Below are 122,254 nucleotides of genomic sequence, written 5' to 3' on the forward strand. Positions count from 1 at the left end.
GTAAAACACAAGGTCAGTGAACTGCTTACAGTGTGCCCAGCATTTATACCTGCGTTTCCACTCTTGCTTTGTCGATTAGAGTCTTGGCATCAGCTATCAAGCCACTCATGGCACAACCTTTGAGGTAGAAAGAAAGAAAATTCAGGTCCTTCACATGCTATGGTCTTAAGCAACAATCAGCACAGTCAACTGGGAGAAATCTAATGTTATTCCATGTTATCTGAGGGAACACTAGTGTGTAAGACATAAGGGTGTAACCCTTGCCCCTGATCAAACATTAAAGTCACCCCAAGGAAAAAGCAGCCTATCAACTGAACAACACAACAAAGATGTGTTTTATTGGAAAATAAAAATCAAAGCTCCCAAAGTTTTTTGGGAGCTTTGGGAACTCTATATTATTACCTTTGAGGATTGCTAATACTTTTGCTATTTTTGAATTAACGTTTTGTTGCTTTTATCTATCAAATATCCCTATCTTTTATTTTTGGACCATTTCAAATTTGACCCCGTCTTCCCGAATATTTCAATTGGTGTAATATACATTGCATTTCTAACGTACAAAACAGGCAATACAAACAGTTTAACCAAACCGATTATTTACCCAAACTGACTGGTTAAGTACTATTTGATTACAGAGGTCAGCAATTCACATTATTATGTTACCATAAAGAATATCTCTCAAGCACTGCAGTTGGCATTCAAGTTTGAAGCTCAGTAAATCTGTCTAATTGTCTTGCCACTCACCAATGTGACTGTCAATCTCCACAATCTTTTCAATGCTGTTGGGCTCCATCAGTGGAGAGGTGATCCTTTTCTCCACAGCCAGACATACTCCCTCTGATGTCTGGATACCGATGGCTGTGGAGCCCAACTGGAAAAAGTAAAACCAACCAAAGAAAACTCATGAGCTTTAGGGGTTTGACATTAGTATACTACACGATATCACACATAAGAAGTATATTAGTCAACGGAAGTAAGTCAGCATATAATACTCACTTTAATGGCCTCTATGGCATATTCAACCTGGAACAATCTTCCTTCGGGAGAGAATGTGTTCACACCTCTGTAAGACAGATGTGAATAATGACAATTATTATTAATAATGGTTATCAGTTCAACCTTAGTGGGAATCAACGTGTGCTACCAGCAAATAATTTTAATAAGCATGTTGGGTTTATGCTTATCTTGAGTAGAACACTATTGAACCCAGTGTTTTAATCTAAATTAGGTTTCCTGGTTTAACACGGTTGTTCAGTAGCGATCTCGAAAGTGAAAGCAAACGTACTTGTTGCGAAGTAACTTACTAGATGCTAGGCTAACTACCTGCTACAAACAGCTTCAAAGTTAGCTAGCTACATGGGTTGGAAACAAAAGCAATTCCAAATTTTTTGAGCAGTCAAAATCCAAATATGCCCGTTCAAACTATTTCTCTACTTTATTGTGCTCCTTGCCACCGAGAAGCGCTAACGTTAATAAAATGACAAAGCAGTTTGTGTTGCACCTAGCTAACGTTAACCTTACCTGTCATATTCTGATCTTGTCAAAAACATCTTTAACGTTTAACACAGCACCTGCAAAAAGAGAACATTGGGTTATGTAAGACGCATGCACTATAACAATGACTTAATTCAGTAATAAAGAGTAAAGACAATTCTTTGCTTTGAGTATCCACCGGGTGGCATGTTAGCTGGCATGCTAGCTGACGCAGCCAATCACTGAAACTGCACGGAAACTGCTCATAGAAGTCTAACACCAATATCCCGATATCATAATTACGTTTAAAATAACATAGATCAACAATTTTGTGACATTCTTCTAAATAATAACAATTGTTAAAGTAATTTACCTCGAGCCACAAACCCTTGAATGAGTTCGCTTGTTTCAGGGGAAGCGTCTGAGGTGTAACATCCAAATGGGCCGGTTGTCATCCAATCGAAAACGAAGGTTCCGTATGTGCAGAGCTGTCATTCAGTATCATCCATAGACTGTATATTTATTAATAATAATTACTATTAACGGTCTATGGTATCATCACAGTTTAAATATATGTGTTAATATAAGTGTTAGCAAAGAGTACAAGTCATACAGTCTGCTATAAAATAAAGTGATACGTATTTGAAAGAAAGCATGTGATGAAAAGACTTTTTTTTTTTTAAATAGGGCATGTTGTTGTGATAAAGTCTATAATCAAAGAACACAAAGTAGCTCGGAATAAAAAACCTACCCAGAAACATTTGCTGGCATTAAATATAAATTCTCCTGTTTTGTCTCTTGAAATATTATTTAAAGTTAATCAGTCTAGATCAAGAATGTATCACAATCATGCAAGTCAAATTGAAATCAGAATGTTAGAGAATATACACTTACTTGGATAATACAATTCAGATCTTGTAATATTAATATTGTTGTTATTGAAATATCAATACTGTTAGTAAGTAATTGGAATGGTAAAATGTATATGTGCAATATAGTCCTTATTCTATTAACATAGCAAGAGTGTGGCGGATACAGGATGGTCTATGCAAACTGCTGAACAATGTGTGTCGGTCCCATATGGTCTAGCGGTTAGGATTCCTGGTTTTCACCCAGGCGGCCCGGGTTCGACTCCCGGTATGGGAACTAGCTTTTAAGGGTGAAATAGGATTCTGTTGGAGAGATTACTGTAAGGCCAGGCTGCTCTTGCTCACTCAAAGCTTCGTGATCACACAATGGATGTAAAGACTAACTAAATGACAGAGAAATTGTGCATGTCATAGCATTAAATCCCCCACTACGGGTCGTCTTTGAGCTAAACCATGAGGGTGTTTCTGTGTTCCATCTGTCTTTGGTACCTGTTGATGTATTTGTCTGAGTGTATTGCCATGTGCATGCCAGACTGTGAAAACAAATCTCCCTCATCGGACAATAAATAGATATCTGAATAAGTAGAGGTATCAGCAGGAGCAGTGGAAACGTGGACACTGAGCTACTTTGCTGGATAAATATACAGTAGGCTAAATGTGATATGATGCACTTTAAAACGGCTTATAGCCTATGTGGTTACATGTTTGGAGGACTTAAAATTGATGACATCACACGTCACAGTAGCTCATTTTCATAAATATTGATTGAACTTTCCCAGGCCATGGAACTAATAATATAGGTGTTCCCCTTTAATTTACTGACGATTAAGGACAAATTATAGTGTGTCCCCTTGCCAAAAGTTAGATATGATCCATTTGCCCTGCTCTATCGATATTATTACATGTGATTTAGTATTGGTGGAAAACGTATTTAGATACTTTAATACCACAATTTACAAAAATATTTTAAAAGTCCTGCATTCATAACGAGTTAAAAATACAGAAGTACTATCAATAAAGTCTCCAAAGTCTTTTTATTATATATTATTTCATTTCTTTTAGTATGTTTTAGTTTGTTTTAATTTCCATTTAAATGTGTGTTTTGCAATGTAAACGGATCATGTATTAACTGTGCAATCTAAACGTTTCTCTTGCTTATATCGTTGGATTATTATTGTTATTATTATTATTATTATTATTATTATTATTATTATGCTCTGTACAAGCTGAATTTTAGTGTTATGACTGTTCAAGGTGGAGTGAATGTTATTATTTTATACACTAAGTAGGGTTATTTATAAGAATGCATATACAATAATATAGACTACTTTAGATGAAGCTTTTGATCTGAAAAGTAATTAGTAAACTGTCTTACAATTGAAACGGAAAATGCAGAGTTTGCCTATTGAAATACAATAAAGTAGAAGTAGAGGAGAACATATAGGCCTATTGGTAGTTTTGCGTTCGCAAATCTCTCTCCTGAGATGTTGAACTGTTACAAGTTCCGTTTTTGAGAGGGGATGTAGGCCTACACAGGCCGCTGGTGTCATGTTTCATTTCCCGGGTGGGATTAGTTCACTTCGGTCCTGTTTTGGTTCTGTGCTGAAGCCCTAACGTGGCGCTGCCGGTTACTTGTTCATACTCTGAAATTTCACCGAAGCAAGTCCTGCTGTTGCTGTTGCAGAGGATATAAAATTCTGGTTTTCTTACCTTCAGGACCATCTGCCAGGTGCACAGCCTTGACAAGTCCCCGTCCGTACCTTTACCTTACCAACATGAAGTCAGAGAGGGAGGACATCATTTTTCAGGCTCTCCTCTTAATCCACAGTGAGTAGGCTGCGTGCAGAGTATGCATACGTAATCTATCATTGTTTTAAAACAGTAGCCTCTTAAAGTCAAACATCTGCAACAATATTGGTAAGTTTTACATTAGATTAAATTTTTTTTTAAAATGTCATGTTTGTTCTCATTTCATTTTGTTCTTTGATACGATTAGGCTTCATATTTTAAGACTTCGAAATTACTGATCTTATTTAAAGTGTTAGAAATCGTGTCAGTTAATTTGCTGATATTTAGAGATAGAACCTATTTATCTGAACATTTCAGACTAATAATAAAGCTAGACCTGATGCTTTCCTCCTGTCTACCTCAAGCTTCACACTCTCTCACACACACACACACACACACACACACACACACACACACACACACACACACACACACACACACACGGGCACACACACACACACACACACACACACACACACAGACACACACACACACACATTCCTGACATGAGTTTTACTGACTCAGTGTCCAAAGCATCATGAGTGCAGGCCAGTCATTAGTTTAACTGCACTTTATGAATAGTAGCATCAAGAGTGAAGATTTTCCACTATTGTTTTCAATTAGGCATATTAAGTTTGTCTGATCTCATTTGCTGACCTTGAATCCTTTTCGGCCGTAGTTCAATCTGAATTTAGGGAGCCTTCCAACATGTAGGAGTGGAACAGTCTGACATGGTCTGTTTAAGTGATTATCCTGTTTCACTTTCCCTACTGTTTTTTATTTCAGTCCCCGTGGCCTGCCTCTTCACTGCAGGTGTGTTTCTCTTAGTGTGTGTACATGGGCAGTAACGATTATGCATTTCTATTCAGGGATTAAGTAAATGATGAATGTCTCAGGGAGTAAACTCTACACCCTCTCTGTCCTCTAGTGTCAGGTCAGTCTGACAGCAGCAGCAGTGTGGTGGTGGCAGGCTATAATGTGAGCGCCCCCGCTGGGTCAAGGGTGGTGCTGCAGTGTGTGAGCGGACGCATGGTGTGGACCAGGGACAGGGTGAGGGACAGGCAGAGGGTGGTCCACTGGGACATGTACCGGGCCCGTCCAGACTACACCATGGAGAGGGTGCTGGACATGTTCTCTGCAGGGGACCAGAGGATCTACAACTCCTACAACCTGGGCAGAGTCGGCCTCAGCCCAACAGCCTTCAGGGATGGAAACTTCTCACTGGTCATCAAAGGTCACACTTTCATCATGTCTGTAGCTGTTGGTGACTTGGTCTAGTTCTGACTGATACTACTTTGTATGTCAGATTCATAAAAGCTCTGCTTTTCGGTAATTTTCAGAACTGATATCTTTGATATCTACAGGACCAAATTGCTTATTGCTTTAAAATACTTGTACTCAGTAGGCCATCTGGTTTGTTGTTTAATAAAACTAAATAAATAATAAACTACTAATAAACTACAACTAGCAAACAGCCCCATGAACAACTTGGTTCTGTATTTTTTGGGCTATATAGTTTGGAGAATATTAGACATCCCTTACAAAACTGACAGCAGGGCTGGACTCAGAGAAAAAGTCACAATTGCAAATTCATCTCCTACTTCAGTAGCATGGACAGCACCATGGATTTATAAATACACAGCCCAGTTAGGCTACTGATATTTCAGAGCCATGGTTGGGGCCATAGTTTCTAAGTTGGAAAAACGTCAGTCCGCTAAAGTGAGACACAAAAATGAGTCGGGCAGACTAGACTAACATATTCAACTAAAACAACCCCTCCGTTCCTGCTCTCTCTCTCTGCTAGTAGGGGATCGGGGGGGGGGGGGGGGGGGGATGTGAGAAAACCTTCTGTTCTGTAAAGTGCTTTTGGGAAACTCGAAACATCCGCACAACAACACAATTGAGAGTTGACTCCAAAGCAGCAGGGGTTTTGAATTTAGGGGTTTATTAACTTAACATCTGTGCTTACTTGTTGTACGTCTGCCAACAATTGAATGAAAAAAATGGAAGTAATGTGAAGATGATTTATAACTTATGAACTACAAAGTGTTGTAGTTTTTGTATTCTTTTAAGCGAACAGATAAGAAGGACTTTACCCCCCATTACACACATGTTTGCATATTCTGTGTTTCTGCATGTGATCACAGACGTGACGATGAATGACAGAGGGTTGTACTCTTGTAACCTCCACCATCTCTACTGCCACCTGTACGAGACGGTCAGAGTGCAGCTCAATGTCACCAAATCGCGTACGTAGCCCCTCACACAATACCAACTATCAGCATCTTCAATGCACAGCAACTTAAAAGTTGACTTGCTATGTCTTTTTTGCACAAAAAGGTCGCAAAGAGCAGCGCTTCTGGGATGGACAAAAGGCAGTGTATGTGGTGTTGCTTGGTAGTACCGTGGTGTTGCCGTGCATCAATCGACGTAGCGTGTGGACGGACTGGAGCAACGAGGAGGAGGACCAGCAGGTGTGTGGAGTGCATGAGCTTGTTTGCAGGTTTTCTTAAAACAATGAGTCTCAGTCTAGATCTACTTTTAATTTAGATATTTACTGAAAAATGTAACTCCTCCCCTACCTTGGTGGCCTCCAGGTGGTCCACTGGGACCGTCAGTCCCCAGGAGTCCACCACGACCGCGCTGACCGTCTGGTGGACCTATACGCCTCTGGGGAGCAGCGTAGCTACGGACCGCTGTTCCTACAGAGGAAGATGAACATCAGCAATCAAGCCTTCTCCGAGGGAGACTTTTCACTTTCCATATCTGATCTGCAGGTGTGCCTGAAATGCACTCACTCCCTTGGCATCACTCAATACAGTGTTTGTTTGTGTGTGTGTTTGTGTGTGTGTGTGTGTGTGTGTGTGTGTGTGTGTGTGTGTGTGTGTGTGTGTGTGTGGTGTGGTGTGTGTGTGTGTGTGTAAGGAGAGCAACAGAAAACCCTGATAGTTTCAGTACACATAGTAAAAAACAAGGGATACACTTCCCATTGGAGTCACCCTCACTGTGTGTGTACATGTAAACAATGTTTCTAGGACACATGCAACTTTCATTAGTAATGCAGCTCTGGAAATGAAAACTTTATCTCTACGTTGGGAAAATTAGGTTGGCAGTCACAGAAAGTTGAGTTTTTTTTTCTTCTAATAGTTACAACAGTAACATAAACAAATACATTATGTATCCAAAAGGACTTCCTGTCCCCTGTGTGCCTTTTATAGTAATAACAAGTTTACAGTTACATTTTAAGAATCTATGTGCCCGTTTTCTTTTTTTGACAAAACAACTGAAACCCTAAAAATATGGCGTTCCGTTACCTTCAAAGCTGTTTGGAAGTACTCCTAAAAACTTAGCCACTTAATAACCATCAAACAGTTGAAAATGTTCCGTTTATTTTACAAAGTAATTTAGGCAGACTAACTCTAAGGGTTTGATGTAAACAAATCTTTAACAGCATCGGAAACCGTTAATAACCTTTTTTAAGATTTAGTTAGTCTTGTGTTAGTATAAATCCATTCGTGTTTTCAAACTTCATCTTATAATTTGTTGTCTGGTGTCTACATTTTTATCACAGATTCTCTCTCACGAAGGCACGGGCAGTTTAATGAATGTGTGTGTGTTTGTCTGTCTACATTCAACACACAGCCCACAGACAAGGGAATGTATTCCTGCCACCTCCACCACCATTACTGTGGTCTGCATGAGAGAAGAGAGTTTCAGGTCACAGTGGAAGCACCAGTGATTCAGACCACCCTGCCAGCCAAAGCACTGCCTAGTGAAGACAGAGGTAACACACACACACACACACACACACACACACACACACCACACACACACACACACACACACACACACACACACACACACACACATTGTGCATTCACAGTAGTGAGTCAGTGTGAGTGCCAAAGCAAAGAGGATATTTTATGATCTAGTGTATTTGTACAATTAGGATAAAAACCACACACATTTGTGCCTTATTGTTTTGTCTTCATTACTGCCGTGTATGTTTTGTTTCTGCCTCAGACTCTCTAAAGAGCGAAGTAACTTTAGGGGAAGAGAAGCTGTTATTTTGAAACTTTTCTGTTAATTTCATTGAAGATTTCTTTCTTGCACTGTCAGCTTGTCAGACGCTAAACCAAACCCCTGTAACTACACACACTCCCTCACAACCTAGTTCTCCAGACTTCACTCTCATCGCACCTTCTTGTCACCCAGCGCTATCCACTATTTCATCATTGTGCTGCTACCTTTTCTGTTCTTGTTTTCTTGGGGTTGTCTTTAGTGTATTATCCACATGTTTTTTTTAGCTTGTTCCTCTCCATTTCTCCTCACTCAATTGCTTAGCTTTTACTTCACATTTTCTCACTGCTTTGACCTGCCTGAAAAATCATTTTTCTAAGTTCATATTAGAAAGAGGGAAAGAAAAGAGAGAAGAAGAGAGTGATTGGCACTTTGGCATTGTTAGTTGCCTATCTCAAATTCTTGTAGAATGAGAGAGTTTTTTCATGCGTGTGTCTGTTTCCATTAGACCACTAAAGCAAAAGCTGATAATGGCAGATGTATCAATGTGGGAAAATCATTGAGAGGTTAAACATGTCTGTGGTCAAGTCAGTCTGTGTGTGTGTGTGTATTTCTGTGCGTTTGTGCGTGTGTGTGTTGTGTGAAAGAGTGTGCCAAGTCTGATTTCATTCCAATGGAATCTCTCGCATACAGTCTTTGGACTAAAGTCCAGCTCTACCCACACAATGAATCCTTCACTCCCTGAGTTTTGCACCATGGAAATGTTACTGGTTAAAAACAAGATGCATAAATGTTTTTTTCAGTGCAGGAATGAGTTTGCAGAGTTTTTTCTTTCGTGCTCTCTTAGAAGCCCACTGTAGTATTTTATCATCTTATCTGCTCCTGTTTTGCCCTCTCTGACTGTCTGCTGTCCTGTTGACTTTGGCTCTGTCCTGACATTCTGGAGAAGTTTCACTCTTCCTTCTGTCCAGACTCTTTCTGTTTCCCCACTTTGATGATCCCACATGCTTAGGTTTGTCAATTTTCATCACACTGCTTTCACTCAATCTTCTCTATCGCTTTTTTCACTTTCTTTTTGTATTTCCTAATAAAGAAAGAGAACTGTTTTGAGGGGTTTATGGTCAAGATCCGGACATTTGCTTAATCTGCAAGGCAGCTGGCAACACGGAGGGAAAGACAGACTGAGACAGAGACAAATTAGTGTTTTTTTTAAAGAAACGGAGATATACAAAGAGTTGAAGAAATGTAGGTCACCCCTCCCTTCATCTAAACACAAACACATACTGCATGTTCCCATCTGTAAACTAAATAATAGGACCCTGGACTTTTAATGTTAATGAACATGTTGTTTTCATGTAATCTGCAGATGAGCAGCTGTGTATGCATGTTGAATTTGTGTTTTGGACCAAGGTCTTTTCTGGCTTCATTTTGTGAGGAAAAACCTCCCAAAACATACCACCGTCCCCTTCCTCTCCCTTGGCTCTTCTCCTCTGTTCCACCCTGCTCTGTCCTTCCTTCACTCTTCCTCGCCTCGCTTTTCTTTGTTTTACTGCCAGGAAAAGTAAATCACAGCATGACTTTCTCTCTGGATCTCATTTTGCCGCAAATATGTTGAGTCTGAGGTCCACAGCTGCTTCTTGCGTTGCACTTTTTTAACGAGGCAAAATGAAACCAGTCTTTCCCTCCCCCTTTGCTTCTCAGCAGTCAGCAGAACCGCACATATCAAATAATGCTTAATTATTCCTTGCTGTATAATAATAATAATTAAATAATAAGTTGCAAGGTGTTGGAGCTTAGGTGGCATCATACACACACTTATGCAGCCACACATGCACAGACTGACAATAGTTTTAGTCGGGCTTGGAGTCTCTTCACATTAAATGTACTAGCCTAATCTGCCACTGCAAACACACATTAAACACAAAGCAATGAATACCCCGGGAACAAAGACAGAACAAATTTGAGCAAAAATGAAGTTCAAAAGTTTATTCTTTTAATGTGTTCAGAGTGTGTGCGGCTGTATTTAGCACTCAAGCTAAACTTTAGCATGCTAACATGCTTACAATGACTATTGTGCCATGCAGATGGTTAGACGGTACTGCTTACACTGTGTTTTTTTTTTACATTTTCAAATTAGCACTAAATATAAAGTTCCGCTGAGCTTGATGAAAATATTGATGTTAATACATTCAAATATTTGACAATTTAAAAGTTTGATTTGATGAGGAGGCTAGATTAAGGGATGACACTTTATTACAATTCAGAAGGAAGATATGAATTTGTCTTGAATTGTATGACAATGCATCGTATAATTGTTGAGACATTTCACTCAAACTTAGAAATGGCAACCTTCCCAGGAAAGCCTACATGGGGGCAACGCTCTACTTGATGAACTAGAGGCCGCCCCGACATAATGCACGTTTAAGGCACTTCCACATTGGCTTCACTTTTCAGGCACGGAAGTTGCTGCTTGGGAGCCATGATCTGGACCAAAGCTTTTGCTATCCAACGAGAATATGTTATGATGTTTCAGAATAATTGAGAACATAGGCTTGCTGATTGCACTAGAGGGAAAGTCAGTGTACCAACAAAGTTAGCAGGGTTGATTCTCCAGGTACCATGAATATCTCTGCAAATTTCATGGCAAATTATTCAATAGTTGTCGAGGTATATTAGTCTGGACCAACTGCACCAACACTGCCAGGGAGGCTAAATATCTTTTTGTGACTAGAAGGGGAATTTGGAACCTGTAGGAACGCCACCGATAAAGTTAAATGGGGGTTCTGTGTTACTCATGAGGTGTGTAACGTCTGTTCAATGCGAGGTCTGGTCTTGTTTATTACATTTGTAAACCACAAGCTGACACAATGGTCTGTTTGTGAGAGAAAATATGAAGAACAGAGGAACACTAAATGCTGACTGTTGTGATCTCTTATTCCCGCAGACACCACTAAGGATGAATCACCGCGAGTCATCAATGTCATTCTGCCCGACCAGAGACACCACTTTCTCCTGCCGCTGGGCTACGTCCTCACCTCCTTCCTGCTCCTGGCATTCGTTATCCTCATCATCATCCTCATCACTCGTAGACGTAGACCCAAAGGTCTGACCTGCAGTACCTCCGTCTGACTGTACATTTACATTAAATTTACATTTCTGAATCTCTTCAAATTGTTTTGTGTTTTCAGAGTTTTATGCGCAGACATCCATGAGGTGAAAACACACACACACACACACACACACACACACACACACACACACACACACACACACACTTCCTGTCTTATTCTTAAACACACACTCAGACTTTTCTTCATTGCTGTGATAGGTCCAACAGAAGTCACAGCAACTCACAAGAGTTTGAGATGGACGTTACTGAAGTGAATGTGTGCAGTCGGGAGGAGAGATTTGGTAAGTCAAAAGAAAGAGAAAGAAAGTGGCTTTTGTCTAGACAGCTGTGTGTCTGTTTTAACTTTATCCTGTGTGATTTTAGACTACAAGAACAATCTGCTAAAAGAGAAGGTCCACATGAACACTCAGCCTAAAGTCATTGATCTTGACAAAGGTAACGTACACTCGTGTACACAAACACAAATTCAGCTATTATTAATTGTCCAGTTTTCATCCTCCTCAACCTGTATTTTATCTTTACAGAAATGCAGAAATTTTCTAAGTGAGGAAAAGACAAATAAAACTGAGACTGGAGTCACTGGCTGGTCCAGAGGCTGCACTCCAAAATAAACACCTCCACACTGCCTTCTGTCCAGGCAGGAGAGACAGCAAGGGACAAAATGTTATGAAATGCAGAAAAACCATTAAAAAAAAAAGAAAAAACAGCTCATATTGAGGCTGTGTGTTTATAAATTGTCAGTATTAGAGACAAAGAAGAACCGTTTTCTTCATTTGTACTTAATCAAAATAAAAAGACTGGACTTGGACCACAGTGTACGGCACAATAGCGTCACCAAGAGGGGAGTCTAATCCCAGCCTTGACTGTTAAATGAAGGCGCAATGAGGTCATAAATTGAATAAAGTTGTGATTGAGTGAATTTTGAATTATCAGTTATTACAGCTTCGATCAGTATTCCTCAAGTTTAAAAAAATACATTTTCACTTTGTTCTTCTCTGTTTTACGCACCACTGAAACGCTACTATCAGTGTGCTTCCTTTAGGCTATATGATTAACTGTATGCTAACTAACCAATGAAGCAGTGTATGCAAAAAATATGTTGATGTTCAGACTGTATTTCTTTTGTGGAATGTTTTTACAGTTATTAAAATTCATTGTTTTAGGCAGATTTTTGAATGACGTCTGTTGTTTGTGATTGGCTCGAAGAGATAACGTCTTTTTTTTTTGAATGTAGACAAAATAAATGTTTGGTTAAAGGCTAGGAAAAGCACCTTACTAAAACCATCAACAATGGCTCCGCTCTATTCAAGTGTCCCAATAAGCCATGACAGTGTAACAGCTGGCTCACTGTTATGCACAATACCTGGGGTCTCATTTATAAATGTGGAGTACACACAAAACAGGGCTAAACCACTTCCCACGCAAAAGTTATTTATAAAAAAAAAAAAAAAACTTGAAGGGAGAATGGCCCTCATTTCTAAAACGTGCGTACAACCTATAACAGTAACAATATGTAGGACTGACGCACGCTGAGTACACCTATACACGCCAGAAAAAGTCTGCAACATTGTTTTAGCCTGTGGGGTTCTGCACAACGTTACGCAGGAAAACAGGGTGCCATAAATGTCTTAATGGAGCCAGATGACCCGATGCCAGAAACCAGTGTCCAGCACAACCCCAACTGGGGGCTATACGAAGGAGACAGGATATTACTCCTCGCTTTTAAAAGGTATACAGTTTGGCAATGATATTCAGTACAGGAAACATGACAACGCACATTTTTATTTCTGTCTTTTAAAGTGTTGTTAATGGTCACAAGTGAACAATTTATTTCTGCTATTGACCGACATATTTAGGGCCTGAGCGCAGACAGCGGCGAAGGGCCTTTTGAAACTGAAGGAATTATTATTTCTTTTTTTTTTTCCAAATTGCCTTTTTGAGGGGCTTAACATACTCAAAAACTCACCAAATTTGCCGGTAGCATCAAGCCTGGTGAAAATATACGTACTGTAAGGGTTTCGGGAATAGAAAAAAAATGGCTCGCTGGCGACCCCTACAAAGTCAAAAGAATTAAGCCCCTGAAGTACATTTAACGTAGACTCACAAAATGTGGTACACACATGACACATGTCAAGACGTACAAAAAACACAATTGCAGCCATACCCTGAACCCAACAGGAAGTCTGCCATTTTGAATTGAAAGTTCCACAATGAGTGAGATTTTGGCCATTTCCACGTCTTACTTTAACAAAGTCCTCCTAGAGAATTCATCTGATCCACTTCAAATTTGGTCTGTGCCATCTTACAACCTTAGATATTAAAATGTATTAAAATAAAAAAAACTGTATTAAAAGAAAAACTCATGGCGTGGCTCTTTTGTGCGTTTCACCATCAAAACAGGAAGTGGGTGTAACTTGAATGTACATTTAAGGTAGTCTTGTGTGAGGTATCATTGAACTCAGAAGAGAGTTCCTTATTCATGGTGATGGTTTGGCCCATCCCCTATGCGGAAGCCACGCCCCCTCTTACAACGGGTGACCGATTTAAGGTGGTCTTATGTGAGGTATCAATAAACTCAGGAGAGACTTCCTTTTTCATTGGTAAAGGTTTGCCCCGACCCCTATGCTCTGGCCTTGGCACCTTTCACAGCTAACGAATTGATGACGAAGAGTCTTGCGTGGGGTTCCATTCAACTCAGCAGAGAGTTCCCTATTCATTGGGGACGATTTGCAGTGTCTGAGGGCCGCGCAAATGCACGGTTGAAAGGAGCGGCATCCGCAATTAACCCTGACGTGCGAAGGCCCGTCCAACGCTGCTTGCAGCTTCAATTCAGCTTGTTTTTCCAGCCCCTCTGCTGTCAGGAGACTGGGTCGGGGTGGTGGTCAAGTCTCATAGCTCACGGTTGCCTGACTCTGACTCGTGAAGAAAAAAAAAACACAAGTAAAAAAACACAAGTAAACCGTTTGTGTTTGTTTTATTTGTTTCATTATGACACTTGAGTTCATGGTTTTAATGATTTTTTTATTTGTATTTTTGGGGTTACATGACAGACAGTTGAATTCCTGAATAAAAATAAGAAATCAATGAAATTTATGTTACCTCCCTACGATTGTTTCCAGCCACTGCATTTATCAATGTATGACCATTCTTACGCTCAGTTTGGTGTAATACGGGGGTTTCATGAATCACACGTGAAGCCTGTCATAAGAGGATTTCTGCTCTCATATCTACGCTGGTTTCTACATTCGGTTGATAAATCAGGGCCAATGTGCAGTCCTCCACTTAAACTCTGACCCATGCGTACGCACATTTTGGAGACAATGGGAATTGGCGACACAGATGGTGAGGTGGTGAACTGAAGCAGAAAGTAAATGTGGTAAAAAAGATTATTTTTAATTATTGATGCCTGATCACATTTTTTCATCCACGTTACCAAGAAGATTAAATCCAGCAGTGTTATTAGCGCCTGTACTGAGTAAATAGGTCTGGTACTGTATATCAAAGCTGTCCCAGAGTGCCGTTTTGGACAGTATTATTAATATAGGTAGTCATACTGATGTTCAGCATTCATGAGGTGCTTTGCATTGATCATTTATGGTTAAAATGGGCGTGTTCAGGGCGGGATAAGAGGCTGATTCGAGTATGCACACTGGGTAAACTCTGATTATAAAGGGAACATTGCTTACAGATGTGTGTACGCATGGTTTTATGAATCAGATTTTTTTGGGCGTACGCCATTTTTGGCTTTTAGGCATACATACACTTTCATTAAGGATGCTACGGAGTTCTATAAATGGCCTGGACCCTGAAACTGACGCTAAATACAATTCAGCCATCAATAACTTTACTATTTAATATTTAACCTACGCTTTTCCTACTGTGACAAGTAAAATGTACGCCTATATTAACTTAGTGATTCCTAAACTATTTTTCATTGCATCCTTTGGAAGTTGAAAGCAAGACAAACTTAATGTTTGAGTTCACTGATGACATGGACGGATGTCTCTTTGTTTCTTATCATTCCCAAATGAGCCAGATTAATAGACCTTTTGCACAATATTTACTTTTACTTCACAGGAAAAGCACAGGTAGAACAAATATGATTAAGCCTCTGTTCCAGCAATTAAGCCATGTAATGCAGGAATCTAGAATGTTAGCCTATTAGGTGTACACATTGGCCGCGGAAGCGCCACAAAGCGGAGCTATTTTAATTTCGGCGCCCATGGCTGTCTGTTCACCCTAGCTGCAATCTGTGCCAAAAAAAGACTGCCTGCGTGAAAATGTTTCAAGCCAGGTGGTACTCAAACACAGGAACGCCACAGTGTGGCCGGATACTTAAAAAAGGCGAGAAAGCGATTAGGCAGAAAAAGAGAGAGAGACTGCAGCCATTACTGTAACAGGCCACACAGTTGTATCATGAAAACATTTCATGAGGTTATAAATTTACTGACAAAATTCATTCTGTAGAGTGGAGAGAAGCAAGATCTCTTTGAGACCAGAGAAATGCGCATCTGGTGTAAAAAGCCAGGCGCCCGAATGGTGCTTTGCAACGCATTGCAGCGCATTGCGACGCTTCGCGGCCAATGTGTTGCAAGCGTTATGTCTGTCAACTTTAAAAAATAATCTTATCTTTTGTTACACACGGTGTAAGAGAAAATTCATCCGTAAACCCAAGATCAGAGGACATTCGGGGCCACGCTGTGTCTGTACAATTAAAAAGGTAAGCTACAGGTACTGTAGTGTGATAACCAGGATACTGAGTGGAGAAAGGACTTGCTACATGACGTTTTGGACATTGAGGTGGACAAGAGGAAACCAACCAATGGAATAAGAGAATATACTCTAATAACAATCATCTTAGGCCAGAGTAGACAAGATTATAAACATTATAAACAGATCGCAGTTAATGCGTCATCTTCATGTCAATCCAAAAAATGTACCATATATCAACCACTGTTAAGTTACTATGCAGCTCAAGGTCTTGATGTAGTCGACTTACTGTACAACCTGCAGAGAAGAGTCTGGTGTGTGTGTTCTGATACTCAAACTGGGCTAGCACCATCTTTGTCTTTGTCATCCAGTCACACTAACACGACAGACTGGGAGTGTGCAGTGCACACAGTGCTCATGTTCAGAGGCATGTTCAGGGGCCATCTTCTTATAGTGAGAGTCAAGTGGTTCATGGTCCCTATTACTGGTCAGCCTTAAATACAAACTAAACCCCTACAGGGGTCTATGAACACGACAAGAAGAGAGGTATAATATGTATGGTCAGATAAAGGCAGTCACAATAGGCCGGCTGAAAGAAAATGAGAAAATGCCTGTCTCTTTTGCCTCCTCTGTTCCTCAGAGCCTTGTCCTGCCTCCGATACCTTAACAAACATGTTAAACGTCAAACTAAAGCATAGGGAGCTACTCCTCCGGATTGGTCAGAAGAGATGCATGGTGGGAGTTGTTAAGGTTTCTGCAGGGCTGGTTCAATGTGAGTTGGGTGGTTGGTTGTTTTGGGGTCCAGGTCTCTCAAGTGTCCACCACAGGTTCGATGGAGTCCTGCTGGGGGATCTCCAGAGAGGACGAGCTATCGGGGGCAGTAGGGTGAGGGGAGTGGGCGACCTCTGGTCCCGAGTTACAACTCACACAACCCTGTAAGACACAAAGTAGTTGAAAAAGATGGAAAAATATTTTGATCATCCAATAAGACAGGCATGTATTTACGGCATTTACTTTTGAACTGTAACATTTTGGGACCAATTGGCGGGATTGCTATGGACAAAGTACACCTGGCAACACAATGGACAAGAGCAGATTAGGTTTAAGCATGTATCCAGCAATAGCTCACACTACAGTGCTGTGTGAACAGTTAACTTAATTTAAAATTGTATGCAGTGTTTTCCTTTGTGAGGTACAAATGTTCCACCAAAACAAGTTCCTTTCAGAGATATTGTTATACCGCCACCTTTGCTGCGTCAGGAGCTTAGCGCTGCTAAGTTGTTTAAGCGTTTTTTTCTACTATCCTAGAATGTATGTGTAGTGTAGCAAGACCTTACTCCACATTGCTATGGCGATAGGGCTGGCAATGCAAGATTATGAAGGCTCACCAGTGTCTCTTTACACAACGAGTTATCAAACATGTGTTCAGGTGAGCAGACAGATTAATATGTTAGTTGTGAGTGTGATTGGAGAACCTCACCTGTGTGTCAATCCCCTTTGGAATAGTCTGCTGTTGGATCCAGGGATGGACCTCAAACAGCTCCGCTCTCTGTTCCTGGCTGAACCAGGGTTGGAGGGACTGCAGCACCCGGAGCTTCTCCCTGTCCTCTGCCAACACCTCATTATGGTCCCTGGAGGAGAGAAAAGACAAGATACAAGGCAAAGATGAAGGGTTAAATGTCATCTTACATGTAAAAAACAATACAGGTTTCTGGAAATGATACTTTTAAAAAGTGGTATTGTCCCACATTCAAGGATTAGACACTGTCATTACACAATCAAATCTGCAGAGGGCACCTGTAAAGCTAAATTTCACCTCTGCATAAGCAGATACCCTCACTAGATGAAGAGTGACTGTCTAGAACAACACCTGTGTCATCAAACAACTTTCAAGCCGCCATATATTTTTTGTTTATATTTCTTTATTTAAAAAGGAACAATGGACATTAATCAACATAAGCACAGAATCCAAAATGTAACTGGGCCAGATTTAGCCATGTAGGCTAATTTTCATCTGATGTCCCTAGCAGGTTGATGACTTATAAGAATTAGATCAGATTCAAAAAAACAACGAATAAGCATAAAACAAGGACACACAATATCACAGAATGTCATTCAAATGATCGCAAGCATTAAATGACATACAGATTAGAAGAAGTTTTAAAAGTAGTAAACCAAAACCAGCTGCTTAAAAGAGTTTGACAGGACACAGAAAAAAAATAAGTACGAAATTCATTTTACGGTAACAGCTTTCACGAGTTTCCTGGAACTCCCAAACTAGTGTTCCAGTCATGAAAACACCTGGAAATGTATTACATACAATATATACAATTATTGTATAAGTATAATTACATTTAGCTGTTCCTACTCATCAAGCTAGTGCTATAAGAATAATAAATAAAATGAAAATTATAAATATATACTGTATGTGTGTGCTGCCCTCTCCTGGCACGCAACATGATGACTGTATCTTTAAACCCATTAGACATTTTGGGTTTGAGCTTTGACCCTTACAGCTATAGGCTACAAGGGGTGCATGTAACAACCTACTGTATTACAATACTATTTAAGTTAAACAATGCTTTGACAGTAACACTCACTTTACAGTAGTTACATTCTCAATTTATGTCTAAGTTTGAAGTTCATATGAGGGACCCGAAGTATCAGCCAGTGCTTGAAGTGAGCATTGTAACTGCCACATTTCACACTCCCTCTTTCACTCTTCAGCCACACCACCAGAAATAGATAAATTGTGTAGGAAACACGTATTGCAAAAAGAGCAATGCCATCAAATAATCAGTATAATCTAAATATAATATAATTTGATTATTGCTTTTAAAATATATTAATCCCCAAAATGATGGTGATTCAAATGCAAATCACATTGATGCTCTGCTGTTGCTTTCATGGCCACATTTCAATGTGTGATGCCTCAGCAAAAGCATTTTGGTTTTGCTCATCATGAGTGAAATAGAAACGGTAAGAGTGGTTGTGGGTCTGTACCTAGTGTGGATCTGGTACGTCATCATGACACACTCAGGCGTGTGCTTGATCCTGCTCCACAGTGGGTTCTCCACCTGAATGTCGAAGCTGTGCTGGTGCTCTGCCGGTGCCTCCTGGCTCTTACGGGCTTTGCGTGACGTGTCCGATGAATCATTACTTGCAAAGTATTTGCTGCTGTTGCTGCTGCCTGTAAGCCAGGGAATGCTCTGCATCAGTCACTTCACCCTACTAGTAAGTGAAACTCTTGTTCTCCTGTCTGGCATTGTCCTCAACAGTTAAATTTGATTGTTTTACTCATTTGCATTGTTCCATAAAATGTATTATTTATTAATTTGGGGTTTGTTGATGTTTGTATTGTATGCATGTGTGTTTTCCCTTTTACCTGTGAGTGAGGTGGAGGTTCCGTTGGAGCCAGATCCAGATCCCAAAGAGCCTCCAGACTCCCCCGATCCAGACCCTGACGCATTGGAGCCAGTCCCTGACCTGGCATCCTCCTGCAGAAGCAGGTCAATCAGTTCACTGGATGTAGACTGGGCATCATGGTTCCCAGACTCTCTGGGGTTATCACCCTGATCAAGGCAAAGGTTTACAGTCAGAATTTAGTCAACCACATATGCTGTGAATACAATTGGGAGAGCTATGTACTCTATATCAACAGACACTGGGTATGAATGGCAAACTGACCTGGTTGGCATGTTGTTCATGGAGGCTTTTAGCGTGGTTGTGCCCGATGCTGCTCTGTCCTTCACTTGGCTCTTCCTGCAGCAAGTTCAGCTGCAGCGGAGAACTTGAGCGAGAGCTGGAAAAAAGAGCCTGAGGCCCAGCTGCCTCCTCCTCTTCCCCAACAGAGGAGCTGGCTCTGGGTGTGCAAAGCAGAGGGCCCAGGCTGGTCTGAGTGGTGGGGACAGGCTGGACTTGGAACTGAGGCTGGGGGAAGGGGACACTGCCAGAAGCAAAGCCTGCCATGTCGATGGGTGCTTGGGGCAGCATGGAAGGAGTGGACGGAGGGTAAATGGATGGTGGGTAAATGGACGGGTAATCTAGAGTTGGGTAGCTGGGCAGGATGACAGCCATGACTGGAGTCATGTAAGGATGGATGCTCTGAGTTGGAGCCATCGGCTGAAGGTTGTGAAAGTTCTGGATATTTTGTAGATTCTGAAAGGGCTCCATCTGAATTGGTTGCACGCCTGGCAGACTCTGAGGAGACTGCATGATGTTGAAGTTGTAGCTGAGCTGCGTTTGGTCAGAAGGCTGCAGCACCATGGGGGTTGCTTCAGGCAGCTGTTGTAGTCTAGGTGGTTGCTCCGGGCCAGGCTGGGTTGCCATCACGGGAATGAATGGCGCCTGTAGTGGGGATGTTTGGCTGTAGGGCGCCCTGTAACCACCTGGCTGAAGGCTTGCAACCATCTGGGGCTGGGAAGACTCTGAGGAGGGCCAGGAGGAGTCTGGGACACGGCAAGGAGGGCCAACTGGGGAAGCGTAGCTGTCTGAGGAACCCTGGGGTTTAGGGCGCTTGTGTCTGGGCTTTCCTTTCCTAGAGCGGTTTAACCCACCAGCGCTTACTGGATGTAGGTGGTTGCCTGTAGTGAAATGGACACAGGCTGCAGAATAAGTTTGATTAAAGGTGCAAAAGTGCCCCTTATAAAATGATATAGTCACTAAATCCATGCATGCTGTTATCCACATTTGTAAGTAAATACATACCTGGGTGATGGGAGTGAGCCATAGAGCTGTTGTCCAGCTGCAGATAGGAGCTGTAGGGGCTCTGGAGGATGCGATGGCGGAATCGATCCACAAACTCTTGCTCCTCCTTCTGGGTGTGAGCTGACAGCACCTCCTTGGTGAGACCTATGAACCTTCGTTCCTCTGTGGCGGGGCTCGGGGCGGGACAGAGAGGGGTCGAAGCAGCATCAGTAGGCTCACTGCCCATCGGGGCATCCTCCAAAGCTGCGGCCTCTATGGGAGAACATTTAGGAAAAAATATGTTCAATACTTTACAGGCCTTACCTTGTTAAAAAAAAAAAAACACAAGAGAGTCATACAAGGTATTTCTAAATACAGATTGAACTCCCATATGCAGTGTGTTTAAACGTAAGAGTAAGAGGGTATGTTTATGTACCTGATTCAGGCTGTGGCACGTGGACAATGGTGCTGCTGTACGAACACTGGCTGGTGACAGAGACTACACTCATGGCCTTAGTGGACATTGTGATGTCTGTCAGAGGCGCTCCAACAACTGCTGCTGCCGTTGGGGCCACGGACGCCGCACTGTCCAACACCACTGCAATGTGAGGAGAAACAAGTAGAACAGTTCATGTTGATTGGGCAAGGACCATTACAAAATAAAACTCAAATGATAATAATTATGTGTTGTATGTAGTGTTTTTATACCATCTGAGCTGGCCTGAGCTGTGTCAGTGGCTCCAGCAGGCTTGTTGTCTTCAGAGGTAGAAGATGAGGAAGAGGAGTTCGCCAGGGAATAAGAGTCACTCTTCCGCTTAAGAGCTGGGCCTGTGCAGCTCTCCAAATATCTAGAACACAAAAAGGCACACAATTAATAGTGTGACAGGAATAAGGTGCTTTTGCATGCAATACACTTAACGACCACACACCTGATGATGTTGTCCACACAGTTGATCTGCTGATAGGAGGGAATGTGCGTTTGCTTCCTGCCTTCTTCATGATCTCTGACCTCAGGGTTGGAGACTGCAGGGGGTAGACGTACTGGAGGAATAAAGGGTATATATATATATTTTTTTTATTTATTTATTTATTTTCTTGTATTTGTACTTAGGAATCCATTACCTGTGGCTGGTTTGTAAAGATCATTTTTGTGGTTGGAACCCAGATAAGCCTGCTGGCCCCAGTTTTTGACTCTATTGACATCAGCACAGATCTGCTGCAAAGTCATCTGCAATAACACACATATGATGTATCAGCATAATTAACCTTTGCAGCAGCTTTACCAATGGCTTGTGATGTCACTGTGATGTCTCACCGGTTCCCGGTGTGAGTCCTCCCACAGGTTACCATTGCTGTCACTTGAAGAAGCCACGCTGATGTAGTGCTCATGGGAGCCATTACTCCCCAAACTGCCGTAACCGCTGGAACCATTGTTATGGACCGGCTGTGGAGAAGAGACACAAAGAAGTGAAGGAGAAACTCTGATAGAGAAAGTAGGTAATTAAGGAAGTAAGAGGTGTGTGTGTGTGTGTTAGTAAGGGTGTACATCTATGGACATGTGTGTGGTCTAGGGGTGCAATTAAACTATCAATCTATCAATTAATACATCAATTATACAGTTAGGCCAAAAATATGGCCGTCAAATTAATTATTATTTTTTATGAAATTATTAATTATGATAACTATCTGAAAGAACTGCACTTAAATAATGACCTGCAGGAAAAGCTTATAAATCTTTGCTTGCAGTTCTTTTATTTCCTCATGGGTGACTGGGACATCCTTTGTAGTTGGAGCAGCAAACACATCCTCATTCAGTGGACTCCTGATGACACATGACGACAGCACAGTGATGTAATTTCATTTAATAAGTCTCTTTGCAACAACAGTGCTGCTACAGCATCTTCTCATAAAACAGGTGGGTAACAAGACAGAAAAAAATACCAAATCCTCCACCTGAGCACATAGAAAGCATTGAGACTTATTTAATTTTGTGCTGTTGCCACTCACGTCCTGACTTTATGCCGTCCAATGATGAAGGCCACCTTGCGGCTCCAAGGGTTGATGAAGCTGGACCAGCTGGTGTCCAATGTAATGTGGTCTCCATTCTTACAGCGCAGACGCACTGGAGAGTGCTCGAACGGAGACTGGCCCGCATACTTCAACACTACACATGGCATGAAGAGTTTGAGTAAAAAAAACAACAACAAGAGAGGGGTGAAGTTGTAGAAGACTATCACTGATCCACTGTGTGGAACCTTGGGTGGATCTCTAGAAGGGCGAGGACCTCTCCAGTCTCCGCTACAATTTAATATATTATTAAGTTGTAATAATTTTATTATTTTATTTTTTATATATATTTTATGGACAATGGACAATGATAACATATGACTATGAGTCACTCATGAGTCACTCATCAGGAAATGAAAATCACTTCCAACTTTGTGAACTCTCCTCTGCTAACTGCCTCTGGGGTCTGTGTTTTTTAAAATGTAAACATCAGACAAAAAAAAAAAAAAAAAAAGAAGGAGGCGGTGCAAGAGGGTGAGCTTTAGCTACAATTTCCCAACCACCACGATAAACGCCACTTCTCCCTGTTGAGGGAAGGAGGTACTGGATACACAAGAAGCACAGGAGCTTCTACCTTCAGGCCACTAAGATCCTAAACGAGGACCCTGCTTAAGACTGCCCCCGCCCCCTCCATCATATGTGTGTGTGTGTGTGTGTGTGTGTGTGTGTGTGTGTGTGTGTGTGTGTGTGTATATATATATACACATACACATATATATATACACATATACATATATATATATATATATATATATATAATATTATTACTGTTTTAATGCTTTAATGTACTGCATACATTGTAGGAACTGACAGGGTTACATTTTACTGGAATTATATTTTATGTTAATTAACGTAAAAATATTGATTGATTGATTGATTGAACTAAGTATTTGTGTTATTAGTTAATTTACAAATTATTGTTTCCATAAATTAAAACTATTAATTGTTAACATGTTCAAAGTAAAAAAAAAATCTCATCTCCATAGTAACTTGTATTTGCAAACTTTGTCCTTAAACACTTACCTTTCCGGTGCACAGACAGCATGAGGGGGCGGTCGTCTGGGTGAATGCAAGTCAGCAACGATGTGCCAATCAGATCCTGGGGAAGGTATCCTAGCAACGGCACAGCCCTGTGGATTATGACCATCAAATTAGCTTTATCAACACACTCCGTGCATGAAAAGGTCCGGGGTGTGTTTTGTGTGTGTTGTGTGTGTTGTGTGTGTGTGTGTGTGTGTGTGTGTGTGTGTGTGTGTGTGTGTGTGTGTGTGTGTGTGTGTGTGCAGTTAGGTCTAACACGTAAATTGTAATTTCCTCACTGGGGAACAATAAACAGTATAAATGATAAATAAATTAAACTGATTGTACACATGTTTGTGTGTGTACTGACCTGTCATCCACTTCCAGGAACACACAGCCGGCGGAGTGTGTAGTGGTGAAGATGCGCTTCTCCATGGGGATTCGAGGAGCTACATGAGCGGAGGAAGTTGGACAAATATTCTCCATAAGAAAAAAAGCAGCACATTAATAAAAAAATAAAATAAATTGATGTTTATTATTTATTGGGAAAATCTGTTTAAATTGTGCACAACATTTCTTCAGGTCCCTTCAAAACAGACAGTTCCTTAATAAGCATGAGGTAGCAAGGTTGAGGTATTTCACACACTCTCTGCAATAGAACAATATCTCATCAAGGTTTAATTAGGTGAATTTGGGAGGACACACACACAGACACACACACAGACACACACACACACACACACACGTTTTAAAATGTAATTAATTAATTTATATTTTTTTGGTCCGGTCAGATACTTATGTGTGTGTGTGTGTGTGTGTATGTATGTCGGTGCTAACTATCAACGATAACTAAAAAAATTACAACAAAAAAATTATAATAATACTAATAATACTAATAATAATAATTGTACCCTCATATCCAGAGATGATGCGTTCAGCCAGCACTAGGCAACACGGCTCGTCATCTACCCCACTGCTTCCTGTTCCCTGCACCGTCAGCAGGTAGGGTGTTACCCGAAATGGGTTGTAACGCATCTCACCTTCATGGTCCTTCCCACCCCTAAAACATAAATTGAAATTTGAATTATGATTTATTGATTGATATCTTTATTTTGAACAAATAAATAAAAATAAACCATCAGAAAAATAGTAATAAGAAAACAATATAAAAACAAAACGTATATACTCCTACCACTTTCTACCCTGTTAATTAAATTAATTACTACAAAATAATAAGTCTACAAGGATAATAAATCTATAAACAATGAAACGATATATTCAAAAGTTCTATTCCCATTTATATATTTACCCATACACAATAATATTTATAAACATATTACAAATTATTTATTATATTCAATATGAGCCCAGGTTAATGATTGCAATGTGTTTCTCTGTATCTCTGGAATATAATTTCTTTAAACATCTGTTTGAATTGGAATACGTTTGGACATTGCTTTAAATCATTATTTAGTTTATTCCATAATTTAGTGCCACTGACAGATAAACAAAAACTCTTCCTTGTCGTTCGAAAACTGGGAGTCTTAAAACTTGACTTTTCCCTTAAGTCCAAGCCCCCTTCTCTTTCTGAAATTTTTTTTATGTATGTTGCCAGGCAATAAATTATTTCTCACCTTGAACATAATTACAGTTGTTTGAAGTTCAACTACATCAAATAATTTAAGTGCTTTAGACTGTAAAAATAATGAATTGGTGCGTTCTAAATATCTACTGTTATGAATTATTCTTTCTTGATGTATAATTCCAGATTTCAATGAATTTTGATAAATGTGTCCCCAAACCTCTACACAGTACTTTAAATATGGTAACACCATTGAACAATAAAAAATGTGGAGTGATTTGGAATCTAGAATGTGCTTTGCTTTAGCCAACACAGAAATACTTCTAGACAGTTTTGTTTGGATATATTTGATATATATGAGATTTCCAGCAAATATTGTCATCTATAATCACTCCAAGGAATTTCATTTCATTTACTCTTTCTATATTGACACCTTCTATTTGTACTGACTAAGTGCATCGAACAAAATTAACGACTGGATGTGCCAGAACTTTCTGAAATTAAATGAAGGAAAAACTGAGGTGGTTGTTTTTGGAAAAAAAGAGGAACGATTAAAAGTCGGCGCTCAGCTTCAAACAACAATGTTAAAAACAACAGACAAAGCCAGAAATCTGGGTGTAGTCATGGACTCAGACCTGAACTTTAACAGCCACATTAAGACAATTACAAAGTCAGCCTACTATCACCTTAAGAACATATCAAGAGTTAAAGGACTTATGTGTCAACAAGACTTGGAAAAACTGGTCCATGCTTTCATCTTCAGTAGACTTGACTACTGTAACGGGGTCTTTACAGGTCTCCCTAAAAAATCAATCAGACAGCTACAGCTGATTCAGAACGCTGCTGCTCGAGTCCTCACTAAGACCAAGAGACCGGATCACATCACTCCAGTTCTGAAGTCTTTACACTGGCTTCCTGTGTCTCAAAGAATTGATTTCAAAGTACTCTTGCTAGTTTATAAATCCCTTAACGGTTTAGGTCCAAAATACATTTCTGATCTGCTACTACACTATGACCCCCCCAGACCTCTCAGGTCATCTGGGACAGGTCTACTTTCTGTCCCCAGAGTCAGAACTAAACAGGGTGAAGCAGCTTTCAGTTTCTATGCTCCTCATATCTGGAACAAACTCCCAGAAACCTGCAGATCCGCTGCTACTCTCAGTTCTTTTAAATCAAGGCTGAAGACCTTTCTTTTTGATGCTGCCTTTCTTTAAATGAATGCTCATTTCTTTAAATTTCTTATGCTGCACTGTAACTTTTATTTTTGTGTTTTATGTGTCCTAATGTTTCTATTTTGTTTTTAACTGTCTATTCATGTGTTTTATTAATTTTTAATGTTTATGATTTTTAACTGTTTGTACTTGTGTTTTATCTGTTTAACTGATTTCGTGTAAAGCACTTCGAATTGCCCTGTTGCTGAAATGTGCTATACAAATAAAGCTGCCTTGCCTTGCCTTGCCTTGTAGTTGAACTTAATTAATTAATTAACAATTAATAAATATCATGAATTTGGTTTTACTCACATTAAATTATAACTTATTTGTGTCAAACCACTGTTTTATTTTTCTGAATTCTAAAGTGACTAAGTCCAGGAGTTGCATCCCAGGTGTATGGAAGGCCTGGTGAGGAAAGATCCTCAACAGAATGAAGATACTGACCTGATTCTGCAGAAGAAAGACTTGACCTGGGTACAGTCAAACAGAACCCCCGCTGCAGAAGAGAACAGAGGAAACTTGGTTATCTGCCGATTCTTTTCAATCCTTGTTATATGCAATGATTCACAATTATGTACAAACAATTTCAAATTAAGACAGAAAATATATTTTACAAAACACAGCAGTAAAGTCAAATATGTAGTTGATTTAAATATAATAAAAGGTCAAACATAACCAACTTATGTTGTATGTTGTTTACTTTTAAAGTACAAGACAAAATACAATTAAAATATGTGCAAGGCACTTTATATACTTCTTTGTTTTGTTGTATTCATTTAATTATTCCTGTCAAAGTTACTTGTCAATGATAGCTTTTAAGATGTCTAACTAGAAGTGTTTAAGGGTGCTGAATCCATTCAAGCCATTTGTTTTGAATAAAAATGACTCCTTAATTATATTTAAACTATGGATTTTGGATGAAGAATGGATTCTAAACATTCAATTCGAGATAGGCCACTCTGAAAAACTTTTTTACAAGACACTACAGTAATGAGACCTGCTATACACAAGCCACTGTGTTCAAGGAGAGGATGGAGAAGAGGTTTAAAACTTTGGCAAAGGGAGGAAGGACACCTGCACTCTGGGTCTGGGACTATGGCAGAATCATCCTCATCTAGGTATTTATCAGGAGTGAGCGTGTCCCAGACCACACAAGTCACTTCAGCGGCATAACTGGAATGCTGAACACCTTTGCAGCAGCAGGCCACCATCAGCATGCAAAGAGAGCAAGGCTCTGTGTACAGGCAGGATCATTCCAGGACACTCTATCCAAGTTCACTGTGTATGGAAACCATGTAGTCCGGTTCTCAGACCATGAGTGGTCAGGCACATGGACTGACATCACAAAAGAAACCACACTCATGTGTGAGGCCAAATCCTCAGGTGGTTTAAGCAGAGGGCAGTGCTGGAACAAATCTGCTCACAAGTCTTGGGTTCAGACACTGAACCACTTCTTGTTCCTTCACCAGGAGCTTGAAGGAGTAATGAACAAACGTGGAGTACCTAACCACACAGACGTCACAAGAGCCCAGATGGAGAAAGCCAATGATGCCGTTTGATGGTTGATGGAAGTCAACCCCTTTGACTCCATACGGGACAGGAAGACCCTGGTATCTTTCTCGACGGGGTTCAGCACCACTCCTAGGGACTCAGTCAATATTGATCAAGCAGAGGATCAGACCAAGTTGCATGGCAAAACAAGTCTGGATACCATGGAAACCAAGCAAGAAAGCCTCAGATCTGCTCCGAAATTAATGGAGAGAAGCTAATCACTGACTCACTCAAGCTCTTCAACCGCCTCATCATCATTAGTGAGCGCAAAGTCAAGACCAAAGAACCTCTGCATTTTGAGTTGACGCCAACACCAATGTCTCTATTAGACAAAAATCAGAAGTTGCGAAAGCCAGACAAGGCTGCCCTAGCTAGGTTTCTGAAGGCATTTTAAAAAAAAAAATTGTTCCAAGGGAAAAGTTCCTTGATAACAAGCACAACAAAGCCCAGCTCCTTCTGCTCCTTGCTGAGACCTTCCAAAGAAGTAGGATCAGTGTACAACAATGCACTGATGATGCTGACACTTCTATTGTGTGTGCAGCATTAAATGAGGCACTAGAGTCCTCTGTTGAGGTGAGGGCCAAGGACACATACGTTATGGTTATGCTGGTCAATCATAGGGCAAACCAACTGGTCTTCCTCACAACAGCTAAAGACACATCTTACAATGTCGGAAAGATCCGGGAGGCCCTCCCAGAGAGGTCCCATAAATACCGGAATTTCCTAGACAGAAGGGACATCATCAAAGCTGGCTGCAAACTGTTCAAGATCATATTCTGTGGAAATCCATCTGAAGATTTGGAAGACTTAAGATTTGATATCTTCTGTCTAGTTGCTGTGGATAAATTGTGAGGTGTTACTAGACACGTATAGGAACACATGGTAAAAAAAAAAAAAAACTATTAGTAAGATTTTTTTTGCAGATAGGCAAGAAAATGCTTAACTTTCCCTAAGTAGATAAACAATGCACTTAAACTATAACTGTAGTTGTAGAATTACTGTAAAAAAAGAAACTGAAATGAAAGCAAAACTGAAAGCCATATAAAACTAAAAACCACGTTTAAATTATAGTAAATGTGGTCCAAAACACACCTGTATGCGAGTTGCTCCAGGGTGGCAGATGTGGCTGAGCCGTGTGCGAGTAGAAGACATTAACATCTTGGTGGAAGAGCAACTGCACAAACTTGGCTGACTCCAGGAACTTCCTCTTGCAGCACAGGATGCTGGGAGCCTGCTCTGACGCATATAGCACGCAGCCACTCGACAAGGAGAAAACCACCACGAAGGAGTCCTACAGACACGTAAACCCGCACACGCAGAAACACATGCACACAGACGAACCAAGTCACAGCACGCAAAGGCAGTAAACACACATACACACGCCCAGGTGTGAGGCAAATGAATGTGCAAGTATTTATGTAAGTGAAAGTGTGTGAGTGTGTTTATACCGTGTTTTTAAGGGTGTGTTCAGAGGTGACCCTCTCCAACTCTTCCAGAGTGCAAACAGTGGCATCTCTTCTATCATCCTGGCCATTTCGCATCAGCAGTTTGTAGTATTCGCTATTGGCTAAAGAGGAACACAAACACACATGCTGCTTTGAAACAAGACTAACTGATGATTTCAGGCTTGTTGGAGAGAGAGAAAAAAAAAAACTACTCTGATTTCAAAGAAAAACAAAACCCAAGCGTAACAAAGGTTTCCAGGTTACCTTGCACTTGTTTGACACAGTTGAGTGCGTAATGTAAGGCCTCCACAGTGCTGGCTTTGCTGCGACTGCGTTTGTCTGATGGAATCCTCTTCTTCATCTCAGCCACAGTGACCATCACCTCTCTGTGGGCATGCCCTCTGCTACCATCTGTATTTTCACTGCTACACACACATTCATTTAACTTCATGAAATGCAGTGGCACAGAAATATTTTAAGCCCTGAAGAGAGCCCTAAATATGAGCAGAAAGCTGGAGCAGATCAAGTTTTCTGGGAGTCCATTCCAGATACGGTGCCTTGCTAAAGTACTACACCCCTTGACGTTTTTTCCTATTTTGTTGCCTTGCAACCTGTAATGTATCTGTCCATAGGACCACTTCTAACTCTACAATCCAGGGACGAAAAAAAAACATGTTTAGATTCTCCCACGTACATTTGCCATACATGTTTGAAACTCCAAACATGTTTTCTCATTTTTTTCTTTAAGCGTTAGCTTTCTTGGTCACTTTTCCATGAAAAAAAACAGCTCTGAGTAGAGTACGGCTTAAAATGATCCTATGAACCTTTCTCTTTATTTTTTATTTTTAAATAAAGCTTCTTTTTTTTTAGTACAGTAGGCTACATATCATGCCACAGAAAAAAAAAACAAAAAAAAAAACTTGTTTTATTCTCTTTCCATGTCACTCAGGAATATCTTTGGTCTCTTTGTTGCCTCTCTGGTTAATGCCATCCTTGCTTGTTCCGGGAGATATTGTGGCTGTCCCTCTTGGCAGGTTTACTGTGGTGCTGTTTTCCTTCCATTTTGTAATAATTGATTTAATGGTGCTTTGTGGGATGTTCAATGTTTTGGATATTTTTTTTAGAACCCAACACTGATCTGTACCTCCAGAACTTTTTCCCTGACCTGTTCAGAGAGCTCCTTGGTCTTCATGGGGCCCCTTACTTCGTGTTGTTGCGGACTCTGGGGCCTTTTAGAACATGTGATTTCTGAAGGTAGTTGGTAGAATTGGTGAATTACAGGTTGTAGTGCAACAAATTAGGAAAAGTACCAAGGGGGGTGAATACTTTTGCAAGGCACTGGATGTGGTGCATAAAAACTGAATGCTGCTTCTCTGTTTAAATGTTGACTCTGTAAGCAGGAAGCAGACCTGTCCTAGACCATCTGAGAGGTCTGGAGTCTAGACATTCATAACGGCGCAGGAGATCATTAATGTATTTTGGCCTGAAACAATTTAGTGCGTTCATTTTAAACCAACAGTAGTATTTTAAATACATTTCTCTGAAAACGTGTCGGTTGTGAATATTCATCACAGTTAACAGAAAAAAAAAATTTGGTTCAACTTTGACCTTCCCTACTTGCCGTAACTATGTGCACTCATGATTTCCCTGTGCAATTACTTAACAACATTATGGCTGTGCTGACTTTTGTTTTTACCTCACCTATTAGTTTAGTGAGTACAAACAGTTATAACAAACAGAACCAAAGGCCAGAGCTACAAAAATAAAACCCAAGTTGGACTAAACTTTTAATATACTTATTTATGTACTGTTGAAAAAAGAAGTCAACATTTTCACAAGAATGCAAGTTGATATTCACAGAAGCAAAGCCACTGCTATAGTATGTTGTGGTGCATTTTAAAACTTCTTCTGAGATGAATGAAGAGACATCAACTTGGTCAGTGTGTATGATGTGGATACAGGCCAAGAAGTCAGGGCACACGCAATTAAGCAAATACCTTTTGGTTGAAGCTGAGGTGGATCCTGTGACGCTACCAGGGCTGTGATTGGCCGAGGAAGAGAGGTCATTTGATCCACTAGTCATCTCTTCGTCTTCCTGTTCTACTTCTCCACCTGAAGCTCCACTTTCCCCCTCCTTGTGGTGCTCTGGCTGCCCCCCTCTGTCCTGCTGCCCTGACAACATCCTCGCCTCCTCTCCACCACCTCCTGTTGCTGACGGTAACGCGGGCTCTTCCCCATCTGGACCGGTATCACCTGCAGGCATCTCTGCGCTTTGGTCACACATCAATTTGTCCAATTACCGTGGTCAGTAGGGGTCTTCATATGTTCAACAAAGGGAATGGGTTCCATGTGGTGACAATAAATTATTATTATTATTTCAATGAGTGCTGAGTGTAAAGATGGATCCGCCTTTAACACTGTAAGATAAAAGGAAATTTAAGAGAGATGATAAGAAACAGTATCAGCACAATGTTTGCAAGATTGAATTCACAACATGGAAGAATGAATTACTAATTTCTTAAAAAATGTCTTAGCAGTGGAACTCCTGTGACTAAAAAAACACCTATCAGAAAGTATGCCATATGAAAATGGGACGGAGCTAGGATGCAAAAGTATCATTTTACAGCAGGAAAAGCACGGTGTAATTAATAACATTGATGATTGCTATTTAGGTGGGCCAGTTCTTGGCATGTTTTTCAAATGGGGCATTGAAGGAAACAGAATCATCATTCATGTAATTAGTTACACTTGTCCTTTTCTGCTATGCAGTATCAAAATGTGAGGAGGGGAAAAACCCAAATCAAAATGTCAAAAACTTGTGCCAAGTCTGAATGGGGCGAACACACTAAATGTAAAAGCAAGCATAACAAACATATAATGTGCTGTGCAACATGACTATGTTTTTCATTTCTCTAATGTGAACAAACACAATCTGCCTTGTTATCTAATACTATTGGACCATATGACTATCAAACTGGCTCACTGCTTTCTGACTCACCCCCGTCATCTACGATTCACACACGGGCACATTTTATACATCAACACTTTTTCAGGAAATTAAACTCGAACATTACAAAGAAAACAGAGGTAAGGTAACGCATTTGCTTTCTTCAGTCATCTACTCTTTGCCAGTTTTCTTCAGCCATCATTATATCAGTTATAAATAAAATTAGAAAAAAAACACCACATACACATAGCAACAGCACACAGTGATAAAAAAAGGAGCCTGTGAAAACAGCCTGCGTCTTTCAACAGGTCGTCACTGCAGGATTACATAATCGCCTTGCTCAATTTGGAGCGTATGAGCATTATTTGAGACCTTATATCTGTACTGTGTGCGTACAACATACACACAGAAACCTGTGATTACTGTGGTGTATAGATAATGCTCTGGCCTTACACAATAGACAAACAAAACTGAGAAGGCTATGTACTTTTCTACCCAACTTCTTGTTCAAACAACATTGTGATCCAAATGTAAACAAAAGTGTAGTTGCACCACTAAAATAGGTGATTAGAACATACTATCACTCCCAAATTGATGAACCATCAGTAATGTGTGTAGACATAGGATTACTATTCATGATTATGGCCAAATGTGAATTTGCAACACCTACTGCTCCACTGAACCATGAACCATGGAGTGTCTGCGCTCAGGTCAACTGAATTGTGTCTCTTCAATGTCTTGTCTGTCTCTAAATTTATCTTAAATATTTGCATGCTTGATAACTTAATATGTCCTCTTAGATACTGTCAACTTTATGTGTAAATGAATGCAACAACACAGACAAGCAATTAAGGAGCCTTTCTTGTTATCTCAAAGAGCTTCTCAGAAACAATGAAAGGTCATGACGTGAACTATTTCTGGTGAATGAAATGCAGTTGAGCCATACTTGCATGCACACACACACACACACACACACACACACACACACACACACACACACACACACACACACACCACACACACACACACACACACAAAAGTCCTGCAAATATGGAAGTAAAAGCCGAGCAGGATATGTATCCCCAGCGTAACATGTGGTTAATATGAAATAACATTATAAAATGGTATTCACAGAAGGGCAAATTGTAAATGTAGGTATTTCTTCACCTCAATGTTAACATTTGTTTAATAAGGGAAAATACCGTACTAGGAAGAATTAGGTGAAAATGGGCTGACTGATCTATGACAACTAAGTTAAATGTTTTTGAGTTACGGTACATGCAGCAACAATTAGTATAGTGAGCCTGTAAGTGAACCTATTACTCCAATAACCAAGAATATCATTAAGTAAACATACACAAATAAAAATCCTTGATATAAAATCAGAGCGATACCCGTTTTACATGGTTCCATTGACTAAAAAACGAACAGCTTCAACAATTCACAACCTGATCACACTCAAAACAAACCTCACACTCATATGACGTTTCACTACACATGCACCCAGTAACCTCAACAAACCCAGTGACTACCACTAAGATCTGCATCTTAAGGCTAGGGAGACACAGGCAGCCACTACTCCACCGAAAACTAAACACAACCACCATTCGTCAAATTGCATTATTGTGTATGTTGCCACACATTTGCATCTACAAATTACATTTTGTGGCAACTTATTACAGTGTAACGTTAACGTCATCTGCTAACGTTGGTGCATTAGCTATTATTAACTGCACTTATTATTGACGCAATCTAAGCTTGTCGGAGCAACAGAGCAGTTAAGTTAACGTTACTCACTGAAACCTACCGCAGCTCCCATAATATGGCAGACATGTTATTCAGTTACCATATTAGCAATACACATTGACCACTGCTTACAGCCAAGTCATACCGTATTGTTTGGAAATGTGCAGTATCACCACGAGATAACGACTACATTTAAATTGTTCAGCTATCCTCTGTTCTCTGGTTGGTGCCTTATTGGGCGAGGAGGCTAGCTTAGCTAGTCTGTTGGGTCAACTCGCTAAGCCATCTCAAATCTTCTGATAGAATATTTACCTTTTGCACTCCACGTCTGTCTCCGCTTCAATATCCAAAAAACAGTATTCTATCAAACTGATCAACGGGCCGCATTAAAAGTATTATTTTAATTCCCAGTCACTTACCTTAGCTAGTTAAATCGTCACCTATTCCGAGGTACTTGACACATTTGTGCAACGTGAGGCCGGAGCAGTGTAACTCCGCCCACTCTAAGATGATTGGACAGGAGAATATCACATCTATCATGTGATTGGACATAGCACCTATGAATGGGCGTGTCTTATTCAGCGGTCTGGCGTTTCACATGGATCCCCACGTTTCACAACAGAGTGACAAAAACGAGAAGCCCGTAAGCTGCCCAAACACCAATTTAGTACAAGCCAATGCTTTATCCACCCCTCTATTACGGCATGCATAAATGGATGAACCTATGGTCCAACTGATAAACTTCACATATCTTGATGTCTTTGACGAGAAATTATGTTTGCATTGTCAGCTTTCTGACATATTAGCAATGCTTCTGTTGAACCACATAGCAAGAATCACAAGGAAATGGGCGTAATGAATAATGAGGATCGTCATTTTGAATTTTGTTAGCATTGCCTGCGCGATAGTCGATCCTTTGGATTTTGAGGTATTGGCCAAACAAAAAACACGACCCGATCCTACTCAAAACAAACCTGAAACGACGACGTTTTAACATGCACCCAGTAACCTTAATGAACTTTGTCACATGGAGTGAGCAGAACCATCTCCAGCTCAATGTGACAAAGACCAAGGAGCTGGTGGTGGATCTAAGGAGAGCCAAGGCAGCAGTGAGCCCTGTTTCCATCCAGGGGGTCAGTGTGGACATCGTGGAGGACTACAAATACCTGGGAGTGCACTTGGACAATAAACTGGACTGGGCCAAGAACACTCAAGCCCTCTACAGGAAGGGCCAAAGCCGTCTCCATTTTCTGAGGAGGCTGAGGTCCTTCAACATCTGCAGGACAATGCTGAAGATGTTTTATGAGTCTGTGGTGGCCAGTGCTATCCTCTTTGCTGTTGCATGCTGGGGCAGCAGGCTGAGGGTAGCGGACGCCAACAGACTCAACAAACTGATTCGCAAGGCCAGTGACGTCGTGGGGGTGGATCTGGACTCTCTGTCGGGGGGTCAGAGAGGAGGATGCTGTCCAAACTACATGCCATCTTGGACAATGTCTCGCACCCACTCCATGGCTTGTTGCTCAATCACAGGAGCACTTTCAGTGACAGACTCATTCTCCAAATGCACTACAGAGCGCCACAGTGGCCATCAAACTTTTTAACTCCTCCCTCTAAGTGTCTCTCACACCACACACACACACACACACACACACACACACACACACACACACACACACACACACACACACACACACACACACACACACACACTTAGAGAGGTTGAAACTGGACAATATTATCTGTATTATCTGTTTTGTGCAATAACACTGGCCTGACATGTGTGCAATCTCAAATACCACAATTATTATTATTATTATTATTATTTAACTTTTCACCATTCCAAATCCTTAATTAGTGAATTATGTAATAATGTATAATAACATTCCTTTATGTAAATACCGTACGTATCCAATTCCTTATATTTCTTATTTCTACTCTATTTAATATTGTGCAACTACAACACAGAGTTTCCCTTCGGGGATCAATAAAGTATTTCTGATTCTGATTCTGATTCTGAACCCAGGGAGCACCACTAACGTGCCATCTGCATCTTAAGGCTAAGGGAGAGGCTGCACCAAGCTGCGAGACAGTTCCCGCCTGCTTTTGGGAAGAGTAAATAAAATAAAAAAAACTCAGAGTAGGCTTTGTAAGTTAATTCTGTTGTATTCAAGCCAAAGGACATAGGACCAAATAATAGAATTGCATATTTCCAAATGCATTCCCAGTCGGTAGACATGAAGCAAGAGTTGGAAGTTACTGGGTGACACATTTCTGCTGTAGACCCTGGATGGTGTGACAGACAACGGAGAGGATGATGACAACACCACAAACCTGTGATAAAAGACTGGTCTTCCAACGTATTATTTAGTGGCCTTGAAATATATATAAATATATACACACACACACACACTTTCATTCTAGGTATAACGATGGTGAATTTGGCTAACCTTTTGCTGTTCATGAAAATTCCGAAAACGACAGACCTGTCATGTATGTCAACGGTTTCCATACCAACTGTTTCCATACTTGTAGTGTGTGTGTATATATATATATATATATATATATATATATATATATATATATATATATATATATATATATATATATTCCATTGCATGCATTGTAAAGGTCAAACAGCTAATACCTTAAAAACTATTGAAACATGCAACATCAACAGTTGTAATTTCAGATATGAAATTCCAGAAAAAGCCAAATGAATGAACAAAGTAATCCCAAATTGTTTATCTCATTAAAATACATTTATTTTTAATAGAGTTGGAGGCAACAGAATGCAATCATCCAGTGTTGGTATATAACACTGTCATTGCCCAACAAAGTTTTTCTCTAGACTCAAGAATGCATGATGTCGAGCAGCAGTGATCTCCACAACAAAAAATACTATACAGTCTTCTTAAGGTTAGATCTACATATAATAGATTACAAAAAGCTATTGTTAGAGGCATAATAACACTAAAACATCACATGTGAGAAGCACTTTGCATTAATCAAGTGGGGGAAAAGGACAGTGTGACTAAACAGACGACTTTATTAAAGGCTACTGAGTTCAGCTGAATAAGCAAGCGGCAAAGTATTTGTTTGGACAGTTGGAGCATTCAGAAGGCACTACTTTACTGGCTGGTATAGATGAGCAATACGGCGGGCCGCATTTTGGCTGTTCTCCATTGGAGAAACCTATGAAGGCATCTGTCCAATATTAAATTTTCTCATTTTTTTGTGCTTTAATATATCACAAAGGCAAACTTTCTAGCATGTCCTTGAGAACACCTGCTTGAAACAATACGCCACTTTTAACCCAGTGTAGCACTAAGTGAAGTGTAAAAAACGTCATAGCAGTTTCTCTAACCTTACATAGCTGTAAGGCTGTAGGTCATAACATAAAGACACTTCTCTAAACACAAGTTTATAATAGTTTTTACTGTCCTACCTGACAAGAAGATGGACAATGACAGGTATGATCAGGTGGTTCAACAGTGTGTTAACGGTTAGCTTATTTGTTGCCTGGTGACCAATGAATTTCCTCCTAATTCAATCTGAATTCAAATGTCTTGCACAGAGAAATAAGCAAATAACCTTGTATATAAATAGAGTAAGGCATTGGATCCCAGTCTTCCACGGTCAACTGTAATTAATCTTAAAATGATAAGAAAATTTAAATGAGAAAAATCTAAATTTTGGCTTATGAAAAGTACAAATGTGTATGTGTTGGAAAGGGGCATCTCTTCAATGATATGCAGGGTTACTAACACTATGTTAACTAACACAGAACAGCAATTCCTCAAAGGCACTTCTTTTAGCTTGGCACACAAAGTCAACAGCTATTAATAAAACATAAAAAAAGTCTATATAAATTGAGGAGAGTTTACAACAACATTCTTTCCTTGATGTCCTGAGGTTGTTTTATGTATGTACATGTACGTGTGTGTGCCTGTGTGCGCGCATGTGTGTGTGGGCTTTGTCACACATTCTTAAAGGATTCATTTAAACAGGTTTTGGTTGAGATTGAGTTTTTTGTCATTTTTGTATGTTTCTGTTTTCTTTGGCAAGTGCAACTGAATTCTAAGACAAGTGTAAATATGTCTGGTAGGATGTAGTAATGCAGGGTAAAACTGGTATTGTGACAATCTTTTACTCAGACACAGACACACCCACAGACACACCCACCCATGCAAACCAGGCCAAGGAATGAAGACCCCAGTCAGAAGAAAAACCTTGTGAAATACAGTAGCCACTAATCATGTGACATCTTCCTTTGAGATATTAATTATGTATGTTGCTCCTCTCCATTGTTTCCTTCACTCCTCCTCTTGTTGCTGTTTTAGGAGTAATTCCAAACTGTGAATAAAGAAGGGAGGAACCTTTTAGATAAAAGACTTATCAAGATCCACAATTCAGATCAAACTAAAATCTCTGTAAAATAATTATAATTACACTTGAGTGGTAATTAATTGAAAATCACCGCTTGTTTTGAGCATCTGAAATAACACAAACTGCAACAACAGTGTCAACAAGAAGCTTGTCTAACCACAGGCTTGATACTCACTAACAATGATGATGATGATGATCACTATGACAGCTATCAGGATGGCCCACATCTGCAAGGGGGAATGATACAGCAAATTCAGTGTGACACACATTAACTTCAATGACTGACAGCAGTCCATCATCATTTGTAAAACATTTTGTTTAACAATATCAATTTTGTTTGTTTCACTTTAAGACCAAAATAATTTAGACTACTTCCAGTCTGGAGATTTCTCATAAGGAGTTAATTTTATATCAGTCAATAATTTAGTTGATTTGATTTAGTCTTTCCAGTGAGAAAAAGGGTGTGTTTTTTTGTTTAGGCACCTTGCAGTTCTTCCACCAGTACTTCCTTTTCAGCTTAGCTGCACTGGTCTCGAACTGGGAGGCTCCAGCCTGCAGTGCGTCGGCTCTGTCATCTAGTTCAGAAAGCTTCTGGTCACGTTCCAGCACTTTGTCCACATTAACACGCATAATATCCACAACCTACTCACACACACAAACGAGAACAAAAGATTTGGTTTATTGTCAGTACTTTTTAAAAGACTGTCCCTTGGTGTACTGGATCTGAATATTAAGGCGCTGACATACCAAACCAATTATCGGCCATCGGGCAGTCTGGCGAGGTCAGTGACTCAAATCTGTACGATGTGTTCCATGTTGTTGTCAGTCGGAGGAGCCGTCGGCTTTCATTTTTGCCGATTTGACTTGTTGAATTGGACAGTGGGCAATCGGACTCATTGACTAATCTGATTGGTGGAGTGCTAGAACTTGACAAGGGAATCAGTGCACGAGAAAACTGGAGCTGACAACAGCAGTATTTTCTTATTACTAGGCATCGTATTTTCTTCTGTTCAGCAAGTAATGACAACGATCCTACTTGACTACTATCAACACTATGAGAAGAAGGACTGACGACAGCATTCTCTGTGTTTATTATGTCTAGAGAGAAGTTCCATCATTTACAGGTTTCATTTTTTGTGCAACAATACAGATTAGTGCCGCCTGCTGTTATGGGGACTTATTATGTATTGTGCACGCGCAAAACGTATGCTCAAGTCGGCATTGCTTCAGTGTGTTCCAAGGCACTTTCTTTTTTCTACCTTGGGGAGCCGACTGATCAGTCCGACTGCCTTTTCTGCCGATGGTCGGCCATCGGGCTGGTGTGTCAGAGCCTTTAGGTAATCCTTACTAGTCCTACTTGAAGATCAATTTAGCACTGCCTTAATTATCTATTTTAAAGATAATACATTGGAAATGCACATACACTGTACATAAAGAATGATGACATCAATACTGTAAATAGATGCTTGAGTAACCTCAAATAATGTCACCTAACAAAACCACAAAAACCACAAAATTCCGCCTCACTGTAAAATGGTTAATAAAAAATGACTTAATGACAGAGTTAGAACATGACAGGCATGCATGTGCGTGTGCACAGACAGTATTGCGGACTACACATAACCCATATGTTCCACTGATCCACAAATCTCACAATTGCCCCTCCTCTCAGACTGGCAGCGTCGAGAGAAGCGTGCAGGCCCATGCAGGTCTTACATAACCATGGTAGCAGTGGTTATATAATTCTCTGGCAGCCCTGGTAGCACTAACAGTGATTATATAATTCTCTGGCAGCCAATCGGAGGCTTTGTTTGTGACATGTAAGGGAAAAGTTCTGTTTAGGAGGGACTAACATCAAGAGGGCCAAAACTGAAAAAGAGAACAGTAATTATTAAGAACAAAACCACAGGGGGAGTGAGACTTAGCAGCCATTTGTTCCTGATGGCGTCACTGACGTAGTTTTGAATATCAATTTTCTCTGGCATGTGAGCTGACATCTGGAGGAAGAGCACATTGTGGGGATTCATGACACACTGCTGCCAGGTGTTATGCAATCTCTGCTTCAGACAGACATTAAGGAAAAAGGGAGTTAAGGCACTGACAACAAGGAAGCTGTTGCCTGTGAGCGACCGTCACCCTAGTTTTGGAGATGTGTGTCCCGCACCATTGCTAGGCAACGGCTTTGAACTGCCTTTTTGAATCGGCGTCGGTCGAATAGCCAATACATCTGATTGGCTGTTCCGTTTGAAAAATGGTAGTGAGGAAAGCAAACAAGTGACTGAAGAACACACACACAAGACTCTTCCCATTTATCATCTCATCTGATTAATCCTGACCTAATTTCCTTTTAGAATGTCATAGATTACCTCTGCCTGCCGGCATGGAGAGTTATTTCCTGTCACACAGGTAGGCCTGCACGACTTGGGGAAAAATATGAATCCCGATTTTTTTGCTTAGAATTGATATTACGATTATCTTCCACGATTTTTTTGACCATGACTAAACCAAACAAAACAAATCAAATTGTCAGTACCAAACTGATTTTTTGGCACCTATGGCACATTGCGCATCACCACAAGCCTGTAGGCCTAGAGGCTTCAACGCCGAGAAGGGAGAGCACTGCAGCGCTTGGGAGTACTTTAAAAACCTATTCCATACAGTCTATGTTTAAAACTCACAGAAGAAAGTAGTAGCGTTTGTGATGCAGTTGGCTCCCAAAATTTATTGAGATTCAAAGTCATTAAAAAAATTCAAAATTAAAAAATGAATCATGCAGGCCTACACGCAGGTGCCAAACATAGGCGGTAGTTGGCCGTCACTGTTAGTCTCTGTGTTGTGTTCAAGCACAAAGTTTTGACAAAGGGCAACGTCCGGCGATAAAAGGCGATGCCACAGTCAGCCTGCGTCGGCACTATTTTGTGGCCGTCAGCTTTGTGTGTCAGGGCCTTTACACAGAGTGGCTGAAGATGGAGAGAAGGCAGCAATCAGACACGTATCATACCTCATCCACCTGGGCCTGGGTCTGCTGCAAGCGCCTGTTGCCCGACGCTGCACCAGAACCTTCTGGACCGGCTGCTGACCTGGTGAAATTAGGAAAATTAAGTGTAGATATTAGCCTTCTGTGAGATTACACAAAAAAGGATTTTGCATACCATGTCAGTTAATCTGCATCTAAACTATTAAGACACATATGACCAATAACAGCTGGTAAAAAGTAGGGGTGGAGGAAAAAAAAATGGATTCTGCATAGTATCATATTTTAAGTGGCAATTCTGTACTGATACACAGGCGCTAAGTATCAATCTTATATATATATATATATATATATATATATATATATATATATATATATATATATATATATATGTTGGTCAATTTGTCTGCTTGATAATCCCATTTTGCAGCAATAAAATTGAAGTGATATGAACAAAGAGAAATGTATATTTTTAGACAAAACAGATGTTGACAAAGTTTCCTTTTGGGGACATCATTTGAAATTGGGAAAAAATTAGAAGTTGGAAAAAAGGTTCCAAATTGCAATATATTTCAGAATATTGCAATATGTTTAAAATTGCAATAATATCGTATCGTGGCATAAGTATTGTGATGATATTGTATTGGGAGGCGTCTGGTGATTCCCACCCCTAGTGGTAAGTGGAAGCAAACTGGTCTATCCCACTAGTAATATAACCCCTGAACACAGTCAAACCACTTTGACAACAATCAGTATGATTGACCAGGCGGTTCGTGGCGACCATGCGCTCCGTCTGCACCGTCACGATCATGCTGAACGCAAGAAGCATGAAACCCGTTTAAGAGTAAAATGACGTCATGCACCCAGCCCCTCTCAAACAGCAAACATGCCTCTGAATTCTTAATTTCCTGAAGCTTGTTTTGTAACTTGGGAAGATTGTTTCTAAACAAGGACAAAAGTATAAACCATGGTAACTGGAACAAGGAAATTAAACTGTTTGCTTTAATTATTTATTTCTGGGTTTCAGCCTTGATATTTATCCTTGTCCCTATTTTCCTCGGTCCCTACAAACCTTTTTACAGTGGTTACCTACTGCCACCATCTGGCATGAGACAGTAATGCTCTGCAATGATCACACTTTTAAGAAAGACAATAGCTTATTATTACTATTACAGATTATTCAGGATTTATAATGCCTCCATAAAAGAAACAAGTGGGGCAATTTACACCACATGCTTAGACTGTAAAAGACAAGTTCTGATTATAGACTCTGGAACAACATTTTAAATCAATAAAATCCTTCTTTTTTTTTTAATCACAATTTTGTGTCAAATTATTGATGTCTTTACTAAGTAGCCATGCAATAAGATGGATAATAAAAAGAGAGCGGGTCGATATTGGCCTATCATAGACGTATTGGTTGCAGTGTATATGTTGTCAGATATGAACGTTTTCTTACAAAACGTATGCTTGGAGTGATTTGGAAATGTTGTCATTAGGTTGTTTGCCCAGCAGAGCGTAGTCAGCAATTGACTGATACTGGACATAAAGTACTGATGTTTAACTTGCTATTTATTTTAATATATTATTCATCTAATTAAGACCTGCATCACCCTGTTGGAGTTTAATTTGCAATAATGACCGCTTGCTTTACATTATGAAAAACAATTGGGCTGTTGCAAATAGCAAGCAAGCACACCCATGCATACTAAAATACAAACACAAAGTCCACAAAACAATTTAAAAGATCCCTTATCATCCCTTGTGGCAAACAAAGCTATAAAATTAAATAGCTTCTTGGTGAAAAAATTGTAATATCTGACTTACATTTAATCGAGGAATGAAAAAAAAAAGTAAGAACTGAAAAGGGCCAAAGACCCTGATGACGAGCAGTACAAATCCTCACATTATCTTTCACAATTCTCCTGGCATTACAGAAACGGGGGGGGGGGGTCTGAGTTTCACGATTACACCCTTAAATATGTTTATGAACATGAGGAAGCAGAGTGGATCAATAATGAAAGGATGTGTTACCATATATTCAAGCTAACTACTCCATCCACTCTCTCCAAACTCCCAGTAAATGTTCATACCCAAGCATTATGAGCCAGAGCAAGCATACCACCAGCGCTTTGGTTTAGAATCAATATGTTGTGGCCAGGTTAGCTCAGTTGGTAGAGCAGGCGCACATATATAGAGGTTCACTCCTCAACACAGCGGCCTCAAGTTTGACTCCGACCTGCAGCCCTTTGCTGCATGTCATCTCCCTCTCTTTTCCCTTTCATGTCTTCATCTGTCCTGGGGAAATAAAGGCCTAATAATGCCTAAAAAAATATCTTACAAAAAATCTAAACGACATGTTAAAAATCCTGACGTACACTGGTAGGTCTGCACGATTAATCTTTATAAAATCGCGATCTCGATTCACCATGTTCACGATTAAATTTCGGAAAAAAAATGTAAATGACCTTGATTCTCATTTAACTTTACGAGCCAACTGCATCCCAAACGCTACTACTTTCTTCTGTGAGTTTTAAAAACATACCATAGCGCGCAATGCTCTCCCTTCTCTGCATGCCTGTAAACATAGGATTCAATTGAAGGCTTGTAGAGATGCGCAATGTGCTATAGGTGCCAAAAAGAAAATCTATGGTTGTTACTGCCAATTTTGTTTTGTTTTGTCATGGTTCCTGTGTGCAATAAACATTAGACTTCGTAAGAAAAAAAATCGTGGCAGAGAATCGTGATAACAATTCTAAGATAAAAAAAATCTTGATTCATATTTTCCCCGAATTGTGCAGGCCAACTAGGGCAGGAGACAAACCTATTTGACCAAAAGCTTGTTGATCATACAACCTGTCTGTCATAGAGCTGAGTGGCTTAGAGATAGACAAACATCTGTCAGCATTTCAGAGGCGACTGCGCCTGCGCCCCCCGTTTCCATAAAGCGTATATGTTAAGTGAGAGATACACTCACTTGCATTCCAGCCAACAACTTAACAAATTAAACTAAACACAAAAGGCATTTAAATAAAAGAAGGATATAGATTAAAATAACACATCAGTCACGTAGTGCGTTCTTTTATTTTGTGGAAGCGTTTTTAGTCAAAGGTAAAACACTTTAATTAGCGTTACTCTCTTCTTTATCCAATTATTGACTAACGAACTGAAAACAAAACGTACGTAAGCCATAAATACATTTCCTGTTTTAAATTGACATCTTAAAGTTACCACTAGCTAATTAGTTACTTGGAACGTTACTTTGCTCGAATTGTTGCTAATTATTACCAATTACAGTTACACTATTTAAAACTACAACTAAACTACAAAATGTTTTCAGCTTGTTTTTAACTGAATGTATACACGTATAGCCAGACAGGTATTTATGGTATATCCGTAAGTAGCTCGCTCAACCCATTACGTTACATATAGCTAGCTAAAGTTTTTATACATAAGGTCAACAAAACATAGGAAAGGCTAAACTAACTAGCGTTAAAGCTCATTGGCCAACTAAAGTTCCACTGCGGACGTAACACAAGCCTGTCCTCTACAGCAACATGTTTCCTTTAATTGTCTACTTTATTAACGTTAACAAGTGGACGTTAAGAGTTTGTGTTGGCCAGAGTTACCACGCTCCAATGTAACGCTGCGATAGTTAAATAGATAGCTAGCTAGCTTAGCTAACTCTCAACCCTTGCTAGCCATAGACAGATAATTAAAGAAAGGTGCTAGCACTTGTTGCGCGCTAGCTAGCTAGTTAGCTAGTTGCAAAGTTTTGGGCGTTGTTTTTTTCTGTGATCCTGTGTCACCAAAGTACCTGGTATGTTAGGCAGGTTTTCCCAAATGACATTTGAATTTTTAAAAACGGTTCGTATAAACGTGATAGACTTACATTGTGAAAGGAAATTTCTTTGAACGACAACGACGCTGTTTCTCGACTGTAAGCTAAAGTGTCAAGCAGTAACAGTTACTGCCGTGGAATGCTGCCTTCCAATGCTATCGGAAATGGGAAAAGTCATACGTATGCAAACGAAATAGAGGCTAATGTACTAAATAAAACCAGTAAAATGAGAATTTTCTTTTTTACTCGGTGTACCAAGATGTGATGGAAATTAATATTATGATAATAAAGTATATAGAATAATTTTTAGTACAAATAATACACAAAAACTAAATTGTAAGCCTATTTCTGATTGTATTATTCCCTATTCACCGTGTAATCATGCACAATGTAACTCTGTACAACTAAATAAAATATCAAATAACCGGCTCATGTTATCTGGTACTTTTTGTTATTATTAGATTAGAAAGAATTAAAATACACAACTTGACGAGTACAACAATACGCTTGCGATGACAACTTGAAGGCAGCATTAAAGAGGCAGTAGTCTGTCGCCCTCCGTGCATAGCTCCAATTGTCAACGCATTACATTAAATTCTTACATCAATGGGAGCTTTTACTTAAAAATATATAATGATATGTCATTAAATAGAAGAGAAACGGTTTAAATCTATCTAGTGCGCCTCTATTCATTCTATAGGTCAACTGTCCAGTAGATATGCGAGCGAGGAAAAAGCGACCATAAAGCCCGTGATCAGCATGTGACATGGGAACCTGATGTTAACAAAAACTTTACATTGTACATTTTTAAAGTTAGGAGCATTCCTCGACACGTATTTCACAACTGCAACAGAGGAAAACTTAAATTTAGTTTAATTTAGTTCTTTAAATGTGAAATGGCTACTTGGAGAAAGAAACAAAACTGCTGGACCACTTTTCTTGATTGTGTGAATTCCTCCTACTTATAAATAGAAACAAAACAGAGGACAATGATATTCTTTGTGTCACAGAACATATGAAGTATATTGTACAGGCTGCAGGTCAGGACACGATCTGAGCTATTTTCCTGGCAGTGAGTGAGTTGCCATTTATCAGTGGGTTAGGGCTAATTCCCTGGATTGTTTTAATTAGATTTACTACTAATACCAACATTATAATAATAACAAAACATACAAAGACACACAGGTCCACAATGCAGAAGAGATGACTACACACAGACTTGTTTACAACCCTCTGAAAAAAATCTTAAACTCCGAAGAGCTAAATGATTAATTTTGTACAAACTCTGTGACAGCATTAGCGAGTCATCACAGTGACAAATGATTACAATTAGCCATAAGAGCATTGAAGCAGTTCATGGTGGCCCAATCTTACGAAGACTCTTAATGTTACAGTCCTAAATCATCCATCCATATCATTTAATGAGAAAAAATGAGCCAACATGCATACATTCATCTATACGTTCATATAAAGCTTTGATTTCAGCTTCCTGAAAATGTAGTTTTTACTTAACATGCACAGAAGCTTTATGGTAATTCAAATAGATTTTTAAATGTTAGTTATAATATACTAAATTAATCTAATATTTTTGTACTTTTTAAAGTCTTAAAACTTTGAACTCTTTTTAAAAATGAACAAGAAATCCTTAATTCAATTTTCTTACATACTGGACACAAACTTTTTTTTTATTATTATTTCCAACTCAAAAGTCCCAGATACTGAGCTGTAACAAGTGACAGTATCAATTACTGAACCTAAAACAATAACAACTGGAGGTAACGCATAAAACAATCTTTATCCCAATTTTTATTATATCAACTTAAACAAAAGGATAATAAGCATGCAAGTTTAATCCTTGAAACAAATCTTAATTGAATAATTCCTGTGTTCAAAGGTTAATATTAGTACTTTATTTTTTATATTAATAGCGTATTGGTATTTGTAATGTTTTTCACTGATATGCAATCAATCAAAAGTTGCCCTTGGTACCAGAATATTTTTGGGAAAGCCGAGCTTCTCTCGACACAACAACAACATGTTGTCTTGCACTCTCCCTCTTGGCTACATCCCGGATCCTTCATCCACTACGGCTTCCCCTCCAGAGCTCTGCTACAAGACAAATGTGTGTTTAGGCATAGGTGGTCTAACGGTTTTATTCATAAACATTTTGTGTAATATGACTTTTATTTATGTGTTAAAAACAACAAAATGACATTAAGATTCAAAGCCACAAACTACAACTTACATGGTTTATTTCTTTGTGAGCAGCGCCTCCGTTATACAGCAGGCTGGAACTCTCCTCCTATGAAGAAGTTTATAGTTTAAGTGTCTATATGTATATATTTATAGTTTAAGTGTACTGTATTATATTTTTCAAACAATGTACATAATACACAACAATACAAAGCTGTGATAGCTAATAATATCCATGAGGTCTCTCTTGAAAAGTAAATTGGTGTATGGCATGACTTTACGTGGTACAAAGGAACATCATAAATGTCCTGCAACATGACAGAAATCCTAGTTGATCACATTCCACCTCTCTATTGGCTTTTATGCTGGTCACTTGATATTTGCAGCAGGTGGACTAAGTAACAAAGTTGAAGTTAATGGCCTTCCTTCACTCTGTCTTCTCATTGCAAGCCTGGTATGTAAGAACACAGTAATGGTAAACGCCTGAGTGATTTGCACGATTGAGTTACACCTTATCCCTGTCGAACAGAGGAGTGCTTCTAAATCCTTGAGTCAAAGTTCTGGACATGGTCTTCATTCATTTCATGTGGCTAGAATCTCCCTCGGTGCAGAGACTCAGCTAAACAGAATTGAAATAAAACCTTCCTGTTGGCATTGTCCATACTTACTGAATTCTACTTGTTCTGAAAAATGAGAACTTGCAGAGTACTTCTAAATAATTTCAATCAGAATATTTCTAAAATAATCAAATTGTGCTTTGAAATGTATTGTTTTTTGTTTTTTTACTGTGTTTTATCACAAAGCTTGACCTGAGTAAGTTTGTAAGAGTGAGTAAGATGGCTGATGATGACGCTACCTTCTATCACTACTTTCCGCTTAAAAATAATATCTATTATGTAGCAATTCCAGGTTTTGAACAATGACTAAACCCTGGTTTATCAGAGTGACAGCTATACATCCTGGTTGAAGGATTTACATAAAAACGAACAAAAGAAAACATGGTAACACAGGTAAATGTTTTACGGAACCCCCTAATGGCATTAAATATAAAAGACAGACCAAATGACGGAAAACTTACATATCCTACATCTTCTGCTTCCATCAGTGCTCCGGCTTCGCTGACCTCTGAGCTGCAATCTCCAGGAAAACACTCGGATTCACGCTTCTCTCTTATTTTTTGTAAGAAGTCCATTGCTGTTGATTTTCTCAGCAGCGCTTTTGCATAAACAGATGACACACAGATGCGTTCATTTCCCTTCAGATAATACCTGAGAGCTTGCATTTTCTTATGAACTATAAGTCATGTTGTGTATTAAAAACATCTCACCTCCCTGGCAGATGTAGGGGATCATGAGCATCATAGTCAGCAGCGTGGCAGCCATCTCCTCATGCACACTCTTCATCCCTCACACATGTGAATGTTTGCCCCCTTGCAGATCCTCGCAATTTGTGTTTGTCGCCTGAGAAATCCCTCCGCCCCCACCCCCCAGCGTAACTCACAAGGGGACAACAGACGTTGGGTGGATTTGTATTGTATTACAAGTCAGCGGTGGTAAGGAGAACAAACGTGTCAGTGTGTGGAGAGAAAACACATAATATCTGTAGTGTGTTTTCAAGGCCTTGTGATAGTGATGAGAAGTATATGTGTGGTTTGTTGTGTGTGTGTGTGTGTCTGTGTGTGTTGTGTGTGTGTGCGCGCATGCAAAGTCCTCAGAATAGATTTTGGAACAAGTTTAATATTTTAATGATGTATGTACAAATTGTAATTAGGTATTTTAAATGTTAAATACAATGTTAAATAAATATAATTTTTGGTTTATTTTTATTTGGAAACTATTCAATTCAACTATAATAACTAAAATTTATAGTCTCAAATCATAACAAGAGTTATCTCAAGACACTCTAGAGATGTAGTAGGTCTAGACCACACTCTATAATTTACAAGGACCCAACAATTCCAATAATTGCCTCAAGAGCAAGCATTTAGTGTGAGAGTGGCGAGGAAAAACTCCCTTTTAGGGAGAATCCTCAGACAGACCCAGGTTCTTCGTAGGCGGTGTCTGATGGTGCCGGTTGGGGGTGTGATGAACAGTGGCAATAATAGTCACAATAAAGATAATGGAACTATGGCTTAAAGTAGTATTTATAGTAGTTAATGGCGTAGCAGGGCCCTGCAGAGCGTAACAGGGTGCAGCAGGGAGTAGCAGGACGAAGCTGCACTGCAGAGCGTAGTCGGGCATAGCAGGGCGTGGGGCGGGACCACGGCGACTGCTGCAGCCATGATATAGGTGCCATCCTAATCCAAGGAAAACTGCCGGGCAAAAAAAAACATAAGGACTCCAGGGAATAATCTCCCCAGAGCTAAGTTAGTAACAAGCATTTCAGGGACATGGATGCACACAGATACCACTGTTGTATTCAAGTACAGTGGATAATTCCACAGTTCAAGTAATGAAGCTTTAAACAATGAAATAATTATCAGAATATCCTCATGTGATTCAGGGTAATGTAGGCCTATTCAGTGCCTGTACTTGTGTTGAATGGTCTGCAAACCATGCATTTTATGTGCTTATCCAGTTGAGTGAAGAGAAGCATGTATGCTTGATGTTGCTGCCACCTAGAGGTGTATCTTTTTTAAATATTTTTTTTCAAATTTTTAATATCAAATGTACTTTCACTGCATGGGAGCCATTTTGGACATTTTGTGAACACAACTGGTTCCTAACCTTACACAGCCAAACCTTTCTTTTTTGACTGATTTCCAACGCAATGCAATGTAACTTTTTATTTTAATTTGCCTACATTCCATGATGTTTAGCCTGACATCGCCAAACCAAATCGCAAACGCGAGTTATCTGGCACAGAAATAAAGCTTTAAACTTAGCTTTTAGCAGCCTGCCACTCAGTCTCTTGCTGCAGAACAGCAGGCCTTGGCCTCCGACTCGGCCACTGGTGTGACTGCTGCAGATCCGGGGCTTCAGATCGACGCCACGGTCTTTCCTGCTCCTGTACCTGCACCTGTCCGTAAGCTGACCGGACGTGTACTGCACAGCGCATGTAAAAAATGCTGTCAGTTCAGGACAGCTAAGACGGGACACAGCCAATACAGAGGTATGTTTACTGCTCCTCTGTAGAGGCTGTTCCCAAGCAGCAGTGGTTGGAGGAAATAAAAAATGAAATAAAAAATAAAAAGTTTATTCCTACCTCCCAACACCCCCAAAACCAGAGTCATGGAACCTTTGTTTCTGTACATAGTTGTGTTATTGCATGTTGTGTTTTGTCATAAATTGTATTATGTTTAGTTTTAGTTCTAAGTCATTTCAATTATTGTCATTTAAGGACTGTTAACTAGTTATGTCTTCTGGGTTGTTTAACATTTTTGTTTCAATTGTAAATAAAAGTTTGTAGTTTTTCCCATCAGTTTTCCTACTTTTATTGTTTTAGAGCTGTGACGGGCCTTCCCAATCTGCCGGCCTGTCATGTTCTGCTCCCTTTTGTTTTTAGGTGCTGAGAGTGGGCGGGGAGGTGAGTTGGGAGGGTAGTCTGTACCTGGCCAACTGGGCGTGGCCTCCAGAAGGCATAAAGGCCGGCCCTTCTGGGAGTCTCACTAGGCTCGTTCGAGATGAACTGCGCCTCGCCTGTAAAGTGGACGAGAGCAGGCGGGGGCAGCGGGGGGCGGTGACAAAAAGCTGCGGTAAAGTCGGACAGTTTCCAGCCGATTCCAGCCGCCTTCAGGCTGAACAGGAAGTGATGAAAACACTGTGGTGCGATTCCGATTTAATAAAATATAATCAGACCCTCATACCAGCTGGTACACAGTCTCCAGTTGTTTTAATTATGACAGAGTAGCTGGCAAAGTGCTCTACATGCGATCTGTTGCTGATTGTAATTAACAACAGACTGGAGATGATCCGTGATCTGAACGGATTTAGTCTCTCTGACTTCTAAACTTAACTATCAGCCTCACAACATGTGTTATGTACAGAATAAGTCTTTAAATCAGACAAATAGCAATTAAAATCCTTCCGATTCAAAAACAGTAAAAAGTTTATATAAAACGTCATCATGTTGTAAACCAATCAGGTGTTAAATCAGCTGAAAAGCCGGCGTTTCCCAGCATGCTCTGGGTCCGCCTGGCTCTTGCAGTCGGTGAAAAGCAACTGCGCCGCCTGCGTCTCAGAACTGCGGCCGCCTTGCTCTCGTGAGATTTCCGTTGCCCACGTGTGCATGACGTCAGAGCAAGTCGGGATCAAGTCGGACACAAATCTAACCGGCATGCAACGGGCGCCGATCGCCGGTGATCGATTCTGCGCAGACCTGGCTCATCTCGAACGAGCCTACTGTCTTTCAGCTGGTCCTACCGGAGCATCCACCATTTTGTTCTTTGTTTGGTTTGGTGCACCTAACAACACATTTCACTTCATTCATTCACTCATCCATACATGGCAAACACGACTGATGTCCTCTATACTTACACACCCCACTGTTACATTTATGTTGGGTTAAGTTATGTTATGAGGGTATTTAGTTGAATAAACTAATTTTTGGTTACGTTAACTTATCTGTGTGAGACCTCCCTTTTTGTTGCTGGCTTTGAGCCAGGCGGTAACAGAGCAGACAAATTCTAATATCAATATAGTAAGTCCATTGCAACTGAAACACATTGCACAGGTCTTCAAGTAAGGTATGCTTTATTTTGGACTTGCTTTCATCAGGTTGGTACATCAGGCAGCATGTGATTTCATTATGTATAGTCCATTAATGCACATGATCCTTTATTTCCCATATGTTCATTTTAAAAAGATGATTGTTATTTTGGTATATCTGAAAACCTGAAACAGGCTTAGACCCCACCCTAAAAGCAAAAAGTTATTTTTTTAAGGAACACTTGGCAAAAATATTTTTATATATAATATACTTTATATAAAAGATATTGGAGATACAAAGATTATATGTAGGTTATAGATAGTCTAAATATGTAATCTAGGCTGTGCATTAGTTGTAAGTCAACAGCTTGAATGAATTAAAGTTTAAATGGGCAACGCAAACAATTATTCTGCATGTTCTAAAACTCAACCTTTTCAGTGTTGGGATTTGAATGGTTGATCTTGTGGACATGTCTTCCTGCTCTAAAAATGCACAAAACTAACTTTTAATAAAAAATGTTATATTCTATGGGGCGCCGTTTGTAAAGCAGCTCGTGCTGAAAATAACAGCAACATTTGTCACATTAGCTTTAAATAATGTTTTAAATAAACTGGTATGAATTTTGAGGGTCACTTTCTTGCACATTTACAACAATATTTGTCAACCTTGGAAATATTTTAAATAGTTAAATCCAAATATTAAATGTTACACCTAAATGTTAAAGTTAAATCTATATGCTAAATCTAAATCTAAATGTTAAATCTAAATCTAAATGTTAAATCTAATGTTAAATCTAAATCTAAATCTAAATGTTAAATCTAAATATTAAATCTAAATCTAAATCTAAATGTTAAATCTAAATATTAGATCTAAATCTAAATGTTAAATCTAAATCTAATTCAAATGTTAAATCTAAATATTAAATCTAAATCTAAATGTTAAATCTAAATCTAAATGTTAAATCTAAATCTAAATGTTAAATCTAAATCTAAATCTAAATGTTAAATCTAAATGTTTCGGGTGAAACTAAATATTTAGCTAATATGCAAATTAATGTCGGTAACGGAAGTACCAAAATAAAAGCTCGAGGAGGTCAGTGTTGTTTATAGTGTCAAATAACGAATAAAATCCTTCATCGGGAGATATGGACTCTTGAACTGGATAACCGTGAAAATAACTACCTAAAATAAAAACACAGTTGGGGAAAACTGTATTTGAGAGTACTTGAGTTTTTAGTGTCACTTTTATGAATGGTGTGGGAATTATAGCCACTATAGCCAGCCACGGGGGGCTCACTTTGAATGGTCTGTCACGTTCGCTTGCATTAAGGTCAGCAAGAGCCTATCCCGCCCCGCCCCCGACAAGGTACGGTACTGTTGGCCATGGTCACCCTGCGTAATGTCCAACGAATCAGCGTTAGCCGAGAACATCGGCAGAGCCGTCCTGGTGGCTGAAACAAACTTATTCAACAGCGACAGCAACAGCCTCAGGGCCACACGCAGGCCACCTCGGTAAGTATGTTTTCCAAATCACGGAGCTAGCAATGTTGTCAAGGCTAACTTAACTAAACTAGCTAACGGTAGATAGCCAGTAGAGATTTGCTACTACCTTGACAACAAGACAATGCTAGCTCCGTGATTTGGAAAACATGCTTACCGAGGTGGCCTGCGGTGGCCTGAGGCTGTCGCTGTCGCTGTTGAATAAGTTGTTCAGCCACCGGGACGCCTCTGCCGATGTTCTCGGCTAACGCTGATTCGTTGGACATTTCGCAGTGTCTTGTCAGTGCCTTGTCGGGGCGGCGGGGATAGGCTCTTGCAGTGACGTTAATGCAAGCGAACGTGACAGACCAGTCAAAGTGAGCCCCCCCGTGGCTGGCATAGTGGCTATAATTCCCACACCATCAAAAAGTGACACTAAAAACTCAAAGTACTCTTCAAATACAGTTTTCCCCAACTGTGTTTATTATTTAGGTAGTTTTTCACGGTATCAGTTCAAGAGTCCATATCTCCCGATGAGAGGATTTTTATTCGTATTTGACCACTATAAACATACACTGACCTCCTCGAGCTTTTATTTTGGTACTTCCGGTTACCGACATTAATTTGCATATTAGCTAAATATTTAGTTTCACCCGAAACATTTAGATTTAACATTTAGATTTAGATTTAGATTTAACATTAGATTTAGATTTAACATTTAGATTTAGATTTAATATTTAGATTTAACATTTAGATTTAGATTTAGATTTAACATTTAGATTTAGATTTAACATTTAGATTTAGATTTAATATTAGATTTAACATTTAGATTTAGATTTAGATTTAACATTTAGATTTAGATTTAATATTTAGATTTAACATTTAGATTTAGATTTAACATTTAGATTTAGATTTAATATTTAGATTTAACATTAGATTTAGATTTAGATTTAACATTTAGATTTAGTTTAATATTTAGATTAACTTTTAGATTTAGATTTAGATTTAACATTAGATTTAGATTTAATATTTAGATTAACATTTAGATTTAGATTAGATTTAACATTTAGATTTAGATTTAACATTTAGATTTAGATTAGCATATAGATTTAACATTTAACATTTAGGTGTAACATTTAATATTGGATTTAACTATTTAAAATATTTCCAAGTTGACAAATTTTGTTGTAAATGTGCAAGAAGTGACCCTCAAAATTTCATACCAGTTATTTAAACATTATTAAAGCTAAATGTGACAAAATGTTGCTGTTATTTTCAGCACGAGCGCTTTACAAACGGCGCCCCATAATATTCCAGTGATTAAAGACTTCAAAATACCAGAGGACTGAAACAGGGATGCCTTAAAATTTAGTTTTCTCCTCGTTTCGCCCTTTGTCAGGTTCCCAGGCTATAATGTTATACGTAACATTGCCTAATTGTTCTCTGCAAAAACGTTGAAGCCGAGTCGGCCATGACTCGAACCTACAGTCCTCTAATCCGTAATCAGATGCGTCCACCTCGTCTGGTGGACGCATCCGACCAGCATCATGGGAGTCATTTAAATGAACTGTCTAATCAGCTCTCTTTCTAATTGGCTCCGTATCTGTCAGTAAGAAAGGCAAATTTAAAACCTCATGTTTATCTGAGCACCTATCTGAAGATTAGCCTAATGATAGGCCAACATCTTAGAGACTATTAAAAAAGTTAGACACATGATGACAAGTTCAAAAAGCGCCATCTATCCATCCATCATCATCATCATCATCATCATCACCATCATCATCATCATCATCATCATCATCATATGCAGTTAGGCTACTTCAGCATATCAAGTAGCCAACGTCACAGGGGGGGGGGAAGGATGATACTGTACCGAGACTCCCACACACACACACACACACACACCACACACACACACACACACACACACACACACAGCTTGATGCTGTAATAATAAAGGCTTTGCTAAAAAAAAGTCCACCACAGTAAACAATGACTAAAGATAAAAATAGCACGAGCCTCAAATGACGACTCTAATTACGTCCCGTAAAGATAGCCACCATCATTTTTACCTGGCTTGTCCTAGCAGTCATTTATCATCATTGGTAAGCTATTTCTAAAGTTTTGCCAAAAAAACAATAGCTGTACTCACTCAAGCTTCATGTAGGAAGCATAGTTCAGAGTTTGTGGCGCTTACATAACACTTACAATAAAGTAAAAAAAAAAAAAAGTCAATAAATTTACCAATAAAGGCTCGTTCGAGATGAACTGCGCCTCGCCGGTAAAGTGAACGAGAGCAGGCGGCAGCAGCGGGGGGCGGGGACAAATATCCGCAGTCAAGTCGGACATGTTTTCCGTCAGCCTTCAAAGCATATAAAGGAAGTCACAAACATGTTTACATCCTGTTTGATCATCAGTAGGCTACCTGTAGTTGGTAGAAATGGTTGATGAAATCGCAGATGTGTTTTTGATGGCTGAGGAAATTCAGTATGAAGAGATGCCCATTTTTATCCAAGAAGATCAACTTCAACAGAGAAGGTGATTTAAGGCTGAATATTTCAAAGAACAGTGCACACGTGGCCACAGTTAATTTGACCTAACTTTTATGATCGCATTTAACATTTTTGATGATGCTCCTAAATTATCAAGTAAGTTTAGAAATGTCCATACATTCTTTGAAAATTAAAACATTCATAAAAATGAATTAATAGTAGAGGAGTATATATAATATACAAAGTTTATTTTCACGCTGTTTAAGAGAGGGTTCAATTATTATTTCATATAAATTATTGACTACATCGTTATCATTTGTTAATGATAATGATAATGTTAATTAACCATGTTAATGAAATAACTGCCCCAGGAAGCACAATGCGTTTTTTTATAATTCTGTATAAAATCAGCTTGATTATTCTTCTCCTAGGTTGTTTCCAAAAATACCACATTTTGTTGAGGAAGTCGTACCTTTGTAAAATGTGACTGACTTTAGAAGTCATTTCATACTGTCAAGAGAACAAGTAGAGGTAAGTAGAGGTAGATTATCTAAATCATTTTAGTACGCTATTATCACTGATGTTTGTAGCCTACGTCAATTTGATCATTCGTTCTTCTTTGCTACAGGATGTTACGATGATGTTGGGACCATTCTATACTTGTAAACAGACAGCATACCAAGTTGCCTGGAACCTACGCTGTTCTTGCCTGCCTGTGGACTGCCTGTGGCAATCAGGAGTCGTATAGGGGTGTTGCAGAGTGATTCAACATTTCGAAATCCACCATGTCAACCCATCTCCATCACTTCTGTTCCCTGGTCAACACACATCTGTCACATCACACAGGGGAAGCACTTAACACATCGCAATTACATTTTCAAACAGCCGGCTTTCCAAATACATCCTTGATGGATGTCACATTCCCATTGTCAAACCATTTTGCAACAACCCCATGGCCTTTTATAACAGGAAACAGTTTTACTCCATCATTCTCACCGGATTCTGTGACAGCAAGCGCCGCTTTTGTCATGTCAATGTAGGTCACCCTGGAAGTTGGCATGATGTAAGAGCATTTCAATACACTGATGTAGCACCTTACTGTTTGTCAAAGGCGCTTTAACACAAAGCTCAGTGCAGCCTGTGTGGCTATTGAGCATGCATATGGCATCTTAAAGTCAAAGTTCAGGAGGCTCAAGTGTCTGCACGTGAAGGAATTGGCAAACATCCGTCACAACACGTTGCATTCTACACATTTGTTTAGATTCTGGTGACCGGGTTAATGAAGATGAGCAGGGTCTTCTTCAACAGGACATTGAGGAGCCACACCCACCACAGCCCAACAACCATGATGCCTCTCATTACAGAGACATGATTTCTGCCCACCTATAAGGATAAGATACACTTTAGTTTGCAGTCACAACTTATTTTTAGTGATTCTTTCAGCAACCTAATCATTTCTTGTTCCTGCTTTCCAATTTCTTTCAGTTGGTTAAGACTTGACCCATGCAGTTCTCTTTTCATGTGGCCTCCTTTTTTTCTCTTAGGCGTCTCCACCTTGTCACTTCTGGCCTTACCAGTGACACCAACGCGGCCGTCCTTCTGTCAGCCTGGGACCGGTATGTCTCATGGCATGATGTGGTGCTCTTTTTCTCTGTGGTACGTTTTGTAGTGGGGATGGCAGTTGAGGGACCAGGCTGGTGATCTTCACTGTCGAATGGATGAATAACTTCTGAGAGAGTCTCACTGGGGAAGAGTGGTGTGGAAATAATGGTGCCGGGTGGTGCACTCCCCACCCCGGAGCCACCAAATATTTCATCCATTTACTGTAAGAAAGGACAGAGTTTTAGTTTTAGTTCAAATCAAGACAGCCATAAATAGGTATTTTAACATTCCTTGCTGTGATAATTCCCCCCGCCCCCCTTCCAGAGTGTGCGGATGAAGCCCCATAGCCATGGGTGGAAAATACTGAGAATGAATTATGAAAGACTGATAACTTTTCAGAAAGTCCCTATAACATTTAAGATGTACATAAAGAGCAGGCACTTAACAGGTAATTTTTCCAGCTGATTTTGCCCTCTCCTGTTGCTGGAGATCTGTCCTTAGCTCTTTTGTAAGTGGTAAGCAAGTTACCAAGTTTCTTCCTTATTTCATCCAGTGTGAATGTGTATCTTCTGCGAAGGCAGGTTCCAGTTTTTTGTAAAAGGCTGTTTTGTTGATTTGTATGTGGGTGTATTGTCTGGTCAGCACCAGTAGCAGTAATGTAGTTCTGTGTGTGAATTCTGTACAAACATTGCAGTGTTGTTAAAAGTATTGACATTATAATGTAATCTTAGATTACAAACAAACTCACTGTACCTGTCTGGGATTCTGGCTATGCGGATGAAAATGGATGGAAGTTGTCTGAAGAGGATGACTGCCGTGGTTGGTTGGTTTCAGGTGTAGGACTCGGTGTGACGGTTGCTGGATGTGTAGGGACTGGAGTTTTGGATAGGGGGAACTATAGGCTGGGGAGTAGGAGTAGATGTAGGGCCCAGGGTCAATAGAGATTGAGGAGTGGGTAAGACAGGAGGTTGGGTCACAACCCTTGCTATTTGTGGAGAAAGAGAGCGATAACATTGAAAAGAATGGTCATCATGCATTTTCACATTCATGTTTGGCATAGTAAAATAAAGAGAATGTACCTTGATTGTTTTCTGTAGCTCTAATCTGCTCCAGTATGTCACTGGCATATCTGCTGTCTGAAAACATACAGATAAATCATTTCAATAACTACCACCCACATGTATAATGGGACTAAGGTTACTAATGTTTCTTTTTTTTTTACTCTGCTTTCAGTTATTTCTCTGCTCACTCTAAGCATGATAGCACCCTGGCTATCCCTCACGGTGACGCAGATTTTGTCCCCGATTGTTTGTGATCTAAACCAAGTTCTGCAGGTGCCTTTTAAACCCACCTAGTTGTCTGAAGAGACATCTTCACACACGTGCTCTATTGTGTGGGAACCCCATTTTAATTTCCAACCGGTTGTGCCTATCTGAGTAGTAATTGCATAATGTTTTGACAGTTCTACTGATGATGTTGTTACTACAATTGTCAAATAAAACAATACATTTATTGAAACTGAACTTTGACTCTGTGTGAGTAATTTGTTTTTTGCAGTTGTTATGTGATATGTAGACACAATAACGGTTACACAAATTCCACAGTATTAATGAACTTAATACACACCTAAGATGTGGTTTGTGTTTGTATGTTATTCTCACAAACCCAACAGAAAAACAAACTTTGTATGAGTTAATTTATTATTTTGGTTAGTTTTAATGCCATTGTTTTCCCTGTGTTGTGACTCTCAGGTGCCTGTGTTCTGAGGTTCACGCAGGATTCTCTTCTGTCTGGTTTATTATTGGAGTCAGCTGATAAACATATCAACATACCATACCAGAGCACCACCTCTACATAATGGGACAGCCGGCCTGCGCATTTACTGTAGGCTCGTTCGAGATGAACTGCGCCTCGCCTGTAAAGTGGACGAGAGCAGGCGGTAGCAGCGGGGGGCGGGGACAGAAAGCTGCGGTAAAGTCGGACAGTTTCCAGCCGATTCCAGCCGCCTTCAGGCTGGACAGGAAGTGATGAAAACACTGTGGTGCGATTCCGATTTAATAAAATATAATCAGACCCTCATACCAGCTGGTACACAGTCTCCAGTTGTTTTAGTTATGACAGAGTAGCTGGCAAAGTGCTCTACATGCGATCTGTTGCTGATTTTAATGAACAACAGACTGGAGATGATCCGTGATCTGAACGGATTTAGTCTCTTTGACTTCTAAACTTAACTATCAGTCACACAACATGTGTTCTGGACAGAATAAGTCTTAAATCAGACAAATAGCAATTAAAATCGCTCCGATTCAAAAACAATAAAAAGTTTATATAAAACGTCATCATGTTGTAAACCAATCAGGTGTTAAATCAGCTGAGAAGCCGGCGTTTCCCAGCATGCTCTAGGTCCGCCTGGGTCCGCCTGGCTCTTGCAGTCGGTGAAAAGCAACTGCGCCGCCTGCGTCTCAGAACTGCGGCCGCCTTGCTCTCGTGAGATTTCCGTTGCCCACGTGTGCATGACGTCAGAGCAAGTCGGGATCAAGTCGGACACAAATCTAACCGGCATGCAACGGGCGCCGATCGCCGGTGATCGATTCTGCGCAGACCTGGCTCATCTCGAACGAGCCTATTATATAGCCTGGAGCAGGCACGGCGTCATGGGTGGGCCTGACGGGCCTAGGCCCACCCACTTTTCAACAGGCCCACCCACAAATTTTCATTAAAAAAAAAAAGAATATAATAGGCTATATTTAATTATAAAGAATTATTAAAAAGTGTCAAATTATCTCATAATTTGTGCTGAATTAGTCTAAATCTTAAGTAGTTTTTAACTTAATTTAAAAAAAAAAGTTGTTTGTCTATTAAGTGACATCGATCTGCGCAACATTTCCAACGCGCTAGACTGCCAGTTTAGCCAGTGACACCTACGGCCTCATGGCATCTGCAGCAGTCCTGATGTCTCCTAGCCTTCATACAAATGACACCAGCTGGTCAATGAGGACATTTTCCCAAATATCCATGCTTTCCTAAAAGCTCTGATAACACTGCCGATGACTTCCTGTACAGTTGAACGCGTCTTTTCCAGTGTCAATCGGATTAAAACACCAAACAGGAGCACCATGCTTACGTCTCGCCTTATGTCTCTGTGTCTGTTGACATACGAGAGCTTACAGTATTTCTTGACTTCGATGATATCATCTACATTTTAAAGAGCAAACCCCGCCGAGTACTGCTGTGATTTGTGTCAGTGTGTGTGTGTGTGTGCGAGGCGACCTAAAAACATGCGATGAATCCGTAGGCTACATGTTGAAAGTTAGTAACATAGCAGAGAGAAAAAGAGGAAATGAGTCGTTCCCTGTTCGCTTCTTCTAGGCCTTTTTAGCGAGTTTAATTGTTTACCACGAGGGGATAAGAGTATGTGAAGGCTACTCTGTCTGTATTGAGATATATTAAAATAATCGATTCATAACCCGTTACAAATCTACAGGCGCATTTCTATTTCTATATCAGCTTGTTACTGTTCTTTTTCCCTCCTGGGCTCCCCTTGTTATCAGCGCTGTGTCTGTTGTTAATGTGATTTATTTCCTTTTGTTAAATAATGGTTATAACATGAATCACACTAAAGTAACAGTTTGTCTCTTTCGGAAATAACTTGAGTTTTACACGACAGATGACGTCAATGAACCAGTTCTGTGCCCGAGTTATGAATGAAAACTGTCGGGAGGTGTTGTTGATCTGTAGTGTTGAAAACATAAAAACAATTAAACAGAATTGTGAAATATTCGGCCTCCTGTTATACGAGCAGAACTAAATTATGTTTTGGGGAAATATTAAATGCCCGACCACTGTTCCAGTCTTAGGTCTATGGAGCTTTGCGTAACAGCGCAGCCAGGTATGGTGCGTAATGGAGATTCCAAAGCGCTCCTCTCTGGGCAGAACCTTTGAGAGCGGTCGCGGATGGGGTCGACCTATACAACCAAACGTTTGTACAATGTTTTTTTACAACATATTTAAAGAGCATCAAGCTATTGAAATCTCTATTATGTTAGCACATATAATATAACAGTATAGTAGTCATTTGTATTAGGTTAAACAGTGATTTGATATCATGTTTTAATTTAAGGCCCACCCAAAATTGGTCTGGCCCATCCAAAACTGAAATCCTGGCGCCGTGCCTGGCCTGGAGTGTGCCAAAGTATGGAGAAGGTCTCTAAAGTCAACTCCACTGAGCATGTGTTCATGTTGGCACTAGAGGGCGCTACTGGTTTATTCCAAATTTACTCTTACGTTATTGAAGTAGAGACTTTTGCAACGGTTCTTTGTTGCATTAAATGCGCTGGACGATTTTCTGTAGCCTGTTATTAAATGTATTTATTGGCCTATTTTAGATAAAATTATTAGTTTTGCTTCGGAAGTTTCACACACAGGCCTATGCACACAAACTTGCACACCTCCTGGTCTCATTTCAAAGGTCAGAGGCACAGTTTTTGCAGGGGATGCTGGTGTGGAAGGGTTGATCTACTAATCGCAGGTATTGTGGCTGGAATAGGAAGCAGGGGCCACAGAGAAGTAATCGATCCGATCTATCTATTTTCTATTATAACGATTTAACTATTTCGTTGCTTAAAACATAACTTACTGTAAATATCTGTTGAGGCAGCTTTTTTGGAAGTATGTACATGGAGTGAAAGCCCTGCAGTTTCTTTCGTGATTTTATCCATCAGCGGCATCGTGCGCATGGGTGCACCTCACTGACCCACAGTCGTCTCATCTCTGCCGGATCATGTGGATTATTTGGGCGTTTATTCTGGCAGCGGCGGGTCCTGATAGGAGCTGGGGATGTCAGCTGCCCCGCGACTGGAGACCGCAGACAGAAGCGTGCCGTGCCGAGCTAGCGGAGATCATAGTCTTTGCCAAGGTGTTGGCACTGCACAAGGAGTCGTACAATGTGTATAACGACCTGCCGTCCGACACCGAGCTGCTTTTCTCTGCAGAGATTGAGCTGCTGTGCGACCAGGCGTGGGGCAGCATGCTGGAGGTCCCAGCCGGCTCCAGGTTCAATGTCACCGGTCTGGGCTACTTCACCTGCTTCTCCTACAGTGTCACCAAAAACAACAACTACTACTTTTTTCTAAGGTGAGAAGACAGGGTGTCCCTTAATGGCCAGTCATGAAAAAGATTTCTCACAGATGCATTTAGTTGTATTGTAGAATGAGTAGAGAGACTTTATGCAATATATTTTGGCCTACATAAAGTAAACCTTTTTATGATTCATTTCCAAACAAATAAACCTGTTTAGTTAGGGAACGCTTTATCACATATATGTATGCACTCTGGTTAAGGTTTCTGAAAATTAATATTTGTCATAGGCTGAAAATATTTGTAAAAAGATTGTCAATGTGACTGTTGCTCAGAGAGGACATGCAATACCCACTTCAACCCTCTTTTTTCATTTGTGTGTCTTTTATTTTCTGTTTAAGCTCAAAAATAAAGCCTGAACAATGTCTTTGGATGCTTAAAAAGAAGGCCTCAGCTTTGGCAAGTTTTGGTAAAACAGATTATAAACTCAAACTCAGCCAGCAAAGATGACAGGACTGCCTCCTTTTTATTTGGAAGTGATTTTATATCCATGAATGATCAAACGTAATGATTTGATATTAACCGATTGTGAAAGAAAACTGCATAGCCTACTATATTTTAATCTCTGTAAACGTGTGAAACAATGGGGTAAGTAATTTTATGCATGTGGTGTAAAGTCTCTCCGGAAAACATGAGATATCCAGTTAGTATAGTTGATTCAACTTATCCATCCAATCATATTTCTCATTTCTTTTAAGAAATTACATTGCAAAACAATGTTGGGGCATTGTTGCCGTTATTCACTAGGGACAGTAACCGTTGAAAGGATACATAAAATAGAAGGGGTCAGAGGGGGAATGCCACTGAATTGAACACTAGTCCTCCAGTACATCTCTTAGTAATGTATTTTCTAAGTATGAAAAAGTATAAAATCCATAGATTTAACCTCACCTCCAAATGGCCTGTCTCTACAATGAAAACCAGAAAGTCTACAGATCAGTGCACAGAGCTCTTACAAAAAGAATTAAGGACTCTCAGAGGATTCAATCAATTGTTGGCCAATGAGGAAACAGTCAGCAGTCAACAGCAGAGGATTGGCCCTACCCACACATATTCTCTTTTGATTAGTATCTGTCCATGTGGTACAATATTGATTTCAGGTTAATAACATATTTAATAACCTGCCAAACGTTCCACTTAGATTTAAAAAAAGTATGAGGCACGCTAATTCTTAAATGTCTGTGTTGGACAGAAACAACACTGTTACTCAGGAAACGTCTATGCATTCCAGCCAGTATAATTACAGAGCCAGGCAATTCCCAACAGCTTGAAGGTAAACCCGGTTGATATAGGACCACCTTTTGTCTTGCTGAAACACACAAGTTTGCTGCTCAATCAAGGGAACGTGTGCTGACAGGCCTTACTGATATATTTTGTCTCATGCAGATCAGCAGTTAGATATTCAGAGGGGGCACTGAAAAGCATTCCTGAAGTTTAAAGTGTGGCTGTCCCACATGAGGGTCTGCAGCAGGGCCAGCTACTATAGTATTCTTTATAGCATATGTTATGCATCATATGCACAAAATCCCACTCACATTGTGTCATTGTGTATGTCTGATGATGGCTAAAAGACTGAAAAAGATGATTTCACTGGTTTTAGTTCATTACACCTCCAGGGATGACGTTGCTGCCCAATTTTGCGATGGCAAAACATCCAGACCTTATCCCCCTAATAAGCCTGGCGACCACCATCGGAAACTCCCTGAAGCTAAAGTTGCAACAGAGTTGCATTTAAATACAGACCTGATGATAATTAAGAAGCAATGATTGCTCCAGTAAACCAAAGCAGAGATTTTTATGTCAGTGTTCCCCAAGGATATAATGGAGGGATCAACTCCCCAAGAACGCTCATGCACATTTTCCTTTGCAGCATACTTTAGCCCACAAAGCACTCGCTATCAGTCCACCATATGGACCAAAGTATGGTGCTGGATTGGTAGCTGGAGAGGTGCCATTTCACCTCCTGGGCACTGCCAAGGTGCTCTTGATTAAGGCACCAAACCCCCAATGGGGCTCCTACCCATCTACAGCTGCAGTCCCCTCACTCTGACATCTCTCCATGGGTGCACATATAGGTATTGAGCATGTGTGTGTATTTCAGCCTTGTGTGTGATGTGTGTTCTAACAAAAGAGTCAAAACATTGTAATTTCCCTTGCGGGAAATAAAACATAGTTCAGAAGGGTAATACATAATGTCCAACTTGTCGTTTTGGCATAATTAGTGGGCTTTATAGTGCTGCTAGGTGTTTTTTGTTACCTTTGGGATGAGCCAGGCTAGCTGTTTACCCTGTTTCCAGTCTTTATGATAAGCTAAAGGTATGCTGGTTTTTGCTTCATATTCACAAAATCAAATAAGATTTCCTAAACTGTCTGAACTTTTCCTTAAATCTTTTAGTAAGCTACTGGTATTAAACCTCGTATAGATGTATCACTATTCAGAGTAAATGTCAAGTTTCATGAAAATTGAAATGAGCTCCATGGCATTCTCGCAAATGTTCGACTCCCCGTCATAAACCTAAAACAGACCTGCATAGACTTTCAAAGGAGTGTTGTTGTGGCAGCTCTGAGCCCCAGACACTGTATGAGCAAGCCAAAACTAAAAAGTTCTCATCGCAGTCTCCAGTGGATGTCTATTTCCTGTTATAGAAGAACAACACTTATCTCAGACCAAAATAGTCTTTCCAATCCATCATGAGCATAATCTCCCAGGACAGGACAAATCCGAGCCTAGCATGGAGAACCAAGGATGTCCCTCAGGACCTTTAAATAAAACAGATTGACAGTTCTGCTTGAGCCATTAGTTCACTGTAAAGAAATGATACCTACTACTTCTACTACAAGGTTTTTAATGTGTTGATGTGCATTTGTGCTTCAGTGTAACATATACAAAAAATGTATTACATTTTCACAATACATTATGCAAAGGGGATTTATGTCACTATTGCTGTACTCAGTTTATTATTGTGTTCTGTTTAGTTATGTTTCCATCATTCAAGACGAGTTCTTTTGACCCACACTCCTTCTGACCTCCTGGTCACTGGTCCCCCCCCCCCCCCACAGACACACACAGACACACACACACACACACACACACACACACACACACACACACACACACACACACACACACACACGTCACTGATAAGGATAACCACACTTTTGAAGTCCCTTGAGGGATACAAGATGGAATCCAGATGTATGGGAACACACTGCTTCAAGACTTCCTTTCCTCACACACTTCACATTGCAGGAGAAGATATGAAACATGCACAGTAAATCCATTTGGCTTGTAGTTTGCTGGCTTGACTGATCCAGATAATGCTTGAATTTGCGTAAGACCAGGCTCTGCACACAACTTTCTTTTTTGATTAAATTAAATTAAATTAAATTTAAAATCCTGATGACATGAATAATAAGTATTGCATATTCTTGTTGTTTTATGACTTCTGGTTGTGTGCATCTGCTTCTGTTTTTACACATGCACAGTTATACGTTCATTTTTTGTGTATAAATACAATCGTTTCCTTTTCTACCATGCAGGATGGATGAGAACTACAACATTATCCCTCATGGAGTGAACTTCCAGGAGCCCATCTTCCCCGACACTGTAGACAACCACCGCATGTTTGCCAGCCTTTTCCAATTTGCCAACTGCACGTCTGAAGCCCAGGTTCACAGCTACACCCCGGAGTGGGAGGCTCAGGAGGACAGCCGGGTACGTAGTCAATCAGAACCACCATCCTTTCATGGTCCCTAGTGTTGTTTGTCTCTTTTGAAGTGCCTTTCTCACACTCAGTTAATGATATGTTGATTATGTATATTTACAATGGCTACACAAATGGTTTGGGAAAAAGAGTGGAGTGAGCCACAATAGCCCAAAGTACTGTGGTGCACACATAAAATGATTCAATACTACATCCTGTTGTTTTCAAAGGAATACAAAAAAGAAACTGGCAAGTGAGATATGTTCTTAGTGCATGGGGAACAAAACACATTGGCAAATGCTAACACCTGGTGCTCCCTGAGTGTAGGTTTCTTAAATCCTGTCCCAGAACCCATGTGTCAGTATATGAATGGTTTACAGTCAATCACCACTGCTTTATCCCCTTTAATGAATCTAAACATTTGGCCTAATCCACCTGATTTAGGTCAGTCTTCTTCTGTTTCCAATCATTTGCTGACTACTCATGAAAGCCCAAATCCACCAGTTCAATCAGGAGAGACTTTGTTGCAGACATGCAAAACTTTATTAGTAAGCTACATATCAACAATATGAAATGAAGAACAATATGAAGTGTACAAAGTCTTTGGAAATTACTTTATACTCCATCATACAAAATATGTTTTAAAGGGTTATGGAAACCCATACATACCCCCCAATGGACTCTAGACATTGGTGGTGAGGTTAAGGAGCACAAAGACCAGAAGAAAGGAGCCAACAGATCGGACAACCGGAAGACCCAGGGTGCCGTTTGCTAAGATGACTAGAGGAAGAAGGGGAGGAGGAGGGTCGCACTTTTTCTTAAATGACAACTGACAGCCGCAGAGGAGAGAACAGATTTTAAAGCAGGGATGTCACGCAATGATTGGCTTGTGAACACATGGCCAAAACTGATTGGTTTAACTGAAAGTAAAGCCTCAAAACAGCTGATCAGTTTAGGATATAAGGTATAAAGTTATCAAAGTCTCCCTGAATGAATTTACGCTCAGCTTCATAAGAGAATGAAAACATGGTTTGTATTTCCATTAACAGCAAACTTTTGGGTCAGGCCCGTTACTGTAATTACAACAACATTTAGATATAAATGCTGCTTTGTTACATCATTCTCATGATTAGATTTCTTCCCGGCTATATTAAAAAAGACTTTGTTTTGCAACTATTGTTTGGACAACTAACTTAAAATCACATCAGAACAGATCATGACATCACATAATCTCAAATTTAATCAGATGGTATGATGTCATTTTCAGATTTACAGTAATACCAAACAGTATCACAATAAAAACATTATTTTAAGCAGTTTCCCACAGTTTTATGGTTCTAACACTAATGCAGAAATATAAGCTTGGAGGGGCTGTGAACACTACCCTGACTTGATGGCTGGATACAAAGGAAGATTTCACCTTTAGTTAACGTGGTCCATCTATTTGTCTCAGACATGAAGCATGCCTCCTCTGAGAAAATAACACATAGAGAAGGCTTCGGGCTTGCTTAGTATATAACCCCTTTTGTTTTGGCCTTGTTACAGTTAGGTTAGCATGACATCAGAGTGGATACAATCCTGATGGGTACCTAGGGTGTGCCCCATGGATCCATTTTGGGGCCTATCAAAGACTGGGGATCTTGAGTTTGAAAGGCACCGGGGGGCTCTAACGAAAGCGCTATGTAACAAAGTTGCATTGTGGGAAATGTAGGAATCAGTGTTTTTGGAATTTGAACCATACTTTTCTGTTTTTGATTGACAAATTGTCTCAATGCCAGTGGTATGATTTTACAATATACCGAATTTCTGTATCAGCCATTAAGAAATAACAATATATATACACGGTTCTTAAGAATGACATTAGATTAGTAGTGCAAATATAACAAAATGTATGTTATTTTTGGGATATAGATGTATAGATGCATTTCATCCTTTCACACTCTTTAATATTCACATTAAGTGTCTTGAGTGTCTTGGCATCTGACATGATGGAATATTTACAAATATTTCAAACAAGATTGTTGTTAAATTGTGCCAAAAAACAAAACACAAACACTGCTTCTTCATGAGTTGTACAAAGCATTATGGAGATATTATTCATGGATATGCGACTGTGTCTGTTCATAAGCATTTTGATTCTTTTAAAACTTTAAATCTTATGTTTACGACTGGAGGTAATTCAAATACTCACTGCTGCACTTTTTATGATAAATAAGTTCAATGTGCCTTCCATTATTGAGAGACTTAATAACCATTCAATATTTATCTACAAAACCCTTGTTGGCCCTTGTGATGTCATATCTCATCTATGCTCTGACCCGTACTTAACCTGCCCTGATGATTGATTAATGCTTTTGAAACAAGACAAGCTGGTGTGAACCAAGCTGCAATGTAACCTAATGGGGCAATTGTGCAGCCTTAATTTTTTTCCTCTAAAAATTATTATTTATTACTCCTGACAGGCTTACATTGTTACTAAAAGTGTCTAACAACACTATCAATCTCAGGACGAGAGTGGAACGCAAGTTGAGAAAAAAAACCTGGCAGGTGATTGGATGTACCTTCTGTCTATCACGTTGGTCATGGTTGTTTTGAATGATTCGTCGCGGCCATCACACACACCTGAACCACGCCTGTAGCTGCCAGTAGCTCCTCACTGGTGTTGATTGGTTTGGTAAGCTGGAAGTTCAGACCCAGATTTGTGATCCTGTGATTCTAGCTGGATCGCGATGACCAGGTAGACATGATGAAAACTGATTAAACATGTTAAAGTGCCCTCTAGGGTGGCCTTCAAGTGGAGAAAACGTGATGAAAGGCTTTCTAGGGTGGTCTTAAAACTGAAAAAAACAGGATGCAAAAAAAACTTTCTGCACACCCTGGGCCCACTACATGCAGCTGTTCCCTTTTAATTCTTTTGCACGTGGCCCTCAGACAGCCTGAGCCCGCCACTGCCCGCTGCTTTACATAACTAGATTGTTCTGCTATTAAACTTCATCTTTTGCATTATAAGGTTTCATACCCCTTTTAAATCCCTTATGGGACATAAGTCAGAGCACATGGAAAAAATCCACGGATAATGTTGCAGAAAGTAATGCACTAACCAGTGATGTGGGCCGGCAGCCAGCAGCACATTTTTAACATTTCCTCAAAACCCTCAGCGGTTGTTTTCTGATGGCAGGGAATATACATCAGTGTTTCATGCTGGTCCCATGTGGAAGCATCAGGATCTATGGAGGAAATCCACACTCAGGCAGACAAGCATGCAGTCAGAGGCAGCTGGATCTAATTCTTTCACCTAGGAAAAGGTCTGGGCCTTTGGATCGTCTGTTGCAAGTTGACAGGCATGTTGAGTTTAACCTCTAGTTGGTGTCTCGCTGAAACTGGCAGAGCATGTTGTGTAACCAATTTTCTTCCCTCAGAGACACCTTGGTCCCTAGACCTAGAGCAACAGTGTGTGTTGTCTTTGGCTTTAATTTGGCTGGTAAATAAAGATCATACAGAACATGGCAACTTTTAAAGTGAATTTAATAAACTGGGGTATAACCTAAAAAAAGACTTAATAAATTCCTTGACCTTTTTCGCCTTCCCTTTTCTTTATTTTTAGGCTGCAAGCAGCCCAAAAAATGTTTTTTTATCTCGCTCATACATAAACAGTGAAATATGCTGAAAGACTTACTAGCTGTTGGCTCTACTTGTCAGCCAAAAGAGCATGCCAGAAGTGTTCTCTATGTGCAAAGGAAATCCAGTACCAAAAACATGTGCTATGTGATAAATGTAAAAAAAAAAGCTTACTTAATATGACACTAGTATTTAGTATGAGCAGTTATGGGATGAAACTCTGTATATGATTTCATTCAAAAGGCAGAGGGAGATGAAAATCTGTTGGGAATCTTGCAAAATATATGCTAATGCTGGCCTTTTTCATGCAAGTGACGTAAAGTATTGAATCAATATGTGAAAGTTCAGTATTCAAATGGGTCACAGTTATTCATGTTTGCCTGCAGTACACTTAATCACATGCTCCTCACGCTTTCCCTCATATTTCGTATGTATTTGATCTTCACAGTTGTTGTGCTCTGCGGTCCAGAAGGCTCTGTTTGAGGAAGAGGAGAAGGTCTGGACTCTATCCCAGAAGGTGCGCTCTCTGGAGAAAGCCAACAACCACCTGAGGGAAAAGGTGAAGACCATGAAACGTCTGCTACGCCAGGCCCAACGAGAAACAACAAAGGAGCAGCAGATCCTCAGCCTCAAACAGCTCTACGAGTCCAAGACGGCCCAAACTCACCCTGATCAGGACACTACCAAGGACCAGAGGAAGCAGCCACTAAAAAAAGCCCTCTCCAGGAAGCTAAAAAACTAGAGTACAAACAGTGGTGATCAATTTAGAGTAACACCATAGACTTTAATTGTAATCTCATTACATTTTCCACGTCTTCAACTTATTTACAGTAATAAGCTTACTTCAAAAGGAACAGACCAAGTTTCAAGAAACTTAATCTGCACAATTAAATTTGGCCATTTTGTTGGTCCAGTTTCATTTCCTGGTACAATTGAATTGGGCCGTTGAGACTATCACCTACAAAGAGAGCACATCTACTATTTACATCCTTATCCATAATATACTAAGTACTCTGTGTGTGTGTGTGTGTGAGCGTGTGTGTGTGCGTGTGCGTGTGCGTGTGTGTGTGCGTGTGTGTGTGTGAGATTGTGTCAAACTGCGTCTCAGATAAATGAGTTGAATAGTTTCACAGGAGTAAGAAATCTTCACACAAATCTCCTCAACTCTTATTTCACCCTAATAGTCCAATATGATATTTCTGTCTGAATAACTTCTGTCCCCCCACCCCAGCACAGATATTTTTAAAACATCGGAAAGAGCTCTGAGCAGGCGGATGCACTGTTGAACAATGTGAGGTCAATGTTAAAGCATTGAAAATTGAATATGTTGTTTCTTTCTGTGCTGGACACATTATGCATTGTATAAATATTAGAATTATTTCTTACATCATGAATACTATTGCCAAAATGCTCCAATCAACTATCTTTTAATGGTCCACACTTGGACAAGGTAATATGAACATGTCTCGTCTCTCTCATAATGCTCTGACTGTGTTTGTGAGCGTATACTTACAGAGAAGCAGCTGTGTCAAAGTTTAAAAAACTGCAAGACCTAACATTATGTCACATCATACTTTTCTACCTTTGCCTGCTTTTCATACTTGCGTAATTTATACCCAAGAAACTATCCCAAAATGTATGGTTCTTTAAATTCAGTGACTGTTTCCCAAGAGTGCCTTTTTCCCGCAAGCTCTTCCTTTATTGTTGTTGGGGTCCAGTGTTCATACACGTTGTGCTGAATGAAAGTGTATTTTTTGTATTTGAAAACAGAGTGCTGAGCACTCATTAAATCCAGCCAGTGAGCCTGGCGTGGTACAGGATTGGCTTTTTCTGTGTCAGAAATGAAAGTTTTCCATTTATTATAATTTCTGTATTTGCTTATATTATGATTTTGCTTCCTCTAAACTATAAACATATGATTTGCTTTGCCAATAGCATAATGTGTGTAACACATGTATTGTAGTTTTTTTCATAAATAAATGGACTTTTACAAAACATCCTATGTGGTCATTTTTAGTTGTCACAATTTTCATAATATGCAGTGATGTATATTTCTTTTTTGGGGGGAATTTGAAAGAAATTAACTAGATTATTAATTATTTAGTTCAATATATTGATTAATTAGATCCTCCTTGAGTCATCAACAACTACATCTACAAAGCATTTAACATATAAATCAAAGTTGTACAAGTAGCTTCCTGTGCTTAACCACAATCCCTACTGTGAGAAAAGGAATGAAAATCTTCAGTAGTTGCAATCTAGAAATGCAGATTGTAGTTTTGGTGTTCATGCTTGTATCTTCAATTTTAACTCATTGACTTTTCAAGACCTATTCAATTAAAGCAACAATTTGAACCAGATTTGTGGTTTAAGCGCAAACAACAGTAAAAAGAAAATTTTTCTCTTTTCATCCGCAACACACTTTAAAATCAATGTGCCAGGCCAAACACCAGAACAAAGTGACAAACTCAAGTAAAGTTTCTAACCCTAATTGTAATGCTTCCGACTTTCAATATATTCAAGCCAGACATGATAAATGCTTTTTGGCATGCACAACATGTTTAGTGCAAATAAATGAAAGCTTTAAAGTTTTAATTTCTCAAGCTGTTGTCCAGTTTTTGTTGTGGTGCACTTTTTGGGGGATCACAGGACCCTTTGAGACGTAAAATCATCGTGGCAAATTACATTTTCAACACAATTTCGAGGAGAGTTGAACAAAATTCCATAAGGTGGCGTCGCATAAAACCAAGGGAACGAGAGGCAGGGTTTGCATGGCAAGAGGAGAAACAAAAAAATGGACACTTTTCAAATATGTTTTACTATATGTCAGGAACTCTCGCAGTATCGTTCTGCAGTAAAGCTGGATGAGAAGCAGACATTTACAAGCTTTCACTCTTATGCGTCATTTGAACCGCTTCAGCAATGAAGTAGTTACTGTAGGTCTTTGAGAAGATGCACCTTCCCAGCATTTGTTTTTAGTGCTAAACCAAAGTTTATAAAGTTCCAATGTTGAATACCCAAAGGTAAAAAAGGTAGCACACACACAAATCATCAGGACAAAGCAATTTATTCTGGCCATGTCAAACAAAAATAAATTGTTGAAATTGAGATCAGTCCCAAAGAAAGAAAGTGTTGAAGAGAACAGCTCTTTTTATTGTCTCCTCGTTAACTCTTTGTTCTCCCTGTGAAACCTTTGCATCAAACTACCTTGCCTGCAGCCAACTGTCAAAATCCCATGGACCCGGGCCAAAGATGATATACACACACTGCTTTCTCAACATAAACCACCGTGCACAGCCAAGCTGCAAAACAGATGTCAGGCAATACACTGCACAGTGGTGGTCCCTTCCAGAGGACTTGCTATCTGTGGATATGGTTTATTTTATCTAGTCTGGTTTTATGTTTTCAAATGTTGTTACTTTCTCGGGCTGCTCTGGTTTCAATTTTTCTTTTTTTGTATTGATAAACCCAGAGCATCTGACTGGTCAATACAGTAGGCTATGTGTCCCCCCCCCTCCCCTTTTAGGTTAAATTATTCTGTCTGTCATTCATCGCTCCACATTAAGAAATCCACCAGAGAGGTTTCTAACTTAAAGCTCTCTGACCTGTCATTGGCTCCATTATTTCTGGAGCTAATAACTTGAATCTGCACTTGGAGAGCCGGTGTTTTTTTTTAAGAAAAGAACATCAGCTCTTTGTGTTTTAAATTAGTCAACCCTGTTACATTAAACTTTACAGCCATGCAAGTGGTGGTGCTTTGAGCTAAATACTAACATAGCAAAGAGTTTATGATTCTGCTTCTATCTTTTTTCCAATTATCAATGTTAAATAGTTTTTTTGAAATGTTTGTGCAGATTGTAAGGCAATATATCTAACACAGAATAGACCAAAGTGATGGATACAAAAGGGAGACATTGACAACACCAGAATCTGCTATTCGTGTCAAACTTTCTAGGATATTTGATGTTATGTTGCACCCAAGTGCAAGTCAGCTGAACCTTTGGTCTTTTTCAGTTTGCACCTTCCTCACAACTCTGTCCTTCAGTTTTGAGTGAACATTACCCTGCACCTCTGTGAATGTGGATTCAATTTGAGTGGAAACGCTCCTCCATCATCTCTTCACACTTGACCAGCCGTATACTCTGGCAAAGAGGAGGTCATTTTTCATTGTTGCCTGTCCACGTCGGTTTCAATAAGGATGACGGATGTGTGTGTGTGTGTTTGTGTGTGTGTGTGTGTGTGTGTGTGTGTGTGTGTGTGTGTGTGTGTGTGTGTATGTTTGTGTGAGTGTGTGTGTGTGCCCTCAGCGGCCGCTACTGTTCCAGTCGAACTAAACTCACAATATCGTGCTTTTAGCCTCTGCACTGTAATCTCAATCTTGAGACATCAGAGAGGGAAAAGCGGAATTTTGTGGAGCCAAAAAGAGTAATGGTACACAAAAAGACCATGGCTCACACTTGAGAATTTGTATTTCATTGTTGTTTTTTCACTCTGGAAAACAATTTGTCATGTCTTCAGTTCCTGACTAAATATGACACAAACTTTAATTCAGGCTTGAAATCACCTCAGGAGTACTTAGTGTGTGTGAATTTAGTTAAATTATTCTGTCATAAAGGTAAACTGCTGTTTTTACCTTCACGAACAACCTACTTCTTCCCCTCCCTCATCCTCCTCTTCCCCTCCCCCCATTTCTTTCTTTCTTCCATCCTCCGTCTTTTACTTGTAATTATTACTTTCTTCGCCTGGGTTGCTGACGAAGTCCACAAGACTAGCAGGAGGAATTTGACCTCATGTGTTTGTTGTTAGCGCTGCCAAGCGGGTTTCTTTACATCTGATGGTTAGACTCTGGGACGTTAGGTTAATAGTTGCTGTATTTTCCACCCTGAATGTTTACAGCGGTTCTGACATTGTTCAACATTTGAGGCTTTTTTTTGATTAATTCTGGCCTGCATGTGAAGTATTTGCATAGTTTCCAGAGAAGAGTATCATACAGTGCGGTGACTGTTGTTCCACCAGTGAATCCACCAGTTGGTGATTTATGTTACTAGTTTGATAAAAACTGAGGTGTTGGATGCATCTCCGATGTGAATATACGTGAGTTGGTCAGTGCTACAGATCTGATCATTAGTTTTATAAGCTGAGTCAAAGTGGTTCATAGGTGGAGCTGACTGGGAGACCAGAAGAGTCTGAACATCTGTTTCAAAGACAGAAAGTCGGATGTGGCTGCCTTCTAGTCAATCAACATCCTCTTGAAAGCGACCAATGAGACCAGCTCATTCAGTGTCATGGATTTCTGTAACTTGTTCCATGTAGAGGGAGCAGCAAACTTAAAGGAGAAATGAACCTAGGGGTTAATAACGCATTTTCATTGAGTCGGCCATTCTCTGGGATATGTTTTCATGCTAATTGAATGTGACCAGTCTTAGCACAAACTGCTAATTAGCTTATAACTGTAGTGGTTGGGGCACTGGTAAAGTAAAAAGAAATCACTATTTCTATACCAATAACAAGGCTCAAGATAGCACCACACTTCCACGGTAGCATAATGACAGTGCCTACATGTAAACCGAAGCATTGTAGTGTACAGACAGTTTATTACTTAGAGTGTCTATTTGCACCCTTGGATTTAGTCAGGAAGTTGAATGTGAGTAGGAAGCCTCATAGTTTGTGTGACCATCTCTCCATACTGTCCACTTCAATCTCCAATGCCTTTGTAAGCATTTTCAGTACGTGAAATAGATGCTGAAATACTGTTCTGATATCTCTATTAAGTATTGTCAGAAAGTTTGATATGCAATACGTATATTTTTGATGATTATTGACAGCTCATATTAGACTGATGGTATGCTTCATTAGAGGTTTGCCACTTTCTTCCTGGGTTATGCGACATGTGAGTACATTTTAGTTTAATTAGATAAACAATATAGGTCACACTACGTCCACTGTATAACAATACAGTACGTGTTTCCTTTATATCATCTTACATTTTAGCTAGCCTACTGTATATACTACCGTATTACAATGTTGTGAAGTTATATATTTTTTTTACAATTATCATTATGCAATGTCTGTGAGTCATTAATATCTAAGTAATTGGTCATTGTGTGTCATTCCTGTTTCACCCTTTGTAAGGCGAATAAACAGAGTTACAATGATCCCAGTCTCCAGTGCTTGATGGTGGAAGGAGTTTAGCTGCTGGTCAGATTGCACAGGGTGCAGGACAAGACATATTTCATGGTAATTTAAGAACAACAGAGGTGAAGAGATTACCTGGAAACTACCAGAAGCATTTCCAGGGAATCTCTACACTTTTGGTATTCCAATATTACCATGTAATAAAATAGAAATGGGCAGTTTTGAATTTTGCACCACTGATTCATGGTTGTTACGCTGAATATACCAGACATGTTTCTAGGAAAGAAATTACAAGAACAAACACATAATTTTTAAAGTATTACCTTGAAACCAGAGGGAAATATTTTGAACATAAAGGATGGATAAATTTCAGCATCATGATACGGTAATTACCAATGTTAAATTTCAAGAGGTTTTATCTAACTTGGAAGGTATTACGCTAATCGTAGCCTTTAACACTGTCAAACGTCAACACATTGCCCCATTTTTATCATTTTATTACAATATTAAATTACCACTAACCAACTTTACATACGGTTATCATCAAACCCATCACCTTATTACCCCAGTATTAAATCTTATTACTGTGTTGTATTACCCATTTGTTACTTTGGTAATTACATGTTATTACCTATATATTCCCTTTTTATTATCACACTGTTAACTCACTATAACCATCTTATTACCGTGGTGGAATGTAAAGTGCTACCATTATTTCGACATCCCAATGTTGACAAAAGGTGTAGGGGCCAATACATTAATTGTATTTTCAAGTGTTTACTATGTAAACAAGAATATAAATCAGTGGAAATGAAGCAATGAAATGCTTCTGAAGTAGCTGCAGTGTTGGACTGACCTGATGTGGGTGAATGAATGAATGAATGAATGAATGAAACTGAGTTATCAAGAAGTCATTCACATAGACATTTGCCACATTTCTCTGTCAACATTATAGTGACTTCGACCCCCAGTGTGACTTCAGACAACTCATAATTCCACTCTGCATCCTGTTGGATGTCTGCTTTGATCCATTGCCTCCACAAAATCTGTCAAATCCCATTCTAATGTGCTAAGGTGTGGAAGCAACACTCTCAGGATTTTCCTTTGTATATATCCTGCTCTTTTCAGTGTGTTTCCTTTCCATCTGCTGTGGTCTGGGACTTTGTGAGTCGAGTAAACTCCCAGCACATGCCAGTACCACATGTATTACTTGTGCAAGTAACATGGATGTCAAGTTTCTGCCAAGTTTCTGCCTACGTTTGACCCTAATTGCAGGCTAAATTTTCCCAAAAGTGGAAAATTAGTGGTGCTCCTCATAATGCCAGATACCCTCCATCCTGTTTATTATTACCTACTGCGGTTTACACATGCCATGTCATGCAGGACTTTTGAGGGTCTGCAACTTTTCATAAATTGTGGTTCTTTTGCTTCAGGAGATGCTGCTCTGTGTTGATGCTCCAAAAAGGGATCAGAATTCACTACACGTTTCTTGTAAAAAGAGATCCCTGACCATCGTTTTGGATTCAAACAAACTTTAAAGAACTACCCTTTGAAAGATTGTTGCAAAACACTTCCACGTAGTCTCTCCCACTCAGATCTGCTACAGTGAGTCATTCACAGCAAGTGAATTGTTCAAAAACTGCGCGTCACTCATCTCCAGGGCCCGGAAAGGAGGGTGATCTCACTGTGTAGTTAAATCTCTTTTCCTCTGCTGTGCTCCAGCACCTCAGGGACTTTGACGTGCTCAAACTCAAACAACCTGGTTTTACTCCGAAAACAATGTGGGGCCAAAGGACCAAAGAAAAATGGAAATGGAAAATCTTTTTATACTAATGATTTGTGTCTGTTTTTCCGTGTTTTGGTCCAAAGAAAATATTTTGCCAAGATGCTCTCAGCTATCTGACATTGCATCCCAAACAAATGCACAACTGAGATATAAGAAAAGTCATTAGGTGTGTGTGTGTGTGTGTGTGTGTGTGTGTGTGTGTGTGTGTGTGTCTGTGTCTGTGTCTATATTTATATAATTTATTTGGTATTTTATTCATAAAGCCACTCTAACTCTATTCACACAACTATCTGTTAGTAAAGCTCTCAGGCAGCATGCCACGGTGTGTGTGTGTGTGTGAGTGTGTGTGAGTGTGTGTGTGTGTGTGAGTGTATGTGTGTTGACCTGTTCAACACACAGTCTAAGAAGTGTGTGTTAGCTTGAGTGTGAATTTAGTCTTGTTCAAAGCTGAAGAAAATTAAAGCTGAAGAAAGAAATATTAATTGATTTGTATGCTAATTAGCTCCTCACTCTTTAACAGCAGGTCATGTGGCATGAGACATTATTTGTGCAGTATCTGCATGATGAGATTAAACTTTGGATGTCCTCTTGTGTCACATGAAAATAAAACAGCATATCAGACAAGACATGGCGTGTCATTGAATTTGTTGTTACCTCCACCAAGGAGGTTACGTTCATTTGTTTGTCGTTTTCTAGTCAGTGTTTCAGAGTACAGATTTTTTTCCATTATTTTTGGGGCATTTTAGGCCTTTATTTCCATGACAGCTTAGACTTGAAAGGGAAGAGAGAGGGGGAATGACATGCAGCAAAGGGCCACAGGCGGAGCTGAACCCAGCGGCTGCTGCATCGAGAATTAAGCCTCTTTATATGGGTACGCGCCCTACCAGGTGAGCTACCCAGGCACCCCAGTTTAGTACAGATTTAACGTTTTGTACTTTGATAAAAAAGAGTGGAAAAAGAGTGAAAACCTCAACTAGTGACATTTCTCCACACCTATGACAGCCCAAATGTTGAAGGACAACATGCACAATAGACGCATGAACCTCCAGAGAGCACTGACAGACAGAAGCACTATAGGTTGCTGCTGACAGACAGGAAGGCAGAGTGTGTGCTCGCGCTTTTGCTGTACACACAACACATTTGATTATTAAACCTTAACTCAACACTTTGACATAAGGTGAAACCTTGAAAAGTCAGTCAACCAATCAATTTTATTTAATGAAGGTTTAACAAGAGTTTTTTTTTATTTGATTTGACTATTTCCCAAAATATACCATTATAAACTCAGATACAGCTTGACCTACACAATCTTATCAGTTATCTTCATAATTATTGGAGTATACATTTGTGCCAGGTACAGTAGGTCACCTTGGATGGGAGTAACAAAGGTTTGTAGACACGTGAGAAAACTTCTCAGAAACCCACTGAGGCCAACAGTGTTTTAGCTTTTCAGCATTGTTAGCAATGTTGGTCTGTCGGTTGGTCCACCACTTTGGTCCAGACAGTAACATCTCTTTAACTATTGTGCCCAGACAATGAATCCTCTGACTTTTCTTGACAAGCTGCATGATTAAGTTGACATTGTGGTTTTAAGTAAAATGTCTTGAAAACCGACTTTGGCAATGCTCTGACTTTTCCTCTATCATTTGGTCAAAATTCTAACTTGTCCAATACTTTAGTTTATGACAAAAAAAACGCAAAACTAAGGACATTCCCATCAGCATGACGTGTACTGTTTAGTGCTACTTAGTAAATGCTAGCATGCTAAAACACTGAACTAATATGGCGGACATAACAGTCATTATACCGATACTTCAGCATGTTAGCATTGGCATTGTCAGCATGTTAGCATGCTGACATTAACATTTAGTTTCAAGCCCCAGTATGACTAACTCAGGCATGACTGACTGAATAAACTACATAGGATGTTTGCCAGTAATAAAGCTGAAATATGTAAGCAAACAAGTTGGCAAATTAACAGTGGTCTCATTACAAGCTCCCACTTGTCATGCAGCTCAACTGTATACTGCCTTCATATTGAGTGTATGCTAGCGATTTTGTGCTTTGTTCATTTCATAGCAGCCTATTCATGATGAATGAATTTGCTTACAATGGTTGTTTGAAAAAGGTTTGAATTGCTGACACCACTCAGATGAATCCACTATGCAAATGAGGAAGTTGTGAGTCAGTAATACCGGTGTTGTTCACTTCTGGTTTGTTTCTGTATCAAGTCTCTATTTCACATTCCATGCAAGCATGGACAACAGCACTCCAGATTCATAATGGGAGGAGGATGTGCACAATCTTCATCAATGCTGCTGCTTTCATACTGTCGGGGAAATTAAACCCAGGCATAAAGTTATGTAAATTAGCTTAAAACATGTCTTCTGGGCCCATCCTTGTTTTAGTAGTTCTGTTTTACACTATGTCAAGTTACACCCACGGCCATTTCACCTAGCCTTTATCCACTCTTCCACATCTTTACACTGCCTGCATCTTTCAGCAACCTCTACCATTAGATCCATACGATCTATGTCCCATTATTTTAAACCAGTCCCTTGTTTCTGGTTTGACCGCATAATTTTTACTCTGTCTGCTGTCTCCTGAATGAGGTCAACCACCAGACTCATGCTCTCGCTCGGTTCTCTGTCTTCTCCAGCCCAAACGATCCAGAGAGCCAAACCACAAGCCTCAATTACCCAGCATTCTTCTGGAGAGGAGGAGAGAGGCCTCATGTAGCAGACTATAAAATTAACATTCATGACAAACCTCTCAAGAAACAAAACTATTTCATGGGAGCAACAGTTGCAGAATTTCCCCATTGAGAAAAGTATTAATTCTACATTATTATTATTATTTATAACTTTTCTTACAGGTTTCTTGTTTCTGACAAAGGAGAGTAACTTTTGAAGAAATCTGACACGTTTATACCCAACAAGTTAAAGCCACATTTGGTCAAAATGTCGACATTTATTTGACCATATTACTTGTTCTTATGCCGATAAAATATATAACTAGCCTAGCTTAGCAGAGTAGCAGTTCAGCTTTTAACTCAGTTTTTGACTTAGTTTTTGAAGTGGCATTCACGTTTTGATGTGGTTAAATCACTTGTATTTTAAATTGCACATGTAAAATTACTCATTCATTTATTAAATTTGTTTAAAGTAATATTGTTAAATAGAAAACTGGAAGGACAACTTTGTTGGTTGAAAGTTGCTAATGTTCATCTAATATTACTATCCATTATTACTATTTGTTGTAAAATAAATAAATAAGATAAGGCAACAGCGGACATGCCATCCTATATACTGTGTATATTAGGGCAGTAGTGGTAGCATTATTTCCTGCTTAAGTGCAAAGTAATACATTTGCCTAAAATAATTGTTTTCCAGAAATAACCCTGTGATTAAATGTTTTGACATATATTGTTAAAGATGTATGTGACATGAAATATAAGCTTACAAAATGTATTTTATTTGTTACAAATGGACTCAGACAGATTCATAATGCATAGCAGGGAATTTAATGTACGTTTCACTCACAAATCTGTTTAAAGCACAAGCCACTGGCTTTCACACTGAGCAGTAATCATCACTTTTCAACAACCCATGATGCATCGCATCTATGTATCCTTATTTTTAAAGTCTATGGTGTATACAACGGGTACTGTAGCCCAAAACAGCATTTCTTAAAAGGCAACATATTTATTTAACAATCTTATCACACATTGGTCATAATCTAAAAGTGGTTCCGGAGCGATCAAAGGAGAAACCTTCACACAAATCACTGAACTCTTTCTGGCTGATGCATTGTAAACTCCAGGAACGAAATAGGCCTACAGTATGTCATATCACTCCTGCTATTTTCCTGCCAAGGTGGTTGAGTGGTGAGGTAATGGGATACTACTTGGTTATGTATTTCATCGTCATTTGGTTCATTGCACTGGAATGTAAAAATCTTTAGTTTCCTGTTTCCAGGTTCTTTGCCTCAGCAAAGAACAGCACAAGAACAAAAAGATTAGATTGTAGTTAGGTTTGCGGGTTCAATCCTCACTCACAGCGCTCAATGATAACAAAGTGAATGCTAACAAAATTGTTTCACTTTTCTAATATATCTTGAGATTTTTTCCTACAAATTATTTTTAATTTTTTTTGGGAATCATTTTTGAGCACTTTTAGGATTAAGTGTGCTAAAGGAGCTGAAGTATGTAAACAACTTTGTATATTAATACATTAAAATGAATTATCAGTAGGCAAATTACAGGAGTTAAATAGGACAACAGGAGATTTATGACTGAATGATTGAAGCTATAAGTCAAATTAGCAGAGTTGTTTTAATTAATTATTTAATTAAGAAGATTAATTGTGATATTGTTAGTCTGCCAACATGACAAGACTGAGGACAACAATTGCCACCATGCCACAGCTTTCCTCTGCTTGTTTGGGTCTTTCTCTGTTACAGTAATTCATGAAGTACGAACAATTCACACTGAAAATCTCAGAAAAATAAAAATCTTTTATCTACGCTTTACAGTTTAGAGTCACCAGTTACATTACTTTCCAAATACACTACAACGCCTATCCAATAGGAATGCGGAATAAAGCTCAAAGACTTTGAAGCAGCACATTGAACTTGCTTTGACCTGTTAAAACGTTAATACAACTTTTGTTGCTCTTTACTTATCTGCATGACAAACTTGAAGAGAATGACAAAGTATTTCTTTTTAAAAGCACTCATCTCATGGCAATTGTTACATTATAAGAGGTGTACACATTATTCATTGTTGATCATGGGATTTGACAAATTCCAAATTCCTACATCATGCGAATCACATCAGTACCGAATGTCTATACGGGTGTAATACAGAGAGAAAGAAAAGGTTAAAAATAAAATGTGACCCTGTTAAGGACAGGACGTTGCCATCAGAGGATGGATGAAACTATAGTCGGTGGAAGATCTCAGCATCACTTTCACTGTCTTAGTGGAGATCTGTGAGCCATATAGGGCAGTCAACAGCGAATTACAGAGGATTCGAACAAATCTGCATTAACATCTTCTACATCTGATAGTCTCAGCACCATTCTCCTCTAAACAATTTACATTGTAAAAGAGCAAACACTGCTATAAGTTTGTCTATACATGTTTAAATAAAAGAGTTAGATGAATACAGAGATTGTACTCTTCATGCACACAAAAAGCACCGGTGGATATGCAGTATAGATGAAGCGAGTCAATCTGGTGCATATTCACATTTTTAATCCAGGTTTCCTTTTTAAACAGACTGCATGTTGAAGACATGAGTCTGTAAAAGAATGTAAAAAGAAAAGGATTGGAGTGACGGTACGATTACAGTACAAGGTGACAGACACATATCATATTTTGGTTGCAGTCTCTTTTTTTGCATTCACACAAACATATTTAATCCTACTAAATCAGCCTAGTTTGGAGTATGGCTAAATACACCGATCAATGATTTTTCTGGTTTGCAAATGCAGGTTTTAAAAAAAAAAATTAGTACTATAGGATTTTTGTTGAAATACATCAACACAGTTCCTTTATATGTGTCATTGAGAGAGTTGAGCTGGCAATATACTAATAACTTACTGAAAAACATGTGTTTGAAGGATTCTTTTTGAAAATACTCCTGATGAAGCTCTCCAGAAAGGCTTTAACATTATTATGGTTTCATATTGTAATGACGACTGCCTTTTAAAATTGAAAATGGGACACAAATATGGAGTTACTGAAAGAGTCTATGCTTTGACAAAACATTTCAGAAGCTACCAAAAATAAACTCATCATACTGTATATCCTAAAGGCACCTTAGACAAAGATATATCCCTGTGCTCAAGTGGTTAAAGAGGTTGGGGTTGAAAAAAGAGAAGGGAGAAGCAGCTTCCTCTCAAAAAGCCTAACCTCTGCATGGAAACACTATATCGCCACAAGAAAGGCTACATAGCCAATAGATGGAGTTTTCATTGCATAAACTATTCTTACTGATTGTCTGAAAGCACGACTTAAAGACAGAATGCAGATCTGAAAAATTACAAGATTTGACTCAATTTCATTTCAAATACTACAACGCATCAAAATGCTCTATGCCTTAGCAACTTTACATGCAACACCCCATCATTTGCATGGTACTGTGATATTGCATTTCTGCAACAGGGTATATTTCTTAGGATAAATAAACATGCATGGGGAAACGCTCTCCTCATCATGCAGATAGTGTCTCTGGATTTACACTCCACAGTAGGATGTTAAAAAGACAACACAAATATATATATACAGTATATGTATAAAACAATAAACAATAAAACAAACAAAGAGAAAGGCTGAACATAAAAATGAGTAAAAACAGTGTTCAACGAGCTCTGTCTTGCTTCAGCAAAAAACAATCCCCCCCTGACATGCTGGTGGAGGAGGTTATTTTCCCCTCCTTTCTTTGTATCCTCTCCCCATTTTAACTCATTCCCAACTACCATCCCAGACTGTAAAAGTAATCCTCCGGTGCATCATCACCATCATCAACAAGTCTCTCTACTCCTCCTTTCATCCCATTTTAGGTCTTCCTTCTCAGCCTGGACAGACTTGCTCCCCCTGCAGGCGAGAGGTTGGAATGACGCTGTATTCCTAACCAGATAAGGGGGGAGATGATACCTCCCGTTCAACCGAGGGGGTAAAATTTGAAAAGTCACTGGGATTAATTAGGCAAGTAAGTGGAGCAGAAATCACACCCTGCTGGTTGGGTGGCAGCGGTAGGTGCAGTTGGACAAGGGATCCGCTCCACCGTCGACGGTCTGGGAGCATCCTCCGTCGCAACAAGCATCTGAGAGAGAAAGAGGACATACTGTCAGTACTGTACCTGTTTGTCATTAAAGCACTATGTTACACTAGAAAGGACAACAGCTGCAGTCCATATTCACTGGTGTATTTTAGGGGTGTGAATGTTCACTGGTCTAACAATTCAATTCAATTATAATTATCCTGTCAACGATTTGAATCGATTCAATATCACAATACATCCCAATTAATCCCCTCCTCATTATTATTATTATACATTGCAAATTCAAGCAGTCAGATATATATAAACTCCCTTTTTTTATTGTATCTGCTCTGAAAAAAAGACACTTCCTGAGTCTAAACACAGCAGACAACAGACTAAAGGCAAAAACAAAAAAAGCAGCGACTTGAAAATTAACAAGTCACATCAGTAGGCAATAATCAATTACGGTCTGTCACTGCATTAACGCAGAATCACCCACATCCGCATCCTGATGCATTGATGCAATGATTGAATTTCAACGCCCCTAATGTATTTACAGTGTTTGTGTGTGTGTGTGTGTAACTGGTACCTGCTCCTTCCTCAAGCAGATGAGTTCGGCAAAGACTGGCCAGGGGGGGGTTGTGTCCCTCATGGCTGGTACCCAACTGGAGACGCCTCATGTGACGGACCACTGCTGTGGCGTTGAATGCTTGCTGGAGAAGAAAAGACACAATTGCAATATGACCCAGAAAACTGTAAAATCTCATTCATCTGAAACTGAAAGTGGACCAACCTCGACACGGACAGCAGCCTAACGCAGTGGTTCTGGACATTTTTTTCACAAGAGGGTGCACGTCTGAGTTGTGAGCAGTTTATTCAAAGAGTGTTTCATGTTAGTAGTTTTTAGAAGCCCCAAGAGTTAAACTGTGCACAGTACGAGCAAAGTTTAAAGAAAAGCATTACAAAGAAACCAAATTCTAGAGAGGCACACTTTTTTCTTCTTATTTTCCACACTGGTTATCATCTTGTGACGGATTCATTTAACAACCCTTGAGGGGGGGTCCCAACACCAGGTTTTAGGCACTGGCCTAAAGGTGTTTTGCAGTCCTAAATCTTTACCATTCTAGCTATTCTTCAGTTCAGACCAAGACAACACATTTTATTGTAGCTCAACTGTATTCTCTCCATGTACACAAAAAAAAAAAATAATATGGCCCACATCCAAGATAAACTGGAAGTCTGACTTACCTTCCACTTGCTCTTAGCAAAATTCTTCTTGATCTGAGCACTGACAGACTCATGGATGTTCTTATCCAGAGCAGTATCCCCGGCAATCCTGACAAACAGAGGGGTAAGGAAACATTAGAGTGTGTCTGTGTAAGAGTGTATGCCATGGATAAAAGTGACAAGTACAGCCACAACCGGGATTAGTTAAATCTGGTAAAGCACTAAAGTTGAGAGTATCAAGGTTTTAATCAGACGACAAAGGAAGGACCAGTACCAGGGGTGCTGCAGAGCCTGATCACAGGTGTAGCGTGTGTTGGGGTCTTTCTCCATCAGGTGGACTATAAAGTCTTTAGCTATAATGACAAAATAAAGATTTTAAAAAGTCAGTGTTAAAAACGTTGCACCAGTTGCATCTATGTAATAATGTAAGTGCTGTCAACAAGAGAAAACAAATCCTGAAGTAATTCCCATATCCGCTATAGTATCCGCACATACCGCTGCATCAATTGTATACTTTGTTCTAAATGTCCAGAGCAGGTAACAAGTATCAAGTCCAAGAGCCAGGACTGGGGGATACAAAAATAAACATAGGCTCATTGCTTTTGCTTGTGGGCTCACTACCTGTTAAGTGAAAGGTAGGGATTGGATAACATATTAACTATCTAACTAAGAAAACTTAAGACATCACTCTCTCTGTATGACAAAAAGCTAGACTGGCTCTAGAAACACACTCCTGGATAAGAGGTGATCTCTGTCTTGTACTGTGTGTAAGGTGAGGTAAGGTAAGGTAAGGTAAGGTGGGTACTAACAAGTCCAGGCGGCCTACTTGTTTTTCCTGCGGGATGAGAAGGTCTGTGTGTTGTAGAGAGGAAAACTTACTATCACATAAATGTGCCAAACGGCTGTTCGGCGCTGAGAAAGCGAGGGTACTCCAATACACTTTTTGTCAAATTTAGCAAACAGTCTTTTTTGTGCTGAAAATAAATCTGTTGTTTCTACAAAGCCTTGGCTGTGTAAATGGAAAAACCAACAGAAAGAAGAGCACGAGCACCATGACACATTTCCAGCCAATCAGCAACAGGCGACACCAGTTGCCCGTGCGAGCAAGTGATGGGGGTGGCGAGGAGGCAGCATGTGAATGGGCCGCCTGGCCAGGAGTTATCAAGAGATCGCTGAGAAACAGCAAAAGCTAATCCGCGACCTAGATAACATTGATTCTGCCATATTTCCTTTCACTTACTGCACATTTCAAGGAGAAGGTGCAGGAAAGAACGTGGTTTAAACATGTTTTAGATTATTTGTTGTTACTGTGAAGAATTTCATCTTATTTCAGTATTTATCAAGGCAATATTTGTACTAGAAAATATTTCAGCTCAATCTCATCCTTGAACAAAGATCTAGTTTCAGCTAATATTATTGTAATTTTGTTGCACTAAAATTCTTTTCCTATTCCTTTCTAACATTTCTGGAATTTAATATTCAATGTCATTTGCAGGGTTTTTTTATGACTGGAAGATGCAAATTCAGTAGGTTTGGGCACTAGGAATACCCAGGAGGTCAGGGGAAGCTGTTGACAAAAATAAGTTCTGGGTGGTTTAATAATTGTCCGCCTGTTGACTTTTAATTGATTATGCACTTCAAAAAATCTACAGAACTTAATGCACACTTGGAGATGTACATATATATATAGACGTGAATATGTGTCTCTCTGAAAAATCTGCTTTTTTAAGAGAAAAATAGCCTGATAATTACTGTACCTGAATCAGAGATATCATCCCAGTAAGGAGAATCAAATTCGTATTCTGCCTTCAAGATCTGTTCGAACAGTTTGGCATCATTCTCATGGTAGAACGGAGGGTAACCACATAACCTGAGACACACAAGAGAGCACAGATGTCCTGTTTTTCTACTTGAAGCATCCCAAGAGGTTAAACTGACAATCCCTGCAGTTATAAAAGCAGTCAGCAAGGAGATAATTTAAACTGCATCAATGACTATAATACCTGAATCTATCATGTGTTAGGCTCGGTTCATGTCTTAAAAAGTGTACTTACAGAATATAGGCTATGACACCAATAGACCAGCAATCCACTGCTTTACTGTAGGGTTTCTGAGCCAACACTTCAGGGGCTGAAAGAACAAAACAATGTTATACAAGAGCATTAGCAATGATGTGTGACACATGTTCAGCAGTATTAGTACATTAAAAGAGTGATTCATTTTTAAAGTTGAGCATGTGAGTAAAATTAGAGTGTGACCGTGATTGCAAAAATGATTTAGAAAAATTAAACTGGATTTCTTTTACTGGGCTAAAAAAATATTTACAAAAATTAAACTGGATATCTTTTCTTCACTTTGAATATTTATATGAGCTTCCGATTAGCTGTAGATGGTGTTTAATGAAAGATTTTATATTACAGTACCAGTCGGATATTGGCATTGTGCTAATATTGCATGATACAGTGTTCCCTGCCATGTAACATGGATTCATTCTAAGCCGAATCTCTGACTTCTTTACCAACATATCCAGGTGTTCCACACGCTGTCGACATCACACTGCCAGAGCCCTCGATCTTAGACAGACCAAAGTCACTGATCATGATCTTGGAGTCTTCATCCATGCTGTAGTACAGCAGATTCTCTGGCTGCGACGAGGAGGGACAAGACCAAAACCAGAAATGAAAGATGATGACAGAGTACCGTCACACATATCATGCAAACTTTTTCCTGAACACACACAATGACACGCCTATGCTAACTTTCCGTTAATATCTTTAGCCCAAGTACTGACCTTGAGGTCACGGTGCACAATGCCCATGTCGTGGAGGTATTTGACGGCATCCAGAATCTGCTGAATGAGCTTACTGGCATCTTTCTCCGTGTAGAAGCCCTTCTCTATGATACGATCGAAGAGTTCCCCGCCAGATACACTAGAAACAGTACGAGGGATCCAATCATAAAAGCAAAGAAAACAGTATGGAGACTCCACAGTATGGAGACAACAACCACACAAATCCAACTGGACTGGAAATAATGGAAGGAGCCCACTGATTGGCCAAGAGAGCGAAAGATTTCCCTTCTTGATTGTTGCAACGGCGGAATATTGAGATAAAGTCTGATAGTGTAAAATAACATGGTGTAAACATATTATTTTGAAAATATTTGTGAACAAGACCAACTGTCAGAGTGTAAGAGAGAAAGTGCATGAGGGAAATATAAAAGAAGGACTAATCTGAACAAGGATACTTGTTCATTTGTTCAAAGTTGTAAATAACTGCTATAATAATCTGTATGAAATGTAATACAGTTATATGCTTTATTGTGGGAGTGAAAAAAGATCACTGTGGTGTGAATGAAACCACAGACAGTGTGATGATGTCTGCTTGACGTTAGACTTAGAAGCCACTAGATGGAGACTTCACTCTGTCTACAGATAATGTGAAGATGTTCGTCTGAGGCTCCAGGAGAAGCAACCTTTTAACAGAAGATACAAACTGTGGGAGTGTGCATTCAAGTGTTTCTCCTTGCAACATATTGTTTTGACAAAGGACGGGAGGAACGGGGACGTACTCAAGAAAATAATTTCCTTATCTCTTGGTACACCCAACCTCTCTGCCTATGTCTTTTATGTCTATGATTTGCCATTGACTGTGATTAATGCATAAATAATTATTTTTTTCTGGAGCCTCAAAGTTAACAGCACTTAAGATTTTAATCTGTCCTTTCTCTTGTTCTCGCCATTGTTCTCTCTCTCTCTCTCTCTCACTCCCTCTCTTTCACTGACATTTCAGTAGTTGAGGTGGGTGGGAGGCTGACAGGCTGCAGGTGTGAGGGCGAACTCCCCACTGGTGTTCATTAGTAGACATAGTACAGTGATGCGTGTGTGTGTTACAGGGTGCGATTAATAACATGTGACATGCAATGTGCGTGGGGGAGAGTTTGAAACCCACATCACACAAACCCACACACATGTGAATACTCACAGTTGCATGATAAGGTAGAGGTGTGATTTACTTTCAAATATCTCTTCCAGAGATACAATGTTGGCGTGTTTGATCCTGTGAAGGAGAGAAGAGAAATAAGGCAAGACGTTCTTTTAATATCATGTCATTCTGTTGTCAACTCTGTGTTCTGCTGCCCCTTTAGACCCGTGGGTGCGGTGACAGGAATAAAATGATGACTCACCAGATCGAGATTGGTATGGTAACAGTGTGTATCATATCTGTTTTACACTTCAATAGCCACACTTGTACATTCTAATGCAATTTCATGTATGAGCTCTGGCAGAAATTCTACCATTACAAAGGTTGCAAAAACTGAGCATTATAGGAATCATACAGTAAAAGTAGAATTGGTAGAACAGTTGAATTAGATTGCATTTGGTTATACAGGTGTACCTAATAAAGTGGCCACTAAGTGTGTACATGTATTTGTATTTGTTAAAATGTATTTGTTATAATCCTGTTCAACTTCTTTTAATTTCTTTCTCATAAAGCATTTGCAAATTCATTTTAAAAAAAAAAATTGTTTTAATATTTGCTTTTGTGTAACCCATTCAATTAATTTACCTCAGTATCTGGACTATGACTGAGGACTTGAGAATCATTGAGTTGACTTGAAGGTTAGGAGGACAAAGACAACACAAAGCCAACATGTGTCTGAGCTGTACCAGAAGTAACTGTGTATGAGTCAACATGAGCTCACGTTGGATTATGCCAATGACTCTTATCCAGATTGTAAATACATGAACACCTTCATTCTGCTTAGCTCAGTGTGGAAGGAGAGATGGACTCAGTGAAGGATGAATGATGGATTAAACCTGCTGAGTGAGCAGACTCATGTAAACAGTGTGAGCTCAAGTCTGCACTTTCACACACAATTATAGAAGATCAAATAAAAGCAGTAAAGGTGCATCTAACTTGAATTTCTGTGCATTAGGGTTTGTGACGAATTTAAGGTACACTGATCATGCAGGGGTTTTCTTGACTTAGAATGGGCCTTTTGGGAGGGGGGGGGGGACTAAGCACGGCAGTAAACATGATCGATCCACGTACAGTGAACGCTAAGAGTCTGTATTACCTTATTTGGCAGAGATGTATGCATGCAGTATGTTATTGCTGTTAATTTGATAAACAAAAATGTCTATTATGCTTCAGTAAATAAAAACCCAGATTAACAAAATTGGTTCAAAAAATATTAATATTCAAATACTACTACTGAGTTTTGGGGTCCTATTCTAATTTATGTTCTGCTTGTTCAACGTTTGTTTGGTAAATTGCTCTAAAAAAACATTTAGAGAAGATTTGAATCACTATTTTTATTCTCAATTCTTGTAATTTTGGTCTGAAATGATCTGAGAAAAAAAAATGTTTGAGAAAAACGTTTTCATACCAATAGCAAAAAATAATAATATTTGAGACTAAAAAAAGATTTGAATATAAATTTTAAATTTTAAAAAAAATTTGAGAAAAAAAAATCTCTCTCGAGATACTTTTTTAAACTCTCAAATATATATTTTTTGCTATCAGTGTGAAAAATATTTCTTTCAAAAACGTGTTTCTCTCAAAACGTTTTTGATCTCGATTAAATTGTTTGCTCTCGTCTCAGGATATTTCTCTTAATGTGAAAATAATGTTCTTTAACTGTCTATGGTCTTGTCTTTGGAGTCCATCTGAATCATTACACCATTGTCACCGCCATAGATGCCTTAGTTGAGCACGGAAGCTAGCGTTAGCTAACTAGCAGCCAGCCCACTTCTAAATAAATACCTTTTAATTTGCTAAACACTTTTTAACACTCAAACTGAAACTCTGGGAGTCAGATCCAGGTCCTGCAGCTGCAGACGGACCGCCATCAGTGGGGATTGGCCAGCGTGGAAACATTGCTACAACGCTTCGCTGGCGACCTCAACCTGATCTGATCTGATCTCTAGTGGGACACGGAGAGCCCCACACCCGGTAACAAAGGCACAACCCCCCTGGAGCTAGCGTTCCCCCGGCCATTACCAGAGCTCGCTTGGCTGATGTTGTGCCCACATTTTGCAACCGTGCCAAAAATTGCACCCGCTTGGGGAGCAACAATAATTTCTGCTGAATAATGCATCTCTAACCCTCATTGGAGCCAAGAATTGCATCCAGGTAATGAAATGATAATAAAACACAGATGTCTCTAACCGTTCTTAAATTATAATCATCGCTGATGAACATGACAAAGGAATGTATATAGCCTAGCTTTTAAACAGTAGCTACTTTGTATTATAAAATCATTATTTTACCCCATTTTACCCCAGCATTAAAATGCTCTCATAAAATGCTTTTTTGCTATCAGTGTGATAACTTTTTCTCAAAAATATTTTTTTTCTCTCAAATATTTTTTTTTCTCTTAGATCATGTATTCTCTCGCAAGTAATAAAGAAACAAATCTAGCTCCATAGATTCCTTGGTCAAAAAAATAAAACCTTGGTCATGGTGACTGTCAGGGAGCTGAAATGTCTATCGAGGGCTGGTCAATCTCTGCAGGGATGATTTTACCCGGACATTTGAAACAGCCATGGTAATAAGCCTTTTCAGAGGTTTAACAGAGCCTCCACAGCAACTTTACACCAACTCCTCTGCTTGGTGCGGCTACAGATGACTAAACCATGATTAGTCACTGCATGTCTGTGTTTGAGTAAATATTTGGTCTGTATAAAATGAGAAGAGGATGAACAGCTAGCTAACCAAGTGATGATATTACATGTCGACATTATACATCAAACCACCATTGGGCTGTGCTGCCATTTAACAGTTATCAGAACAGAGATAAGTTGACTGAATGTATCCAATGAGGATCATCTGGCTACACAACTGCCACAACCCAAACTGGGCCATTAGACACTAAATTGATAATAAATTTAATTATTTTAATATACAAATCAAAACACTGTCACAAGTGCTTTACACCGGTTGGAAACATGAAATAAACACCGATAAATTACAGCGTGAGACATAACAGGAGTCATAAAAGAAAGTCGAGATGAAAGGTTTGGCTCATAACAGGAAGGAGAAGCAAAGATAGTGTGGGCTGTATAATGTTCTGTCACCATTTCAGCCTCAGCATTTTTATTACAGAATAACATTATTGTGTGCCAACTGTCTCCTGTAGTCAAAGACAAGAGAGCAGGTCTACTTCAGTGTTGAGGGGAGGGAATTTTCATTAAATGGGATAAGTACATTGCTGACAAAAAAGTGGGATTTGATTTTCAACAATTACACAGGTACATGATCAATATAGTGTAGTAATACTTTACTTACTGATTGTACGTTTGGCTGTTGTAGTCAAACAACTGGCTGTGTTTACACCTTTAACTGGATTGGACTGAATAATCCAAAGACAGGAACTATATTTTGAATCTGATTACTTTATGATGTGGCAAACCAAAGGAAGTGTTAACATATTACACTATTTTAGCTTACAATTACACCTATTCAAAGCATTCGAAACTATCTGGTTCTTAACTCCTAAATGCTGCTGGAAATAAGACTAATGGTATTGGTGAGACTGAATCTAAACACTAACGTTGCAAACCGTTAAACCAAAACAATCATCTAAAAGACTGCCGAGTCGAGGGGGACTGCAGCATTGGGTGATGAATCTCTGTGGATTCATCACTACACCTTTCACCTTTCATGAAGTCATTTGATCCACTGTTAATATAAAAATAGGAATTACTGCAGCTTTAAGGAAATTCTACTCAGTCAAAACTCGTCCACATTCTCTGTGTACCGAGGGGGAGTTGGGGATTACGTGTTACAATGAGTAATGAAACCTTTGTATGAGTCTACACAAACTTTAGACAAAGTAGGCTTACTTTTCAGGCCAAGTTTACTTCATTTGTCAAAGTTTTAACAGCTAACTAACCCTCACCTCTCTTATTCCACCTCACCTCAGGAGGGATCATAGCTGTACATTGGCTAGAGTTGTGTCTCCCGTAACCCAGGCAACAAAAGCTCTAAAAATAGCATGGGACCCAATGTAGATCAGCCCGTTTCACCTGGCCTGTGGTTCCCCACATCTAAAGAGAAGTAAGTTTCAACCGCAATTGTGTTATTGTCACTTGCCTTTGCCTTTCTATAACACAACCATATATCTCATGCACAGGTAGAAAGGGAACATGTGCATGAGCTGGGTTAGGAGGAAGCACGTGTGCTAGCTTTTGAAGGTCTGGATTAACCAGGACATTGTTTCCGGAAATACAAACTGCTGTTAAATTTTCAACCTGGATGGCTAGTTAGTTAGTTAGTTAGTTAGTTAGTCAGTTAGTCAGTTATTGATTGAACTGGTCCTTTTCTGTACAGAATATATGGATCCAAGTCTTACAGTTTATTACTGTTTTACAGCTATAAGGTTACCTTGAGTGACGTGAAAAGAATTACTATTATGTATTATAACAGTAATCAAGTGAAATTAGATAAAGTTCAATATGATGCATATTCAAATCAGTCTTAAAACACACCTTTTTAAACTGGCATATTCGGTCTGATTCTGTCTCCAATGCCTATAACCACATAAGCACTGATTTAAATTGTTTATCTAGTTTTTGTTTTTTACTGTGCATGTAAGGTGTCTTTGAGTGCTTTAAAATGTGCATTTATTAAAATGCATATCATTACATGCATCATATTACTACAGTATTATATATGATATCAAGAAATGTAATGCAACTTACATGATGTAGTAATGGAGATATACAATGATGCCAAATGTACCATCTTGAACCTTGTGGCTAGTATATTAGATGCAGGCTAATGCTGCACGTGGTTAAACATTGAAAAGTGTGTGGTGCAATACAGACTGGCTTAAAAATGCATGTTTATTTTATACAACACATTATTGATTCATAAACCAATGTAGGGTCTATTATTGCTAATAATAGAAGTCCACTTACTTGTGCAGGACTGCTATCTCATTATCAATGCTGTTTTCCTTGCCCTCTAAAGCCTTCTTGGGGATACACTTGATAGCCACCAATTTCTGGGTACCCTTCTCCTCAGCCAGGACCACCTCAGAGAAAGCTCCCCTGAAACAAAAACACACAGGTCAGTCTGTGAGACTTCAGTCCTTTTATCTTTCGGTGTTTACGCGAAGCTCTTCACAAGCATCTGTGACATTTTGGAGGGAAAAAAAGGAAATTCCTGCTTGGATGTTGAATCGGCCAAACACTTGTGCTAACTTGTCTACTTGCATCTTAGTGCTGGTAGAAATTCTAGCTTGCTGATGTCAGATTGGGTTGTTTTTTTAACTTCAGCCTCTTCCTGAAGTCTTTGGGTTGTTGCTGAGTCAAGTTTTGGAGAGGGGACAACTTGGTGGATAGATTTGGAAACACTAATAAAAATCAATTGCTGAAGTTTATCTTGGTGTAGTTTTGATACTGGCCCAAAACGGTTTTCTAATTTAAAGCTTCACTCATGTGATGACCATCAATCAATTGGACCACATTATCATTTTGTGAAATATACCATATGGTAACAGGCCTCTTTTTTCCTTTTAGCATACTTCATTTCTTTTAAACTTAATAATACTACTGAAAAGGTGTCATCTTAGAACAGTACTTGCAAGTATGTGTATGTGGATCATACAGTTCACCATAGCTAGGTTCAAACACATAATAACCATTAACATCACAGAGAGCTAACTCCTTGTATTCTTCAATTTCAGCATAGGACTAGTATAGACATTATCAATTACCAAGCACTTGTAATGTGTAGTTTAACAAACTAGTACTGTATGCTGTCATATGTGTACAGTCTTATGCTAAGTTGTGACATGCTGAAGTATGCACAGCTACTACAATGCCTATAAAAGTATTTAACCCCCTTGGATGTTTCACCTTTTGCTTCTTTTATACATGAAATCATGGTCAATATATTTTGGCTTTTTTGACAAGAATTTGCAAAAAAAAAAAAAACTCTTTAATGTCATAATATTAATGTCAATTAATAAAAAATATATAAGGTAAAGAATATGATTGCATAAAAATTCACCCAATTCAGGTCAGTATTTAGTAGCACCTTTGGCTGCAATTACAGCACTGAATCGGTGTGGATATGTTTCAATTAGGCTGGCACATCTGGACACTGCTATTTTTCCCCATCCTTCCTTGCAAAACTGCTCAGGTTCTGTCAGATTGCCCGGGGATCGGGCATGAACAGCTCATTTGAAGTCCAGCCACAAATTCTCGATTGGATTGAAATCTGGGCTTTGACTTGGCTACTCCAGAACATTCACCTAGTTGTCTTTGAACCATTTCATTTCTGAGTAGCTTTTGTAGTTGTAGTTCTCTTGCAGACTGAGTCAGATTATCTTCCAGGATTTGGCAATATCTTTCTGCATTCATGTTCCCCTCTACCTTTATAAGCCTTCCAGGGCATGCTGCTATGAAGCATCCGCCAAAGCATGATGCAGCCACTACCATGCTTCACGGTGGAATTTGTGTGTTTGTGGTGATGTGTGGTGTTTGGTGTTCACCAAACATAGCGTCTAATCTGATGGCCAAAACCGGGTCAACAGTTGTTGTAAGTCCAGTCTCTCCCATCTGAGCCACTGAAGCTTTTACCTCCTTCAGATCGGTTGTAGGTGTCTTGGTGGCCTCCCTCAAGAGTCTTCTTTGTCACTCAGTTTGTGATGACAGCCAGCTCTAGGCAGATTTAAACAAGTGCATATTCCATCCATTTCTGAATAAAGGATTTAACTGAACTCCGTGGGATGTCCAGGAAGTTGGACATTTTTTTGTAGCCATCTTCTGACTTGTACTTTTCAATTATGTTTTCTCTTAAGTTGCTTGGAGTGTTCTTTTTTCTTCATGTTGCAATTGTAGTAGGAATACTGATGAACCCGAGGCTAGACCTCCCAGACAAAAGGTGTTTTTATACTATAATCACTTGACACACATCGGATAAATATGATCACCATTTCAGTAATTATGACACTGTTGACACTGCCGTTGAATTAGGTCAGTCACTTTTAAAGGGGGTGAGTATTTATGCAATTATCTTCTTTAACTTATATATTTTTTGATTGACATTAGTTTGGAAAAATCCGTTTTCACCTTTTTTGGGGAAATTATTGTCAAAAAAGCCAAATTATACTGACCATAATTTCAGGTATAAAAGAAAAAAAAGAGGGGTGAACATTTTTACAGGCATTGAAGGTCTACATTGTTTGTCTTATTCTCTCCTTGTGTCTCCCTGCCAACGAATATAAATAATGACAAACAAGTTAAATCAACAGAACTTTTTTTGTATTTTTCCATGACCCCATTTAACAGAAAAGGCAGACATTTCTTACAACCTCTGCTGATGTTTAAGGTAAAACATCATAAGGGCCTACATCACTCCCTGTCACTGAAAGTTCCATATTGTATTTTAGTGTGACATATAGGGGTGCACAATTCATAAAATGTCACGATTCGATTCAATATCAATTTTTAGGCTCACAATTTGATTCAAAATCGATTTTCCATTCAAAAACGAATGCAGAAAACAATCCACAGTATGTAAATGTAGTTACTGTCCCCATGTGATAGTATACACTCTTTTACAAAACAAAAAAACAAAAAAAAAGTGACTTTACAAATGTCAATTCAGTTGATTTAATGGTAAATAAGGTCTGCAGTGGAAGTGGTCTCAGATTTATTACATGTATGAAGTCCATGGAGGATTATGCAACATAATGTCTACAGTATGGTAATTAGAAATGTCAGCTGTTTTACAGTATCTCTTTGGCCACATATAAGTGTACGTGTGGGCAGAGAGGAACCAAAATCATCCAGTCAATGGGTTTGTAGATACTTTTTCAGCTTTAAGACGGAAGGACTGCATGGTTCCATGCCACTGTGACCAAAAAAGAAAGTGCATGACCTATGGCCCTCTCACACATGCACTACAACTCTAAATTATCTAGACATTACACGGTTGTGAGAACTGTCAGATGTCAGAATCAGTTGGACCGAACATTAAATGGACTTTACCCTGCCAGCACCCTAGTACAAAGTTGGTGTAATGTCATGTGTGAATAGAGCTGGTACCTGTCCTGAGAATTATTCTGAGCAAGTGATTGAGTGTGCATGTAGCTGACGTTCGTATCATGCAACTGGAGCAAAACTGAGAAAATACATAACATCACTAGCGTTAACTAGCTAACTCCTTCACCACTACTGGAGCAAACTCACCGAAGGTTACCGAACCGGACCGGTAAAAAATGTGGCTGGCAAAAACCCGCAAATATACCGCAAACCCAGACAGAGCAGTCTTCCTCTGTCTCACTCAGACTCACCCTGGGTTTGGTGGTTTAAGTCTGCTGTTAACTTATAACACTAACATTACCGCGCATCATATCCATACTTACGTTAACCGTCAAGCCACTAAGCCTGTTTGGACCTCTGTAGAAGTGTTAAATTCATAAATTATAATAATGACGCGCCAAGTATGGCGCCGCCATCATTTAACAATACGCTACACAATATAAACATGTTCTCTCTCTCTCAAGCTACACACTCACATTTCAAGGCCGTCTTTGTGCATCCAGTGGGAGTCCGTCTCGGTACTCGGTCTGGTTCTGGTGGTTGATTAGTGCAGATTGTTGCTGATTAGCTCTCATATCAAGCCGGATTGGGTGGCGCATATGGCACCCCCATGAGTTCATGTGGCAAATATCTGTGAGATGGGCCTACTCAACATTTTAATTAATATATTTTTTCTATTCTGAATCTGCAAGGTTAAAGTATGAAGTAGAAGTACACAGTAAGTCAGTATAGAATGACTGAATATTAAGTGCTTTGGGGTCCTTCTGTAAGTTATTTTGGAGTTCTGGAGAAAGCAAGCAGCAATAGAAGAGGCCAAGCAATCAACCCGTTCTAAAGGCATGTTTTGAACAGGCACTGTACAAGTTAACCTTACAAACAGAACACTGAACCCATTTCCTGATAAAAGTAAGAGTCATCCTGGGAGTGAGGCCTTGTGATCATATCTCATAATAAAGTATTGTCACAGAGAGACCATTAGCTTTGGCAGAAATCCAGCTGTGTGGAGGAGGTTGTCAGTGCTGCAAGTTCCTCTGTAGCATCTGGAGAATATAGTGGACATTCTCCATACTCCCAGTGAGGGGCCCTGGGAGTGTCAAACTGTGGGTCACACAAACACTGAAAAATCTGAGAACACTAATGGGTTTTTAACTATGGATAGTCCTATTGCCTGTTAGTTTGCAAGCAAACCCCTGCCAGTGACGTATCCTTTAAATTGTTCCCCAAATTAAGTGAAACAACAACCCTAGTTCAGCTGAACTATAGACAAAGCCTGTTTATCAGAAACAGAAGTCTTTTTACCCCACACTTCCTTGCACCGAATGGTGCTGCACATTTTTTTTATGTAGTTCCAGAAAATACATCCTTCTTTCTGGATGTCAGTGAACTGCAGGGTAACATTTTTATTGTGTTAGGGAACAATCTCTAACACAACATAATTTTAAACAGGTGAATTCTGCATACTGTGGATGTGGACTATGTAGCACATTTCATACAAGGCCTTTTTTCCCATGATTATGTTTATTCTGGGCATAATATCAATACGGTAATTGTATTAAGCTATTGACTACATACGTCTGCTATTTCCTAGCTGGAGTGTGACGTGAAATGTGTCACATGCAGGTGCGATGGGTGGCGTACAAACCAATATGGTGTTGGAATGGTATATGTTTATATTTTTTATCCAACCACAATCAAATTCACCTTATCTGGATGGCGGGATTTGTCTGGATAGGTTGTTTTCTTTTTGTGTTTTTTTGAATGATGACAAGCCGGAATAAGAAACAAGCCCAACAGAAATAGGAGTAACAAGTCTATTTTTACAATGTAGGGAGTAGAAAGTACAGATAATTGCGTGAAAATGTAGAAGTAAAAAGTCTTCTGCTATATAATTACTCCAGTAAACATACCAAAAATGTTTACTTAAGTAAGGTAACAAAGTATTTGTACTTTGTTACTTGACACCGCTGGCGGCAACTAGATCAAAGTTAAAATAATTTTAAAACTTTGAATGCGGTGTAAAGCGGAAAAATCCGAGCGGTGTGTAACACCAAGGGTAGCGCAGCACATACTTGGGCGTCACTGCTTTCCCCATAGGAAATAAACTGTTTCCGCCTATCATGTGTAGGCAGCTTTACTTGCCCGACTGGATAGACAACAATGATGGGTGGGTTTGGGTTGGTATTTGATTTGCATTCCTGACTTCTTCAGCAAAAAGTGAAATCTACATTTGTATACTGCATGCATGACTGCAACGGGTGCAAAAAAATGTTATTAGGCAAATTTCCACTAATCTTAGTGTTGGTTTGGTTTGGTATTCCTGCATGTCCATGTTTTATGTTGGTTTGAAGCAAACCATGAAATACAGATGGCATATATGTGCCAAATGAGTAGTGTAAATAAATGTCCTTAATTTCAGAAAACGGTCATTTTGGGAAACTGAAACCTTAAAGCATTTTCATTTAACTAATCCATCAAAACTGACCCCATTGTTCTCAAAAACTCTGCCTATATAGAAGTGCTTACCATTGTGAAAACATTCTCTTACTTGCCTGACTTGAAAGATAGGAATGCTGGATGAGTTAGTGTTATATTGGCTTTGCATGTCTGTCTTCTTCAACGAATAGTGAAATCTACATCCATATACTGACTGCAACCGGCGCCAAACAATGGTTTTACAATTTCAAGGGACCTCAATGGACTCTTTAATGTATATCTGCTTTTTAAAACCCCCCAATATTTTATTTACTTATTTATTTTTAAAGATTATTTTTTGGGCATTTTAAGTCTTTAATTGACAGGACAAATGAAGAAATGAAAGGGGAGAGAGAGGGGGAAATTACATGCAGCAAAGGGCCGCAGGTCGGAATTGAACCAAGGAACGGCGGCGTAGTCATTAGGTTTCCATTAAAGTCAACGTGGGTGTTTTCACTGACTGCGGAACGGCTGCGTTCCGACTCCGTTCCAGCTCCGGCAGTCCGCAGCCCTCCGGAAATAAAACATCCGGTTAATTTTCAAAATAAAATAGAACATGCTCACAGCGGGTCATATTTCCCTGCACTACAACTTGAAAACACAACACAGAGTTGTTTCCCCTCTACTCCTCTGGATGGAAACAAACTGTTAGTTTTGTTGTTTTGTGCGATCTTATGGGTCCTCATTACTTCAGCTGTCAGTCATGGATTCAGCCGTTCCGCAACAAATGCGGACCTGGTGGGTATCGATGGACGGCGGAGCACGGAGCCGACAACAGAAGAGCGGATCCGCAGCCATTCTGCAACCGGTGGAAATTGGGGCTAAGAGTGAAAAAAAAGTCCATTTGCTACTGACACAGAGCAGGCCCATAAAATATGAAGAGCATAATCGTGTTGAATATTTGATTGGTATTGAGTAGTATGTGGAGTTTGGAGAGAGCTTAATTCTAGCAAAGGTTTCAACTGGAATAAAAGGTAAACAACTGTGTTTGCTGAGCAGTTCCTGGTCCTAACAGTACATTTTTATTATTATTACCATGGGACCAGGATAAGGACATGAGGAGACACAAACACACACACACATACACACACAGCTATTAGCCACTAAACCCTCTGTAAAAACACGCTTACTGCCACTATCCAAACAGTAGGGCGGGTTCTTAGCAATTTACTGTGCAAATACATTACACAGGAGTTTAAATATGGACAGGCAGCAAGAACATGTAAATGTCTGGAGCCTCAAACAGAGTAAATATTTACAGGATGATAAAACAAAATATATTCTAGTGATGGACATTGTGCTGTCCAAAAACAGCCTTTTTACTTTCACTGCTCAAATAGTTCAATGTTAGCATAGTTAATTTACTCTGTATTACATCACATATTTCTGTCTCTGATTAAGTTGCTCATACTACAAACAACCTTTTCATCGTGTAGGTGCATGATGCCTCACTCAGTGCATCAAAGCAATTCAAAACCAAGGAATTAGAATCTCACATGCAATCATGCATGCATTTATACTCACTCCCATACTACAAACACACACATAGCAGAAATGCAAACATGTAGCAGCAGACCATTATACAAGGCTGTTAACTATTAATACTGACATACTTATACAACTAAGCCTAACACAATATGCCTTTTTGCAGAGCCAAGGAAGGCCCACTCTTGGTATTACATTACAGCCTCAGACTCTCCTCTTTAAAAAAAAAAAAGAAAAAAGTGTCCTCTGTCCTTTGTTACCATCTGCTGTGTTACAGAGGCATCTGTGCCAATGCGGACATGCAAAGTACAGGCGCCGTGTTGAAGTAAACTCAAATAATATCAATGTTGCTATAACATAAAGAAGGAAGATTTCCTCATATGCTGTGGTGTTTTGAGAATACAGAGCTTCCTTATAACAGGCTCTGCCATGTACTGTTTTCAGTATAAATCCCACATTTCTCACTCTCCAACCAATTGTGCCATCTGTCCTGCTGAGAAGTTGGTAAAGAATGTATATACGCAGATGACAAAATGGTAACTGTGGAAAGGTCAAAGAGACATAGGGAGGGCCCATCTGGTCCAATCAGAGCATAGAGATACCCAACTGTGAATCTGGCCCTGAAACAACAAAAAAACAACAAAAGACCATCTTTGCACTGTGGGCCCTCCAAACACAAAGATCTGCAAAACCAAACCATATGCGCTCTCCTTATCTGGTAATTAACACAATGCATTGCAACAGCATCTAGATTTAGAGCTCCAATGCAATATATTGAGCAATTTAAATTCTAGAGACAATAGTATTATATAAAAAAATGGTATTCATACACAACCCTGGCTCTGTAACTGGGAAACAAACAAAATAGCTCGGACCAAGCCACACAAGCCACACAAGCCACACAACTATTCCAGCCAAACAGTCATCTATGTCCACGCCGCTCCACTTCCGAGATTGCAACATTGCTGCCGGAAATTCCACCGAATTTTACTCTTTTTGGTCGAATGTACCTTCTGCTTTCTTTGTGTTGGAATTTTAAACTGTTCAATTCACAAGGACTAAGGTAAACTGCTCCTCAAATCTCTGCAGGATAAATCCAGCCAGCTATCTGTCCAATCTTAGTTTATTGTTGAAGGACTAAAACCCTTTTTAAAACGTACTCATGTTCCACCAAAACAAGTTCCTTCCCGAGGTTATTTTGCAGCGGTACAGTGGCTTTGTCCGTTGCTCAACGCTGACCATGACGATTGTGATTGGTTTAAAAAAAATGCCAATAAACCAGAGCGTGTTTTTCTCCCATCCAGGAAAGCAGGGTGAACTAGCCAGACCCTTTTTTGCAGCGCTGTAAAGAAAGGTCTGGCAAAGCGAGACTGCCAAACAGCAACAGCTGTGTTTGTGCACAGGAAAGGATTCCTATGCTGTTGATAATTGCTTTGGATGCACACCGAACTGATTCCAGATGTTTCCGGATGAATACATGTACCCCAAATGCTGCAATTGTATTTAAAAAAAGATATGTTTAGTCTCCTTTGAACTAATAACAAATACATCGTTGGTACTATCATTTTTCGCTTACGCTCAATTTAATAATCCCTTTATATGGGTGTTGCCATGGTGCCTATGTTTGACTCAGTGCCAGTAACCGTGTCCTTTTTTGAAGCCGTCAGTGCATTCCATACTATTGCTTACCAAGAATGAACATCATGACCATATTAAGAAATAGAAAATGTAAATATTGTCTGTGCTTTTATAAGTTCCAATAAGAAGTGTGGCAAAGCCGACAGTGACATTTGATTTTCACTATTGATTTTTGTCCTCTCCAACCTACTGTACTTCATAAACATTTCTGTCCATCTGTGAATCTTAATGTGGGAATGACTAACAATTTACATTTGGACATCTGGTGTGTACATCATATACCCTGAACCATTAACAACATGCATTTTACAATGTTATATAGTGCTTAACATTTGTAATTATGTAAAATGCTGTAACTGTAAATAGTTATACATAATGTTTTCCCTTTGTTTATTTCTGGTGTGTAATGCACATTGTGGTTGTGTCACTTAGTAGGAACTATTTCTTAAGCTCTAGTACACAAAGTATTATAATCCACTCTGCACTTCTACAGATTCTTAGACACATTTAGCTCATTTCCTCTGTCAGGTGTAAGGCTGGAGGGGATCATGCATTTGTGCGTGTTCATGTGTGTGTGTGTCTGTCTGTCAGCATAATATTTTTTGTGCACATTTAGGTTATGTATGCTTAAGGTACCTTTTGCGGTCAAGGTGATTCATAATTTTTGGGAACCTATTTTTTTGTCTGTTTTGTACCGTCATTGCCTGTTGACTCCTCACAACTCCTAACGGGCCGGTCAGGGCCATAGGTACTTCAGTAGCTAAGGCATTTCCGGCAAATAAAAAGCCTGAGTCGGTTGCCGCAGGCCACATTTTGGCCTTTGCTGTACCTCAAAAACTGACATCCATAAACAAGTTTAGGCTCATTATGAACCGGAGCATCTGCTAATTCCATACTTATGTGTGATATGTTGAGATAAATAAATCCATGGGAGTGAGATTCATCTCTTTTTCATTTGGGAGGGGAGATGGAGACACACCTAGCTGAGATCTGCACCATACTGAGTGCACTTTAAAAGTTGTTTTTGTTTCTATGGTCTGTGCATTTACTAGTTCAGTCTCAAAGCTGTCAACAATACAGCTTCCAGCAGCAGTAGGCCACCCCTTTTAGCAAAAAAGCTCTGATAAACCCACTGTAAACTATCTGCCTCTCACCAAAGACAGACCAACTCAAAAAGTAGTTGCTAAAGAATGTCGGACAAGCTTAACACAAATATTTTGCTTAGAAGACCAAAATGAATACTTACTATTTATTTTTTTGCCGACTTTTAACTATTACTCCTTACATTTTAAAACAAATATCGTTACTTTCCCATACCAATACCAATACTTTATTTAATCTATTTTGACGGGAATATACGTTGCAGTTGACGCACCACTACAAGATGACAGATTTGGCGCCATTCATTCGTGGCAAATCATTGTGGCTTGATGGCGGTAACTTTAGCATATTGTAGTGTGGAAAGCAACATGATTGAAAATGAAGAAAACAGATATCACAGAGATTTGGCAGACAAGCAGCAAGACATTCCCAATCATCTTCGGCCTTATCTGAGAGAGATGTGTGAGATAGTAGGCATCTCCTGGTGAATGTACACACATACATGTTGATTCCTTTAAATATTAAGGGGAAGATTAAAAAAGAGAAACTGGATTTGTGAATTCTCACAGAATCAAAATTGAATTCATATCTTGCTACTCAGTCAGAATTTTATTAATCTAGAGTCCCAGTCTCTGTCACAATAATCATATATGTGTGATAAATGTGTGTTTTAGGCCTGTTGGCACACATCAATTTAAAATGTAGGCAATGGCATATAAAGAGCCTTTTTCCATGTTCACTGAAGTTTCTCAGCTTGCACTCTAGTAACATTTGTGTGGTCTAGATGGCTTTGCTCAAAAGATGGTTCTCATTCACAAGGGTACTTGCTTGTACTTTCATACTTTAAGTAAATGTGTTACTTTTACTTGAGTACATGAGTTAAATCTGTACTTAGCACAGTATTTTTTAATACAAGTATCTGTATTCCTACTTAAGTACAGGAAGTGAGTACTTTGCCATCTTTGCAGGCGGCAAGAAACATGACTCCGATTGAAAGATAATGTTTTCTCTGTTGTTGGTGCAAGATATTACGTGCTCACATTAGCCATTCAATGGCTCAATTAATGCAACTTTAAGTGCTTTATTCTCTATGTAAGAGAATACTAGATCGAGCCTTCCACTGTTTCAAGTCCACTTACTGAAAGGAATTGGTTTGAAACACACATTAAAAAAACAATACCCCTATCTAAGTCATGTAGTGGACCGTAATTAAGCTGCAAAGCAAAGAATTTGCTTCCAGAAGGATATCTAGGACCAGAGAAAAAAAAAGTTTGCTGATATGTGGGCAGCTTGTAATGTGGAGAATATGGGAAATCAGAGATTATAACAATTGTGAAAGACTGTGGGAAGATGTGCATGACAAGCTTGCAAGTGTACTTAAAATTGTAAGGGGGGATATATGGCTGTGAGCAGATGGAGATGCATAAGTGGGCCAGACAGTGGGCATTTATGTGTGGTGTGTGTGTGTGTGTGTGTGTGTGTGTGTGTGTGTGTGTGTGTGTGTGTGTGTGTGTGGTTCCAGGAACTGCAGGCTATGCCATGCTGAGCTGTGCTGAAACACAGGCTTCTGTTCAAATTAGGTCAAGGCAGGGCTGAGGGTGCCATAAGCAGGGATGGATCTTCAGGATTGGGTTGGAAAAGTTGTCATTTTTCAAACTAAAGGTTAAACTGTAACTGCTATGAATACTGGAGTGTCAGAATAAATGTAATTTAGTCTCAGAATTAATCAGAAGCTGGCTTGATTATATATTCCTGTAATGCATCATACTATTGTTGATAACTTAGCTTAACAAAGCTTTTCACAATTTCAGCCCCTCCCTCTGGAACTCCCTACCCATTCACATCTGGGACTGTACTGACTTTGACACATTCAAATCAGTTATCAAAATCTACATTGGGTCAACCTTGCTCACCTGGTTGAGCATGCGCACCATATACTAAGGCTTATTCCTTACTGCAGAGGCCCGGTTCAATTGTGATCTGCAGCCCTTTGCTGCATGTCACCCCCCCCGAGAAAAAAGTAATTGTTTTATTGTTTCACTTGCTTTTGATAGGCTTGTTTTTTATGTGTTGGTTTTATTGCTTCACTTGTTTTTAATGTGCTTAATGGTCTGGTTTTATTATTAAGTCTTTAAAGACCTTGAAAAGCTCTATAATATAAATGTATTGTGTATTATTAGCGAGTGACTAGGAGGGTATCAATACACTTTTTGAGTAAAAATAATCTCTGAGCACTGAATCAAAAAAAGATACAAAGTGAAGAGAAGAGAGGGCGAGAGCAAGGGGACACACACACACACACACACGTATGTCACAAGCCTGACTCATAACTCCTGTTCGTTCTTATCAGTGGCTGACACAGCATTACAAGAGCAAAGACACGCTGACATGTTGTCCTGCACGTGCATTGTCCAGTACAGGAGAGAGGCACTGTGTGTGCCTCCTCTTCTTTATTGAAAGACGTCTTTATTCTTATCCTACAGCTTAGACAAACCAAACCTTTTAACAAAAGAAAAGCGAAGCAAATTTAAATTATGGAGAGAGAGGAAGGGTTAGGACAGAAAAAGAGAAACATGGAGAGATACAGACATGAAAAATAGATGAAGTGGGACACCCCTCATGCTGGGAGAGTTATCCTCTCTATAAAGGAAGCTGTTTTCTTTGTGCAACACACTGTACATTTAGCTTTGAGGATGATTTGTTTGTAAATACCAATGCATTTTATGTATGCATTTTCATTCATGTTGGCCATAATATGCCGTTTCTGTTTACTTGTGACAACAAGTAAGTTCTGAATGGTCGTTGTTCATACTGTTTATCCTTCAGCATATTCCTTGTCAAGAACATTTTTTATAGTCGAAAACTTAATTTTTGTGTTGTAAGGGGCACCCTAACTTGCACTTGTATATCCTGCATTGCACATGTATCAATAAAGTAAATGAACTCCAAAGACAATGAGAGCTGCATCAAATATATTACATTTCTCTGTAAAATAAGTTACATAAGGTGACTCACTGCATACTGTTTTGTCTTGCACCTAGTTTATTAATGGTCAACATCTACCACCTAGCTGTTTGTGCAGTACTCATTATTCTCAAGCACATAAGCTTCATAGACCTCGGTATTAAGGAACTACTTTGTTTGTTAAATAGTTTCAACATAAAGAAAGATCTGAGGGAGGAATAAACCTTTGACAATTACACACAGAATTTGCATTATTTTTATCATGTGGTAATTCAGCCATAATTTAAGTGAATTTGACATTAAGGCAGAGTCAAAGCCTAACCTTTTTTCACAAAATGTATAGTCTTTCATGAATGCCTCTGCAAGCACAAGTACACTTGTGCATTTATACACATACACACACACAAACACACACAGCAATGAGTGTTGAGTTGAACATTTCCACTACGAAGCAGAGAGCCCTCAGCCTGAGTGGTAAATCTGCGTTAAAACCAATGTAATGTATCCGAGAGGCACGAGTGTAAGAGCACAAGTGGAGCAAAAGGTTCCTCTTTTGAATACCAGATTGTGTCCCAGCCCTGACTATAGTTCCTGAATCACAAAACAACAGTAATCTTTGTGGATTCTGGGTAATCAATTAAGCATCAACAAGAAAACACCTATTCAAATATACGTTGTGTACACTTGACTAATGAAAAAAGTCAAGCACTAAAGCCACGGGTATTTCATCTTTGTGTTCTTTTATCCACTGAATATGGATTAAAAAGGCAATGAGGAACATAAGCTCACTCTGAAGTTGCGATGAACACAAAAATGCCCAAGAGGTTTAAATAAGAGCTCTTCAGTCTGTCAAATCAGAAATAACAGCCTGTGGGCGAGACGGCTTCCTGCCTTGTAAAAAGAGAAGATGTGTAAGGATGGGTGCTACGTGTTCCCTCAACGAGGTGGAGAGAGAGATGGGAACACTGGAGGCAAACGTCATCAAGGGAAGACATACAGAACAACTATGAACCTTACTTTACCATACACACATGCACTCATGGACCTGCACAACAGTGCATAAAGAACAGACACACAACTATAGCCGAAACAAGTGTTGTCTTTCCCTCACCCACATGTTCATACGCACGCAAATACACACACACTCACACTCACACTCACACTCACACTCACACTCACACTCACACTCACACTCACCCCAAATCAATCGTGGCCAATAAGCTGATCATAGGGGCTAAGAGCTACTGGGTCACCGTTCGACATGAGTGACATAAAAAGGCAGGGGCCAATCCATCAGCCCTAACGATTTTAGATGATTGCACCACGCTCCCTTACCCTCCACTCCTCCCATACCCTCACCCTTCATTCCCTCTGTGTTTTGCAATGTATTCTGGGCTTAAAAAAGGCCAAGAATTTCCCCTCACTGCTCTCGGCATTCATTCAAATGTCAGAAAAGGCAACATGGCCCATTTGTGCAGTTTGTATCAGTAGAGAAACCTCAAGTGTGGGAACAAAACACAGAGCGGCTGTATGCTGTATTGAATCTAAGAATCTCTATAACAATGTATTCCACAGCATATAACATCCATATTAAAGATTCAGAATAATATGTATTCCTAATGACCACATCTGTCATAGACCTGTGAGCTGGTAGACTTGTTCAAAATGGAAATGAAAAGTAGAGTTGGTGCACTGTTAAAAATAGTTTCTGCTGTCATATAACAGTTACAGCTAAATACAGAATAAGATCATTTTCCAAATACGTTAACTGATGACATACTAAACAACATATGCTGGAGAGTGCAGGGTAGGTCAATATTTGAAATAAAGCCAAGGGGCAGCGCCTGGAAAGCCAAGGCAATCCAAACTTCCAAAAGAAGGTCTGAATGGGTGGGTATGTACTGTATGTGTATGTATGACAATTTTTTGTAAGAAAAAGCTTGCAGATATTTGTGACATATGTTTTTTCAATGTTCCTAACAATTTAACTGTAAGAGTAGGATGTTATTTAACAGTATACTGTGTCTTGTTGACAATAACTCTGAAGTGGGTTCAATGGTCGGCCTTATGCTTAGTTGAGTGTTCTGATCCCTGTAAAAAGGGATCCCATGAAAGCTTTAATTTCAGATGAAAATCAAAGGGCGGCAGGACACACTAGGATCCCTGTTCCACAGCAAACACAGTGTGAAACCAGGAAACAGTTAAAAGAGCAGGTGACAGGGATTGAGAGCCAAAATGGAGCTGGGTTTGTGACAACAGGGATGTGGTTTTGGGCTGAGTTGGACAGAGATAGAGATAAACAGAAAGACAGAATGAGAGAGGGAAGGGGGAGGGGAGAAGAGATTAACATAAGTTACTGAAACAAATGAGAAAAGAAGGAAGGCAAAAGAGGATTTGAGTTGATTGCGGTGACAGTGTCATTGCGTGTGTGGATTATTAATTCCGATCTGTTTTGATTACAAAAACACGTGGCAGCAGCTGGGTAATCACAGCACCAAACCCCACAATCCACTGGTATCGGGTTTAAAGTCCCTGTATCATTTTATTTGTGTCACTAAAGACAGACATTTAAAAGAAACAATCAAATGTAAAGTGTTTGTGATACTTGTCCTATATGCTAACGTTCTCAACAACAACAACAAAGGTATTAATTCCATCTTAACATAGAAACAAGACAACCAATTCTATATTTTGATTGCAGAGCTCAATATGTATTGGGCTCTGCAATTCTAGTCAAGTCGTAGAAAGATTTATGCTAATGTTTTAGATGGGATGAAATCATTTGATTCAGTGATGAGGTGATTTGCAGCACCTACAGTACATCTACTTCATGATCAAACATTTCAGGGAAGGAGGCTCCAGAAACATGGCACATTTGTGAAGAATATCTCTCTGTGTGCCATTTCTTTCTGTGTTTTACTGTGAAAGAGAGAGTGAGTTCATCTCTTGCGCAATGTACACATATATGCACCCGTTGGTGGATTATTAATAGCAAATCAAAACTTTGTTTCCATAGTGACTGTTTGAGTCCATTATGGAAAGTGTCTCCTGTTGTTACCAAGACAACAATCCAGCAATGGCAAATGAATATGGCACACAGCTGAGTGATGCGGTGAGCTGGTGTTCTCTCCATAAACAAGCTCAGCATCAAACTGGGGGCAGGTGGAGGACTGGAACGATGACAATGAAAGGGTTGAAAGGAAGGGAAACCATGCCACCATCAGTTGGGCTTATATACTTATACAATTTCAATTTGGTATGGTATTGCTATATTCACCTGTATATAATATCCCCCTTTTGTTCCCTTCTATCTACATTAGGGTGCTAGAAAAATAATTTATACATTTCATTAATCAGACTTTAAATTGGAAGTAACTAACACAATTACAGAAACATGCCACATTATTATGCATAACATATAGCATTGGCAGTCACCCTAATTTCATCCCTATTCAGTTCTTTGAACTGAGGTCCCCTGCTACTCTTTCTAATGCAGTTGGCCTGCATTAGACTCATGTTGTCATAAATAAGGCTGATTCCCACAAATCTTAAATAATTATCAATTTCTGATCAATGGTCTTGAAAATGTGGCCACAGATTAATCAGCCTTTGAAGATTTTCTTTTGAGTGGGATCTTGCCTTGATACGAGTGTTTACAGTAAAAATACCAACAGGAAAGACGGTAAATTTCAATAAAGCTGCAATGACGGACTAGTGTTCACACAACTTAATCCTGGACCAACAAGGATATGGGTGTATGTGAAAGGTGCATGAAGTGACACACCTTGGATAAACATCCTGTCTTATGGCACTCAGCACCCATGGTTAAGGATCATAAAAGTAGGATTAAGTTACACTTAACTGCAGTGTATTCTCAGAGCAATTTGTTCTTTGAGAGCAAACTAGGGACCAAATTGTCCTGCTAATTTGGGAAAGCTGGGCAAAAGCTTCACAGCGGGAAGAATAGCACAGCAGGACCATTTAGACAGGAGGACCAAGTCAACCCCAGGAGGGGTCTAGAAGACAAAAATGGTCCTGTCTTGGTGATGGTGTCTATGCTCTATTGTTGCAAGTGTCCAATTCTCTTTGGGTTTGAACAAGTGTACTGCAGTGCTACCAGAATTATGTTCCTGCTTACTTGTGTGAATGTAGAATAGACTGCCATATGTGTTATTGATCTGTTTATTTTGTGAAGCACTTTGAGCTGCATTTAATGGAATGAAAGGTGCTATACATAATAAGGTGTATTATTATTATTATTATTATTTTAAGTTGGGCTTAATAGATGCAGAACATGACTTACGGCTCGACAAATGACAAGCAGTAGGCATGCCATCGAGCACTCCAAAAAGTGTATGTAATATTAATGTATGATTCCTTTGCAAAGACACATAAGTGCATTACGGCTGCATTAAGAATGTTGTCCTCAAAATAAAAATTGGGAGCCACCCCTCTCCAAATGCCTCACACTCACCAGCTACACAGACACAGCAAGCGACACAAAAGCTAGAGTCCAAGGTTGAAACTGATGTCAAGTAAAACTCATTGGTGTAAATGACTGTCTGCATATTTTTTCATCGGAGTTGCACTGTGTTAAGCTCTTTTGGCCACTCTAGCTTTAGGAATTATTGTTGATTAGTTCGGTCTAGCTGTATTGTGTCTGTGTAAATTCCTTTGGCAGAGTTATAACTTTATTAAATACACCTGTACAGACTTATGTAATCTAATACAGCAGCCCAGCAATAACTCCTATCTTTGTAAAGTATCAAGTTCAGTTTTCATTAACACTGTGTCAGAGGTGTTGACTCAACTCCAAGGCAATTTATGAGGCTGTATATTTAGTGGTGCTGTTTCTTGAGAACTGTATTTCCTTAAGAGGTGTTTCTAATGTTCTGTCTACAATCACTTGTATGCAGAGTATCAGCCTCTCAGTGTAATAATTTGTAGCTGATTTGTTGACACTGTGTCGGTGAGGTAAATCAATATGGTTTTGATGACACAATCAACAAATGTAAACTTTGGAAGCTTCACAAATATGTATTGTAGTGCTTAGGGCTGGGCATTGCTCAAAAACTTTCAATACCGGTACCAATGCTATGACTTTGATACCGGTTCCAAGCAATACCTTTTTCCGATACCATTTTTATTTTTAAACAAAAAGAAATTACATCATTACATTTTACATTTTTCGATACTCAATACTTTAGAGGCAATTCGGTCGGGGCATAAACAGTATTGAATTTGGTACCTAGCCCTAGTAGTGCTATCATATTACTGAAAATCTACTGCAGGGTTATTGTATTTATTTGCATTAGACTGCATACACTGACCAATCCCAATCAATCCTTTTTATTTGGTGGAAAATATCCTTTTGACTACCAAGAGCAACTGTGTTTAGAGTTTTGCACAAATATAAATGTCACAAGATCTGTAATGGTGCTCTGTGCTCAAAATGATTTCACTGGATTAACCTAATATAAAGGTAATAGTTAACCAATATGGATAACTGCTTTAAATATTGTCTGTGAATGTGTTTTTAAATTTTAGAGAGAGATTTAGATACGCGTTTGTAGAAATCTTTGTATGTTTCAAATAATGCACAAAAATATCTGTTTGTGTAAAAGTACCAAATTGCACTGCACCACCTGATCTGTATTCATACAAATTCATCTGTGCCACACCACCTACATGTACCTTGGCAGAAGCATATTTGTTATTAGCCATGAAATTACCAAACTGGTAAAAGGTGTAAAAAATGGCCTGAGAAAAACAGTGTTGCTGGCTTTGCACTGACACAGTTACCACATGTGTGCTGCTTGCACCACATCAGGTTCCCATTAGAGCCTCTTATGTCCGATTAAGCACCAAGCTGTTTATCTGAAGACACTGACAGGAGCAGCCCAGCATAAACACACTTCGAGCAGTGACACATTTTCAAAATACATCTAGATGTTGTCAGAAGGCTAATTGTACAGTAATGCATTTATGGCCAGTTAATAATTACCAAATAGGGTATATTCAATAATTAGCATGATAATTTATCAAATACAATCCATACAAAAAGGGTCAGGATGCATTAAATGCATTTAATGCATCAGTAAAAAAGTAAAAACGCACACCCTTCATTCAACTTTTGACATTGTTTCCCAGAGTGTGAAAAAGCAATCATACAAAGCTGAAACACAAGGGTTTTTGTTGCTGGGACTGACACTTACGTTCCCAAGATCTCTTTAAAGTCATACTGATCCTTTACATCTGTGGTCTTCTTTTTCCAAGCATGGCAATCGTCACCCAGTGGCATCTTCTTGTTGTTACGGTCAGAAACAATACTACAGAAGAAAAAGAGGATAGGGAGGAGAAGCTCATTAATGCCAATAAATACCAAATGTATTGGCTTCCATCTTCCACATGCAGTAAATACAATACTGCATTGATAGTGCTGCTCCCTTTTCTTTTAAGGTAGATTGTATTAAAGTGAATACAAAATTATTTAATTTTTTATGACTTAGATTACTAACATCTGTGGATTTCTTAAAGTGTTTGTCACATGTGATGTCACACTAATAGTATGCAATGCATGATGTCATGTTGGGAAATACTGGCAAATGATCTATGCATCTTTCAAACACAGGCAATTTAAAGAAAGTACTTAACATTAACATATGTAAAACAACATCCTAATCCACAGGCCCCATTGCTGTGTAATGTAGCATGTATTTAGATCTTTGGGGATAATGGCTTGGGTTTGCATTAGCTCTGTGGGTTGGTGTTGGAAAAAAACACTTCCTGCAGCTAAAAGTTACACAATGAAGTGAAGTAACTGACTAATTGTTTAGCACAATCAAATTGTATGACGCAAAAAGGATAACTTCTATTTCACAGGTTAAGGAAAGGAACTGGCCTAAACTTTGACCTTGTTGCCGATGACTTTTCAAGGTGCAACTAAAGCCAGGAGCAATAATGTTGAATACCTGCACTGCGCTTTTCCTCTGTGCTATCATGTGTAGGCGTAAGGCTTATATAATTATAACATAACTGTCATACATTATACTGAAATACTTGTCACACAGGTAAATACAAGGTCATTGTTGTTTATGTGAGTCCTGAAACTTTAGCATTCAAAGTGATTTCTGCAATATTGTTACACTGAAGGTTTAACATGGCAGAGTATCTGTTACCTAACCTTGCACAGGAGCTGGATTTTTTGCGATATGACGAGATCATGCGAAAATCGAATCACATTTCACATGAAAACCCATCTTGCCAGGCTTCAAGTAATGCATTTATGTTTTACAGCAGCGTACCGAACCAATTAGCAACCAATGAGGAGCTACTGGCAGCTACAGCCGTGGTTCAGGTGTGTGTGATGGCCACGACTGTTCGTCAAAACAACAATGGCAGACATGATAGACAGATGATTCATCCAATCACCTTCCAGTGTTTTGTTTGTTTGTTTTTTTAAAGTGCCCACCCTTTTGCAAACTGTTTCCAAAGACGTCTTCTGTGTTAACAAAGCATCTGACGAGCCAGGTTAAAGGATCTGCTCGATGTGTATAGAATTTCCTTTGTTTATTTGGACATGTCATGAAAAGTTATGTCCTGCAGTCAAGTATCTGTGTGTTCTACAGAGGGCTAAAAGTCATAGTCAATATCTACTAGGTTAATAAGTAAACTATAGTTTCACTTTAGTGACCTGGCTGTTGCTTTAGAACAATTACTTTTGAACAATTATACAGTGGTTCCCCTTTTTATAGCAGAGTCAAGCAGTGCAAGAGATGCATAAAACCCTAATCATTTAATACTAACAAAAGGTATGGTCAAAATGCCAAGGGTATGACTGAAACCTAAACATGAGCTTCTGTGTGAAGAGCCAAAACTCATGAGCGTATCAGTCTATAAAATCTCAGCTTATCTGTAATGTGTGTGTGACTTTACTGAGCTTGTGTAGTGCTCAAGTGTAAGATACAAATTAGCTTCACAAACTGGGCCACATAAAAAAAATCATGCCAAGCTGTAAACACTAACCTTTAAGAGTTAAAAAAAAGACACAATTCAACTTATGTTTCACATTTATCAGAAGAAGTTAACGTTAAGATGTTTGTCCTCACCACACTCTCTGGAGATCACAGAGGACTCTGCTGTCACAGCTATCATCATCCAAACCCAGAAAGTGCCTATAACTCAAGACCTGGAAGACTAAAATAGCTCTGTTCATATCAGCATGCCTCCCTCTCCTCCTCTGTTACTGCTGCCTGCCTGGCAACTTCACAGTTGGTCATATGAGATGATGTAATGTATTGTTATGAATAGTCCAAGAGTAATTTTGTCAAAGACTATATGATAGCACAGTTAATCATTTCCCTATTAGTTCAAAGTAAACTCATTTAAATTCTGAATAGCGCATGTGAGTGGTATTAAGTCATAAAGAGGGGTGGGCTTAACACTGCGGTTATCTCAGATGTTAAGAAGGACATGGCCTCTTCTAGCTGCATTGAGGTGCAGTCGCTGATTGCTGCTGCACACACACAAATAAGGTGGCCCTCTCGCCGCCTTCAATAATGTCAGAGGTTGGCTTCATAAGCGTCGTCATGGAAACCCAAAGAAGCTGCTATTGTATCTGAGAGTCAACATTGCTTTAGTGTCTGATGGCAGGTGGCAGCTAAGTTGGAAATCATTCTCACTTTGACGGCTGGCTGCAGTGTGTTATGTTTAGTTAAAAAAAGAATACACAGAAGCATCCAGTGTGTTAGCAGGATGTTGTCATACTCAGATTCTAGTCAGAATATGAGTCTGATACTGCTCCATTGGGCTGTGATTATGGGGCATGTCTCAACCGAACCAGGAAAGAAAATGCGTCTGCACTCAATTGGCTAGACCTACAACCAATTAGAGCAACGGAGTATGTGACGTAGGCCAGCTGATTAAATTAAACTTTTGCCAAATCCCTTAGGAAGGACGGCAAAAACATCTTTCCAGTCGACCAATGCCTTGATCACGGTTCTCTGTTCCTCTTTTAAAATAAATGCGCAGTCAATATCTTCTATAACAGACGCAATGGTGGAATCTACACTCAATTCTCCAGCGGCAGCCATCTTTGTTGTAAATGAAAACAGCCCAAGCGCTCTTTGGTGATGTGGTTGATTATGTTACTGTTGAGCATAGCTGCTCCTCAACGGATGAAGTCCAGACCGAACTTCCCGACCTCAAATGTTGTGGGCGGGGCTAAGTTTGGCTGGCCTCCAGGCTGCCAGTGTGTGGTTATTGAATATGGACTGGAAAGACATGTGATACAACCTGATCAGGTGATACATACAGCATCTGATATAAACTCACTGAACAATGTAACCTAAAGCACAAGGAACTAATCTTACAGTTTAACATTTAAATTAATCTCAATCATTGTTTCCTGTACTTAATTTAGCATGCCTTTAAAAGTAACTGACGTAAAAGGAAGAATCTCTTAACTTTGCATGAAAAAGCAGCATGCAAAGTAATGTGCTTTGGGGAAGCAGTAAGAGGAAGTCCAGCGTATAAAAGCTTTTCCGGTAAGTCTGCCCTGTTGGGGCCTCTGTTCCTGGAGTCTAATACCTACTGTAGGGGACAAACAGACAATACATTGTAGACTGTAACTCTATTCCTCAAAACATCTTCAACTTGACACCAGAGAATTGAGGACCCATTTCCCAAGCGGAAACTAACTGACTAGCTAGCTGGTTATAATTATGCAAATAATCATTAATGAATTATTTAAAAAGTATCAATAATTTGCTGATTACAGACTTTTTAAATGTGAAGATATGCTTGCTTTTCTCTATTTAAATTGATGTAACGCAAAACACATTTTGACTACCACATAAAAAAGGAACTATTTTAAGACATTTCTCAAAGCTCTGGTAAACTTTGATAGATTTGTCAGCATGTTTGGCATTTTTGTTTGCCCAGAAGAGTTAAGAAATACAATTAACAGTTGCAGCTCTAACCTTATCTCCTGACCAGCATTATTTAGGCAGGGCATCCCAGTACATGTTTACACAGTAGTAACCTTTAGGCTAAAAATAACTGCAACCATTTGGAGGAAATCACTGAAGCCAGAGAAACACCTCTCACGTACTGCTTTGTTTTTTAGCATTTCACCTTGCTGGTATGGAGATTCATGTTAATCCATGCACTGAGAATTCATGATAGTGAACATCAAAGTCATTAAAACATCAAAGTCATTTAAAATCTATGAATGCATTAACCATTGCTTGTCACTGGTTGCGCTCCTTTTAGAAAGCTACAGGAAATACCAACATGCCCCTAAATCTCCTTTATAACACTTGGATTTACCTTCAATGGCTCAAACATCTGGAGGTGTTTCATGTAAGGCAACTTCACATTTCAAGCAATAGTAGCGTTAGGGACAAAGTTGAATAAGAGGAAGGGGGGTCCTGTTTTTCATACAGGCAAATTCTATAGACAGCAGAATAAGGTTCCAGTTTAAGACACAGGGGCAGATAGGGGCAAGTTTAAAAATGTGGGAGAGCACAGGAGAGAGACACATGCAGGTATCGTATGAGCATGTAGAAGGCCAAAAAGAGCCCCTCCATGTCCACTGATGATACGACTTTTGACCAACGGGTTAAGATAAGCTGCTCAAAACCCAAGAAATGAAAGGATTGAAGAGGCTGGATGTAGGGAGATGCACGATACTATAACCACATTCCCAGACTACTATGTTACATGCAGCATTCATCCTTGCGTTTAAGGTTTACACAAAATAGAGTCGCTGTACTCACTGGTTTCCCATTCCTGTGATGTGCAGTAGACAGAAGAAACACACACACACACACGTACACACGACCAGTTAAGTGTGACGAAATGACATGTGGTTACGACGTTAGAGTGTGAAATTTTATTTGCAATGGTGTTAAAAGTTTGGCAACAGCTCTACACTGGATGTGTGATGATTTTATTTTAGTACTTCTTTTCAAGGCTTTCTTAGGTCAGGCATAGCTGCTTTTAGAGCTGCAAAAGACAGGACCCTTTTAATCAATCTGAAATCTGCCTTAAAGACCAAAGCCCAGCATTCTTTTTCCCATACAGCTACCCAGGTTTGGGATCACATTTCATACAGTTTAATGCATTTTTTTAAGGATAGGAATCCTTTTCGAACTCCCAACATTGTCATTCTTTACCTTAGTGGGTTTATTGTCTCTTTGGAAATATTTGCCATCAGGAAGAGATAAACCCGTTGACCAAAGTGAAACAAATAAAATGATTAACTGGGTCAAACGGTTAAACAGACAAAGATCCTAGGTCTCTGCAGTGGTGGGCGAGTGTTTTTTTTCTGTGTTCCAAGAGGAACAAGTTCAAAGCATGGACACAGAGGGAACAGTGGAGAGGCAGTTTGGAATTTCTCTGTTTAATAACTTGTTAAGTCTATCAACTATCACTGGAGAACACTATCCAACTAATCTACACCATCACTCCATCAAGAGAGAGCTAACCATTGGTGCCAATCCAAAACGGCATGGCTCTCGATCTATCAACTCTATGCATCCACTGGCTGACTGTCAAACACAGAGAGATTCACTAAGAGCAGTCTGATTGGTCAGATGGTGTTAGTGACGCACAACAAATCTCCTCTCAAAGTGAGCTTATTAATTGATAAGCACACCTCTTACAAGATCCTATAGACAGAAGCGGTGTGAGTGTGTGTGTGTGTGTGTGTGTGGTGTGTGTGTGTGTGTGTGTGTGTGGTGAGAGAGAGAGAGAGAGAGAGAGAGAGAGAGAGAGAGAGATGAAAGAAAAAGGGCGAGTGAAACAGAAAGAGGGATATGATAATGGTAATATGGTAAAAATAAACGTAATTCGCGCCATTCCTGCTGTAAAGATTAATAGTAGCCCCACAAGGGCATTCTCAATAGCACAGAGTTATTTATATTTGGTCAGACATATCCTAGGCCTACTGTATAAACTTGCATCATATTAATTTAGACAGCAGTCTAGTTACTGGTTTGTTTGGAAGAAGACAAGTAAGCTATATTAACCATTTTCAGTAGCCTATGTTCGAAACTGCAGCTACAGTTACGTAGTACAGGAGGTCCTCTTCATGTGAATGACATTACATCTGCATATCGAGACTGACGGTTAACTTCAGCAGTCTCCCATGTAGTGACGCTAATACGACTTATAGTTTTAAAGTCATGAAATCACCTCAAAGAGTTGTAAAACGTTCCCCTAAACAAACAGTCCCATAGCACGGAGTGAACGTAAAGCGCCTGTTTAGGTTAGCTAACGTTACTGATAAATGTTGCAAATCAAAACCCCTGGCAAGGAACCACGCTCCTACATCCTTTTAGCCCTTGAGATAGAGTCAGAGTGACATGTTTGTGTCATGACTTTGTGGCAGCAGTCGATCCTACCTGAAATGTAGCAGTAAGTATGGTCCAACGGCCGTGTGAGTGTCCGTCTGCTTGTCTCTACAACTCGGAGCGCTCTCATACGGAATCTGTACTTGGCAACCTCTCCAGAAGCGCTCAATCTGACGTCACTGCAGGGCAGGACTACGAATGGACCAATCAACGCGCCCGCTGTGGCGAACAGGTAAACATTTCTGCGACACCATTGGTCACCTCTCTCCACCCTTGACACCCGTGCTGATTATGATAAAAGGCTTGGAGAGAAGTGTTGTCGGGGTGCAGCCTCGATAATGGTTTTAGCAAATTACCCCTACTGACATGGTGGTGGTGATGAAAATAATTAGCAGTTGTTTAGCCGTAATTGTAGCAAGCAGGCTAATGGCAGTAGCCATAGTGATAATGATGGACTTGCAGTTGTTGGCATCTAAAACTGCGCCATATAGCCTACACTTATTAAAGAGTTGGTTAAGTGCACAAACAGCAGAAAAGAACGTGTTGCCATATAAGCCTGATATGGCTAGACTAGGCTGCTAGTATGGTGGTCGTATAGCGGCAACTTAAGTTTGATCCTGAAATGGTTTTCAACTTGCTGCTTAACCCTTTCTACAGCAGCATAGCCCAGACTCTTTTAGGCACGTTCGTTCACTTGTCGTGCGTTTATCACGTGTCACACGTGCTTCAGAATCACACACAACAGCTTGTCTATTGCATGCTATTTATCTTTTATAGTATGATTAATTAAGAAATAATAATAATAAATAATTTAACTTTATTTCGTTGCATTTGATTGCTTGTGTGTGTCCATATCCATGCTCCATGTGTGCTTTGTTTTTGTCTTGGTAATCCGAGCGAGTTAGCATATCTTTGGTCAAGTTAGTGTGCTGTTTGTATATTGTTTTTTGACAGAATAAAATTCATTAGCAAACCAATTTAACTCATTTGTTTGTGACATTGCTTCAAAATAAGGCCCAGAATGAAGCCCCCCCAAAAGTGGCTTAAGTGCATTATTCAGCTATTGTTTTTTAGGGATTTATATAGCCAAGAGCCCTAGAATCATGCCTGTGGCAGTTAAGGCTTAATGTTTAGTGGGCATTTGCTATTTCTTATCCTGAGTCCCTTAAGATTTTTGCCTTTTTTAAATGGCAGACATTGTTGGCAATGGACCCAGAATTATACAGCAAACCTAGCCCACGGAAAAGAGTAAATCCTTTGAAAGTTTGGTGTTTGCAAGTTCTTACGTCACTTTATTTAGGAATATATTCTCTACATCTACAAGGAAAACATGTTTTCTTCATTGTTTGAATTATTAAGAAAGTAAAAAGTATCAAATGCATTGGCCACAAGACAGCCCAGGCCCAATTCGACCCCTGATTACACCTGTGTTGTTTTTACACCCAGGCCTCTTACCTTCCCTCCTTTATTAACAATATGGCATTGTAACCTACAATTTGAGGTAAGGAAATGTAGCCTACAATAAAGAATTTCTGAAGTGAATGCAGTTATAAAAGGAATGGCCCTGTGGTGCAGCTGCATCATAAACGTGCCTTAACGTGTTCCCTTGGATCAGAGAGGCTCCGAAATCAGGGTAGCAGCTATTGCCATGGTTCCGCTACACGTTCTGTGATGCCATGTTCAACTGCTACACTGTGGTGCCCTGCTACGTCCTGCTACGTCCTGCTACGTCCTGCTGTGCCTTGTAATGCTGCACAGCGTCCTGCTATGCCATGAACTACCACAAAGAACTGCTACAAACTACTAATTTTTTCTATTTTTGTTATTGCCACTCTTCATTCTAACCCCAACCGGCCCGTCAGACACCGCCTACCAAGAGCCTGGGTCTGACCGAGGTTTCTGCCTAAAAGGAAGTTTTTCCTCGCCACTGTCGCACTGTTGCTT

At 39.5% G+C, this 122,254-nt stretch overlaps 6 protein-coding genes and 1 non-coding gene across 8 annotated transcripts in view; 3 read left to right on the forward strand and 4 right to left on the reverse strand.

The window, feature by feature from the left end:
- psma5 (proteasome 20S subunit alpha 5) overlaps positions 1-1,987 on the reverse strand; it is a 4,093-nt gene extending 2,106 nt beyond the window's left edge. The window contains exons 1-5 of the mRNA XM_032512557.1: positions 1,847-1,987; positions 1,522-1,571; positions 997-1,063; positions 745-871; positions 50-117 (exon numbers count right to left, since the gene is read on the reverse strand). Coding sequence (XP_032368448.1) covers positions 50-117; positions 745-871; positions 997-1,063; positions 1,522-1,550 — 291 coding nt within the window. The 5' untranslated portion in view covers positions 1,551-1,571; positions 1,847-1,987. The remainder of the gene's footprint in view (positions 1-49; positions 118-744; positions 872-996; positions 1,064-1,521; positions 1,572-1,846) is intronic.
- Positions 1,988-2,547: 560 nt separating this feature from the next.
- trnae-uuc (transfer RNA glutamic acid (anticodon UUC)) lies at positions 2,548-2,619 on the forward strand. Its single transcript has one exon. It is a non-coding gene; the product is annotated as a tRNA-Glu (tRNA).
- A 1,270-nt stretch (positions 2,620-3,889) lies between these two features.
- On the forward strand, positions 3,890-12,030 carry LOC116687292 (matrix remodeling-associated protein 8). Its single transcript, XM_032512559.1, has 12 exons — positions 3,890-4,169; positions 4,917-4,943; positions 5,059-5,364; positions 6,278-6,379; positions 6,471-6,604; positions 6,728-6,907; positions 7,773-7,914; positions 11,095-11,253; positions 11,339-11,363; positions 11,479-11,561; positions 11,644-11,715; positions 11,805-12,030. The coding sequence occupies exons 1-12, from the start codon at positions 4,118-4,120 to the stop codon at positions 11,825-11,827; spliced, it is 1,305 nt and encodes a 434-aa protein (XP_032368450.1). The 5' UTR covers positions 3,890-4,117; the 3' UTR covers positions 11,828-12,030.
- Positions 12,031-16,083: 4,053 nt separating this feature from the next.
- On the reverse strand, positions 16,084-34,696 carry per3 (period circadian clock 3). Its single transcript, XM_032512558.1, is given in 23 exon segments — positions 16,084-16,923; positions 17,471-17,621; positions 18,994-19,180; positions 19,376-19,562; positions 19,678-20,573; positions 20,698-20,949; positions 21,113-21,274; positions 21,385-21,524; positions 21,606-21,717; positions 21,799-21,904; positions 21,992-22,120; positions 22,390-22,498; positions 22,684-22,840; positions 23,767-23,873; positions 24,134-24,212; positions 24,675-24,823; positions 27,004-27,055; positions 29,203-29,401; positions 29,559-29,677; positions 29,820-29,980; positions 31,553-31,683; positions 31,686-31,972; positions 34,561-34,696. Coding segments are annotated over 22 exon segments (3,816 nt in total). The 5' UTR covers positions 31,794-31,972; positions 34,561-34,696; the 3' UTR covers positions 16,084-16,800.
- Positions 34,697-36,985: 2,289 nt separating this feature from the next.
- On the reverse strand, positions 36,986-45,619 carry vamp3 (vesicle-associated membrane protein 3 (cellubrevin)). Its single transcript, XM_032512560.1, has 5 exons — positions 45,501-45,619; positions 41,636-41,714; positions 39,118-39,276; positions 38,810-38,861; positions 36,986-38,601 (listed from the first exon to the last, which is right to left on the reverse strand). Coding segments are annotated over exons 1-5 (309 nt in total). The 5' UTR covers positions 45,503-45,619; the 3' UTR covers positions 36,986-38,584.
- A 16,556-nt stretch (positions 45,620-62,175) lies between these two features.
- Positions 62,176-72,308, forward strand: ccdc3b (coiled-coil domain containing 3b). Its single transcript, XM_032514543.1, has 3 exons — positions 62,176-62,994; positions 66,538-66,712; positions 70,768-72,308. Exons 1-3 carry the CDS (start codon positions 62,642-62,644, stop codon positions 71,059-71,061), a joined length of 822 nt encoding a protein of 273 aa, XP_032370434.1. The 5' UTR covers positions 62,176-62,641; the 3' UTR covers positions 71,062-72,308.
- A 9,436-nt stretch (positions 72,309-81,744) lies between these two features.
- Positions 81,745-120,466, reverse strand: camk1b (calcium/calmodulin-dependent protein kinase Ib). Of its 2 annotated transcripts, XM_032513605.1 has the most exons (13): positions 120,362-120,466; positions 118,733-118,745; positions 114,170-114,283; positions 95,160-95,291; positions 90,217-90,291; positions 89,025-89,163; positions 88,752-88,878; positions 88,288-88,363; positions 87,991-88,103; positions 86,508-86,586; positions 86,255-86,342; positions 85,596-85,719; positions 81,745-85,069 (listed from the first exon to the last, which is right to left on the reverse strand). In XM_032513605.1, exons 1-13 carry the CDS (start codon positions 120,438-120,440, stop codon positions 84,972-84,974), a joined length of 1,257 nt encoding a protein of 418 aa, XP_032369496.1. In that variant the 5' UTR covers positions 120,441-120,466; the 3' UTR covers positions 81,745-84,971. The 2 variants fall into 2 exon arrangements, with proteins under 2 accessions (XP_032369496.1, XP_032369497.1); XM_032513606.1 differs by lacking the exon at positions 118,733-118,745.
- Positions 120,467-122,254: the final 1,788 nt, after the last annotated feature.

This window comes from Etheostoma spectabile, chromosome 4 (assembly GCF_008692095.1).
Source record: "Etheostoma spectabile isolate EspeVRDwgs_2016 chromosome 4, UIUC_Espe_1.0, whole genome shotgun sequence".
In the NCBI taxonomy this organism is placed as follows: Eukaryota; Metazoa; Chordata; class Actinopteri; order Perciformes; family Percidae; genus Etheostoma; species Etheostoma spectabile.

Coding starts and splice junctions, on each gene's coding strand:
- LOC116687292 (XM_032512559.1), top strand. CDS start 4,118: ATGAAGTCAGAGAGGGAGGACATCATTTTTCAGGCTCTCCTCTTAATC. Junction 6,908..7,772: donor TTTCCATATCTGATCTGCAG/GTGTGCCTGAAA, acceptor TTCAACACACAG/CCCACAGACAAGGGAATGTA. Junction 11,716..11,804: donor AGTCATTGATCTTGACAAAG/GTAACGTACACT, acceptor TTATCTTTACAG/AAATGCAGAAATTTTCTAAG.
- vamp3 (XM_032512560.1), bottom strand. Junction 39,277..41,635: donor CCCAGGCCCAGGTGGATGAG/GTATGATACGTG, acceptor GTGTGTGAGTAG/GTTGTGGATATTATGCGTGT. Junction 38,862..39,117: donor ACTGGTGGAAGAACTGCAAG/GTGCCTAAACAA, acceptor TCCCCCTTGCAG/ATGTGGGCCATCCTGATAGC.
- camk1b (XM_032513605.1), bottom strand. CDS start 120,440: ATGAGAGCGCTCCGAGTTGTAGAGACAAGCAGACGGACACTCACACGG. Junction 88,879..89,024: donor TTGTGCACCGTGACCTCAAG/GTCAGTACTTGG, acceptor TCCTCGTCGCAG/CCAGAGAATCTGCTGTACTA. Junction 85,720..86,254: donor TTGCTAAGAGCAAGTGGAAG/GTAAGTCAGACT, acceptor TTTCTTCTCCAG/CAAGCATTCAACGCCACAGC.
- ccdc3b (XM_032514543.1), top strand. CDS start 62,642: ATGTGGATTATTTGGGCGTTTATTCTGGCAGCGGCGGGTCCTGATAGG. Junction 62,995..66,537: donor AACTACTACTTTTTTCTAAG/GTGAGAAGACAG, acceptor TCTACCATGCAG/GATGGATGAGAACTACAACA. Junction 66,713..70,767: donor AGGCTCAGGAGGACAGCCGG/GTACGTAGTCAA, acceptor TGATCTTCACAG/TTGTTGTGCTCTGCGGTCCA.